The 144,179-nt window shown below is 42.0% G+C and overlaps 3 protein-coding genes and 1 long non-coding RNA gene across 8 annotated transcripts; 1 reads left to right on the forward strand and 3 right to left on the reverse strand.

The window, feature by feature from the left end:
- Positions 1-12,338: 12,338 nt before the first annotated feature.
- On the forward strand, positions 12,339-29,940 carry ENO4 (enolase 4). 3 transcript variants are annotated; one of them, XM_048945067.1, is made up of 15 exons: positions 12,339-12,552; positions 13,549-13,677; positions 14,522-14,712; positions 15,558-15,691; positions 17,492-17,658; positions 17,851-17,982; positions 19,326-19,391; positions 20,080-20,142; positions 21,007-21,174; positions 23,009-23,134; positions 25,261-25,456; positions 26,385-26,452; positions 27,008-27,125; positions 29,310-29,506; positions 29,631-29,940. In XM_048945067.1, the coding sequence occupies exons 1-14, from the start codon at positions 12,418-12,420 to the stop codon at positions 29,483-29,485; spliced, it is 1,869 nt and encodes a 622-aa protein (XP_048801024.1). In that variant the 5' UTR covers positions 12,339-12,417; the 3' UTR covers positions 29,486-29,506; positions 29,631-29,940. The 3 variants fall into 3 exon arrangements, with proteins under 3 accessions (XP_048801024.1, XP_048801025.1, XP_048801026.1); XM_048945068.1 differs by lacking the exon at positions 27,008-27,125; XM_048945069.1 differs by lacking the exon at positions 21,007-21,174.
- A 121-nt stretch (positions 29,941-30,061) lies between these two features.
- Positions 30,062-88,231, reverse strand: SHTN1 (shootin 1). Of its 3 annotated transcripts, none has more exons than XM_048945063.1 (17): positions 88,016-88,230; positions 80,131-80,183; positions 73,051-73,111; positions 69,298-69,392; positions 67,052-67,220; positions 63,801-63,898; positions 62,777-62,858; positions 60,719-60,813; positions 50,380-50,526; positions 50,140-50,293; positions 48,064-48,169; positions 46,205-46,287; positions 43,697-43,806; positions 43,443-43,496; positions 40,286-40,406; positions 39,880-40,063; positions 30,062-31,977 (listed from the first exon to the last, which is right to left on the reverse strand). In XM_048945063.1, the coding sequence occupies exons 1-17, from the start codon at positions 88,071-88,073 to the stop codon at positions 31,767-31,769; spliced, it is 1,881 nt and encodes a 626-aa protein (XP_048801020.1). In that variant the 5' UTR covers positions 88,074-88,230; the 3' UTR covers positions 30,062-31,766. The 3 variants fall into 3 exon arrangements, with proteins under 3 accessions (XP_048801020.1, XP_048801022.1, XP_048801021.1); XM_048945065.1 differs by lacking the exon at positions 88,016-88,230 and adding an exon at positions 87,688-87,707; XM_048945064.1 differs by lacking the exon at positions 80,131-80,183 and having other exon boundaries at positions 88,016-88,231.
- Positions 88,232-123,912: 35,681 nt separating this feature from the next.
- LOC125693860 (uncharacterized) lies at positions 123,913-127,761 on the reverse strand. The gene is made up of 3 exons (XR_007377287.1): positions 127,654-127,761; positions 127,199-127,413; positions 123,913-123,991 (listed from the first exon to the last, which is right to left on the reverse strand). It is a non-coding gene; the product is annotated as an uncharacterized LOC125693860 (long non-coding RNA).
- Positions 127,762-131,345: 3,584 nt separating this feature from the next.
- Positions 131,346-135,145, reverse strand: VAX1 (ventral anterior homeobox 1). Its single transcript, XM_048945925.1, has 3 exons — positions 134,481-135,145; positions 132,740-132,927; positions 131,346-131,888 (listed from the first exon to the last, which is right to left on the reverse strand). Exons 1-3 carry the CDS (start codon positions 134,716-134,718, stop codon positions 131,346-131,348), a joined length of 969 nt encoding a protein of 322 aa, XP_048801882.1. The 5' UTR covers positions 134,719-135,145.
- Between the last annotated feature and the right edge of the window lie 9,034 nt (positions 135,146-144,179).

The following is a 144,179-nucleotide window of genomic DNA, read 5'->3' on the forward strand; positions in this document are numbered from 1 at the left end:
AAGAAAACAGAAGACAGAATGCAGTAAACTATGATAGAATATTATCAAATTGGTGATAGGTACTTTTGATATCACCAGAGCACATCTGCATAATCACAGTGCTCCCACTGCAGCTATCTGCCAGTGACAGTCTGCCTGCTGTCATTGTTACCAGCTTTCCAAAACCAGTACGTTTTTAAAAGGAAGGCTAAAATTATCTTAGAACAAAGGGAATCAGTAATATGGAAACAGCAAGTATTCTGCTTCATGTTATTTGATTCTGGGTACCAATGAAATACCTCTACATGTATAATAGAAGCATAACTACAAAAAAATCACATCAAAAAGAAAAAAAAAAAATCTTCCCTGGAAATTACCCTGTAGATTGCTATCTAGACAGTAACAGTCTTGCATGCCAAATTCTTCTTGCGCCAGTATAGTGTAAGTTAGATGTACAGTGCAGATCCAGAAAGTAGATCAGACAAGGTGTGGACTAACGTGACTCATCCCATTTTCTATTTAAATTTTCTCCTGAAAGAAATGAATTTGCCACAATTACCTCTGTACCTCATAATAATCTCTTTTGAAAGTCAGGGAGACTGTCTCAAACTGCATAACAAAACTTTTAAGACTCCCAATTTGGAACATTGTGCTACTGTAACAGTTGTCCTCAATGAAAACAAGTATTGAATAAAATATTGGAATTACACTTCAATTGTTCATGCTCTTAAAGTATAACTGCATGTCAGCTGTCAGTTCTAATTTTATACTGTTTCATAGCTACAATTTCACCAAATACAACAGAAGCGTCAGAACTGAATTTCTTTTTCTTTTTGTAAAAAACAACCAAACAAACAAATCTAACATTACAATATGACTGCAGCTATTCAGCAATTCATAATTTCCCTTATTGTTTCCCGCCATTACTCCTGAGCATTATTAAGCAGCTGTCTGTTACCATCCAAGTGCTACTTTTTAACTCAACTGCAGTTTCATTCCATCAAAATCAGAGCAATTCTTGCACAGAGACTTTTACGTGGAATTACTTCAATTCATCTGTTTAAACTGAGATATCTGAAAACTAATTATAAGACCTGAAAAAATGAACCTCATCTCAATATCAGATTCCTCCTATACTGAAAAAGGACAGAAATGTGGTAAGTTTTTACCACTTCGATCAGGTCTAATGCTTTTTGCCATTGTCTGGTAAAGCATTTTAAAATCCTGAGTTACTTATACAATGGCCAGCAATGTGTTTACGCTTTATAAATAAAGGGCTATTTTTTCAGTTAACAGAAACTAACACAACTCAGCTGAAGTTAAAGTGTTATTGAGTAAACAAGTGAAGATACTCAATTAAAAAAGCCAATCCCCCAATATATTGATGATCTGATTTTACAGTTGTTAGATGTTGAGACACCTAGGACCGGCCAACTATCGAAAGAATGTGGCCACAAATATAATCAGTTTGCTACTAAAAGACAGCTGAGGTCAAAGGAAAACCTTATTTACCCCGTTTCTTTTCTTGTCATTTAACAGCAGTGTTTTCTACTGCTCTTACTAGAGTAGTAAAGAAATAAAACCTTAAACATACTATAGGCTTTTTCTGTCTGTTTCTTAGGGTGTTTTGATGGACAATGTTATTATACACTAAAAATAAAGAAAAGGAAAGTACCAGAGGAGTAGAAAGGTTTTTATTTACGGAAAGATCTGTGTTTATTCCTTCTTATGTCTTTCTATATTTGGACTACTCAGCGCCTGGTTTACGGAACCAGTCCTGTTTCTGCACCAGTGCCTAAGGTTTATGTGGGGAGGGAAGGGAGAACGACTGCTAATGATCTCCCAGAGATAAATGAAATTGCTGATTTAGTCAAGCTCATTCTTGACCTTGACACAAGACGGGACAGGCAAAGGGAAGAGCTCAAAATAGAGCAAGTGAAAGAAAGGAAGATCAAACGAATGCTCAGGTCTGGCCAAGACCCCCCTACATTCAGCTAACACCTGGCTGAGTTAGAAAACATGACCAGCCCAACCTTCCTGTTGGAGCCGATTGAAGCTGTCAGCTCCTGGCTTGTCACCCACTGCATCAGGAGGCCCCTGGGCTGCCACAAGAGCCCTAATTAGGCAGAAATGGCACTTCGGCTACTGACCCGCCAGGACCTTTGGCAAAGCATTTAACATCATTAGTTAACATTTTTATTAAAAAAAGTGTGAATGTAAATGAACAGCCAATGCATTTCAATAGGGTTTGTCGGTGGCACTGCACGCCCCCCCCCCCACTCTCCCAACCACACACACACTTTTTTGCATGAATAGTTCACTTGTTTTCTCTAAAGGGGGATGGGGACGTGGAGAATGTTTTTCCAAGGGAACTAGACGTGTTCAAAGCAGAAGCAAGGTCTTAAACAATCAGACACAAACCTTTGCCTTTTGGGGAGTGTGCTGGTGAGTGAACAAACAACTAAATGCGATCTTACCTGCAATGTGCCTCAGGAGACATCAGAAAGGAAAGTATGCATAACCCAGATTGGAATAAAGAGATACACAATCGCATATTCATCTGATTGCTCTGACTGTATTCTTCGTGTACTTGCAGACCTACTGGATTAGGTACCTATATTCTTTTAACAGAAAAAGCAACTCCCTCCCTGCTGGAGCTGTCAAATGTTTCAGCAATATATAAGGATGAATGTCTAAGGGTAAATGTTTCCCTAACATTTCTTCAAATAATTTCATTTTACTTTTGATAGAACATTATCAAAAAATATCACTTGGGCATATTAAAGACCTACCTTAATTGAGTCACTGCTGGCAGCTATGTGCATATGGAAAGTTATTCGTTCATACAGAGGAGATACTTCACACATCTCCTGAACTCAATCTCAGAAGATGGAGCCAAGTTTTGTATGCAAAATGCCACAATGAGGATACACCGAGACAAACTTGTACCCCAGAGTGCAGATACAACCATTGTTAATCCACTGAGTTTCTTTTCAGAAAACATTCCATCTTGTATTTGTAGAGTATGAGAAGGGTTGACTGGGACTCCAAGCCCTCTGCACTATTACCATCTATGCACAGTAACAAGTTGTACATGAAGAGAAAAAAAATGTTACACAGGTAAAAGGTATATATGTGAATATGCTCAGACACACAAAGACCATTTTCAGAATGGTTAAAACTCCCTCCTTTGCAAATTCTTCATGCTCTAAAGATTACTCCGTACAAGTCCTTAATGTGCCTGTATGTACAGAAGTGCATTCATTCTCCTTTTAAATAAGTATGCGTAGGCCTCTCTAGAAACATTAAAACAACTCTGACTTCTACACACAGATAGTTAAAGCACAAGACCACGTCTAGAAATCCACGGAAGAAGCCTGGCTTCATCCCCGGACTCACCCACAAGATAAAGTCAGTGGCAATTTTGGCTCTACTCAAATCACCGTTTACCAGTCTGTTACTGAAAACAAAATCTGTATCTTCCTTTACAGAGCAGAAATAGGAAAACATAAACATTAAAAAATGCACTTGCTGACAGTAATCAGATGGTGGCTTGCCTGCCCTTATAATGCAGTTGTTTAGAGGCATTAGACTAAAAGCAGTATTAGGCAAAGAGAGTAAATCTCAGGAATGGTTGAGGAAGCTGAATTGTAAAAGGCACAGAAAGTTGGCAACAGTAAGGTGTCTATATCCAACCCCTTTTCCCATCACATGACTATTTTCCAGTCTAGTTCTTCAGTATGGCTTCTCCTCTCCTGCTGAGAACCGGAGGAGTGAGTGAAGGGAGAGAGAGGTGACAGCCTATTGAAAAGCTCGAGCTCCCTGCCTAGTTTTGGCACATTTTCTGCAGGTGCCTCACACTACAGCCACAAAGGGCTCTGAAGAGAGGATTCAGACCTGTCAACAGCTACAGGAGGCAACTCCACAGCTTTGTCTTACATGCTAACTTCATTGTCTGCTGTTCCGAAGCCTGCAGCATAGGCACCCGTTAATGAGATGAGCCTCTTTTTCTCGGCTTGTTCCTCCTTCTGTTTCTCTTGCCTTTCTGTAATGATTTAACTTGATCGTATTGGTGCCTTTCTAGCGAGGATTGCTCCAATGATCAGATAAGATAATTGGTTGTAGAATATTGCTCAGCAACAACTATTACTTCCTTGGCTGAAAATGTCAGAGCAATTGAAAGCTCTTAGTGAAGTTCAAGAACAAGGAGGCAAAAAAGCAGCAGCTCCCATATATGGATGCATATGGGCATATAGAGCAAGTTTGGCACGGCCAGCTCTGGTGGATGGTTGTGCTTTATGAGGATCACTTTCACATATGTTTTCATGACTATTTTTAAAGAAGCTAAACAACAAACAAACACCAATCCACACAGGACCTATTTTTTCCCATTTACATTGAATTAATGCGTTGTTTCTTTTAGCTTTGAGGGATAACATTCTATAATTGCCTCTTTTACATTTTCCCCAGTTCCTATTCCAGTTCTTAAAACCAGACTAATGTAACTTCTTTTTAACCTTAAAAAGTTGTGCATATGCAGAAGAGCCTCACAGAAAGCCTGGAGTGGCCTGAAGAAGTGGGTTTAGTTACTGAATAGTGAGTTTAATCCCCTTCAAATCAGTCATTTGCTAACAGTGACTTATCAACTAAGACCATATTTTGTGTCGCTCTGCTCCATAGCTTTAGAAAGCAACAGCTTATAAAAATGCCATACTGACACTGATTCTAACAACAATCAAACCAACAGAAATGTCTTGAGACCATATTTAATTCCTGTCTTCGTTTGAAACATGCATTAACTTATAACAAAAACTCTGTCATGTTATGCACTGATTCAAGAGTGCACCCAAAGGCATTATGATTTTCATCACTTTAGTACGTAGGTTTTAGAGGTTTGGTACAAAATTCAGATCACAATTTATTTGGCTGTCTGTGCAAACAGGCAAAAAAAGTCCATATCTGTAAAACTTAATCAGAACAAAAATCTGAAAAACTGTACAAAATCTCATCTTTTCTCATTTTGAATTCTTTTTTTTTTAATCCACCTCCATGTACTGTCATTCATAGCTGTCAAGTTGGTTTTTTTGTTTTGTTTTTAAATCACAAATTCCATAAAGAATAAATAGCTTTTGAAAGCTTCTTAGAGCTGGGGAAAAGGTCAGAGAACCAGATCATTATAAGCTATTCATGTGCTGAGTCATCACGGCAGTGAAATTCTTTATTCTCTGGCAGTGCCTTTAACATAGGCAAGCATGGTGGTTGTTTTACATAGCATCACACACCGATCAGCTGAAAGATGATCATAGCGGGAAAGATGCAGATATTTTTTCATATGCACAGCCCCACAATAGCCACTGAGAGTACAATTTCGATCTGAAATTTAAGCATTACGAACTGACAGAGGAAACTGAGAATAACCGATCTTTCTTTCTGAGGCTGAAGCTAGCAGAGCGACTCTGGAGCCCCTGGCAAAAACTCACACTTCCAGAGAAAAGCTGGAAGTGGTAATTGCTACTGATGCTTGTCCTGAAACAACATGGCCTTTGAATGAACTCCCATCACAGGGCAGGCTGGCGCAGCAGCTTCACAAACGCTTCATGGCAGCCCTGAAAAAATGACTGTTTAGAAGTAGAAAACATAAAAGAAAAACTCTACTATCTTCTGACAAGTAGCCAGGGAATTTCAGATGTTCCTATGCTCATTTTCTTGCCTGTTACAGTCAATGCTCATAGAATACATAATTAAAAGATATACAATTTTTAATTAAGAGCTATGCTCTTTATTAAGATATTATGCTGCAAGCAGGCAGCAATTATTCTCAAATTAAAACTAAAACTGTTTAATCTTTTAAATCGCATGCAAAAACAGCAATGCAAAGCTTGGTATACATGGGAGGTCAAGAGTAAATGATCTGATAGTCCATTGTGGATTTAAGCTTCTAAAAATACAAGCGCTAGGATTTCATTTAACTTTAAAATAGAACAGGCACTTCTCAAAATAATGCCACGGTTACTTATTGAAACAGCATGCATTGCCAGAAGTGTTCTAGATTGTGTTATTGAACTGCTATCCCCCTCATGAATGGACCAAGAAACAGAGTATCAATAAACTGGCAAAGGCAAAGAGCAGATGTTTTTCAAACTACTCTGACAAATCCAGTTGTGCAGGTTGGTTATTTCCTTACTTAACAACAAACATATCCTCTTTCCTTGCTGTGGAAAGTGGTGGTTTTCATAATGGCTGTTTGGACACATTAGGTGTGCTGATTGCTTTCTGGCTAATATGTTTTTCATACTGTTTTTTTTCATTGTTCTACACACATTTCACAAAATGTGCAATTGCAGTTCTAGAGGGACATCTTCCAAACAATTATTTCTATCAGTTTCTCCTCCCATGTTGCTCTTAGTAGCTCTTGTAAGAAATGGAGACTAGAAAACAGAAGACTTGTTAAAAAGTCTTCAAGAGTTAAAGGTACATTCCTATTGATGCTATATGTAATGAATGAGTGTAATATTTTCAGTGGCTTACACACAGGTTTTCTGATAAATCCTGATAGAAACCCAGAGCCTGATACTGAATTCTATTCTTAAGCATGGTTCCAGTTATCCTCCATCAAACAATCAAATCCTTACGCTAGCATCACCAAATCTGCCTTTACAATTTCCATGCATGCAACTTACGCAAGAAAGCTATGAAGATACTGGAGTGAGTTCAGCACAGTGCACAAAGATGATCAAAGGACTGGAGCATCCCTCACATTGAGAGAAACTGAGAGCTGGGACTGTTCAGATTGGAAAAGGCATGGGGTTATCTTATCAATCCATACAAATAACTGATGGGGGGTAGTAAAGAAGAGAAAATCAAACTATTCTTCATGCAATACTGTCTCTATAAGAGTTCCTTCTTTCCCTAAAAGACGACTGCAAAACCACTGGACTGACCTCATGCCCATAGTTCCACCTAATTTCAAGCCATTCTGTAAGAAATGCTACAGATTTATAAGTCTCATTGACTTCTGAGGAGAGTCAAAGGTGTTTGAGCTCACTCCAAATCAGTGCTTTCAGCCAAGCCACACAGGTAGCTCCCAGTATAATTCTATCAGCACACAGAATTTACCAAAACAATATTTTGTTGATGATGTACACTCAAAACAGGAATGCCTTTCAGTAAATTTATTCTTCAAAAGAAGATGTGCTTCACTGCAGCTGCAGGACATTATTCAGATTTGTAACTGAGTATCTTGCAAGGTACTGTGTACTTCAGGAGGTATGCTCTCAAAAGCTTTCCAGTTTGCATCCAGCTTCTCTTATTGCTATTTTTTCCAAGAGTACGTAGGAACAATATTTCTCTCTTTTTAAAGAGCAAGACTCAAACTGAAGTAAACTGTTAAAGGTAACAATGGCATTAACAGAAATAGAAGGAAATAGAGAATTTTAGTGTCACAATGAGTACAGCATTTCCCTGGCCTCATGGGAAATATTTAACATTTTGGGGGGTGTGGGGTTTCCCCCACTCACTTTCATCTGAGATCTGAAAATCTGGGGGTTTTGTGCAAAAAATACCATCAAGAGAGGCAAAAATTGTTAAAAAAATATTTGTACAATTGCACTACTTAGGTATCTCTAATACAAACATGAAGTCAGTTATAAATTCATACAATCTTGTGGGCTTATCCCAAAATGATAGGTCAAGCTTTTGTTCCAGATGGTGCAATAGTGTTTGTGACATCCACTTTGAACTGCAGTCTAGTTATGTGTCAAGCAGGAGAGTCCATTATTCACAGCATCATTGCTGGAGAAAGAAGGTTAAAAGTTCAAGACATGCCCCAAGTGATTAAGGTTGCAAAAATCAGGAGATATACCATGGGGAAAAAAATGCCATTCTTCCTTTTCTTCCATACTCAGTTTGGTCCCAAAAAATGTGTTGAAGAAAAAAAAATAGAGGACATAGAAAAGCCTCAGTTCTAAACAGTAATGTGAAAATAACCTTTTTATTTGAACTCCTTAAAATCCTCTGCTCTCAGCTTCGCTTTTCCTAGAAAGAAACAGAACAGATTCTCCTAAAGCCTGTCAGCAAGTTACGGGACTTGAGAATTCAGTTAATGCTATTGCTCATTCATCACAATATTCACACTTCAACTATTACAAGCTGCTGCGTAAATCTGATTTAAAACTTCAATTTTCATGGATCACACAGATAACCTGCACTAGTTCAGCTTCTCAGTCGTAGAAGCCTTCGATCTGCAGTCAGGAACAGATTGCCTCCAACCATCCCAAAACTTTCTGTACTTGGAACCACAAGTAATGCTTTTACTATGGTTGAGAAAATGTAGGGGATTTTCAATCCAATATAAAAATATGAGATCCTTGAAAGAAAGGGGAAAACCCAAAGGGTAAAGCTAAAATATAATTCAGATTAAAAATAATTTTGGCAATGCTCTTTGAAAGCAGAAAGATTTATACAAATAAAAACACACAAATTAAAAAAAAAAAAAAAAAAAAAAAAAAAAAAAAAGCACATCCAAGGAAATAATTCTGACCATAAATAAATAATTTAAAAAACATGAAAGAATTAATTCCACTGATTTATGTAAAAGTTTTTTTTTTTTCCGTAGACCTAGAAAACTTAAGTAGATGCTCCTACTTTTTAGCTCTCTGCTCACCTCTGAATTTGATCACAGCTTTGTCTAAGTACCAAATGCAGCATGGCCAGTTTGCCATGCAATCTATGAAACTGTATCAATAACTGATACAAAATAACTGATGCATGAACAGAGACTCCTCATGTCATAAAAAATGTTGTATATGAGTTTCACAAAGCCCAGTAACACCTTAACTCTGTAAATATTCACAAGAGTACTAACATTTCAGAGTATCCTATTGAAAATACAGACAAAAATCTCTATAATCCATCGTGTCAACACCCTGGAAATACATAGGCTTCAATAATGTCTTAAAATTCATACTGGGTACTTCAAAATGCATGCACAAAGAAATCACGTAGTGAACTCCTGATGCCATGGAATGAAACTATCAAAGCACTCATCAAGAAGTGGCGCATTACAAAGAAAATAACCTACACAGTAAAAAAAAGTTACATCACAGAAATGTGAAGACAATCTTTTGTGAACTGAAAAATCAGCTGAAAGACTTGAGCAGAAGTACCACACGTTCCAAATTACCTTCAGAGCTGGAATGATAAATGAAAGCCAATCAGCTCTCACATTGCAGGCCTGTGGCCTCCTCTGCAGAAGGCCTGGCTCACCCTTGCACAGCATGAGCCACACAGAGCCACAGGAAGAATCCTCCAACTTCAGAAATAAATTAGTACCAAAACCCACTCAACTTGAAGTAACCACTGGAGCGGAGAACAATTACTCAAGGCAAATGAACACTTATATGAGTATTCTGGGAATTAAAATAACAACACCAGAGGAAAAAAAAGGAAAAAACAAAACACAAGCTAAATTGTTAACATGTATTTCCTCATATCCATCAGATACATTGCAGAAGTTCTTGGGTAACTTTTATCTAGACAGAAAGTCCAACCTAAATGTTATGCGTAGCTGCATCCTATGACCCAAGCCTTGTCTTGATCCTTTATACAACCCTGTATTCAACTTTGTTACTTGTTTGCCCTATATAGAATATCTAGGGGAAAAAAAAAAAAAAAAAAAAAAAGCCTCTAGAATTATTTTTACACGTAAAGAGAAGAACCTTAAAAAGCCTCTTTTTAAGAAATGAGGATTCCTTAAAACCAGTAATATATTTGTGTAAGAGTGTTTGTATTGCCAAGATAAAACAGCAATCCTGATTTCATTGGAAACGCCATGCAGTTTTTATGAGCTCAGACTTGACTTCAAAGAACCCTGCCAGCAGAATAAGCACACATTACTCCTCTGTGAAATCCTAAAGAAACATAGATGGCAGGGAGACCACGATCTTAATTGATTTAAGGGGCACATTTATGCCTTTATAGCAACATTTCAGAATGGAAAAAATCACATCCTTTATGCAACACATAGGCGTGTGACACCGTACTTGGGTTTAGCACACCCAGCAGTATGCTGATAATCACTGCTACAAGACTCAAGCCAGACATAAAATAAAAAAAAAAAAAGCTTGGGAGAAACAAAGTAATGCACAGAATATGGTATCATAAATGAGGAGCAGCTGATCATAGGGTATTTCCTGACAAAGGAGCTACAGTAAAATCAAAAGCAGATAAAAATTTACATATGGCTTCTCTGCAAAGGAGTATAAAATCGATTTTTCTGTCTAACCAAAGTTCAATATAACTATAAGAGTTTTGAGTAGAAAAATCAGTTAAGACGACATCGCAGTGCAGTGTTACCAGACACCCCTAGGAAAGCAGTAATGGCAGCCTTTGTGGTTGGGTACTGTTTAAAAGCACATACAATATAACTGAATCACCTTTGTAATTCAAGAATGAAAAAGAACTACAGCAGGATATCATTTGTACCTGCTCATTTGGCAAGGACAGATCCACACCAACCACATGCTTTTCCCTCACGTGTGTGAGTTCCTTAGAGCTTGCTACTTGCACTTTGATTAGTGAGTTTTTAATTACACTTTAGCCTGTTAGCACTATGGGGCCAATAAAACTAAGAGAAATAGAACTAAATTCTTTTCATTCAACACGACTGTTAACTAAACACCAATTAATTACACCCACACAAGCCTAATGAAGATAATGGGGTTGCAGAGAGTTCACCGATGGTATGAAGTGGCTTGCAGCACCCTAACTAATCAGTTAAATACTTCATAATAGGTCGGATCATAGGATAAGCCATCCTCCTTCTACATGCTTACAGCTCCTATTACTGTTAATGGAAATTACACGACTACGCCAATAATTCATGCAACGTTCACTTGATCATGAGGCAAAAGCGATAAATACTTGCAATCCTTGGTGCTATTTCAAACGATGAATTTAGACAGAATGCAAGGCTATTGTAGAAAGTGACCACCAACTTGCTTCGATTCACTGTTCTCCTAAAACTAGCAAGGGAAATTGACAGGTTTCTCTTCCCAGACTGTTGATCAATACCCACACAGCCACAAACAATGCTGTTTCTCCGCATTTTACTCTGAACCCTTTAAAAAGCAGGAGGTGGGAAACAGAGTTCAAGGCAACCAAAATCCAGCAGCAGGCAGCACCCCCAAACCAGTAACTTGATTACCCAGTAATCAAGTACCGTTGTCCCCAAGCACCACACAAGCACCGTTACCTCAAAAACCGCATTCCCACAGGAACATTTAACATTAAACGGGATTGCTGTAGGCCAAGTCATGTGCCACACAGGTCTGAACCTACTCTTCACATCACACCCAGCTGAGTGACCCCCCAGGGGTGATTTAGGTTAGATACGAGGTAGTTTTTCACACAGATGATGGTGAAGCACTGGAACAGGTTGCCCAAGGAGGCTGTGGATGCCCCATCCCTGAAGGCATTCAAGGCCAGGCTGGATGTGGCTCTGGGCTGCCTGGTCTGGTGGTTGGCGACTCTGCACATAGCAGGGGGTTGAAACCAGATGAGCATTGTGGTCCTTTTCAACCCAGGCCATTCTATGATATAAAGGAGCAGCAGACACCACGCTGAGCTGCTCTGAGCCAGAAAAGCCGCACCACACATTCACTTTTCACTCTCTTTGGGACATGGCTAGTGCCAGCTCTGAAACCTCCCCAGAGGAAAAAGCTGAAAAAAAAAAAAAAAAAAAAAAAAAAAAAAAAAAAAGTAGAAGAAGAGGGTTTAACTCTCTGGAGAAGCACCATGTTATTTCTGAAGGATGTGAAAGGAAAAGAAAATGATTCAGTGGGGATTTTTCTTCATTATCACCCAGCCCACAGAAGCAAACGTACAATGAGCAGAGGTCCACACGTATTGATTTTAGAGCCGAGGAAGCTGCGGCTAACAGCTTTTTAAGTATCTCCATTTTCAGTTACTTCAACAAAATTACCAATGGGCAGCGTAACAAAGTGAAAGTTTTCGCAGGAAATCGCAGACTAAAAATGATCATTTAGGTTGTGAAACGTTTCTTTTCATCGAAAGTAAAGGGCTTTTAAAGGCAGCTGCGTTTTGCAGCGCTACCCTCACCAGACGTTTCACAGACCGCAATCTGTCTCTCTTTCAGGACGATAATCTTACACAGCTTTGTTGTTCGGAGACTTTTAGAACTAAACAATACCTGCTCATAACCAGTCGGAGAAGGAGGAGCAGGCAGGCAGCCCACGGTTTTAGGCAAAGGAACAACACAACGCCCCGAGGGCAAATGCAGGACGCACAAAGCTCCACATCACGGCCAGCCCGCCGCCCGCCTCAGGAGCCCGGCTCGCCGCCGCCCCTCAGGGCTTTCCCGCCTCGGGGTAACGGCCGCGAGGGCGGCCCCGCCAGTCTCGCGAGAGCAGCGGCCCCGCGATGGAGGCTGATAGAGACGAGCGGCTGCGGCGGGAGGCGGCGGAGTACTACCGAGGCCACCGAGTGCCGCAGCGAATGGAGGAGGCGCTCAACACCCTCTTCCCGCTGCGCCCCGCGGACCTCTACGGGGATTTGGTACCGCGGAGCGGGGCGCGGCGGGGCGGGGCTGAGCGACGCTGCCTGCGGAGGGCGGGGCGGAGCGGAGGGCTGGGCGGTGTGTGTGGAAACGTGACAGTGTTTGCCGTCTGCGGGTGCGCCGCCATCGCCTGTGGGAAATGGAGCTGGCGCTGTTCCGGCTTTGCTGGATGTTCGGCCCCTGTTGCTTCCTGGTTCCTCGTGAGCCATAAGCTCTGTCGAAAGGATGAAACTGCCAAGAAAGTCTGTAACAAGCCTCACGTGGCAACGTGATCTTTTATTTAAAGCGACGCTGGTGTTCATGAAATACAAATGAGCCCCAGCTATACTCGCACAGCCCGTGATGTCAGTGCCAAGCCCACTGCAGACCTTGCTGGATAAATAATTCAGAGCGCTCTGCTCGCAGCTCCGTCTGAAACCCCCAGCGCTGACCTCAGAGCTGCGTCACTTCTGCGGTAACGCAGCACTTCGGGCAGCTCTGCCTGCGTTTCTGAGGGTTGTTCTTTTCTGGAATCTTTCCTCTCTCCTGACACATTCCACACTAAGAGATGCACTTTTTTTCAAGATCTTACCCACAGATAAAATAATTACGGTATATCGACTTGCTGCATGGTGAGAACTTTCCCGTGTGAAGCAGATTTCACAAGTAGCAGGCAAATAACACAGCTGTTTTTGTTATATAGCGTAAATCCAGTTAAACCTTGGATAAACACGTTTTCTAGGAGGCTATGGATGTATTTAGTGATACCCATCACTTTGCAAAATAAAACACGTTATCTAACCTGGATGTGGTTTTGGACTTCCCAGGCTGAGATTTGAGTTGGATCTGTTCCCTGGAATGATTCATAAGCAGATACTGCAGACATAAACAGGAATATGTTTGATATTGGGGTGAATAAATGGATTTGCTCAATGGTGGATATAATTTGCTACACAAAATAAAAACCTGTTTGCGTAGAAACTGCCTTCTAATGAGTTCTTTCCCTTTCATTTAAGGCTAACTACTTCTCTAAATTTTCAAAAGCTCCAGTCGTATGCAAACTAGCTGGAAGAAAAGTTCTTGATGGAGTTGGTCAACCAACATTAGAAGTGGAAATATATTGCACAGTGAAAAACCGTGAGAAGGTGTGAGCTGCTCCTTCCTGATTTATTTAATAAGTCACTGTCAGGGAAATGTACTATTCTACTCATATCCTAGTGAGCATTTTATTTTGCAGCTTTAGTGAATGGATTGAATCCCCGTAACTCACCAGTTCAGTAAATAGTGACGTTAAAAAAAAAAACAGTTGTACAGTATCCACAAAGAGTTGGTGAAGGAACTTCTTTTCTTTGAGCCAATATGCTGATGTGGGTGATAGTTCAAATACCCGCTGTTAAACTTTGGCTCTTTTCATTCTTGATCCCTAAAGAGGAGACAACGTAAAGAAATTTAGTATAGTTTCAAAGATGTTCACAGTATGCAAAGTTAATACCATTAATGAAGGAAACTCTGTGATATTTGTAAATGATGTCTTTCTTAAGTGAGTTTTGTTCATCCTTCTGTGGTACAGAAAGGTAGGCTTAAATAAGACAACATATACGTGGTCCTGAGCCATGGCATTAAACATAAATGCCAATGAATTGTGGTACAACAGGCTAACAGCAACTGCAGTAAAAGATGCCGTGACCAGAGTGTGATCTTTAGAATTAATCTGTTCTGATAAAAAAATGCATATGTAAAGCAGATCTGTCAAAAGTTTTTTTCTTAAGTAGTTACAGTTTAGATTGAGAAACTTGAACAAGGTCTGTGATTACCGAGGTGTAAGAGATCAGGTAGGAGGTGCTGGATCAAAAAAAGATCAGCAAAGTGGAGCGAACAGATTTACAGATGGGTACTTGTAGCACTGATAAGGACATCTACCTCTTAATCTTTAAGAAGACATTTCCAAGTGAGAATTAGTGTTTTCAGTTTTGCTGTATTATTTTGCAGAGGATTTGTTCTGCTATAATTTCTTCTCATTATCAAATACCTGAGAATGCTTTATCTGAAACAACCGAAGCTGATGAGAAAGAGAGAAATGATTCTGTTACCACTGCTGTGGAATGGGTGAATGAATCTCTAAGCACAATGATAAGAGACTGGAAGCCTACTGACCAATGTGAAATTGATAAGATGCTTGGGTAAGCCTTGCATAGAATTTCTACTTTTTTAAGCTGCTGCAGAACAAATCATTCATTTGAAATACTATTAATTCATACTTTAAGTGAAAAGCATATACAATAGTTAATGATTTTTAAAATATTTTTGGATATTATGTACATTATATTATATGCTTGGCATGAGAAGGCCATTCAGATATATTGCAGTGTATGATTTCCTGCTGATTCATAACTTTGATATAAAAATTATGCCATTTCTAATAGGAACTTATGCAAATTAGATTTAGACTACTAAGGTGAATCTAGATATGATTTCACTGCATTGTTTACATTACTGTATGTAGCTTAGATACTCAGTCTGTCTGAATTGAGTGGCTGTGACCACGTATGTATGCAGTTTCCATTTCATGCAGGCAGTTGAACTCAGCCACTCCGGGATTGCAAGCAGCTGCCTGACGTGCACAGCTGACCTGCTGAATTAGCAACTTAGAACAAGTTGCTACATGTCATAAAGTCATGAAGGGTTTACCACTGTACTTGGTATGGGTCATACCAAGTGAATGGGAATCTTGTACACTAAGATTATCTTCAAGATGTATACAAAGAGCTCACTTTCAAACCAGTGCAGCCTGAAAATCACGTGCTGAGGACTGTTATTCTTGCTTGTGGTTCTTTTTGTTTATTCAGTCTTGCAGATAACTGTCAAAAACAGGAATTTACTGACTTGTCCAGCTTCACACAATCAGGGCAGAATCTCACACAGACGCTCTTAATCCATCTCCAGCATGTTCTTCAGCCAATATAGCGTGCCTCCTTTGACATGCATGACAATGTTTTGAGCCACCAATCTTTGTTCCTTTTCTCAGTGAATACTTTTCAAAAAAGGAAGAAGAAAAAAAAGGAATTGAAGAGGAGGAAGAAGATGACGACACTGTTTCCGTAACTTCTTGTGCTCCATCAGCAGTGGCACAATCTGGGCAAAAAAAGGAAGCAAAAACAGGTTTTTGTTGATTTCCTTGTAATATTTCCTGCTATACCAAAATTGACAAAGATGCTAAAACACTTCCTGCAGTAATCTCAGAGGTGCTAAAGACTAATGTCACGTGTTTAGAGAGTTAGGTTAGTCTGTCCCAAATCTTATTCTTTCTGCCCTTCTTCCTTCTGATCACAGCAGTTTCTACTTCAGAAATAGAGAGGAAAATACACAGTTTTGTCATCATTCGCTTGCATTTATTGAACAGAGTTTCTGCCTTTGTTTTATGGTTGGCTTAGACAGGAGGTTATTACTCTTCAGAATGAGGAATAAGAATGGAGGAGGATGCAAATGAAGAATAAAAGTGAAAATGATAAGGAAAGAAAAGAATCATAGAACTGAAAAGGAAAATGGAAATAGTTTGAATATAGAAGTTGAAAAGAATTAACAGGGGAAGGAGGAAGGGAAAATTGTGGCTAACACTGACAAAAGGAGGAAATAAAAGTGAGAAGTAAAAGAGAAAAGAGGAAGGGGATGAGATGGGAAAGACAGGCAGGACAGGGTGAAAAAGAAGGAAGGAGATAATGGAACTGAATAAAAAATGGTGCAAGAGTAGAGAAACAGAATTACTATATAGGGGGAAAAAAGAAAAAGAAAAAAGGCTCAATATGTTACCTCTATATGTACATTATCCTCAGAAAAAAAAAAGAAAAAAAAGATCTCCTGTTTTCATTTACTGGAAGTCATACCATTTTGGCAAATTATCAGTTGCTTATCAGTTTAGTTTGAACTGTCATAAACTACTTGTAAAACCTCCCAGCTCATGTGTTCAACACGTGCACAATAAGTCCACCTTTAACCTGAAATGGAACATCTGCAGCTGTCTGTTTACCAGAGTGTCTCAGTACTGGGTTACTGATGTTCTGTGTGTGTAGCTCTTTACCCTCAATGTAAAAGTTGTATATAGAATGCAGATGATGTTTAATCTAATCAGCACATCCACATAAGGTCGTGCTGGGCATCTTTTGTTGCCTACCATAGTTGTATGCTGCAGTATTTAAATATTTTATTAAAAACTAAAAACAGAGAAGGAAAATTTGTATATCATTCTTATTAGGGACCAAAGCAGCTGCTTTGGTTGATTCACAAAAAAGTACCCACTGCATATGATTTCAGTTTCACATAGGTGCTTGCTGTACATCTTAGCAGGGAAGGTAATAATAGTGGGAACTGCTGGGCTTCAAGCATTTTGACAAAAGTTATTCTACTGTGTCTGAAAGGGAAATAAGTTCCTTTGAAAATTTAACAAGATTTTAACAAGTCTGTGTGTGTGGAATATTTAAAAGACATGTTCTTTTGTTGGAAAATCCAACTCTAATAGGCCTGCAATTTTTTTCATGCTCATTATTAGAAGGAATCAAGTACGTGTACTCCCAATCAGCTTAGAATGTAATATTCCAAGTCGTTTATGCAAAAGCTGAGCACATAAGGAGAGCAATAAATACCAACACCAAAAGCCTAAAAAATGATTTGACAATACGCCATGTAAACATACATAGATTTCAATGGCTGAGAGCTCTGGATTTGAAACACATTTGAAATCAGAGTGAGGACAGGTACTTTACTTGTTTGTAAGGTCATTTCATATACAGCAAATGACAACATTAAATTAAAAAGCTGTCGTTTTTTGTTTGTTTGGTTGGTTTTGTTTTTGTAATATTGAGTGCACTGCTGAAATGTGAATACTGTATTTGCTTGCATAACCCTGGTACATAAGCACATGTTTTAAGGCAGTAAAATATTTAGCTACTATTCTCTGTCTCTCAGGGAAGAAGTCAAGTATACAGACAACAATCCCACCTGCAGAACCCAGTGAATCAGTGCTGTGTGGCAGCTTAGCCATTGGGGGAACATCGCTTGCTGTAGCTAAGGCTGGTGCCTCCATTAATGGCATCCCATTGTACTTACACACTGCACTGCTGAAACGCAGTCAGGTATGTGTGACTTCTGTCCTTTTGTTTATTCTCATTGCTACAGTTGTGAAGTTGGGGATCTCTGGCAGTGAATAGTCCTCATAAAATACTTCCTTAAGTAGCAGGCTTTGAACTGGCCCTGTGCCATACTTAAAACGTACAGTTAATGATTCTCTTTCTAACACTTCTTTCACTTGCTGCTCTGAATTACAGGATTCACCTAAAGAAATGACTTTGCCACTTCCAATGGTTACTCTGTTGAGCTGTGAAAAATTTTCACCTTCAAAACTCAAATTAGTGAAAGAAGTTATGCTCATACCACCAGTTCAGTTATCGCTCAAACAGGTATTGTTTTGTTGGGCTTTTTACTAATATATTCTATTTTTTTAATTAATATATCCATTACATTTCATATATGTGTGAGCAAGTACATAGATCTTTTCAGTAGAAACCTTAGGAAGCACATCTTTCATTTTCTGTTTACTTGTAAGGCCCACGTTTGAACATTTTTTAAATTCTGTGTGTGTTAGGATACCAGAAAAAAAATCAGTGCATTGAAGGAGATACAGAAATCTGTTACAAAACACTTGAGTCTTTTCAAAAATGTGACTTTACATTCCTAGGTTAGAAATAGTACTGGTTATTTGTAGCACATACAAAACAAAAACACCAACAAATTCATAGCAGAGCATACAATCTTTGAGAATAAATTGCTTTAAAAATGAAGTTGTGAAGATAGAAGGGAATACAAAGCAGAATAAAATCTATTCAAGGGGCAGGAAGGATGGATGAGGCAGACTGGGTCAGCACCCTCTTTTTGTTTAGCCATATGGTGCATTAAAGAATGTATCTGCACAAGATGCCTACATTAGGGCTGTGATTTCTATTTTGTATGCTGGTGACCTGAACAAATAGTTGAGTTCGATTCTTTCTTCTTCCTTTTCCTTTTTCAGCACTGTCACACAGAGCTCACAATAAGGTTACCAATTCTGTACTTCCCAAAGACTGAATTCCTCCCAGTGCTCAAGGGAGAGCAGCGGGCTGTTTGCTGCAGCGCAGTAAGCACAGCAGTTCCTCCTGTGCTGATACGTTGTCAGCTGTGACTGACTTCTGCCCCCTTCAGTTTTTCAGCTTTCTTTTACAAGCACAGATAAAGGAAACTTGAAATGTGATTTACAAAGTTGGCATTAAACTTTTCCTAACTCAGCCGAAAACAGCTTTGTGTTAAAAGCAGAGGATTTTACTGCAGTGTTCCTCCATTCCCTAGTTTCAGAAACAAGGACAGCATTTCTTTCCTTGCTGTCTGGAGACGTCAGTTTGGTTAGTTTTCAGTTAAGTAGTTTTGGAGAAATGCACAGCTGTGGACACTCCCACTCCTTGGATATTAGGCAGACCAAGATGTTGCTTACTTGTTTCGTCTGGAACGGGTTGGGTTTTTGTCTTTTTTGTGGAAGAGACCACTTTTTTGCCATCTCATTAAATGGCATAATCAAATATTTCTGATCATTCCACCTCTACTGACTGTTTAGTTCTGGACACTCAAAGGAGGGAGACTGTGCTTAGGATGTCTGTAATATGTATTTTTTAAAGACTTTGTATTGAGGTCTGTGTTTAGAAGTGCTCTGATTCAAGCAGTTAGAATGAAGTAATTTATCTTTCTTTTGAAGAATGATGATGTTTAATTTCAGGGCATAGAAAGAGCTCTGGACATTCAAAAAGAGATGATGAGACTGCTGGAGCCTGCAGGGAAAGCGGTACAATAACAATGTTATTAATGTGATGTACTTCATTTGGCCTTTCTATTACTATTGTCTGCTTAACCTTAAACATAGAATATTTCGCATGTTATCGTTCATGTTTAGTCTCACTGCACAGAACAGCTGTGTCTCCCTGACAGATGAATAAAACATTGGGCATTTAATGATCTAACATTAATGAAGATAGAGTAAAACATTGTTTTATGTATGGAAAGACTTTTCTATTTCAGTACATATACCAGGAAAAGTCTGCTAGGGAAGAATAAAATCATGTGTTGTTCAAAGTAGTATTATTGCAGTAGTTTATCAAGCTCAGTATTTGCTCAGTATTTGCTTTTTGCAAAGTCAGGTTGTTAGGTTTCTTCTAATACAGGGTCTGGATTCTCACCTCTTAGAACCTCTGCATTGCTGATAGTCACAGTGAGAGTGTTTTGAAAAACAGGTGATGTTTGGGGTGGTGCCAACATAGAAATAAATATGTGAAATGAATTACCACCACAAAATGAGTTAATTGCTTATCGTTTCCTTGTCTTGAATATTATTTCCTAAATTAAATGTATGCAATCTCTTCAGACCAAAATTTGGTCAATGCATTTTTATTTTTTTTAATCTGAGGTCTCTCTGTCATTTTTGGACCTTTGTATGGCATTGTTTCATTGTTTCTGTCTTCCTTCAATTCCAACAGCCCAGTCCTCACCTAGCAGACAGTAAGAAAGGCAGAGCACGTCATAAAGAGAAGCAAGCTCCGGTAAGAAAGGAGATTAAAGTCTTCAGCAAGATACTAAAAACTGAAGGGAGCCAGAATGTTCTTAAGAAATGAAACATAAATCTGCATTACCAATTTGGAAAGGTCAATGCAAGACTTTTTAATACTCCCAAACCCCTATTTCAAATAATAATTTGGATTCTTCTCACTATACCTTCCCTTCCTGTGGAACAGTAACAGAAAGGGGGAATAATTCCAGAACCTGGGCATTTTTTCTGATATAGAAAATCTATCAAGTCATCCAGCAGAGAATTTTGTAGGCCTGTTGCACTTGCAGTGTACAAGCACCTCTGTTCTTGTAAGCCCAGAACTGCTGCCTGTGAGACTTGTGTATCGTGCTGCTTCCTCAACACTGGAAACGGAATTTCCCTCTCAGTCATGCTGCATTGAATTCCCAGTTGCTGCTTGAGGTTATAGATAATGGCAGATGAGAAAAAGCAGCTAAAGGGCAGCACTCACAATAGTAGCAGGGATTATTTGATGTGACTCAAATGATCTTTTGTAGTTCTGTTGTTTCTTTATTTCCACTTCAAAATCCATAGTTTATAGAGGAGTTTTCAAAATAGTGGGATGGAGATGCCATGCTGGCTTTATTTCCCATGGTGAGATGATTAAAATATTACCAGATAAGAACTCCTGCTTTTGTGGAGTGTACGAAACACAGGATGAGAAAAAGTTTTCATACTTTGTAAAACCTCATTCACAGAGCTGTCCTTAAAAATGCTAACGTTGTTTTGGAGAACAGATTTATGCATTGATTATTGAAGGCAGGCTGTAATGACAGTGAATATGTATGTAAGTTTTATATATTTGTAAATAAATTGATTATTTTTGTTTTGCTTTCAGCCACCAGCCTTAAAAAGAGTATCACATTTAGGCTGCCTAATAACAGGATGTGATAATCTAGAGCAACCTCTCCTCCTAATGCAGACAGCTTGCAACAATATAGGTCTGGAGCTGGGAAAAGATTTGTATTTAGCAATTAATTGTGCTGCTCATGAATTAATGGACTACGTAAGTTTCTTCTGCTGCTTATTAAAATAGCTACTTGTTAACACTTCACTACTGCAATGCAGACTCGCCCAGAATCTTTTGACTTTGTTTTCCACAAGCAAAGAAGTATCTCTGCCTTTATAAATTCTGTTTGAATCAGTGCTACAAATTCAGCAGATGTGCTATTGGATTGTAAGCAAAAGGGGCAAGCCATGCAGACATCCTTTTTGTTGCCCAGTGCAGAGCTGGCTTGTATTCCTCCTCTGCATGCTGACACACCTCGTGTGGAATAAGGCTCAGTGGAGCAAGGCAGCCTCTCCTTACGCCCTGCATCCTGCTACAAAAATCTCTGCTGCTTTCACAGTTTAACTTTTATCATATCAAACAAATGGATCATTATAAGCCTCCCTGTGTCAGTCGCATTTATTCCTCTTCTCTGCTTGTTTATTTAGCAACATTTTTCAGATGAGTCTGTGTTAAAGGTAGCAAACTTTCCGTTCAGCAAACCAGCTTCCTGTCACAGAACATCTGAGGTGATTTTGAATTGCAGTAGTAGGCAGCAAATACTGTTTTGTTCTGTTCACCACGCAGAGTAAATTAAGTAATTATCTCAAATTAATCGTCTAACTATCTTGTCTTTGAGGATGAAGAGCAAGAAATTATTTATGCAAATATACTTCTGTAATCCCTTTGCACCACTTGATGCTTATTTCTCCCTTTTATTACGCTCCATCTCTTCTTGACCTTTTAGTATACTTTTACTACATTACTGCGTACCCGGTACATTTATCTCTGTATACAGCATTCACATGCAGTGATTATATTTCAAGTTCTCTATTTGGTGCAGTTTATTCATCTCCAGCTGAAGTCTTAAAGTTGTAAGCCCTTGTTCTGAGATCAGTCAGCTTTTTCTCTGAGCAGAAAAAGAAACTGGCTGCTCTCTGTGATTTAGCACTGTGTGACATTTAGGCTGTCTGGGTACACTGTACTCACAAGATTAGCACAGGATCCTCTCTGTTGCTTTCCTGACACTTTCCAATGAGCAGCATCTTAAAGAATTATGAGTAATTTAACTGCTGCAGTCAATAAAGCAGTGTTTTCTTTCTGGCACAATTTGATAGTGTACTCATAATCCCTTAATAATCCTTCTACTCGTGTGTTATGGTTTATGATTGCCATAAAGACGGGACTGGTTTGAAATGAGCTTTTATTTGGTGGTGCTGGGTTGGCTGTTCTGTGTGGGGGGGGGTTGTTTGTTTGTTTGTTTTGGTTCTGTGTGCTGGGTTTTTTCCTTGGGGAGGGGTGGTGTTACTTTGTGTTTGTTTGACTGGATTTTTTCCCTATGTTTTTGTTTTTCATTGATAATTTTTTTTCCTCTTTTTAGTTGTTTATTGGAAATGGGAAAGCACCAAGGAAAGGCTGTATTTTATTTTTGAGTACTGAAGGTGTTCTCCTTTTCTCATAGCAACATTTCCCTTATGCAAATAAGGACCAAGAATTCACTTTCTTTTTTTTTTGGAAGTGAAAAGAGATTTTCTCATGCAAGATTTAATAAAAATATCAAATATTGATAACTTTATGACAAAGTTGTGTAAAACTGACAGCGTTGCCTAGGAAATGCTGAAAGAGATCCACCTTGTTTTGGGCATGGTGTATTTGGCACGAGCTGACTGTTACTTCAGGCAGAGATTTCCATAATAATGTTCACACAGACGTAGAATAAAGTAAGCAGAGTGAATGTGTGCTTCCTGAATTCAGTGCCCCAGTGGAGATATCAGGGTCCTGCGTGCTTACATTAGGACTGGGTCTAATTGAAGAGCTGCCATTCCTTTATACTTTATCCTGTACTTTCTAGGTGAAAGGAAAATATGAAATACTTACTGGAACATTCAGAAGCCCTGATGAAATGGTCGACACGTACGTGGAACTGGTTAATAAATTTCCTTCTATTATTGCCTTAGTAGATCCCTTAAGGAAAGAGGTAAGAGTTTGTGTGAAACCACTGAACTTTTCATGCTTTTACAAAACGTACCAAAAATGAAGCTTCTATTTTCAGAGAGGTACAGAAACGCCAGTATAAAAAAAAGCATGCATTAATTCATTTGCATATATTTAATTGACTATAATTCAAGATACTTTTTATGTTTGAGCTAATTCCTGATAGAAAATAGAAAAAATGACACAAACAGAACATGGGCAGCACAACTACTACGAGAAAATGCTAATTCTTCCCAATTCTTCTTGCTCAAGCACTGTCATATTACATATTACATTTTCCTTCTTATGAAAACAAGTAATACAAACTGTACTATAAAATCAAATTACAAAATTCACGTGGTAGATAAATGATATTAAGTGGAAGAAACAAAAAAATCCTACATAGCTGTACAGCTGTACATTCCTTAGAACCATTCAGAAAACTCACATAGCTGCTCTTCCTTATGACTGAGATGTATACCCAAAGCCAGAACAGATCTGTAGCTGGCAGCATTGCTCAGCAGAATTTGTAAAGTGCATTTTATCTCTGTGATCAGCGTTAGGGGAGATAATTGAGTGTGGGCAACAGATTAAAAGAATCAAGTAGAACACAAATGTTTTAGCAAGCTACAGATAGGTGAAAGAGATGGCATAACCTCAGAGATTAGCATTTGTACATATAATTCAGTTTCCACTTATTACCAAAAGATATAAATTTAATTGTAGTAAAGATTCTAAAGTTGCACAACTTAACAAAAACTTTTCTTCCTTTGGAAGTTTGACTTCACTTTAAAATAAATGTATCTTTCCATGAAAAGAAAAAAAACGTTGAGCATGAATGAAGGGGGCACTAAAGTACTTTTGTGAATCTGCCAAGTGCCTGAATTGATAATTCTGTAATAGATGAACTGCAAAATTGAGTTCCTAGCTGAAACTCTAACAGCTTGTTTTTCAGATATTGGTTTATATTGTTACCTCACTCCCCTGCCCTGTTTCAAACTGATCCCCATATTCCAAAACACTCGGCTATTCCCTGCTCCTGCTGGGGCTGCAGACCTTGCAAATTCTTCTGAGGAGAACAGGAAAATGTGAGGAAGGATTGCTACAGACAGTGCTGTGAAGGAAGATGCCTGTCCTCCTCCCCCCGCAGCACATCCATGAAGCAAACCCAGGCCATGGCTTTGCCACAGATAATGAAGTCCTTGAGGATTACTGTGGTACCAATTCAGCAACCCACTGCCAGGTAGAAGAACACCTCAGTGGTTAAGTTCAAACATTTGGCCACGTGTCAAACCTCCATTTTCAGTTACCTGTGGCCTTGACAGCTTTACAGGAACAGAGTCCTGTGCGTATTGCAAGTATGCAGCTACACATTTCAGTCTGATCCACAGACCAAGAATTATTGGTTTCAGAATTATTAACTTGAAATTATACATGATTTTAATGTGAGAACTTTGCATTCTGTGGACACAAAGAAAACAAACATATTTTTAATTTTTTTTTTCCAAATTATTTATATACTCCTCTCCTCTGTTTGTCTTTAAATCTCAGTACCAGGTGGACAGTGCATTCAAATTAACAAACAGAAAGCCTAAAACATTGGAGCTTTGATGGAAAGACAGCGTTGTATTCCACAGTTCCCTATGGGTCAGTCTTGTAGCTCTGATCATCCTCTCCTGATATACTTCACTGAATCTATGGCTGTCTCATCCCTTTATATTCAAACAGATATAATGACACTTAAAATATGAACACAAGAATGAGTGCTCTAAATAAAACAATAGAAAATTGTTTTGTCATCCATTTAAATTAAATGCACCACAGGAAAGGAAATTAAAATAGCAAAGCCCTACAGTTAGTTTAATTTGTAGTATTTCAAACTGTCCTGCTGTGCAACTATCTTTGATTAATTCCAGGTACCAATTTTTGTTTTCTAGCAAAATCTTAAAAGCCAAGCAAAATTGTTATATTTTCATAGAGAGAGATTCAAAATATAAAATGTATCTTTATATAGAGAGTAGGATGAAATCCAAACAAAACTTTTCCAGTTTTAAATTGTGCCTCCTGAGTTAGAGTTTTCATTCAGTTTGGTGTTCTAAACTTCAGGTATTTGCTTGCTTGTTTATGCAGGACAGACAGCAATGGAATAACTTGTGTCGTGCTCTTGGTTCCAAATGTTACCTGATTGCTGAAGATGCTGCCACAAATACTTCCAAGCTTAAAACAGACCAGAACATAAACATACCGATGTGCAGTGGTGTTGTCCTAAAATATGTTAATCAAACCAAGGTATCAGACCTCGTCGAACTGACTGCACGTCTGGATGGTGAGTAGAGAGGGAAAAAGGCTTGCCTGCAAGCCCTGCAAGTCAATAAATCATGTTGCAACAGTTATAATTATTACATCTTTTGATTTAATCAGCACCATTTCTATTTTAGTTTGCTTTTATCAGAAGAAACTGAGGCATGTTCTGTGCACAAATCTCTCGTTCAGGAGCCTGGAACGGGGCGCAGGCTGAGCGAGTGCACTGTGTGTGCTTGGAATGCGGATGTCCCTGGGCACTGCAGATAAGAGTCCTGCAGTTCATTGTCAGAATTAAAATGAAACAAATGATACAGCTGAGGAATTTGAATTTTGCTTCATGTTAATAATCAAGAAATGCAAACTAGTCCAAAACGTTTAAAAGGGTGCTTTGCACATTGCTGAGCCTTTATGCTACAAGTACCAGAAACTTGTGCTTTTTCTTACATAACATTTCTTCACACCATTTTTTTGTTCTGTTCGTCTTTATCCCCAAGAAATAGATGGACAAATTTTATATAATTTCCTTCTCCTTATTCCCTCAAAAATTCCCGAATCGCTACATCCAAGTGAGTAAATAGCAACTTAAACATTTCATTCAGTCACGAGGGTAAACTCCTTTTCATAGTGAAGAAAAATCATTACTGTAGGAAAAAGCATGTTTAAAGAAATAGAACAGCCTCCTGGTGTGTACCATACATTACCGGACACAGCAGCTAGAGGTAGGTAGGATGGGATGTTAGATACTCCCTTATTTGTGCTGAAAATAAAAGAAAATGTACCATTAATGCCATAATTGTGGCAAACCGGAATCGTTTACGTTTTCACGAAATGAGTTTCATTTCATTTTAGCCCAGTGGAAAAAACAAAAAAAAGAATGCAAAATGTAAACAATTTCTGTCAAATTTATGAAATATTTACTAATGAAGGTTGTTCACTGCTGTTACATGTAGGTCAAAGACGTGTTACCATATTAGGAAGCCCAGATGGAGAATCTTCTGATGATAGCCTTGTGGATCTGGTAAGTACTGAAAGCTATTCATTGCAGAATTGCCAAAACACTGCTTTTAACATGAATTATTTTTTAGGAGAAAGCCTGTTCCTGTGTGAGAAAGAAACATTTTACAAAACGGTCTTTTTCTAGGGTTGTTTTTTTCCCCCACAGAAAGTTAATCGTTGAGTGTAAAGAGAAGATGCAGGAAATTTGCCAAAGCAGGGAGTAAATTCACGAGGGCATATGATCTATTTGGTTGCATTCGTTTATAAGAGAGTTACTTAAAACATTTCTGAATGGTAATAATATTATCTATAAAGTTGTTAAACAGTGATGTATTTAGGCTTCTTGTGTTAAAGCTACCTTTGCAAATAAAATTCCTCTTTGTACGCCAGTGAAAATTATTGTTTGCATCCAGCAAATCTCTCATCGAGAGATGTTATTTCTACTTAAAGGAGGTTTATTATCTGTAAAAAGATAAGAAAATTGTTAAGTTGGGAGCAGGGTACCGTGTATAATTACTACGAATGACTTCACTCCCCAAAGCAAATAGGTTTAAAATACGCACTTTCTCGTTTCAAGGCTGTTGGACTGGGTGCCAGGTTTGTCAAGCTGGGAGGTCTTTCCCGCGGAGAAAGGGTGACCAAATACAACCGCCTTCTTGCTATAGAGGAAGAACTGGCCAAGAATAGAACACTACGTATGAGCTTCTTTCTTACTTTGTTTTCAGCTTGCAATGAATACGGGAACAAAGATTGGAGGGAGAATGATTGAAACCGCACCGCAGGAGGGAAGCGAAATCAAAAGACTATAAATAAGCGCTGACAAAAAAAATCCTAGGATAGCACTTGCCACAATGTACATTGTTGTCCTAATGGATTATCTGTTTACTGAATGTTAAAATAGACCCCTTCTTGAGGAGTAGCCTACATTAAGCCTTTTTCCAGAATTAATTGGTAGGAGTCTTGAAGCCCACAGTGCAAAAGGAACAAAGCAAAAACCAAGCATATAACACTCCAAAAAGCTGCCAGAGTAGAATTTTAGGCCAAATACCCCACATTTCCCCTAAGACCCTAAATAGATATTGCTAGCAAAACTTCATTTCACCATCCTTTTGTGTGTTATATGTACAGCAACATGTGTTTGGAAGGCTACGATTGCATGGGTAAGTACTAAATAAATCCAAGAAGAATCCAAGTTGAGGATGCACATTCAGCCTTAGCCACTTGTATGCATCTGCCTGCATTTCTTAATCTACACCTTCTGTTTACACCATTTTATACAGTTAAATAATTAACTGTTCATTAGAGCCATTTCTTACCTGCTCAGGTATTAATCAAGACAGGATAAAGGCATACAGTCATGGGGGTGGGAGGGCAGAGAAAAGGGGTGGCAGAAAGGAAGGACAGAGTTTATACAAATTCATTATAGCTAAGTGAAGGAAAACGAAAGAGAACTAAGTCATCTGATCTTGTTTCTATTGTTATTATTGTTTTCTTTATGTTCTATACGTGGAATAGCAATGTTTGACAGGTTTGACAAGTAATTTTTAAAGAAATTACTGAAAATATTTCAAGTTTGGGACATCTTTCACTTGCTCACATATAGTCATCATAAAAGAAAAAAAACAAACATACACAGATTTGTTTTGATTTGTTCCACAGAAGGTGTTTTCAAAACCAACTCATAATAATTACGAAGAACGATGACCTTTCACTGCCTTAGCAATATTAATATATTCCCTATTCAAATGGATATAGTCTGAACAAAAGAGCTTGAGTTTGACATGTTTAAAACTGTATCTCATGAAATGAAATAGCAACAATTCCTGAAGCTGTTAATTGTTTGGCAGAAATGAAATCCAGTAATTAAATCAACAGCAGGGAAATACTGAAATAGCATGTCTGAGCTGCATACCAAACTCTTCATTTGGCTGGGCTGCAAGCTACAAAATGCACTGGAGGGCTGAGCACAGAGGCCTCTGTAAATGGTTCATGGGTGGAAGGTGACATTGACCCATCAGGAGTCCCCCCAGGACTGACTGAACTGGGCGCACAGCTGGGCCCAGCAGCACTGCAGCTACAGGGAGCCAGGCTCTGCCTGCTGCCTTCCCGTTGCTGTCAGGCTCTGGGATTGCACAGAGCTCTCCATCTGCTGCAGCCCCAATGCTGATGCTGCATTTCAGCCCCCAGGTACACCTGACAGGCAGACGAGAGCTGCTCAGAAGATGAAATCAGGGATTGGCCAGCTCTTTGCTAGGAACTCAGAGATGTGACCTAGTCAGTGAACGGGCAGGCTTTGTATGCATGGCCAAAAAAAAGAATAATCTGTAGTGAGTGTGATGTGATTGGAGAAAAATAGCAGTAAGGAGAGAGGTTAAGTGTCAGAAGCAACATCTGAACCCGGGCTCATCTGAAGTTGTTAGACTGGGGTTGAGGAGGAAGGAGGCACAGGCCGACAGTGGGAACTTTTGCAAGAACATCAGTGCAGGGGAAGATGGATGCTCAAAGAAAGGGCAGCAAGAGCGAGGGTAGTAAGCAACAGGGAGGTGGTATTTGAAGAAGGAAAAGCAATAAATATCCCAGCTCAGGCTGCTGTGAATCATAGAAGGGTTTGAGGTGAAAGGGACCCGACAGCTCATCCAGTTCCAGCCCTGCTGTGGGCCCTGACACTCCATCTTCCTGCTCCACGTCCTGACCCTGTAACTGAAGTGCAGGAGCTCTGCTCCTTTGCTTCTTAAGACCAAACCCTTAGTGACATTTAAAAACTGATGTAAGCACTATCGGGAAGTTTGAAAAGAAAATTTAAGTGCATCAGAGAACATTTCAAGGAACCAGATTTCAGCAAAGATAACAACAGGCTTCTTCATTCTCTTCTACTGCAGGGTATGATGCAAATTTTGAATTTGCTGATTTTGATGAAGAATCACAGCCAGAAAAACAACAGCCTGAAGTCCTTCCTCCCCCACAGCAGGATTCAGTGCCTTCACAGCTCTCTGTGCCAGCCCTGCAGGGTCACAAGGTGCCTGCTCAGCTCCTGGAGAGCAGCACACTGACCTAAGTTGCCCAAAATAACTGTCAGGTAAATTTCTAAAAACTATTTTGGTAAGGAGCCCATACACTGACTGTTCTTTAATCCATTTATTTTCCAGCACCTCAGCTAAAATTTTTTAAAAGCATTCAAATATTCATTTCTGTTTCCCCAGGAGACCCTTGCTTTCAGCTGAAACCAAGTTAACTGAACACTGACTGCAGTTTGGAAACACCGCAGAATTCTATGCTGTATTTACAAATGGACAAAACAAGTACCTCTGTGTTAACTTCAAAACTAAATGTTTGTTTTGAGACATCTCTCCACACAAAGAGCAAACTATTGACAAACAGTAAAAAAAAAAAGGAACATTTTACAAAAAACAAAGGCCTTGACTGTTATGCTGCTCCATCCCCCCCACACAACCCTCAATGCTGCTCTTAGATCTGGCCTACAAGGGAAATGTTGCTCCAGTTCTAGCCAGCTATCAATACAAGTGCATCAGTGCAAACTCCAAATGTAGGGCACAAAGCTGCAATTTGCATCACTAGGAAGCTCACTTCAGTCTGAAGCAAGGAATAACAAGTCAACTTCACAAGGTCTGGGAAACTTGTCAGTAGTCTTTTTAATAAGCAACAGTGAAAAGATAAATAAATTATCTTGTAGGTAACAAAGAGTTCACATAAAAGAAGTATTTTTTTCTTTTAACTTGTTTCTTTTTTAAATTTGAAAATTTGAACATATATAATACAGCAGTAATAATTCAAGGAAAAATACACATATAAAACATTGCATTTTGTATTCAGTGTAACAGATACGTAAGTGAAAAATTAACCACCAGAACCACCACTACCCTCCAGAAAGCAAAGTATCAAATCAGGAGAGACAAATTTCCCCGGGCTTAGGAATTAAACACAGGTCAGTAATTAGATCAAATCCAAGATTATCTTAGCAAACATGCAAAAACACCAGAAGAGATGTCAAACCACCACACTCGCTACTATCACTTTATTTGGAGAAAAAGCACCAGACAGTTGCATGCAGAGCCAAACTAACAAACTCAGAACAGTCATCCTCCAATACTATCACTGTTTCAAATCATTAAATGAAAAATAACCCAAGTGCATTCAGGTACGTGACCACGGCATTTCAGTTACGCCGATCTTCCTTAGGTTTGCATTTGTTCCCTGATTACATTTGTTTGTTCATTATAACAGAATGAAATACCCTGTCAGATTTTAAAAGAAGCTACAGTGGAATGTGAACTGGCAGCGCAGCAAATCAACTCTGCACCCCTCTGCCTACCTTCATAGGAAATGAGGGCTGAGGGAAACTGGGAGCTGTGTTACCAAGTACAGAAACCTAAAGCGTTACCTACAAGAGAACTGAATGCCCCACTCTGAGTTAGGACCAAAGCAAAGGATTCTCTGTTGATGCTACAGGGTTTCACCTGGGAGTTCTCTAACTGTTGACTCCAAATGAACTGCAATCCCAGAATGGCTGAATCCCAAATGCAGGAATTCGAGAAGCCCATGATAACTCATTCCTGCAGCAGCACATGCAGACTTCAGCTACATCTGTACCAAACTGCTACATGAGACTGAAAGAGAAACCAGGAGATAAATCCTCATTTGAAGAGGTGTTCATCCAGAAGACAGCACCGCTCTCTGTCTGCAGGCTTCTGGACTATCATTACCAGAAGGTACCAAAACCGCACGCTGTGCTGCCTCCATCTCTGGGCTTGCTGTCTGCTGGGGAAATTTGAACAGAAATGTTACATTTTGTGCTTTCAGTGTCATCCAAATGGCCTGCATGGAGGCAGCTGTGAGCAGATCTACAGATCTTTTTCTTTTTAAAGTAGACATCAAAATATTTTTAAAGCAACGTGTCTAAAAATTGTTTTGTTTTGTTCTTTTAATTATCAAAATACCCCCATAGTAAAGCTGAGGTGAGTGCAGTCACCCGCTCTGTCCCAAAGTCAACAGGGACTCAAGGGGCTTCTGGACCTTTAACAGAGCAGCTTCTCAATAAAGGAATAATTGAAAAAGCCTTTTCAAATGCAGTTTAAAGAAAAGTAAGGTAACCGTCCATATCTAAGGAAATATCAATCATACCTGCAAAACTAAAAAGGGAAAGGGATTTTGAGTGATATGTAATTATTGAACACTAATGCACATAACAAAACTGCATACAAAAGACCATTTCAATCTGTATTACTGAAAACTGTTTGGAATGTTTGGACTGTAGCCCCCAGTACCACACCTAAGCAATCGACACGACTCCCAAAAGTTACAGCCTTTCAGAATGGGGATTAACAGTTAGAACTGTCTGTCTCTCTTATTTTCTCAACATTACTTTCTTTATGCAGCGACTTGCTTTTTTCTTCCTTTGTTTTGTTCTGATTCAGTGTGTCTGCAGTCATCTGATCTCCACTGGTGGACACGGGATCTAACACTACAACAGATTCTGTCTCTTTTTCACTAGTAGAAGCTTTTCTTGAAAATTCCATATGACTCAGTGATCTGAAGGAACAAGGACAGAGATATGAATAAGATAACAGTGCACGTATTTAAGAAAACCACAGAACAACATGTATGTTATTGCCAGTATTTGTGACCAGGACAGGTCTACCATGCTGATAAACAGATTTGCAGATTACAGCTGTTACACAGAGATAGCAGTACACAAAATGCACAGTCACATTACCCCTCCTGAATCGTTTGTTGCATAAATGAAGTCAGATACTTCAGCACAAAAATGAACTCACAGAGCACAGAGTCTCACTTTCACGATAAACATAAGAATTTGTTTTCTTCCTGATCACCTCTGAGCTGCATTTAGGATCCCCTTGTCCAACACAGCAGCTGGACCTAGAGAAAATGTTACCAGTTCCTGTCTTCTGTAGCCCAAAACGTGGCTGCTTCTCCACATCTGCGTCCCAGGGCTTTCACTGTACTGCAATTGACTGCACATCAGAAGCTAAGGGCAACAAAACCAGATTTTCTACTGTGGCTCAGCACCAACAGGCTGGGAGGAAGTGCAAGTGAGATCTGAAAACTCACCCAATGGGTTTGTTGAAATGCAGAGCAGTGTTAGACCTGTGTTCCCTGCTTTAGAAATGGAACTACGCCTTGACTGCTTGCAGTGCAGATTCTTGCAGACGAAAATCCCTCAGAGCAAGGAAAGGTCAGAGTCACCAGGATTACACACTGAGGCTGGCTTAAACACTAATGGCACTTGTGCACATTCAAAAGCTCTGTCCTATTGCTGAGAGCATGCAGGTAAATCCTTAGATTAGCTAGCGTGCACCAGAATAGAACAAGGCCAACAGGAGGACAGCATGACCCGAACTCGTGGCAGGTGGGGATATTTCCTATGCCATCCTCAGGCTGCCCCAAGAGCTGCCCTGCTCTGCAGGCAGACAGCTCACATGCAAGGGCTCCTTCAGCAGCCCTCCAGAGCAGCTGGCTCTGATTCCTGTGGGTACGTAACCAGACATGCTCAGAGAGAGGTTCTTAGGGCTACACATCTCCACCCAGCACATCTTCACACAGGGCCCTACAACACAGGGTGAACACAGTACGGATGACTACATCGCTATAACCACCAAAACGGACAGAAAACCTTAGCAGAGGAAGGCCCTGTGTGCACTGCATCCATTTACTAGTCTAGAGCCACGTTTTTTATATTCATGCTTACTCATAAGGAATGGTCTTCTGTACTGCAAAGGTAACACATTCTTTAGAGGAAAAAGTAGAACCTACTGGAGGCCAAAATCAGGAATACATCTGGGGGATCCATCTGCTACGAATTGCCCTTTACTTTGATAGTCTTTGTCCTACAGAAAATGACAAAGGAGACAGAGGTCACCTGCTCCACAACCAGAGTGCTGGGCTGGCCATGGCTGGCTCCTGCCCGAGCAGCAGAGTCAGTGTGCAGGTTAAAGGCACAGAATCATAGAATCACAAGGTTGGAAATGACCTACAAGATCATCCAGTCCAACCGTCTCCTCATCACCATTGCCACCACCAGCACTAAACCACATCACGCAGCACGTCATCCAGATGCCTCTTGAACACTGCCAGGGACCTTCAGGAGGTTGTACAGTGCAATGAGGTCTCCCCTGAGCCTCCTCTTCTCCAGACTGAACCATCCCAGCTCCCTCAGCCTCTCCTCATAAGGTTTGTGCTCCAGACCCCTCACCAGTTTCGCTGCCCTTCTCTGGACACGTTCCAGGACCTCAACATCTTTCCTGTAGTGAGGAGCCCAAAACTGAACACAGTACTCATAAAACACATAAGTGTTCCCACAGACTGCAGCTGTCACACTCACCATTTCAGAGAGCATTATCTCAGCTCTGGATGTACTGAATGAAATTCCACGTTGAAGCCTTAATTACAAGAGTTGTCTCTAACATCAGAACTTTGCTGTACGTTAATTAATTCAGAAATTGGTGCTAATAGATGCAGTTTCAGACTCACTTGATTGCTATCGGAAGCAAGTGATATCATAAGCAAAATAATTTTTATTTTATGCAAAAGTTGCCAATCATTCCAGGAAACACACGGTGAAGTATTAAAGCAAATTAAAGTTTTTAAACCAGCGTAACCAGAAGAGGGTTATTTTTAAAAGTGCTACCTCTGAAAAGCTGATTGCCCAACACTATAAAAATGGTCAAAGCCATAAATGCCAAGTTCATTTCTATTTCACTTTGGAGGTAACTATCTTTCAAATCCCAACAGCTGGACTATTTAATACAATCTGGTGAATCAAAGTATAATTCTTCACTGGGCTCACAGTGGGGAGTCTGCATTAGTGTATGGCAGCATTCCAACAACTGATGCACGGCCAAACGCTCTGAAGTCTGTTTCATTTGTGACAAAAATGGATAAAACAGCAATCATATTTACCACCTTCAAAGGTCAGAAAAATGAAAGATGTCGATATAAAGTACTTTAATGGAGAAAACCAGTGATTAAACCAGAGTTTCAAGCATAAAAATAAGAATTACTATTCAGACTGTGTTGTGCTAGCATCCCCTTCTTCAAATCCTTTACACTGCTGCAGCACCAGCCTGACAGTGCTGTTGTTAGAGCCGAGGTATTGTTGGAGATCATTAACCCTATTTATTAGGTATTTGTAGCTCCTGTTCAATAGTTGTCAAGAGCAGAATGCAGGCACAATAAAATTTCAGTGCAAGAATGAACATAATTTTGGTGCCTTCTTTCAAAGAACAGTTTTTGCTATTACAGATAAAGCTTGGAAAAAGCAATTAGTACAGCTGTAGTTAGCCAGCTTTGGATGATGACAGATTTCAGCCAAGGTAGCTCTGCCTGGCCCTACGCAAAGCTCTTCCCTCCCTGAGATTGCTAATATCACTATCAGTATTCTTGCTGTTTGTCCCACTACGGCTGTAAGTCAGAAATGGAGCTCCTCGTTCTATTGTTCAGATGTAACTGTTCATAGGTCTGCATACATTTTTGTGACTCAATACATAAAACCTGTACATCACATCCTGATTCAAAGGACAAACGCTTTTTAGATTAATGGTATGGGATACAAAGTTCCATGCAGCTTTAAGAAGGACTGCTTGCAATAGGAGATCAAAAGCAATAGAAGGGTTACAACCAAGGGATCATCAGTGAAGCAGAGCTGCTGGGCCTTTTGTAAATCATTTACAGTAAGAATACAAAAGGACAAAGTATCAGACAGTCAACTGAGACTCGGATTTTCTTTGTTTCCTCCAGTTCAGATGATAACCTTCCTATGATTCAACCTTCCTTCATGCTCTGTTCATGAAATTATTGAAACATTTTTCCATCAGAAACCAGGATGTTATGTAAATATTGCAAAAAACTTTGGGAAGAAGTCTCATCCAGTTTTCTGACAATATGTAAAAGCAAAAGGCTAAATGGACCATTCAACCAAATTAGCAGTCCTTGTCTCTCAGCAAGGTCCCTGCTCTGGAGCACTGAGACACCTGTAGCCCCTCTTCAAATCAAATTGCTCTTAAACTCCAAATCAAACTCAACCAGTGCTACTCCCTACTGCCCAAATGACGAGATTCAAAGCACTAAGCTAACCTGCCTTTTGCTCACCAACACTTCAATCCCCAATGAAGCTTAAAAACCGTGGCCACAGCTTCTCATGCCTGTAAATACCACCCACCTACCTCCCACCATTCCTGTTTTCCTTCAAGACCCCAACACTGAAGACAACCATCGCTCCTGCAGTGAAGCTCATGCGCTCCCAGGGCAACAAAAACAGTGACAAAACTCATCTCTATCAGCCTTCAATTGGGTCGAGTTGCAGAGAGCAGCATCCCAGGCGCTCCTCATTGCACTGTCCCCCCCATACTGCTGCCCTAGGGGTCTGCCAGCTGAGACCTGCCTCACTTTTACCTTCCTCAAACCCTTCCCTGCTTACTGAATACTTCACAATTTTTAACACAGCGACAGTGGAACCAAAGGAACCCAACAATAATAAGAAAGACACCAATTACAAGCCTGAACAAGGCTCCAGTTAAGCATCTGTCCAATGCAAGGGGATGCAGACAGTGACGCAAGTCAATTAGTTTGCTGGCTCCTTCCTTTGCTGGTGTCTGGCCAACAGGTGCTCATGAAGAAAGCACCATTCTCCATTTCAGAAGTGCCTCTGCTGCACTCAGCCAAGCAGAAGTGGTCGATGCAGCAGTGAGCAGTGTGACTGCAGACTGACTGCTATGCAGGATCAAGTCATGGCAAATGTTCCCATTTTAGGCACTGCTTCGAAAACGCTCAAAAAAGATCAGCAAATTAATTTCCATGAGGAGCCTTGAAGAGCTTCTGCCTGCAGTGAGTTAGAGCACACAGCGCACAGTCTAAGAAGAACACGGGACGGTACCTTTGAAAACAGTTAAAACTACGGAGACCTCAAACTTTCAGAACATCCCATCATTTCCTTCATTTGTTGTTCAGACCAAATTGCCCATGCTCAAGCTGCCCTGGAAAACCTTTGTAGCTCTGCCTCGCTGTGGCTGAGCCGCTTCCTGCAGAGCTGGTGGATGATTCAGGGGTACTAAGATTACAGCCAGGAGAAGGAGGACAAATCCTTTAATTGTATAAAATCATGAGATTAAGACTAACCCTCTCTGCGGTTCCCTGTTAACAGAGGTCTGTGCTGCCCAGAAACAAAATGTTTACCAAATTCTGGGGGGAGGAACAGGAAAAAGAAAAACAAAACGGGGCAGAGCCAGACACACCTTTCCCTTCTGTGCCTCTGCACCACAGGGAGTCACAAAACGCTCTGCAATCCCAAGAGGGCCACATTGTCACCCACTGTCTTCTAAGCAATTGTCACAGAATTACACCCATGCTGGGCTAAACATCTGGGAAACGATTTCCAGAGGAAGTTACCTGAATACCAAGATAAAGCCTCAGTCCCTCTCTAGGACTCATTATTTACATCTCCCCTCACCACCAGCTAAGCTAAACTTCACACATTCCAAACCATCTGCTTCAAGGCAGCACACCTCTGTTCTGGCAATTTCCTGCTCTGAAATTACCCCAACCCTTGTGGTTCATACCCTACATTTTCCTTCAGAATCAATCAAGTTATCATCAATTAGTTTGAATACCACGAAATCTTGGAGTGAACCACGCTGACTTGCATTACAGCCTTTTTCCTCTATCCCTCTTTTGGCAACCAGTCAGCAGCACCCGATTCTGCTGGGGGTGATGCTTGGGAAACACTGAGCTGTAGCAATAACCACGTTATGCATGGAGCCCTGCTTGAATCAAAGACTGCAATCTCACTGTCTCATCAGCATTTAGGCTGTCACTGAGTCGGTGCTGGTGTGGGAGCCAGGACTTCACTCAATGAGCCAACTTCTGTCATTGCTGTTCACAGACATTTTCCAACATGCATCCTGCTTACTCCATGAGAACAGATGCACTTAAAGTGAACAAAAGAAATATCTGTAAGTATTACCCTGCCTCTTTCAGACCACAAGTCTTAGTAAAGGGACAGCACAGCAAAGGAAAACAGTTCATGCACGACCATCTGCAGGGCTTTTCTGCAAGAAGCTGCACGTTAAAATCTAGCTGGAAAAAAAAAAAAAGAGGTAAGTAGTGCAGTGGAAGAGACACCTGGGGATTATGAGACGTGCCATCCTCTGCCTGCTATAAAAGGTTCGCTGCTGCTGCAAACAGCTGAGGGAGGTCACACCTTTGTCAGATTTCAAGGAATCGCAAATGATGAGACAGCTGCACCGATTTACCTCAGGTATGAATGAGAAGTGCCACAATAAGTCTTTTGTGTGCCTTTGTCAGGAAGGGTTCCTGCTGAAAGCTGCATGCCGTTTGTTTAGTTAACGCAGACTGCTTTAGGAACAGCGGTGCAGCAGGGAGAAACTGCCTGTGCTTTGCACCCTGTCCTCACAACACCCGTCGGGGTTACGCACTGAACGAGCTCCTGCGTGGTCCCTGGGCCAGCCACCAAAGGCTGCATCGCATCCCTGACTTTGCTTCACCCTGCAGTGAACCCGGGGATTCAGTTCGTGCACTGAAACCACTGCAGGATGAGCGCCTGAGCACAGCAAAAGGGAACAACAGGGAGATTCCCTTCAGAAATGCACTATTGTCCAAACTAAACTGCCTGTACAGATATGCCCAGGGAAGCCTAGAACACTGCAATGCTGCCTGCTTACAGATCCAAGCTGTCAGATGCGTACGACAAATGAACCTCCTTCAGGTATCTGCTTCAAATGAGCCCTGTCTCACAGCAGCACTGCACTCCCCGCAATCTGGGGGCTGCTTCTGCTCACTTTTGCTACAAGCAGCACCCGGGGGGCAAAGAAAAGTAACTGCACTTTAGCAGCACCTTAGCTGCTTCCACTCCTCCCTGCCAGCCCAGCAGAAGCGCTGGGGGGCCCCGGCACCTTCTCTCTCCCATTGGAAAACCATCCTCAGTGCTGAGCCTTTCCAGGTTTACACCGGTGGGCGCAAAGAAGCCCTGCAGCACTGAGGAATCTGGCCCATCACGTTTGTTTCAATGCTTTAAGCAGATAAATTAAAATGAAATGTGTCTTTTAGGATGTCACTGAATAGGCAAGCTGAGAAATAAATTGAGCTTCACGTATGCTTTTATAACACATAACAACTGTGACTGTCAACACAAGATCCTTTTCACTGTCAATTCACCACGCATTCTACAAGACCTTGGGGCCTGCAATTATTTCATTTCCTTTCTTGCAAATGCAATTTCCACTTAGTTTGGTGGAATAAAAGGTAGACAAAAGGTGGTGGGAGTTGCTGTGTTTTTTGCTAAAGGTTATCTGCTCAAAACTGTGGAAATCCACCAACTACAAACACAGGATTTTTCGGGAACAACTTCACCTCTCTGTCAGGGTGAACCATTCCGTCAGTCCAAGAAAATGCAGCAGCATTATGCACATCCAATTACCTGCTGAACAAATCTTCGTCTTTCTGATTAAATTAAAATGAAGATCGCCTTTCTTCTAAGAATACTTTAATGAAATAAAAGGGGAAAACACATGAGTGGAAAAAGGGGTCTGCTTTTAAAACTCAGTGTAAATTAAATAAAGCTGAAGGGCACCGAAAGGAAATTGGGCTCTTCACCCATTCAAAAATTAATGATAAAAGTAGCTGCAGGAGAGTGAAGTAAATATCAGATCACAAGAACAGATAGGAGGAGAATTTCCAAGTGCACAGTCCAGCATCACAAGGAGCGTGGTACTGCTACAAAGCCAATCCTCCAGCAGATCTGTCTGAAATAAATACTTCTGAAGCAGGTTTGACTCCTTGATACCAAACTGACACCTTGGATCTTCAATCCACTGCGATAAAAGATCCCTCTCTGTCTGTGCAAATACAGTAACAACTGCTTTTTTTTTTTAATATTCCTCTGAAGAACCTTAATCTTGAGGGTCAGTCACAATTTGTATCCAAAAATGTTGAAGAGTCATAGCCTGCATTCATTTCATTCCAACAGGAACCACCCAGCACAACTGCATACAGACCAGTATGACTTCTATGATTCTATCTGAAAATACTGCTATATGGAAAATACAGAGCTCAAAATATCTTAAAAAGAGAGTTACCTATGTAACTAAATGTGCTTTTCAGGATATGGAAGAGTCCTCAACTTTGCTACTCCTCCAAAAACCTTCAGGTCTTTTTTTTGGTGGTAGAGAAGAATTTATATTTTTTTAACCAAACAACAATCACAGATTCTGCAGGAAAAGAGCTTCACTGCAGGAAACTCAACTGTCACCACATGAACATGAATTATTTGAGGAGTCACTGGCAAACAGCTGTAGATACTACATTTATCCTGTTGAGCAACACTGAAGTGAAACCACTTTCGAAGTGCATCAGCTAAAGTGATCTGGTACTGAAAGGAATCCAGGAAACTGCATTACTTACTGTAACATAGCTTTGGATTCTGTGACACCTTTCAGCTGGTTGGAAACAGGACCAGAATCGGGTACTTTGGAACTGAATTCTGTCTCCAAATCTTTCTTCTTCAATGCTGTTTGTACACCACTGGCTTCTGAACCTAACACAGGCAGAGATTTGGATTCTGATGTGGCCAAGATTCCAGTGGGATCTAAAACCCAAAGAAAGTTTAAAGCTTGTGTTAGCCAAGTTGGCAGGTCTAGAGACAAAGCATAAGAACTCAAGTCACCTGCAGAAATCAAAATGGAATTTTAAAGAGCAATTTTAAAGACATAATGGCTGAAACAGCAATGGTATGGAAGAGAAAGTAAATCTTCAAGAGTGTCACAAGGCAGGAGCAGGAAGAGGTGTATGGAGGAGTCAGGGCACTTACTGCCACTGTCCTGGTCAGTAGTCACTTTCCGACGTCGCAGAACTCGTTCCAGCTCTGTTTCACCACTGTCTGTTTCGAGGGACTTCAAGCTTCGGGAACTGGTGGATTTGTTCAGTGTTTCCTAAAGCAAGAAACAGGCATACAAAGCTCTCTGAGCGTACAACAAACCACACCACCCCTCCATGTGCTATGTGACAACCTTCTAAGCTTCTGGAAGACAAGTGCAGTCCTAGAGCAGTCAAAAAACTCCCCACAGTTGAACAGAGAGCATCTAAACCCTATCTATGGATTAACCATACCTGCCTACCTTTGAGGGCTGATATCAGGCTTAAGAAATGATGCTGTGGATCTGCAATAAACAAACTCTGATGCTTGCAGAGAAACACCGTCTTCCTCCCTCTTAAAATTTAAAGGATCTTCAAACACTGCCCAGCACCTCTATGAGCAAGATGCCACATTCCACTTACCCAGCACGTTGTGCATTTAGTGTGCTTGTGTTGTACTTAGGTGTGCACACACCTGGAGAAGTCATCATGCACTAGCTGCAACATGTTATTATATCATAGAATCTGATTGATGTGGCATAAAAGTGAGCATACTTGCAAATACGTGATGGTTTTTCTGACACACAGGATCAGCTCTCAGGTTAAAATAGTGTTTTACACATGCAAAATAGAAATCCACTGCTGTGTTGTCACTGCTTTATGCCAGTGTTAGCATTTTGTTTCAGCTAAGCTGTGACAGCAGCATTTTGCTTCTGGGGAAGAGAAGGCTTTAATTGAAGCCTAGAACTTCCCAAAGGTGCCTGCACAAATTTCAATAGGCACATGGAAAATACTGCTTGCCTTTCCCACCTGAGAGGTCAGTTACTTGAACAGCATCCACTTGAATGTAAACTTTCTCCAAAACTTTTATCATATAACTGAAAATGTGGCATCCACATGCTGTCTCAGTCTCCCTCCAAGTCTTGCCATCCTTGGGAATCTCTAGGATGTCTGTTTACTCAGTCTTCCAAAACATGTCAGACTCTATACATTCTTCCAGAGCATAAATAAAATATCCTTAACAACTTCAGTTGACAAATGTAAGATGAGTGGAAACAGGCAACGACAAAAGGAAGTGTCACCATAAGCAACAAAAGCTGAGCTGCTTTCAGGCTTCCAGCACAATAACTAAATCCTCACCTCCACCACATCCTGCTCCCAAAATACTTTCTTTGACGCCTATTTGAAATTTAACTGAGAAAATACACGATTTCTGAGCGCTGTGCTGCAGATCTGTATTATCACACATGCACAAAAGCAACCTGAGCAACTGAGTTGCTCAAACTCTGTGCTTTATGGAACATAAATGCTTTGTTTGTAACAATTATATGGAGGTCTACATGAAATGCATAATTAGCATAGTAACAACAAACGTTTACTCCATCACATCCCACCCCCATGTTTGTTGTCTGACTGTGTATAATGACTGGTCTCAAGAGCAGACTGGAACTGGGTTTTATTTAGCATGTCTTACACTGCAAATATCCTTAAGAACCAAAAACAAGTCAGACACTGTAACTATAGATCTCCTTCTGCTTCCTCCAAAGTACATAATCAAGTCTCCCTCGATGTCAGTGATACAGCATCAAAGAAATGAAACAGCTATTAAAAAATGAAAGGGCCTTCAGCAGGGTCATTGAGTCTGCACAAGTGCAAACAGCACACCACAGCAAACAATGCACATACGCATGGAGTTCCATTTAAAGCAACCTATATGTTGCATTTTCCTTTTCTTTTTACCTCCATATTTAATTATGTGCCCCTCTAATTACAGCTTGGCATTAAGGTCTGGTGGCTCTCCAGATTATTTCTTCCTTTCTCCTCCTCACAGAATCACCTGGCCTGGGTTGGAAGGGACCTCAAGGATCATGAATCTCCAACCCCCCTGCCACATGCAGGGCCACCAACCTGGCCACCAACCAAACCTACACCCAACCTGGCCTTGAACACCTCCAGGGATGGACGAGGCATCCACAGCCTCTCTGGGCAGCTGTTCCAGCACCTCACCACTCTCACACTAAAGAATTTCCCTGACATCCAACCTAAATCTTCCCTCAACTTAAAACCATTTCCCCTTGTCCTGCTGTTATCTATCCTTCCAAAGAGTTAAGTTCCCCTCCTGTCTGTAGGCTCCCTTTAGGTACTGAAGGCTGCAGTGAGGTCACCCCTCAGCCTTCTTTTCTCCAGGCTGAACAAGCCCAGCTCCCTTGGCCTGTCTCCGTAGGGGAGGTGCTCCAGCCCCCTGATCATCTTTGTGGCCCTCCTCTGGACCCTCCAACAGCTGTATCATTTAATGATTTTACCATTTTCTACCTTACAAAGGCAAAATTTCTCCTGATATGCCAAAGTTCAACTTTAAAAGTTCTGGGATCACAAAAATCAGACAGCAAGAACTATGGCTGCTCTTGAGTGTTTGATACAATTTTAGCACTTGTGCAAAAGAAGCAATACAATGTATGAACTAAGGACAAAACAAAAGCAAGCTTAAGCCCGTTTAGGAGGACCAAATACAAGCCTAATGTCTTTGTTCATAAATATAAATATAAAAAGACTGGAGAGCTCTCGCTCTATTTAGGCTATGTCTACACTATCAAGCAACTTCATGCCTTGGGAGACAGCAGTTGATGATAAGAGATAAACTTCCATCCATCCAGAGAATGGCCAGGGCTGGAAGGCACCTGGAGGATCACGAATCTCCAACGCCCTGCCACAGGCAGGGCCACCAACCTCCCCATTTAATACTAGACCATCTAGATGTGCAGTTCAGGGGCTTTAGTTTCCCTACCAAAGCATCCCCACTGTGACTATCTGAAAAGTCTCCAAAGATCCTATGGTAGATGCAGAACATAAGAACCCCTCTAGTGGCAGGAACGTACAAACCTGGAGCACAGTTAACAGGTTAGCATTCTCCAAAGTAAGTTCTCTCAACAACCACTCTTTCAGTAGCACTGAAGTCAACAGTGGGGATGACTGAGGGATTAACTAGAATACTGCTCTGCTGCTTCAAACCAAAATATTCATACAGAACTTTCAATTACAAGCTTTTATGCACAGAAGGTCACGTCAGCTCCACGAGAAAAAAACAATGAAATATAAATGGCAGATGATCTCACCAGGATCCCTTTTAATTCCTTCATTGCACTTTCAGAGGGCTTTGGTGTTTCTGGCTGTAAATAAACACAACACATATGTTAAAAAAACATATGCTTACTAAACTGGCCTAGATGGAATGGGCTATGATAAACTCAAAGCAAAGCAGAAGAGGAATGCAAGGCAAACGTATTCTTTTGAATCTTCCATAGCAATTTGGTTTTTGTATAAATTACTATGCTCAGATAATACTGCTGCTTTGCTATTTATTCCCAACCTTTGTTTTAGGTCTGTTTGACTGGTTGACTGGTCTGAGATGAACTCCCTTCTTAATTCTGTCCATCATCTCTTCAACAGCTTGTCTCTTCAGATCTGTAACTTCTTCACCTGCTCCAAAATCAAAGAGGATACCACATTCTAAACACGAACTACAGAGGAATAGCAGAAAGAAAATAACACGTTAAACAGTCTCCTAAACAGCTTGCTTGCCACATCCAGCCCAAACTCAAATATCACGAAAGAAACAGGCTGATTTTCAAGAGATTCTCTATCATGGCTGCAAGACATTCAGGAGAAACTGGAAGCTATGTGACGAACCTCAGCACAGTACCTGTCAACTTTAGAGTTCTGGATACTCCAACAAAAGACAAAAAGGGAAAAAAGACCACTTAAAAGAAACACACGCAGAAATACGGTTGATGCTATTCAAAGCTGCAACGCTGTACCTTACATAATAAGAATTTTAAATAGACTTTTGATCTCTTGCTTGTCAGGGTACTATTGATGATTCATAGAAATGCAGTTTCTGTATTGTAAGCCAATTTAATGTCAGGCTTTAATTTCACAAATAGGCTGTTTCAAATCTAAAGGCTTAATTGGTGGTATGGGATCGAAACCACTCATCCTAAGTCCTTAACAAGGGTCAAAACAAGCCTTGGGTTGGATATAACAACTCGATCAAGAAAGAACTTTTCCCCCTTTTTATTTTTATCTTAAGAACAATTCAACCATTAAGAGAAGCAGCAGCTCACGTGATTGAAGAAAGGTCAGAACTGTTAAAGTTTCCTAGTAAATAATGAAGTAGGATTTGAGAACTCGTTGTAAATTTCATAGTGTTTCCTGCAATCACTGTTTCTAACTCTCAACAAAAAGATACAATCAAAACATCTGGGATGCTTCAAGGTAAGTAAACTTGATAAACGAAGGGAACGTAATTTAATTGCTACTGGAAGGTACGACTGACTCTCCATCAGAGATCTCAGCACAAGGTCATGTCTCAGCATTTTACCCACACCAGCAATCTTTTTCTCAGACCGATCACCAGTTCCCAAAGATTCCCCCAGTCCAAGTTCACTCCTCAGTTCCTCCCTTAAATAACAGGGGTGATAATGCTTCCTTTCCTCTTTCTCTTGTTGGTGCCATCCAGTAATCCAGCCATGCTTGCAATACTGCAACCATCAGCTAGTAGTAATTCTTTCTGTAACAGTTTTACCCTATATCCATCATTTCACCCTGGTTCCCTTCTCTAGCCCCCTTCTTTGTTTAAGTGGCACCAAATAAGCTAAGCAATTTGCTACAAACAAACTTCTACTGTTTTATGAGAGAGAAATAATGAGGCAAATCTGTCTTTTTTTTAACTGGCAACACTCATCTGACTAGCTCTGCCACTTAAGGCACTCATGATCATCTATAAATCTGTACTTAACTCCCATTCTCAACCTAAGTTTCCAGCTTCCATTAAACAACAATAAAATGGAATTCCAGCTGTTATTTTGCATTCAGAGTCACCTCAGCACATGACTGTTTTGTTTTAGTTTTTTAGTATTATTAAAGGATTAGCAGTATAGTCAACTTTGAGAGGTAATTTCATAAGATATGGATCAAGGGATAAAACCTGCAGCATTTAAACTAGCTCCACAGAAAGGCTCTGGACAGAAGAAGTCACAAAATCGATGCCATTCTAAGCAGGAAGCTTCCCTCTATTATCCAATATATCACCTGCACTCTGTTTCATGACTGCTGGCTTGTCCTGCCTCTTCCAGAAGCCTGTGGATGGGTACAGCACTGGCCATGTAATATGTCTGCTACACACTGGTTGTGTCTCTCAATGCTGCTGTAGTGTAACTGCTGCAGACAGTACCAAACTGCAACCCAGCGAGCTGCACGGAGCCTAAACGGAACCCAGACATTCTCCCCATCCATTTCACCCAGCACGTCTCCATACCCAGCTGAGTGCTCACCTCACCAGGTCCTTCCTGCAAGTCTGAGATAAACCTGAACACCCATCTCCTCACAGGAGAAAAACAAAAATGAAAGATGAATTTCTCTGTCACATCAGTGAGTGAAATCACTGCACAGATGTCTCTAATAACCACGACACCCAGAAGTAGGAAGATAAGATCTTCCTTGTGGCTACAGCAAGTCTTCTCTAAGCTTTATGACTACTCATACTAAAATCCCTTTGGAAGAAATATACTGGATGTTGATCACAAGCTCAGTTGAAGGGGGATAACTAAAGAGGGCTATGCAAATTTGCTTGGAATCTTGATAGGGTTTACATGTGCAAAGCAACAATGCCAAAGATACCATCTGTCATCTCAGAGCTCATACAACTGGGCTGCAATCACATTTCTGGACTGCAAGGTAGATGAATATGCTGAGACACGGACAGCAATCGTTAATGCTGACAAGTGCAAGCATTTGCATAACAACTGGCACACACAGTTCATTTTCACTAGCTTTGTCTAGTGAACAATGTACATGACCTGTGAAAGATGAGCCATACCTGACTCCTGCTGAGGTGGTTTCTCCTTCTTGCTCACGTTGGTGTTGGAGTGAGACCTCTTGCGAATCATTGACATGAGAGACCTTTGAGGAAAACAGAACTGCAGACTATCACTCTGTCCTCTACTGCACCAATGAACTCTGAACATGCCACACCAACAGCTTGCTTACACCTGATTATACAGCCACTTACAACAGACTCATTTAGCAGTTCTTGAATGCAGATGTACGTTCTGAATTACCCCCCACAACGCCTCCCATCAAAATGCACCAGAGAAATTTATTTCTTTTTAACAGACATTAGGCACAAATCAAAACACTTCAGATTTGAATATTAAAGGACAGTGTCTCATTGTGACAAATGACAAATTGAAGCTGTTCCAGCTCTTAAAAAAAAAAAAAGAAAAAAAAAGGAAGAGCTGTAGATATCAAAGTGAAGTATTATTCTCCAGAGGACACTTAAATATGGTGATCAGTATCTTCTCACCAATTCCAAGTTTGCAATCTTCTTACAGTGTTAAATAATTATCCCTTCACTACAGTCAAAACGTAAAAATCCAGGCAAGGAAATGATTCATTTAAAGCCCAAGCACATGCTCCCAGTCGCATCTAGCATGTCAGGGGGACTCATCATTCCCCACTGCTCTTTAAGAAGCTGGGAGACCTCCCTGAGACAAAGTGCCAAAGCTCCACTCCAGAATAAAAAGAACACCCAGCACTGAGGTTCTGAAATAGCTTATGCTCACATACACTTTACAATACTTGAAAGAAATGCTCTGCTTTAGCTACCACAAGGCTTAAAGCAGACAGTGCTATCTACCCCAATTAGTAAAGGACTCAAAGAAAAGAAAAAAATCACTCTAAAGTTAATTTGCGCTATATGATCATGAGAAAGAAGCAGGCAAACCAAATGAATTAATGAAGATAAAAGGAGTAAAATACCTAACACAACTGATCAGAAAACGTTTAGATTTTTAAAAATAGAGCAAGTTGAACAAAGGTCTGAATTTTCCCCACTAATCATTTGTCTTAACATACTGAATCCAGTAGTTACCAAGACATTTGTATGTACTTCCCATTACAGAGGTTAGAAAGTGTAATCCAAGTTCATTTAAAAATAAAACAATTTAAATGGAGGAAAAGAACATCAAAAACAAGTGCTTCTGCAAGGCAAGGAGAGCTCTCAGACTTCCAAGACTTTTTGAAAGTGCTATTTCTAAACCAAATGGAGACTGTTATGGAAGAAAACAGGGTGCCAATATCTATCCCCCTACTTCAACAGTGCACTGCAGTACGTGTTTTATTTCAAGCAAAGATCGAGCCAACATGAACATTAGCTGTGTTCCTAAAATTAAATAAAACGCTCTGGGACTCCAGTTATTTGTGGGCAGTGCCCAGTACATGGTATTGGTCCACTTCTTTTATGGTTCCTTGAAAAATTCAATCTAAATTTTATCTGACATGAAGGGACAACAGTTATAACCCAAGATATCTTCTGGTTCAAAGGGGTATTCCTAGCAGCAGATTCAGACAAGCATTTCACAAGTATATAATTACAGCTATCAGGTAAATAATAGAAGAATCTCCTAAATTTAGAGGAGACAGATGTCTCTCCTCCTCCAAAGCCACAGTTCAGACTGTGGCTTGGGAAGACAAACACTGTTCACAACTGGTCAGGGTGCAAGACTGTTAGCAGAGAGAGCGTCCAGCTGGCAAAGTGGAAAGAATAAACCCAAGGCAGACAGAAAGAATCTTTCTTATTCAAAGACACTTTTCCTATTCAAATGCAAACTCGTGACATATTCTGCATTCTGACTTATTCTGCAGAGAAAAGCACAGACTCTTGATTTAAGCACTTACCTTATGGGGTTAGGAGGAGGAGGAGGAGGCAGAGGAGGTGGTGGTGGTGGTGGAGGAGGAGGTGCAGGATTTTCAGATTGGTGTATTCGTTTTTGAAGTTCATCAACTGCCCAAGAGAAGAAAACCTCCAGTGAGATCTCTGCTTCTCACATCTGCTCTAAGAACAACTTTGGCCTCTTAAGCAAAAAAAAAGCTACTAATTAACTAAAAAACCACTCAGTTGCTAGGAAGTCCTATTTTTGGCAACATTTTCTACTAACAGCAGCCTCCCAGGTGCACAGAAATCCCACTAAACCATTTACTGCAACCTGGGCTACTTTTGAAACTAAAATGACTCTCCCCCTCAAACAGAATTCTCTCTATAAAATCTCAGCATGGATAAAAGTTCATCACATTCATGCTACTGCAGTCTATGTGGGCCTGTGGGCTCCACATCAGCCTCCTGCATTTCCATGGAAGCTGAACAAGTCTTCACGTACATCAGAATACAGAATGGAATCATATGAAGCCACAAATAACAAACTAAATAAGAGATGAGAGAAATTAATGAAGATAAGGCAAGAAACTGCTATCATGTCTTCCTGATGGTCTTTGGCTTCTTTTCTCACACTAAATAGCTCAAGCTGAGGGGGAACGGGCTTATCTCACTTTGATATGGTTCTCTTCTGCACATAATTCTTCAGTTCTCATTATGACTAATTCCAATTGAAATTCCAGTCTTTACAATTTAAAGTAAGAAAAATAAATAATGGAGTGACTTTAAACCCCAGGTACAAACTTCATGTTGGCAAATTCCTTCTGAAGGACAAACCAATTTGGAAGGATAAAATCCGCTGTCATGTTTAGATCTTTTCAAAGAGAGCTGAGAAGAACTCTGAAACCTGCTTAGGTGTATTTTTAAGGCTGGGTAATGTAAAACTCCAACAAAAAAGCACTGCTAACAACACTGCTCCTAAGAATATGTTTCAGAAAACTGTGACTATACATGGAGTCTTATCTAATGATAAGCATTTGGGACTTTGACAGGGGTTCAAGTGTTTTCACGACAAGGCATCATACTTAAAATTAGTACCTGCTTAGGCCTTCAGTTGAATAAAAGACTGAAAGCGAAGACTGTGCCACCAAATTAACAAAGCATAGGCCCACAGTCCTTATAGTAAGGCTGCACACAGCAGGAGCCCTTTTTAAAAGCAAATTTAAATAAAGAGCAATAAATAAACAAACTTCCTCACTCAATGTTGTTTTTTTAAATCTAGGAGCACATCTTGGCTGAATATGAATGACTCCTTCACACAGAAACCCACTCAGATGTATATATCCATCCACAAGATGGAGGGCAATTTAAGAACAGAGTTTTTATGTTACAGAAGTTTTACAATGTTTATCCTTCACATGCATTCTAGACACGACTGCTCTGAGCTGAAGGCAATTGCTGAACCTCTTGTCACAGGAAATGCACACCTGGATCTTGAGATCCAAATGTGGAGTCCTCAATACAGGAGAGACATGGACCTGCTGGAGAGCATCCAGACAAGGGCCACAAAAATGATGCATGGAATTGAACACCTCCCTACGAGGACAGGCTGAGAGCCGGGGCTGTTCAGTGTGGGGAAGAGAAGGCTTCAGGGAGATCTGAGAGTGACCTTTCAGGAGCAAAAGGGGGACTACATGAAAGAAGGGGATACAAACTTTAGCAGGGTCAGCTGGAACAGGGAAAGGGGAAATGGTTTCAAATTAAAAGAGAGGGGATTTAGATTGGATTTAAGAAAAATGTTTGTCCCGATAAAGGTACTGAAGCACTGGCACAGGTTGCCCAGAGAGGTGCTGGATGCTCCATTCCTGGAGATGTTCAGTGTCAGGCTGGATGGGGCTCTGAGCACCTGATGAAGCCATAGGTGTCCCTGTCACTGCAGGGATTTGGACCAGATGGACTTCAAAAGTTCCTCAAACAATTCTATGACTCTCTGATCTCAACTACACAAAAGCTGCTGCTTCTTGGGTCTCAAATCCATCACATGTCATTCCATTAGATGTGTATTATTCACTCAATTATACTTCTAAAAGTAAACTCATTACCTGTATGCTTTAGGTCCCTTGCTTTTTCTTCAGAGTTCTGACACTTAAGCTCCAGTTCCTTTTTATCTTCTTCTAAGAGTTCCAGCTGCTGTTTAAGACGACTAATCTCCTTCTGCAGTGCTTGGTTTTCTAGCTGCTCTTCTAATTCTTTGACCTGCAGTTGGCAAACCATAGCATTAATTCATTCTTGAATTCAAGAAGCTTTCAAAGATTTCTGCATGAAACGCAAAATAGTTTTACCTTTTGTTGATGTTGAAGCCTCTCTTCTTCTAATGCATGGGTTAGCTTAGCATTGTCATCTAAAGCCTTCAAAAGCTGCTGGTCAGGAGCAGAATTTTGCAGAAGCAGCTGGCTTTGCCTTTTCATCTTGTTTTGTTCAATAAACATCTGACAAAACAACCCCAGCCCCAAACAAAAACAAGAGTTAAACAAAGTCTGATGCTATCTTGGAAAAAAGAGAAACAAGAAGAGGCAATTGGAAAGAAAGCAACAAAGTTAATACTGAGTTAATACAGTAGGAATAGAGGGGAAGGTGGTGAGAAAGAAGGAAAAAGAAACTGAGAGTAAAATTCACAAGAACCCAGCTTATACTGAAAGGAACCAGAACAACCCTCTGCTACACCTCTACTACCTGCACATTGGCAGCATAAGTGATTTAACTGCGTGTCTCATTTATTTCCTGGAAAAATGAACATCCCTGTTCTGGGAGCTCTGGAAAGATTAAAGGGATTCAGGGCGGAGGAAGAAAAGCCTATGAATTCACAAGCTATCTCCTCAACCACATCTGCCAGCCTTGGCATACGGCCACTGACTGCACCATCACCTGGCTATGCACATGACTGAGTGTCTTTGGGAAATGCGTTTCATCCCACATTTGTGTAATCAGTGTATGTACTTGCCCTGGAAAAAAAAAAAGGCATCTCAGATCCATTTCAGACTTTCACTTCTGAAGTTCACGTTTTCTCTTTTTCAGTTATACTTTAGATTCAGGGAATGGATACATGAGGAAAAAAAATCCATCTGTTTAGAGGCATGACACTGATACAAATATCACACATTTTCCTAGGCTTCATCCACATCAGCATGTGAGATTCCCATAAGAGAGAAAACCTGCTTCTTGCAGTCTGTTCAGGAGCTTGGAGAAGAATTATTATTTCCTGCCCCAAAAAATTCTCTGGTGAATTTCTTCTGCATCCTGACATCTTTCCCAGGTAGAAAGGTGCCCACCAGACAGGAGTCTGCACTTTTGCAAAGCTTAGCTGTTTCTGTTCTTACAGCAGAAATAGGGAGTGGGTCATGCTGAGCACTCAGCAAAGCGTGCCACTTACAGCAGGAGAGCAGAGAACAGCCAGAGGCTCCTTCAGACTGTGAAAACGCTGCTCCACAGCACAGCAAAAGCAAGAAGATATTTAAAAATTGCAGTATTTCAAGTACAAAAGTTCCATGAGATTTTGCCAGGTTTCTACACTGCTTATTACCAGCCAAAATTCCAGGTACTACACACTGACTGATGGTTTCTTCCTGCTCAGTGCTACTGCACTGCCAGGTGATTTGTACTTTTTTCAGTACAATCGGATTGTAAAGAACCATCAGCTGATGCAGATTTGTAAGCAAGTGCTCTACTCTACCATTTGCACAGACATTCTGAGCCTCTCTAGAAAGCACCTCTCTTCTGGCAGTGTATGCAGGGTGAGAAGCCTCCTGACCGCCCTGAACTCTGAACTCATAACGTATCCTGCTTGACTCCGCATGCCAAGAAGAACCAAATGATGCGGCCTTAATACTAATAAAGCCAATAGAGAACACTCCATCGGGCAGTGCTGCACCACGAGGCAGGCGATAAAGAACTGACAGCATTCGATGAAGGGGAAACAATGAACGCAGGCCCCAGTACTGTGCTTTGTTTTAAAACAAACCCAAATTTACTGTAACACATACAGAGCGGAGAAAGAGCTTGCCTTCTTCCTGTCTGACCTACTCAATGAAACGGGGTGAACTGCCAGTGCTTACTGCAGGTAAGAGCATAACCCTCCCCCTGCCTTCCACACGGCTCACTGCGAGCAGGCCTGGGGCATGGCATCATCAGAGGCTGTGTGCAGGCAGCAGGAGATCACAGCCAGCCCCTGCTCACTGCACTCAGTGCGTGGCCTCTCTGGAGAGCTGCACGGATGTCATCAGAAGCGAGTTTGCCACATGGAGCAAATATGCTGTACAGGAAGGGAGCTTGCTGTGAACTCTGTGCACTGCTTTGAGCCGAAATGCACGTGGTGGGTTGGTTTCCCATCCCAAAACCAAGACAGTCACATCTGTGGCAAGAACAATTCGAAGGCAAAGGAAGCTGGGAATCAGTGCTACCCACTTCAACCTGTGAAGGTTTACATTTGTACTGAGATTCCTGCATTTTTTTAACCTTTTATCTTCTTAAGAGAAACTGCATCTTGAAAAAGTCATACATCTCTAAATCACAGAATATTTTAGGGTGGAAAAGACCTTCATGATCACCAAGCCCAACCACCAACCTGATGTACCAAGTCCCACCACTAAGCCACATCCCTTAGCATCACACTCACATCTCTCCAACATCTCTGAAATACCCTCCAGGGATGGAGACTCCACCACTGCCCTGGGCAGCTCCTTTCAATGCAGAACCACCCCAAATTTTTCCCACCATCCAGTTTGAACCTCCCCTGGCACTATGGGAGACCATCGCCTCGCATCCTCTCACTTGTCACCTGAGGAAAGAGAAGTCCTTCATTCCCAATTAGCCTTATTAGTTATTTTCATGACATGGCAAGTATTTTCCTTCTTACAATATACATGAAAGGGTTTTCTCCACCACGAAAGAAGTGTTTCTTGCTTTTGACTTAATTCTTGCAACCAGATACATGATAACCAATTTCTCACTGGGAGTCCTGTCTATTCCAGAACTGAGGCCCACTCCTGTAATTTAAAGTACCAGCATATTCTAAATGAAAGGCCAAAACCAGACACGATGGTCATGGCAGATAACACAGAAAGGGGCTGGTGATGAACCAGCTGCAAGTTTATGAGAGGTTGCACCGCGTGTTTGACACAGGACAAAAGAGACCTGTAAAATCAATTCTAATTTTAAATTAAAACAATTACTGCTTTAGCGAGGTTGGAACCCGTCTGCCTGCACAACCCTGAATATTAACTAAAGAAACTGCTGAAAGGGCAAAATAGCTACTAACAGGATTATTTGGACCAGGTGGAATTTAACCAATTGATGGATTAGTTCCGACTCTGCCACCTGCTCAACAATTATCTGCTGAGTATCCTCATCCATGCTAGAAACGTCAGTCAGTGCTGGGGGAATCCGTGGAAACTGCAACAAAGGCAGACCACAAAGGATGTACACCTATCCTCCTCTTTGTACAATCTGCAAGTGCTGTACAAACCAGCTGCACATCTTCCCCCTGAGTTTACAAACCGAAGCTCTGAAGTGCAGAAAATCTGTTCAAGCAATGCTGAGGGTACGACTCGATGCTTTCCAACTAACTCTTCTCCCAGGAGCAAAATGAGGCCAAAGGAAATGCTTTAATACCCGTGTGCTGCTACATTTCTATTACGCTATTACTCATTTGAGTACTCACTACATAAATACTTGTCTTAGCTATAGTTTGAAGGGCAGAATAACATCCAAATACTGCAGCACTGCTATTTTAAGGCAATCAGTGGCAGCACAAAGTGAAAGAAAAGTCGAGGGCAAACACTGCAAGTAGAATAAAACTACGTATGTATCAAGGCAGAGACAAAATCTGGAAGCTTAAAGAGGAAAGAGAACAAGATCAGTCAACTGACCAGCTGGCCCTGATGTCAAATCCAGCTCCATCTCCTCCACACCCTACCAGGGAATCAATAAATCAACCTCATGGTGTGGTAAAGCACCCATTTACATATGCCATAATCTACAGGAGCCAATGTCTTTTGCAATACAGATAACCTGGGGCCTTCTATTGCTGCCTTCGTATGTGCATTGAGTCCCCAAGAGAGGCAGGATCAAGGTACTTGTATCTCCCCAAGGGAACAAACAGCCTGTATGGAGGACTTCATGTGATGTGGGAGAGAGAGTGATCTTGCCTGATTACAGTTCAATAGAGCACTAAGTGGCTCTAAATTCAGGGGGCACTCTGGATTTGAAACGCAAGACCAAGCGTGTGTTTTAGTTCAATGGCTAATAAGGAAAAATATGTATACATACACACTTCAAACTTCGTAACTGCTGAACTGTGCTGTATTATCAAGGACATGTAGGCTCGTGAGCTTCACTGCATACAAATATTACAGCAGGAAACAATGCCTAGTGTTGGGGGGGGGGTGACAGAAGAGTTGATAAACAGACACACCTCATTAAAGCACATTAAGAAACTCAGCCATAGTTTGGACATTGACCTAGAAATGCTCTTCCTACACTCAGGCTCAATGCTACATATCGAGGAGTGACATGAGCCCAGTGTGAGTTACAAAGGCTGCGTGTTCTAGTGGGTTCATAGGTTTCTGAAGCACTACTCAGGAAAAAAAGCTACAACAAATGAATGGTTCTGAAGGTAACTTACTTCAGCACATGCTTAGCTTTAAGTGCACACGTCATTAGTCAGATCTGAAAATTCTCTATCAGGTGCTTATATTCCTGCCTTGGATCGGACCTACTCCTATAGAGAATTACCACCCTGAGATGTCAAACAGAAAGACAAGGTTACTAAAACAGCTAATAGGGAGGGCACGGATGGCACACAGTGAGATTCTCTTTAACAAAGAACAACATGAGTTATGGGAAACCAGAGCATTTCCAGTAATTCCACAGACTGGGATTTTCAAAAGAGCTAATGACTAACCCCAGATTTTCAAACTACCACAGAACCAACCTGACTGTCAATCAGGACCACAGGTTTAAGCAAGGCAGAGCAGTGGGCAGCCAACAGTCACTACCCTCTTTCCAGATAATCTATAATATTTTATGAAAGAGAAGGAAAACTCTTCATTTTTTCCCCCCAGAGTAAGTGCCTGAACAGTAAAATACAACAAAAAATACGAGGGGTGGGGGAAGAAAATAAAGGAGAGACCACAGAGTTTCCTATATACCTCTGTTAATCTGTCACCATTTCACAAACTTGTTCCTGGGAAAAAGCTTGATGAAACATATTAGTGTCGGATCATGCTTCAAAAGTTCTAACATCCAAGCTTAGGAGAACTGAAGCACTAACCACTCTCTTTAATTATTATTTCCAGTTCAATCAGCTGGACTGCAAATTAATTATCTTCAGACACCAGTTTCTGTCAAAGCATCCTTGGCAACGCAGAGTGCTGCACTTGTAAGCAGAGAGAGTTGCTCTATGTGTGCTGGCTTTGCAGTACCCTCTCACAGATGTAGCACGTTAACACAAAAGTCCTCATGAATTAACCCAAAAGTCACAATTGCATCCAATGAAGAGTTCTTCCAGAGCCTGCACACAAAGCACTGAGATAACCGAACTCATAGCACATAATCAATCCCGTGAGTAGTGCAGACATCTGTGAAGAAATACAGTAATTTTTCCTGAGTGATATAAAATGACAGCCACCTTTTACCATTCGATTCTGGAAGATTCAATCTCAGATTAAGTAATGCATCAGCTATGCACTGGTACAGGTAAAGGGTAAAGACAGTTTGAGGGGAACAAATTAATAAGTAGTGAGAATTGGAGCAAAGGCAGGGCAAAGATGTACAAGGCGTATTACAGACTCACTTTGTTTTTAATCTATCTGGATGACAGTTCTGAGTGAAACTTCTTGAATCACAAAATACTTTACAGATAACCACAAACATTTGGGAAACCAAAGAGAGTGAGAGGAACCCAACAGATGTGATCAGCAGTTTGACACTCCATTTGTGTTTACCTGAGATGCAGGGCAGAGATAGGAACAGCTCACAGCTAACTGGGAGCACGCTGCCTCTTCTCAGGGAGGCTTCCGAAGTAACTTTAGGTGCAGCTGTCAGCCCTGTGCCAGCATACACAACTGTAATACACTGTTACCTTTCAAAATATTGTTGCAAGGCTGGGTGTACCCTTAATCAACCATTTATGCCAGAAATTTTCCCTTAAACCCCTAGGATTTTTACATTGTTAAGACTTTCAATTTACATCTTGCACTGTGTTCCACCCCTTTTGGCTTGCTTTGGCTGGATGTATTGTACTTTGCTCATCTTTGTGGAAGAGTGCTTTTCAGGGCTAGCCTCTATATTATTGCAGTGGCCTTCAAGATACTCTCTTCCTTCCTTTGTTTGCTTATAAACTGCTCTACAAAGAGCTGAGAGATCTTAAAGTGTCTCTTAAAACATGACACTAGAATTCTAGTTAAGCCTGCCAAGATTCCTGTGTTAACAACCCTGTTTTATTCAGGTAGGTACAGATTTTTCCATGCCCCCACCCCTTACACACTCTATTTATTTAGTTCTTTTATGCAGATTCCTGCACCTTTCATAGTGGATTGTGACTCACTTCAAACCCTTTTCTTTTTCCTTCCCGCTCTCCACACTATGGCTGACAATATTTACTCAGTTTCTTTAAAATCTCTAAAGAGCATGAATTCTAATGTGTGAAGGTGGATCATTTTTGATTAATTAAATATATATTATGGTGGTGCCAGCAGCATGACTATAATTAAAGCTGCATTGGATTTTATTTTATATTTTTTTTTAATCAAAAGCTGATTTTCAAGTGTTCTCTCACTCCCCGGTGCACTTGCTCCCTCTCTGTCTTTTCTCTCACCCCATCTGCATTTGCTTCTGCACACACACTCACTCCCCTTCCCATCCTCTCAGACCAGCAGCCCTAGTTGCTCACATCCTGTGGCAAATCCCCATCTCCTGTCAGAAGCACAGGACAGAAAGGGCATCATTTGGAGCACAGCTGTGGCAGCTGCTCGTGGCCTCCCCTGCTGCAGAGCTCTGCATATACAACGTCCACAGCTAGGCAACTGGAGACATCACAAACTGAAACAACACAGTAAAATATACTACTCTAAAGTCACTGCAGTGATGAGGCACAGACAAGCACACAAGTCTGAGCCTATTTCCCATCTCAAAGTGCTCCAGGGGTGCAAGGGTTCAGGCCACACACCATGCTGTCAGACAGCCACCACAAAGCACCTGGGGGAGCTCTGCACGGCCCGGCCCAGTGCGTGGGGATGGACAACATGACCTTTAAAGGTCCCTTCCGACTCGAAGGATTCTATGATATTTAATTGGTGAATATTTCCATCTTAACATAATGGCATGAAATAAAAAAAAAACAAATAACCTGATTAGCAAATAACCAGAATTTCTTTGGTGTTGTATTTAACAGCTGGAGTGTCAGTTCATTATTCAAAACTCAGAAAATACCTTGATATATCTTCCAAAATGTACGTCTGAATGCCACAGTTATGCATCTGAACAAAAGCAACATTCTAGGCCTGGAGTACCAGATATTATTCTTGAATGACCCAAAAGCCAGCTCAACTATGCAGTTACAAATTACTCACATCTGAGAGATGCAAGACCTTTACACACAATCTTCTATTGTCAGTTAATGAACAGAAGCACATAATTGTTCTATACAGAAGATAAAGCAACAGTATGAAATGTGAGACAGATATTGTAATAATGCACGCTAAATGAACATGCTTCATTCTCAGGAAGTTGTTTCCTGAAAATATTAATTGTACACATATCACAGCCAACCAAACCTGCTCATAAAACAAGAATGACTGCACAGCCTCATAAGATTCTTTAAAATGCCTTGCTAATATATTTATAATAAAATATAGGCAATTAAATATTACAGGTTTCCCAAATTTTAGAAATGCTTAGAAGTTACCAGTCTGTGCCTTCTGTGGCACAAACTGATAACAGCCTTAAAAAAATCAAAACAAATATTTAATAAAAATAGGCAACATTTTACTTAAAAACTTATGGCTGCTAATAAATGCTTCTATCTTAAATAATCTCAATGGAATTTGAAGATTTTTTATTTCTAAAAGAAAAACAAACAAACAAAAACCCACCACAGCACAATTTCGATGTGCAAATGGCACTGAAGCCGTGGCAAAGGGAGGTGGGCAGTTCTGTCCTGCAGAGGAATGTGGGCTCCATCTCACACAGCTCTGTGTAACTGGGCTTTGAAGGATGCTCTACGTCTCTACGACTTCTGAAATTGCTCCTCTTGAGGAATTTTTCTCTAATATCTCTTGATTTTAACAACATCCTACTAAGTCCAGTCTCACATCACAAATCTGGAAAGGATATTTTATTTACTAGTAAACTATTTGCATTTTTCTTATTTCTTATTCTTTTGGAGCAAAAATGTGTCGACTGCCTTTGCTTTGCCTGAAGTACAGTTACACTTCAGACACGTGGCAGAGGTCCTGACAACAGGCAGGAGATGGCAGCTATAGTTTTCCTGAGAGGTCAATATGGTGACCTTGCAAAGGGGAATATGGGAAAGAGGTGCAATGGGTGCAATGAGGAGAAAGAGGAGCAGTACCTTGGCTCAGCTGCTGTGAAGTTCTTCAGCCTTTACACAGCACAGTCAGAGAGAGCACACGTGACAGAGATCACGAGCAGTATCTGCTCAACTTCATCACCACTAGTTTCCAGCTTTTCTAATCTGCATACAGTTTTATCTCAATTCCACAAAACATTTTGCTTAAAATGTTCCTATATGATTCTCTTCATACCCCAAAAAATCAAATAGCCAGCACAAAACACAATATTAACAGAATACAATAAGCATATTCAGTGTTCTCCATACAGTTTCAAGATTACTAACATGCCCTCGTTTACCAGCCCTGACTGGATGCACTTAGATCTAGGGCAGTAAAAAAATTATTCCCACCAAAAAAAGAGTGAGGAAAAAAAAGCAGCAGCAAAGATAAAAAGCAAAAGAACTCTCTATGTGAAGCTGATTTCCTCAAGGCTAAAGACTTGCCTCTAGCAGCCATAGTTTTGAAATCTGAAATCTGAAATAATGACAACGCACAATTCTGATTATAACGGCCTTTAAAAGCAGAGCTCCTGGTAAAACAATTATTTAAGAAGTCCAACTATTACTAAGGAAAATATTGCACACAAGGCACAGGTTAGAAAAGTCTGAAATACAGCCCAAGTGCAGAACTCTCAAAATCCAGAGTGCAAACAGCAAATGCACCTGGGGGAAAAAAAATTATATAGCTTTGGTCTATCAACAGAATGACAGTTTGTCAGTGTTTTCTGGGGCAAACAACACTGCCAGCTGGAAGCCATCTGAGCAATCACTAGCCATTTCATAATGCTACCCAGCACCTCATTTTCCTCTTCAAGAGTTTATATCTTTCATAGCACACAGAAGCAATTTTTCAACTCGAATGTTCCTTGCAGTAGGTAATTGAAAAGGCACGTGTTAAATAGCAGCTAAACTCACATAAACCTCAATTAATGCTCTATTTTATCACTTGGCTGTTTTAGGGTTGTTTTTTTCTTGTGAGTTTAGCTATTTTTCAAGAAAAACACAATGCTTCAATGCCTCTAGAAAAGTGACTATCCTTCCCAGACCCTATCACTACATGCAACACACTGAAATGCTGCGGCTGACTTAGCCTGCTGTAACTTGAAAGCCTCACCTGAAAAAGGAAAGAGGCAAGATTGCATGGATATCACAGGATCACAGAACAGCCTGGGTTGGAAGGGACCTCAAGGATCATGAATCTCCAACCCCCCTGCCACAGGCAGGGCCACCAACCTCCACATTTAATGCTAGACCAGGCTGCCCAGGGCCCCATCCAATCTGGCCTTGAACACCTCCAGGGACGGGGCATCCACAGCCTCTCTGGGCAGCTGTTCCAGCACCTCACCACTCTCACACTAAAGAACTTCCCCCTGACATCCAACCTAAATCTTCCCTCATTCAACTTAAACCCATTTCCCCTTGTCCTGCAGTTACCTATCCTTTCAAAGAGTTGATTCCCCTCCTGTCTGTAGGCTTCCTTCAGGTACTGGAAGGCTACAATGAGGTCACCCTGCAGCCTTCTTTTCTCCAGGCTGAACAAGCCCAGCTCCCTCAGCCTGTCCTCATAGGGGAGGTGCTCCAGCCCCCTGATCATCTCTGTGGCCCTCCTCTGGACCCTCTCCAACAGCTCCCTGTCTTTCTTGTACTGGGAGCTCCAGATCTGGACTCGATACTCCAGATGGGGCCTCACAAGAGCAGAGAGGGACAATCACCTCCCTGTCCCTCTTTTGATGCAGCCAAGGACACCATTTGCCTTCTGAGCCGCAAGGGCACACTGCTGGCTCATGTTAAATTTTTCATCTGTCAAGACCCCCAGGTCCTTCTCCACAGGGCTGCTCCCAAGAACCATTCCTTCCAGTCTGATAACTGTAGAATGCTTTATAAGTTCTGTAAAATACTAAATCCATTTCACGTATGAAATATATGTTAGTTAAGTGGTACATGGAAATTCAAAGACAGCTGTTGCATGAGCCAGGAATTGACATCTAATGGGCTTGCTGGGCTTTGGCCGACCAAAAGAGATTAAAAGAGGTCCCTTTTTCTTGATTACTCACCTCTTGGGCAAATGATTCTGCTTTCTTCCGTAAGTTCTTTTCCAGTTCAAAGTTTACATGAAGCTCTTCGTACTCCTCTACTGCTAGCACGGACACTGTTTACAAGAAAGAAAGAAAATCAGAAGTAAAAGCAGAATGGATAACAAACCACAGTGTGAGAAGAAAACACTGAAAATACTGCTTGATTTATGCAGATAGGCTCTGATTCTTCAGTACTGCGACTTTTTGAATGCAGCTGTAAATGAGTTTTTCTTTCCTGCGTACAGCCCACGTTGCAGTGTTCATCCTCTTTGCTCTAAACCTCACTATATATACACAAAAGCTGATCTTCTGAACAGAGTAACACTCCTCCTGTCCTGCACTGCTGAGCAAAGTTACTGCTGCGCTGACATGTGGACTCAAAATCAAAAGGCTGTACCACAAAATCAGGTGTTTGAAAACCTGTTGGAAAGCAGTTTCACCTCTTCTTTCATGACTGTTCCACAAAGAAGCATGCTAGCTTAGTTTAGATAGGTATATTCCAAGTTGCCAAGTTACAGCTCCACAGAAATGCCATTACTCATCTTGCAGAGTAAAGTTTGACACCTGGGTGTTATTAAGCTTACAGACTAAATATTATAAGCTACTACCTTAAAAAGCATACAAGAAAATACAAGAAAATACAGCTTACATGTGCAAAACTAAAAAGCTGAGACTTAAAAAATATACATGCTTTCATGGATAATTCTCACAGAATACTGCTTCTCATCACTGCTCTTTAGATGACAGAAAAGGATAACAGATTCTCTGTCCTAGGAAATCTTCAAGCAAAGCATCCAGGCAGACACGAAAATTCAATTTGTCTCCTCTTTCCTTCCCTGTTGCTCCAGGGTTGTTAATTCTTTTTAATGAATAAAGATAGAGCACCTTCTGGTGGAACCCAGCCTCAAAACTCCACTAAGTACCACAGATCATATTTTGCTTCTGTGTGTGAGAGCAATCAAAGCGTCAGGGGAGCCCTGCTCAAACTACCAAGCATTACTATGCATGTTGGAGGAAACTGTATTTGCCAGCCTCAGTCGAGTGAGGTTTGGAATTTCCCTTCACAATATGATTTCATGGGACCAGAATAACAGGCAAACATGAAATAAGGGGTGGTTCTTTTGATTGTACTCAGGAAAAATGAAAACATTTTGGAAATCTTTAATCTGTAACGCCATTGCAACAAAAGCTTCTTCAAGCTAGTCTGTTTAACCAATCTAACCAAAGATTGATGTTTTAAGAGTCTTCAAGTATAGCCTGTCACAGGCTCAAGCAGTGCAGACACATGAGAGACAAGAGAACGCCTGAAAGCTTGCAGAACACGCACTACTAAGCAAATCTCTTCTCCCTGTACCAAAGGGTACCTGCAGAATCCACAGAAGGTAAAATACTGTCCCACTAGTTCACACATTTCTCTGTAATTCAACACTCATTTGTTTCTTTGAAAACACAGGCTGTGCATTTTGTATACTTTTTCCAAAGACAAAAAGAGCATTATTAGCAAAAGGCTACAGCATGATTGGAATCTTCATTACTTCAAAGACTGCACTTCTGTGCTTTCACCATGGCTGTGCCCTGCCTGCAGCTGGATGCAAGTCCTCCCGTGTGATACTGGCAGCCTTGGCAATTCCCTTCACTACCTGACAAACATTTCAGAACACAATCAAGTTGCTTTGAGAGCTTTTATCTTCTCGTATACGCAGACAGAACATTACTGCAGAGGAAGAACTTGAAGATAAATTGGAACAATTTTAGGCAATGGGAAGATGGCTGTCTGCCGTTTCTGCCACAGAGAAAAAGTTTTCCTACTCTCCCATTCAACCTGCTATTTATTCTGCATGCTTCCACAAATCAGGAAGTCTAGAACTGTCCATGCATTTATGCAGTGCCTACAGCAATAAGGCCAAACTTCATTTCTAGACTGCAGTCATTGTTCTGCAATACAATTCTTTATACTATTATATAAAAATTCTGAAATAATATTATAAACTTCTGCAAAGGTTATATTTTAGAGAATCTACTGAAGCAACAACATACCTCTGTTACATTTTTCCAACAGTTTTTGCTGTTTATTAACTTCTGTTGTCAAAGCAGCCTTTTCTTCTTTCACTTTATTCACCTATAAAATTACAAAGAACAAATAAAAAACAAGGCTATTTTAGTTAGAGGCATAAGGCACATTACATAATATAAGCAACATTTTGCTTTCAGTAATTCTGTTCCTTAGTACTGTCTTGATGCTGTGGCTTCCTGTGGGATGGAAAGAATTTTGATTCCAACTTACAGACCCCTATCACAAGCAGGATTAAAGGGGCTTCCATGGCCCATTCTCACAGCATGTATCATCCCCAGCTACAACACATTTTCAACCTTTCTGGATGAGGCACAATAGCACCTGGTTAAAAAATTACTACTTTGCCCTTGACTGCTTGCCTCTTAATACAGACAGGCTGCTGGTTTTTAGTTTTGTTTTTTTTTCTTTACCCTGAGCTCTGTTCATTGTCCAAGAGCTGTCAGCTGTGTCTTTCTGAATTCAAGTGTTGCACCGACAGGAAGAACCACTAAGTCCTGATTTGCATCAGTACATGGCTTATCCAGTTTTCAAACAGGAATGAAATTCTGCTGGCTCAGAAAGCCAATTTGCTGGTCTAATTACCACGACAGGGCACTGCCAATGGCTAAACTCAAGGACATGTTCAATGAAGTAGCAGCAAAAAGTATTTATTGCACATGCACAGGTTTAAGAAAGAAAAAAGAAAAGTACAACAGCAGGCTGATACATGAGGGGGAATGTCAGGCAGGGGAGGTAAGAATGAAAATACATGCACTGGAACACATAATGAAGAGACATCTGTGAGTAATAGCAGCAAGACTGGACTCTGACGTAGAAAGTCTCTTCCAGATGTGTACTCTAAATGCACCATCATATGGGCAGGCTGGCAGGACTTTCGATTTGACAGCATTCAATTAACTTCACAACTGAGCTTTTTTAGCAAAATTAGATACAAAAAGTACTGACTACACACTAACGTGGTCTCGCCTTCCATGGTACAATACATACTTCTTCAATTACTTCTACAAGTTTGCACCTCAGGTTTTCCAGTTCAATGGCTAAGGTCTTCTTTTCCTCATGAACAGATATGATTTGATCTCGCAGCTCTACAGTTTGAGGAAGGAAATGAAAAATATATTTTTATTTTATTCTTGGGAGAAAACAACAAAAGAAACGTCATATCAGTGTAAGCAAACACAAAACGACCTTGAGCAAAGCAGTGGACAAAGTATTCAAGGCACATCTGCAATAATTTAGGAACTTTGTGCAATTGCTAAGTAGTAGATACCTAACTGGGCTCCAGTTCCAGATTTACCCTATTGTGGCACCCCGCCTTGTTCAGTGCTGATTCACTTTGTGGTATAAAAGGACCAATTCTGTCACTGCAAAGCATCCTCAGTCCTACTCGGGAGACTGTCACATCACAGAGCCTCTGGTACTCAGGTAGCAGAAAGCAATTTTTAATAGGCATCCTTTGAAACAAATTAATGCACTTCAGTTCTTTTTGGATCATGAGTTCTTGTCACGAGGGAAATAAGCAAAACAACAGGCAGTTAATACTTGGGAGATTAGCACTGAAGAAATTGTCCTGAACAGCTGCCAATTTTTGGTCTTTGTAACATTATGTGAACAGAGTCAGAATATAACCTTTACTGATGGAAGAGTTAATGCTTGTAATTTTCCCCTCAGAATTTTTGTTCCTGAATTATGAAAATATGAAATAAATTAAATTCACAATGGAACAAACCATTTGATTATAATCACTTCCTAACAGGAGATCAGTTTGCATACATAATATATCACGGTTTAGGTTAACATAAAAACACCATAAAAACACAAATTTATTGATACATATTAGCTTTCAGTAAGTGCTCTCATTTCCCACCTGCTTCCAGTATTTCATGACACTGCTGCTCACCAAACACCAGCCACCAGTTAAGAAAACTGTTGCCAATCAATTGCAAACGATGACAACATACTGGATGTCATTTTTTTTTGTTTCCAATCTTCAAAATGTCAAGTGCCCACACTCCCCCCTTCCAATTCAAGAGATTTATTTTCCTCTCAATTAATGGCACATGATGTAAAGATGACTGGCTTTTTCCAAAAGATTCTTGAACCAAGTCTCCTTTTTTTCTGTATGCTTTTCAATGAAATTACTGTGAAAAAGTTCTCTCACTGAAGTGCATGGTAACTGGATTAGTTCAGGTACATCTATCAACCTCTATATACAGAGAATGAGGCATATTCAAATATATCTTAATCTTCATAAATGCATAAATGTTTATTTTCCCAGACAAGGTACATACTAAGCTGCTTTACCAGCACAGTTAAGTTTTCAGTTCTTGTTACATCTGAAAAGAACAGCTGCAATGACCAAAAAAAAAATGCAAAACCTACAAATGAATTTAAGGAACTGATTTGAGATCACCTTCCATTTCCATCTGGAGCCCTGGCTCTGCCATCATCTCTACCTAATGGATGAACTGCCTTTCTCTATGTTTTATGTTAGGATCAAAACTTTATTCTTTCAATAAATGAGAGCATTCATCAAACCTTGAACTGTACTTCCTTACTGATACAACTTCTAGAAAAGCAGTGGCAGTGAATCATTGAAAGAAACATCCAGTATTTTGCTGAAAAAGCTGAAAGACTTCCAGGATCTCCAACACAATGCTGCTTGAAAGCATGGACATAAACAGAAGAACGCATATCAACTTGGGCAGCACCACAGAACATTCAGGAGAGATCCAAAATCACCTCTCATTGTACGTCATCTTGCACTTTGCAGGTAATCCAAGATGTAATTAGACTTCTTCCTCAATACTAACACCAACCAGCTGGCTTAGCCTGGGGACAGAGCTTTGATATTCCTTTTTGGTACATGCTGTCAGATCACTCTGCTACCCCATACACCCACTTTCCAGAGTATTTTCTCCTACATCCAATGCTTTCAAAGTACTCAGCACTTGTAAATGTAAAGTCATTAACATTTAATAAGGACAGAGAAAGAAGAAGCCAGGAGTTCTATATATTTTACATTGTTACTCATTTAATTCTTCAGCGAGGCAGAAAGCATACACAGAGCAGGCTTTCTTGGAAATCTCACATTTGGCCTTCTCACCCTCCCAAACCATCCTCTGATCTGCAGCCAGAATCTTTGCCCACTCTAACAGTATCTTTGACATCTCTTTGCAATGTAAGACAGGAGGAACTCCAGAATCTTATTTGTGATTCAGATGGGTTGTATGGTGTGGATCACAACTTCTCTGCCTCCTGTCCTACATCCTCCTGTCCATAGGATGGAAAAATACTTATTATAAGATGTCATTCTACTCTTCTATTTCTTGGGAGGTTTTTTTGTTGATTAAAAAAGAAAACTTTTAAAAACACTATTCTTTTCAGCAATACGTTGTACCCCTTCTTTAAGGCTGCATATATTTGAGACAACAATTAACAAGGTCAAGCTGAAAGTTCAAGACTTGTATTCACACAGCATTGTTACAGTAACAGAAAAAAACCAAGACGAGTTTTTGCTTGGTTGCTCTTTTAAAGCAAACAACTAGATAAGTCTCTATCTCAAAATGCAGAATACAGGCATCCTCCTTTTCTGCAGACTGTGATATGACAACACACAGAATTACAAGGACTTCACACAGAGTTAGACTAGAAAGAATGACAGATTTTGTATATCAAAATACAAATAGCCTGTCAAAAAGGAACCAGAGACTTCTTGTATTAATACAGATTTCTCATAGCAATGAACTTCCCAAACTTCACTGCTTTTCCCAGTACAGCAGTCCCTTTTTAATTTGCTTATTTGGCAGTAACTCTGGAATATACACAGAGTTTGTGTACACAAAGGTACACAACGGAAACATCAGTGGAGGGTCTTGTTTAACAAGCTCTGAAATAGTTACAGTACAGTTGAATACCAAGGTGACCTTGTCCTCCTGCTTAACTTTTGCTTTGTTAGGGATATAAGGAAATATTTCTTTTACCAACTCAGTAACACTGAACTCTCTTGGCTGTGCAGATCCCTTTTTCCTATTGCACTGCAGTCTACTTTGCAGGACATATATCTATCATACCCATGATACGGTATCAGTACAGGCCTACCATGTCCTTTACAGTCTTTCCCAGAAATCTTTTGAGGACCACTCTCAGAGGCATAATTTAGAGCCAGATAGATACCTAACCCCAGGTCACCCTCTAGACCACTTTTACTATGGTGATGTAGGCCCAGCAACAATGCTTACCTTTTATTTGCTGTTGACAATGCACAGAATTGCATGATCCAGAGTTGGCTTCCGTATCCGTGGATGGATCATCCTCATCAATGTTGATCTCTTCAGTGATAATTTCTGGGCCCAATTTTGCCATATAAAGCATACTAATTCGTTTCAAGGTCTTATTTTCTTTGTTCAGCTGGAAGTTCAAGAGTGCAAACAGTAAGAAGCTGGTTACTCTTTCTTTAAGCTGCTGTGCAAGAAAAAAAATATTTTTCCCCCCGTACTGAAAGGAACAAAGAGCAAGACAAAGTGACATTACTTTAAATGCTCCATTCAATATTAAAATGGTCTGAAGATGGGAAGCTTCCCCTCCTTCTGTAAGCAGGCTGGAATTCAACACGATACGTCATCTATGCCCTTTTTCCATCAGGGAAGTCATTCCTTTCTCGTACTTCCAACTAGTAAACAGCCTGCATAGGCTCAAACCAAATCTACTATTAAGCTTTCATAATGCTGTGCTGTCTCTGTGATAGCTGCTTCAGCTCCAGACCGTCAAGCATGTACCAGTACCAACAGCAGCCCCAGCTGAATGACCTAAAGAAAGGGGCTGTGTTCTGAAAGCTTGACTGGTTTTGCCACTTCTATCAACTGGACAAAGAAAACCTCTTACTTAGCTTCTAAACTACAAATAACAAACAATTACTAACTACCAGTGAGGACAGAATTACCACAAAATTCTGAAGAGTCACATATGTGAAATGAAAGCCGTGTCACATACCAACTCTTTATGTATCAGACCACAAGACTGATAGATAGAAGAAACCACTCTGGGCTGGATGCTTAAGCGTATGCCTGGTTTATAACACATCTCCCTCTTGACCAAGGTGCCAGGAAAAAATGAATACCAGGGATTACTGCAGAAGTTCACTTTCAAAGCTTCTTTCACTGTTCTACACATAACCACCCCTGCTGGCAGCTCTCAGTTGCTAATCTCAGGAGCAGACAGGTGTGCCATGGGGTGTCTGCCCACTGGCCAAGCACTCTCTGGATTCAGCTCTAAGAATGACTCTCAGTTTTCCACTAACGACACACAACACATTCCAGTCAACCTACACTTCAGAAGCCCAACCTCTGCTCTGAAATAAAACATATGCTGAACAGTTAAGCTTACCCTGACCTCCTCCTTGAGCGATCGCTTTTGATTCAAGCCTTTCCTCAGCCCCCTAACTAAAGGAGATTTACTCCAGTACTTCATCTCATTCCCAAAGAACAAAACTGAGAAAGTGGGAAGGGCGTATGGAACCTAACATGGTTCAGTCAGCTTAAGGCACCAAATCTCCTTCGGCAAAGCAGCCCCAGGGGACAAAGCCAGTCTCAGAATTGCCCCTGTATGCCCATTACAGAAAGAGCGCAGAGAAGAAGAAAAGTTACATAAATACATTCATTTTCTTATGTATATGCTGATTGCCTATCTTATGAATTCTAATATAGTGTCATTATGGAAACAATTAAGTAAATACCTCCAGAAAGTACATTGCTAATGCATCTAAATTAAAGTGATTTCTTGCTGGTGTGATTTTTACCATATCTAAAGATGTACTTTGGGCAGGGGATGGGGAGGAGAGGAATGGGGAAAAAAAAGCAGTCAGCATTGCTAATGAAATTTGGTTCAAAATTGCTGTAATCCATTTTCTGATGAAGTGGCTCAGATGCATTTTATACAACCAAAAATATACAACAGAGAGATAAAAACATTCTTTAATAATAATGCACTTCTGATGAGATGGAATATAGAAAATTACACACTTGCTAAATTCATCAGACTAGACGCAATCAACAGAGCAGTGGAGGTCACCTTTCCCCTGCCCTCGCTTTGCTTTCACAAACAATCACCTGAAATGTAATGCAGTGGTTGACTTTTTCCATTTGATTTAGACACTGAAATGCTCATTACTGCTTTATATCTCACACAGGACAGCTCTAAAACTTGTTTTCCATTTAACCTAAATGCATATAAAATGTTGATATCAACAAGTTGGTCTGTGACTTATTCTTCAAAAATAGCAAAAAAAAATTCAAATGGGTATTCTTTTTATCCACAGCCAGGAACTGTATTTTGCATCTCACACACAGCGCTAGCTTTTGCTACTTCAAAACCATTTCACAGATCCACAGAATTATGCAAAAACATACATGGGACATGCACACAATAGCAACTTAAAAAAAAAAAACAAAAAAGAAATCAGGTGAAATAGAAACACTGTACTTCTCACCTTAGAAGCCAAAGCCTCAGCACTTTCACGGCATGTCTTCTCAATTTCAAGATGATTCTGAATACAGTTTACTTCCTCAATAACCATGTGAGAAACTATGGGGAGAATGTGAAAATTAGTCACTGTTTTCCCGCATTTGACACACACATCCCATGATCAGAAGTATTACACCTTTTTAACTTCTATATAAAGATTTCCAAAACTGAGAAGTACATAATTACATAACCCGTATGGATAGATGGATAGGAACTGCTCTGAACACTGAATACTGGAATCACTGCTTTAAGCAACTCCCTCAAGCCATGCCTGCAGCACAGACAGGGAACTGAAAAATCTAGAGTGAACTTCAGGAAGCAGAAGGCCAGCAGAAATGCTTCTGCTGATCATCGCTATTCATCTGCTTTACTTCATTAACACTGAAGGAATCAGAGTGATATCTTAAGGACTGTCCCTCAATACTGCCATCATTATTTCAATTGAAAATTGAATAATTTACCCAGAGAGGTTGTGCATACCCCACCACTGGAGGTGTTCAAGGCCTCCAGTAGAAAGGGGCTCTGGGCAGGCTGGTCTAGTATGAGATAGGGAGGTTGATGGCACTGCCTGCAGCAGGGGGTTGGAGCTTCACGATCCTTGAGGTCCCTTCCAACCCAAGCCATTCTATGAAAATTTGGCACAGATGCGGATGTTACATAAAATGAGAACCTCCATATTTTTAAACTACAAGATTAACCCAGGTGTTACAAAGAGATTATTTCCACCTTCCAGTCCTCTGGTTTCAAAAGTACTACAGTAACAGAATAACAGTAATAGCAAATAGTCCTCTTAAGAGACTTTTCCCTGGAACCTGAAGAGAAACACTTAAGTCCCCTTTGACATCCAGAGATCATCTTAATGGCTACAGAACAAGGCTTCAGGACAGGAAACATACACTGCTGGCAAGTTTCACTTAAGCACTTTTACTGATACTTAGTCAATATTAACTAATGTTGTAGTTAATCATATAGGAAGCCAGCAGTACATTGGAGTACATTGCTGCCAAATCAGAAGCTCCGTGCAATTGACAAGTTCTACAAAATGTGAGCAGTTTTAATGGCATTGCACAGATCATCAGAGTTGAAGGACTGCAGTTCAGTCCTCTGAAGTACTGGCTGTTAACTGCCCTCCAAAGCAGGAAAAAAAGAGAAGGGGGAAACTGGGAAATCTTGGTCCACAAATTGTATTCATAACATCTTCTAATAGCAGAACCACCACATCTTTCTTTGGTTGTCTTTTATTTCCATTTTTTTTTTGTGGCTTTGGAGATGTTCTGTGCTCTAAGTATGCCATTACCAGAGGCTACATTTAATTTGGATGAGGGAAAGCTTCAGGCAATATGCGCCCATCTCTGTTCTGCTTTTATTCCACTTAGCTCTAGAAGTTTGAGGCAATGAAGTGCTCTAGTCAGGATGAGGGGCCCATGGAGATCCAGAGCAGCTCCCATTTCATAGACAGAAATCCAGTGCCCCCAAGTCAAGCTGGCAGAAGTTAGGAAACAAGGATTGGGCTCACATGGTAGAACTAGGGATTACTCTTGGTTCATTTAAACTTAATTAACCTGCAATTATGATTAACTCAGGGAAAAAAAAAATCTTTCCAAATTAAATACAAAAATATATTATTTCCTAAATCTTTCCAAAGTTCTTATTATGTCAATATTAAAATTCATAAAGCAGCACTAAGTGGCCTGAAACATCTCTAACCTTGACAGTTTTTTTCAGGGGTAATAATAATCCGCAGCAAATGCAGGCCAACCAAAAACCACTTAACTAATTAGTAGTTGCAGTCACCGAGAAAACATGAATCAACACTGTTATTACAAGTGGCACATTTGAGTGGCATCTAATTATGACTTGATGAGCACGATACTTGCATTATCAACATTACTACTGCATCCCATCAGGGACTAAAAGCTGCTGATGGCATTGACTGCGAGAAACTCCCACTCAATGGTACTACAGCACCCAACAATCTCCTTGGCAGGGGCACCCTCACTAAATGACATGTTAAGCGTAATTACTGGTAGACATTGTAAATAAACAGGATTGGAAGTGAAAATTGTACCAAGTGCATAAGACACAATCTGACACATTGGAAGTGGCAGCCTTAATTGAGAGTTTCTTTGACTGCTCAAGATCATTTCAACTGCATTTCTCGGAGGACAGTGATTATAACTGTGGAGACAGACGGCATAATGGTATCAGCACTGCTGACAGAGCAGTGAATTAAATTGTATCTGCTGTTGTGTGAAAGCCTTGATGAGAGGTACAGATCCTTAGTGGTCTTATCATTATAACACAATGGTCATGTTGTCATCAACCTTGCTGGCTCCAATTGAAAAGAAATGATTGTGTGTTGAAGCTTTCCCCCCCACCACCACCTTCTATCTCTTGTGCTCAATAGAACCAATTTTCAGAGAGCTATGAAATCACGCAATAGGGCCTAAAATGCAGCTGCTTGGCATACAAACGGGGCCCCATTAAACTGGAATCACACACAATATGTGTTTATGCCAGGAGAACAAATAGAAGCTGAGTACAGGCCAAGTTTATTCACAGACACAAAGCCGATGTAGCTCTTCATCAATATAATTGCCTTTTATATTGTCGTTTAAATAATGGGCTCTATTATTGCCTTAAAATCCTAATATTTCTGGCATTTTATCACTATGTTTACAAGGTATGTCCTTTAAAAACGTGAAAGGAAGATAAAAGAAACCTATAAAATTTTACAACATCAAATATTACTTCAAATTTTATGTCTTAACTAGTTGGCATTTTCTGCCACACTCTGGTATTCCTTGCATTGTAACAAAAACAAAACGGGCTTCAATTTTTCCCAGAAGAAACAGGCTTCTTAGAGAACATTCTCACCTCACAGAATAGTTCACTACGATCATTTGGGGCAGTAGATGAGTCCTGTTGATCTTACACCATTTTCCACAATTGTATCATGCGAAAAATTATAAAATAGAAGCAAGCAAATTCCTCTATTAACGCAGTCACACAAAAGTACAGACCATGTGATTTCCTTATCCTGCATTAACTTCATCCACGTTTCTAATGCTTCATCCTGCAGTTCACCGTACTGGCACAAAGCAGACACAACAGACCACAATCCCATTGTAACTGTCTGTTCTAAGGAGCTAGTCCACCAGGATACTTCCACTCCCATTAGATGTGCTTTGTTGCTTCCAGACACCGTACAGTTTCAATAGAACCATTATCACAGAAGTGCAGAACTGAATATCAACATTCTCAAGACTAGGCAAGAAAGAACTTGCTCTGAAAGTTAGAGACATCAGATCATCCTAAAAACCTCTGATGGTGTGTCTGTGATTAAAGCAATTTTTTTGCCTTCAAAATAAAAACAGTAGTAGTAGTAGTAGTAGTAGTAGCTTCAACTGTAGGATAAATCCCACTCAATCCAAGCATGTGTTACTCTCAAAGCCACTTGCACAGCCCTGGTAAGACAGAGCCACTATTTTCACCACTTTGTACCTTAAAAACAACGACCTGTGTCAGAACCTGTAAACTCTGTGACAGCAGTTTGTCTGGCAATAATCGAAATCTTATCAATAAGCTCCTTAAAGTAAGAATTTGAAGGAGAAACATCAAGTGGACCTCAATCTCAGCATGCTGAACATCACTCTATAGGCTGCAGAACTATATTCTTCTTCACATCAAGCAAATTTCCACTAACACGTCAACTTACTCTTCTGAAACTCCTCCAGTTTTTTGACAGCCTCATCTCGTTCTTGCTTGATTTTGTCACACTAGGAAAAGAGAAAACTGAAATGAAACACTGATCCCAGTTATTTAATTAGCAGTCAATCACAACATGCAAAAATAAACAAAGATCACCTACAGGAACAATAATGTTCAGAAGCCTATCAAAGCATAATATCTTTTTACTCTCAGTCATATTAGATTGATGGGAGCTTTAATTTAAAAGTCATCATCCAGAGCATTTCTTTACAGAATGACAAGTTGTACTTGATTTTTGACTTCACTTCAGCGCTACTCAAAAAGCTTTAGAAAACCTATGTTATCCAAAACTGATATAAACAGTCATCCAGGTACCACGTGACATGAATGTGCTTTAAGTCCAGTTTCTTTAACACAAACAGATTTAGAAAATACGTCCATTTCTATTCGTACCACATGCAATAAAAATACCCACAGTCAATAACAAGGCACATCCAATTGAGTTTCATAACACTATGAAAAAGGATTCGATATTAAAAAGGGAAGGATACTCATTTTCATACCATCTCACTTCCATTAATTTTCAGGTTAACACCAATACTACAAAGGGTTGCAATCATCTATCTTACGATGGAAAGATGTCATCAAAGACAAAGAACAAAACAGACATTCAATAGACTTTTCTAATAAAACCCCTTTTAGAAGCAAATGAAAGAAACCACAGAAATGAGTAAACTTCACAAGAGGCACAGTGAGCGATTAACCACACTGAAAAACACATGACCCGGGGGGAAGTATGACTGGCACATAACGCAGCTCACACTCATGGTGTACCAACATTCTTCCTCACACGCAGCCGTGCGTATTCAAGATCACAAATCAACTTCTGGAAAAGATCTATGTGACCGAGTTCCTTACAGTGCAACTCCTCCTGCAGTTACAATGACTCCAATCACTGGAACAGAACTGGGAAAAGAAGAAAGCTGAAATGATTTTGCTCGATTTTCAGTTTTTCCACATGAGGACCCACTTTGAGTTCGCCGGGAAAGGAGCCTGCTGTTAAGTAACAAGGAGGAGAGCCTGATTCAAAGGAAGCCAAATTCACAAGAGCCCTTCTCTCAGCCCCTAGGGACTTTGGATGAAGCCCAAAGAAGGACCTGCTCTTGGATAAGTAAAGGCTGTCACCGGTGGCACCATGGGAGCAGTCCCAGAGCTAGCACTGGAAGCTACTGCTGATGGCTGCCTGCAGGAGCTGCACTTGAGCAATCTCTCCTTTTGCTGCTTCGGAGTGATGAGATGAAGGGCAGTTGCTGAGCAGGGATAAGGGTCTGTAAAACAGGGAAGAGCCGCAGAAGGAGCAAGCCATGCTGCCAAGCAGTGCCAGAGAAGGACACGCTGTTTCATCTGGCACTGTGGGGGTCAAAGAAGTTAGGAGCATCCTGCATAGGAAAGACGGAAAGGGAAACGTGTGCAAGAATCCTGCCGCTTGCTGCCCTCCCTCTCTCAGCTTCCTCAGCAGAATTTTGTCTTACCTTACCAGCAGCAGCACAGTGTAAGAACAGAAGGCAGTAAGACACAGAAAGGAAGTAGTTCTGACTGCTCCCGCACAGCACAGCTGCACTGCAAAGGAGGAGCAGCGTGAGCTGCTGCAGCTGCTGCCTCTTCACATTTTACAACAGAGACACTGTACTATACTGGCATAGTTCACCCACGGAGTTTTCTGCGCTCTGCGTGCTTACAGCCCTCTGCACATGAAGGATAAATCCCACTCAATCCAAGCATCAGTTGCTCAGTTTAAAAATATATATATACACAAAAATTAGCATTTTAAGGATCTAATCTGTTGCCTGTGGAAGTCACAAAGATGCTTTCCTGCAGATGGAAACATTGATGCAGCAAGCATATCGCATCCTCTACCACAGGAGAAAAAATTCCTTTTGAAATCCCCCAGAAACACGCTGCAAAGTGTAACAGCTTTGCCTGCACAGTGAAAAGGGAAGTTAAATGACCCATTCCACTTCACCTTGAGTGCTATTTGCAGAGGGCTCCACTCGGACCACAGCAAACTAGACGATTCTCCTGATAGCTACACGTTTCTTTGCACAATCAGGGTCCGCAGTTTTGGGTCTCTGCAGAGTAATTCCTGCTCCCAGCTACAGCTTTCTGAATATTTTCCTTTGGTGGCTGCTGTGCTTCAGAATAAAAGAGCAGGAAGAAAAGGAGAGCGGCAGATTGTTGCCCTTGCTGAAATGATCAATGGAAAGCAGTTTGCCTTTTGTCTTGCAATCAGACCTGCACAAGCAAAGCCATTACACAGCCCTGCAAAAACAAAAATTCATTTATCTTCAAACTGGCTAAAAATAAGAGAAAGTTGAGAGTATCTTTAACTCTTTGTACCATTACAACCTGAAAGTTCTGCAAGCTATTCACACAAAATGATTAAGATTTGTGACAAGAAACACTGATAGGAAATGGAGAAAAATTTCAAATGCAGATATACCAACTGTTCTTACAAAATGCACAGAAGTCATCAAAATTCAAGACCTCTTCATTTCAAAAAGGCAGCAGAGACATATACAGCAGAATTGTTAATTAACAAGCACACCACTCATCCTAAATGTTAAAAGAGAAGCAATGTTCTACTGCTGTAAAATACATTGCTCACTTTTCATTCAAGTGCATGAACTGATGAAGAGTAGTTTTCAAGCATTTATTCCCTTGTCAGAAGTAACCAACAGCTCCAAACTCAAGAATATCCTCAAATGGAATAAAAGCAGCTTACTCCTGGCTTGTCAGCCATTTCTTCTGTTTTAAACTTTATTATGCTAAGAGTTCCAACAAAATAACCATTTATACCATTTTATTTACTATGTTTAATAGCATCATTATCCCAATGTAAACCAGTGCTAATAGGCAACAGACATTTCAGTCCTGAACTAGGTACAGGAGCCAATGCAACAAGAAGTCATTGCATTTGTCCATTTAGAAAGAAGTAACAGCTCCGTTTCCAAAATTCATCTTTTCAATTCCTCAATTCTTCACCTTTAAAGCAGCAGTTGTAGGACCTTTGCCAACGCAGCTCATTACGAGATTGTTCCTTTTGAGGCAAACATTCAGAGACCATCCTTTCCTTTCTAATGCAGACAGAACAGACTAATATGTCCACTGCTTAGAAGCAAATCACCTACATGGCAAACACTGGTGCTCACACCAAACATTGCATATTCAGTGATGTGAATGATAGTAAACAAACTTGGCCTGCACTGGGAACGAGCACAGTAGCAAGAGAGTATCCTGCCAGCACAGGAACCTGATAGGACCAGGCGATGCTGCGCAGCCAGTGCATACAACCACCTGGAAGGCTGTGGTTTGCACACCCACTCTGCTCATCCCATGACTTTTTGCCATTAGTTTCAGGGAGGCAATTGGTGGATTTCTTCTCTGATTTTCATCTAGCAGTCATCTATTTTGCCAACTATTTTTTGCATAAGCTCCTACTGCTTTCAGTAAAAGGCCTTCAAAGGGCAAAAACAAGAAGGAGATTGTTCAGCCCAGATATTAAAATACAAGAAGTTCACATAGCAGCCATATAGTCAATTAAGCCATTGCTAAGCAACACAAGATACATTCTGTCCCTTTTACACAGATTGTACAATTTATGCAGATTTAATGCTTGTTCTAAAATTATTAGTTTGGCACAGCGTGCAAAAGTATCCCATGACATTTGCTATGCTCCTAGAAAGAATGAGCATGTCATCAAGGCAGAATCCCTTCTCTGTTCCCATTTGGTGACAAAACATATAATCCACTCTGTACACGTGCTTTAACAGAACAAACACCATGAATGATGTATCAGAGATACAGTATTACACCTACTGTTTTGGAAAGCTGTCTTGCTTTTTTTCCCCCTACTGGCAGAATGACAAAACACTGTCAAAACCAGTGTTTGGAGTCATTTCTGGCTGATTAGCAAGTAGTCAAATATTTATTCATGCTCTGACTATGAATATATCAGAACTGCATATTAACTATATTTGTGTGTAACTGAATGTTAGTTACCTTCTATTTTTTGTGAACTAGCATGCATGTTTAGTTGGTTACTTCAATTAAAAGGAAGACCGAAGTGATCTGCCAACATCATTTTTGCTCCAGTTTTTGAAAGTATTTAAAAATATAAATTAAAAAAACGCCTGCACCAATTTTGTCAGAGACCCCATCAGAGATCTCCAAATCGGCAGTTTAACGAGGGTTGAGGAAGAAACACAGTGGACCAAAGATCTGATCTTTTACTCCTGAATTGCCAAGGTTAGTAGCACTCTCTTAAGCAGTGTTTTTTTAAACATAGTACGCATAAAAGACAATTGACTTTCTAATCTGAAAAAGAAAGAAAAATACTGGACAAAGAGCACACATTTTCAAAAAATAAATTACATTTGATGCTGAGTTACACATCTGCAGTGCACTTAGTTCCACTAGGATCTAATATGAAGCAGGATCGCTTTTCCATTAGTTAAACTGAGGCAGCTCATGTTGCTGTCATACGTGTGTACTGGTGACTTAGAAAAATAAATTCCACGGAGCGTAACAAAAGCACAGACATAAAGACTGACTTTATGTGGTACTTCCCACAGATCACCTGCAAGTCTTTAAAAAATTCCCTCGCATCTTGGATGCAATTGTGTTGTCCATAATGGATACAGAGGAAGCTTACACCCTGACAGACAGTGGCAGAAATTGGAACAGAATTTACTTGCAGCTTCCAAGAGCCAAAAACACAGACAGCTTGTGTCACAATTCTTCCAGCATCACGTTTGATCTTGCAAAGCATAGACTAGACATACAGTTTCAGAGACACTAATAAGCTTGCAGGATTACACAGCCCTACAATAGTTTCTTCCAGTATTGGTGCTGTAAGTAAACACAGCCATGAACTCCTTAACAGTAGATTCTTTCTGTGTACAAGAAATGTACTTACAGCCTCACACTTAACCACTTCAGTCCAAGCACTTCAACAATTAAGCAGAACTGCATACATAAGCTCACCAGTCTGCAGGATGGAGGTTCTCACACCTCCCATCTTACAGCTGGGCAAATCATTTAAGAATGTGCTGGAGGATTCTCAACTGTTATCCCAGTATTTTGAGAAGCATCATAGCAGGTTTCAGAAGAAGCACACGAGAGTGACTACACACATGCAGTAATAAGACATCTTGTGGAAAAGAGGAACAAGAAAGAAAAGCAGAATGTAGCAGTAACCTCAGAACCTCGCATTTCATCTTTTTTTTTTTTTTTCATTTAAGTTGTCTTTGGAAAAAAAAATTGTTAATAAAAATGCAGTTCGAAGAAACCCTCCTGAACAATAATCCGTCTTTTCCTTGACACAAAGAAAACTTTCCTGAAGAAACTCCCAAGTTATTATGACAAAGTTTCAGGGCAAGGCTGGAGCACTCATTTTCCAGGCATGGGAAAGTCCCATTACGGAACTCCTTGCATGTAACAGAAGCCAATTCACCAACATCAGCTCAAGGGAAGCCTGAACACATGCAATAAAGACAGAGTTGTTGGGGGCAGAATACACAGAAAACACATAGCTCAATATATGGGTTACAGACAGTCTGCAGACTAGAGGAGTACTCTGGGGACGTACTGCACATGATCTTACATCCCTCCCTCTCTGCTGCTGGCCTTTGCCAGAGACGGTGTACTGTGCTGGACAGACTCCTTCTCCCATGCACTAGAAGTTAACTGCCACAGTTTTCTCAGTAGTGAATATCAAGGACAGATTTCCTGGGATATCTGGAGCTCTGGCGTAGGACAGCGAATGAGAATGCAGGAATAAGCACAACAGAGATGCTATCATTGGGAAGGAGGGAGTGAAGCAGAATATGCTGAGCTCAGTGGATATATACAGAATCATTGCTGAAACATAATATGAAAAGAAGCTCTGAGGTTTTTTTTAATAATGAGAAAGTAGTTAAGGACAAGGTCTCCCCATTACAACTTTGAATTGCAACGTTTATAACAACCAGACTAAAATTGACATTTTAGAAATGACTTCACAGAAAGCACAACTAAACCTTCACGCTCTGGCAGCTAATAATGTTCCCTAGTACTGGAGAAAGGGGAATCTTCTGCTCACCATACAGAGTGGCAGTGCCCTCATTGCCTTCCCCACTATCTAGACCTGATAGGAGGTTTTCACTGATCACAGTTTCTTTTGGCAGATACCTGCTAAAAACTTTTTGCACATTGACATCGTTATGCAGTCTAAATAATTGTCATCAAGCCTCTTTCCAAGTTCTCTATTCTCATTGGGATTCTCACAGGAGTCCAGGGTGAGGAGAGACACCCTGCCAAACGTGCTGAACCTCATTACTAGGAAAACAGCTTACCATGATTACATTAACAAATCTGGAAAGTGGCACTTATGTTTGTATCACCAAAGCTCAGAACATTAAAAAAATAGAGCCCACAGTAATGAATGATGTCTAGTCTATAAATTCAAAGTCTCTTTTCAAGTTACATAGGTGCACATATTTCACAACAGGATATGCGATACACGGCAAATCTGTTTTCAGCTGCACTCTGAATGTCGAGGTGAGACATCTCCTATTCAAAGAAATCTTGTGGAGAGAGAGAACTGAGTAACTTCAGAAATCGTACTCCCACATTCTGAATGTGTAGAAGGACTGGTTAGGGCAGGAGTTGTTCTATTTCCTATTCATTAAGTTTCAGCACACAAATCAAGCTGTAACATAACAATGTTTGGATCCAAAGGAAACAAGTTTTCCTAAGAATATTTAAACACTTGTGTTTGGCCTACACTGACAATATAAACCAGCTATAGAAATAGTCACTTAAATATATATACTCACACATTTATAGCAACTTTTCTGGTCTAAGACAGCTAGAACAGCTGCTGGGAGTTACTTCCTTTGCTCCTTAACACATATAGGTGCAAGAAGTATTGATTAGTGATGCCATTTTAAATAATCAGCGGAGCTCACAAAAGCAGACAATAACCTCTCAATAAAATATTCTGATATTTAACATTTTAGTATTAAGGAAATTATCCTTCAATACAAACCTCCTCTTTCGTTTTCTTATTTTCTGCTCTAAGCTCTTCATATTCGCCAATAGCTATAAAAGAAAAATAAAGAAAAAAAAAAGGTTAACATTGCAACATCTCTTTTACTCAGATTAACTTTCTACTTATTCATTTTAAAGCTCTTCTGGCTATCTACGTAGACTTTGAATAACATGGGTCGTAAACTTTATTAATAGCCTATGGATCAACTGGACATCCTTTTAGAATAGAAGTAATTGGAAAGCATCTGAAAAGGATAGTAGCTCTCAAAACAATCAATTGTTGATCAATGGAAAGTTAAACAATCTTATTGACTGAGTTCAAAAATTACAAGGTGAATGCACTGGCTTGTAGACACTAGCTTAAACCCACACTGGCTCAGGTTACAGATTAATGGCAGCAGGCACTGTTAACTTAACACTGTTACGCATAGATACGCACACACACCTCCAGAAGAGCTGAGCACCTTTCTTATTTCTTTAAATATTTTCTCACAGCAGAAGTCCTACAAGATGCTTTTTTCCTTTACAGTCCATGAGGAAGACATAAGAAGATAGCACGGTTTATACAAGATCACACAAGAACTCGTGATCCTTGCTGCAGGGATCAGCAAGGAGCAGCTCAACCTCCGGGATGCTGAAGGTCCCTTGTTTCAAACCAATAAATGATGCACAGAAATAATCCATCAGTCTATGGGATTTTACTGTGTGTGCCAGGACTGTTTCAGCCTTCAAGAATTTCTACTACTATTATGAAAAAGTGTGAACGCATCTTCAAAGTAGTAAAGAAACTAATTGTGCTAGAAGGGAACTCTGTTCAGCCTTTAAGATGCATGCTACACGAATAAAATAAGACATTATCCTGCCTCTTATTCCAGCCCCTCAATACCCACTTCTTCAAAACGTTCTCACATACAAGAGGAAGTTATACCAGCACACCAGTGTTATTTTAATCCAGCTTAAGCAGAACTGGATAAAGGTTTTGAATACCTAGCTTTCAGATGATAGAGATACTGTAGGGTAAGATGGTAAGAGAAACTTCATCTGAAGACATGACCCTGTAAAGTCTGGAGCAACCTGAAAACCTGCTATTCCTTTCCAGTTTTAAATACCCCAACACTTTCAAACACAAAGCTCTTAGAAATCAAGTTGTGCTGTGCACTGCTGTGAAGTTTCTCTTCTCCCCTAACCCCAGTGTTTCAAAATCTGTTCAAATATAACAAATTCGACTCACTCCTGAAAGCTACGTCTAAGATTTCACAGTTCTACTTGTCTTAAGCACATCTGTTACTCACAAGGAAATATATCAAACATAACAAACTCAAATTACTTTATTTTCTCCAAGACCATTTCATTGTAGAGAAATGGGTACAAAGTACAAAGAGTCTGGGAGACAGACTGCAGTTGCAGCTCCTCAGCAAGTCCCTCTAACACAGGGCTCTGGCACGCTCAGACCAGGAACAGGGTCCTGGCAACACCTTGCTGATATGTTAACCTGAAGAGCTTGCGAAGTGAAACAAAACACACTTCTTATCCAGGAATGTAAAAGCTATGTCTCCTGATCACTGCTCTACTGCTAAGCCATTTCTGTGCTCCCGTTAGGAAAACAGAGGCAGGCTTCTAACACCAGAGCTAAGATTCAAGAAAAGGATGAAGTCTGTATCAGCAGATACTGCTTCCTTGTACTTGTAAACTGATAGCATGTGTTCACTTTTAAGGCCAACTCACATTTGTTATGCAATGAAAAATGTGAGTGCAGCTCTCATCTGCTCTGTGAACCAACAGTTCTGAAGTCATAAGCACCTCAGGCTGGGACACAGGAACAAGTTCCCACAAAGCCAGGCAGCCAGGAGCTTACACAACACTCCAACAACCCGTGCTAACAGCACATCTACGTGATTGGAAATTGAACTGCGTGTTGGAGGAAGCCATTCCTTCTTCTACAGCTGTTGGTAGGGCACAACACATTTGCAGTGGAATGAAAACACAAAACCGTCGTTGTGGTAGCAAAGGTAATGGGAGGATGGTTGGACTAGATGATCTTGTAGGTCCTTCCCAACCTTGTGATTCCATCATTCTACGCTCAGCTGCTTTGTGCCAAGCTCACACTGCATTGTCTTTTCACCACGGCCACTCCCTTGCTGGAATTAAGAAAACAATTACTTTTTTCTTGAATATAAGTAGCAGTGTTCTGCTATCTTATTTTGAGACCTTTATGCAAGGTAATTTCTGGATCATCGTGTCTCCATACAGATCTCACTCTTTAGATTTTCAGGTATGGATTTACAAAATGCTAATGAAGAGTCTGCTCTTTTTATCAGGAAAGTCAAATAATAATTAGAAAATGACCACATGTTTTCTGCTAAACTTTCAAAGTTTAATGTACAACAGAGTTTTGAGGCTGCCCCTGAAAGAGTCACAAGCCCAACTAATGTTCACTGAAGTGAGGAAGTGCACAAATGTAGAAATGATCTCATCACTCTATAGCTGTCCTAGGAAAACCAATACAGCAGCAACTAGATGCCACTTCATGTTGTAAAACTCATATAGAGTTTTTTAGCCCTAAAATCATTTTTGGGAGAAAAAGTATCATTATCACTTTTCCCTTGAATGACAAACCACAAGCAAATCCTGGTACAACAGGATCTAACTCCTCTGTAGAAGCCAGAACTATCACTTCTCCTTATTCTACAAAGGCTCCCACACAGCGTACTCCTGACAATGGCATCTCAGCATCCGAAATCTTACATCTCACATTGGCTCATTCAGATTATGCTGCACTTACATTACCCTGCAAATAAAGATTAGCAGTGTGCGAAACAAACAATGAAGATGCTATACTAAAGATGCTACTGAAATTCTAGAGCTCTACATCATTTTCCTCAAAGAATCAGCACTGTAACACACATGAATAGTAAAATTCCTACTCTGTATCCACTCACCTCCCACGAACCCTGAAGAACCTTACTAAATACCTATCACATACCTTGGAATACTGCCACTGCCTGACAGATACCAGTTTATCTTTAACAGATTTATTCCTGATACACAGCAGTGTGATGGAAATAATGTAGCAGGATATAAATTTCATTGCTGCAGGCTAACTTCTTGCAGACTGAGGTGCAACACTACAAGTTGATTTCAACACCAAAGAAACAAAAATTTTGTGAAGGAAAAAGAACAGAATATTCTTGGCTACAGCTCCCAACCCACACAAAACGTACTCCCAGCCAGCACTGATCTTATTTTCAACTAGTCTGAATGTGGATTTACTAACAGAAGATGTGTCACCTCCATTAGTTGATTTATATATTTATATACATGTTATGTTAAAAAGCACTTATTAGTAAAACAAGATCAAAAGAGTTACAATTAGGTTATGATTATAATTTACACTGAACAACAGAAAAGACACCTGCATGTATACACAATGAGATTTCCCAGTCTTTTATTACAAAAAAAAACATCCTAAAGTTGCATATTAAAAATCACAAATAAGAAAATTCTACACTCATATACTTCAGCATTTATACTGCAAACCAGACTGGCCTTCAAGTACATGGAGAGCCCTTCCACGTCAAATCAGCCCATAATGCCACTTCAGCATTCCAGACTTACTTAATCAAATAAATAAGTAGTGCACAAGGAAAGCACAGGTCACTCCACTATCGATCCTTGTGGGCTGCAGGCTGGCATGCATTTACTGGTGCAGGCAAGAGCCAAAGCTTGCAGTGCAAAAAGCTATCCTAATGAAATGTGTTGGTAGAAGCAAATTCACAGCTGGCCTTTGGCAGCTTTGGACACCATGAGAGGGAGAACCATCCCTGATAGCATGAGCACAAGAGAAGCTCCATCAGGCTGGACCCTTGTGCACCTGGAAAACAGCCAGGCCAAATCTGTTGCTATCTGGGAGGCAGTTTGCGCAACAAACTCCTGACAAGCCAAGTGTGCAGGAGACCTGTGAACTGCTCTCAGGAGTAAAAACACAGGCCAGAAGGACTGGATTTTTCTGTTGTTCCCAATCTTAGGTCAAAGATCCCTTCTGCTATGCCCAGGCAATCTCTCTTCCAGCAGGACATGGCGTGGCATTGGTAGTATCAGCCATGTGCCAACTGTAAGGTTCAACTAGCAAACACTTTGCTGTATCCTACACTGCATCCTGGGAGTCCCCTAGCTCCCTGGAAAACAGAAGGGGAAATTAAACATACCACAGCCTGATAAAGCTTAACCATTAAGCTTATATAAAACAATTTGCCTTCACAACTTTCTGAAAAAACAGACAGCGTTACACCAAAGAGCTGAAGCAGGAAGCACTGTTAAACTCTAACAAATGAAGAAAGCATTTATACACAATGGGTTCTGCTGGGGAAACGATGGCTTCTGCACACAAAAACTCAAAAACACATGTACATGGGAAAAAGTGTGTAGAGCAGATGTCTACAGAAGGAAATGCAAAAGCCAACAGGGCATCCCAACTGATCCCAACTGAATGAAAAAGGCTCTCTGGCCATAAAAATTACCTGTCACGAAGAACAAATTTGTGAAATCACATTAAGAGCTTGTCAATAACACGTACATAGCACTACTCTCAGATTTTCATGCCAGCCTAAAGAAGCTCTAAAGAAGATGCGTTCAAACGTTGTGGTGCTATGTTTTTTTAAAGAGAGTTTGTAGATCTTAAAATAAGAAAAACGTTTGGGATGAGAGACTCAGAATCATCACACTTCATAAAAAATAAAATAGCCAACACAAACATAGATAAGATCTTTAAAATAGATTAAGAAAATCATGTTTAGTACATCTGCAGTTGATGGTGGTCATTAACTACAGTAATTTAGCCAAGTCACCAGGAGTTTGTGATAGTGGCAGGGGAAGTGCTTACATAATGTATAACTCCAGATGTTGTGACTGCTGACTGCTGTTTTCAGCTACACAAAGATATCACACAGCTGAAGGTGCTTCTTTAAGAGCAAAATTTCAGCAGCACCAATAAAACCAAAGACAAGCATGGCAATCTTCCATGCTGGCTACCATGCAGCTCTTAGGCTGGTTTGGCGCCCTGCTGAAAACACCACTTTTAGGTAAAAAAGGGGCATTTAGGTAATGCTAATATTCATAGCATACCTGCTTCATCTAATCAAGCCATCTCAGAAAGCTATTCGTAGAATGAAAACTCAAATAATACTTGTAAGGCTTAAGTATCATTGGTACAGAGATCGTGTTTCTCCATGATATTCACCTTAAACTTGGCAACAGAGCAAGCTGAAGAGCAAGCAGTGTCAAGTATCCAGGTCTAATCCACAGGACCTGGAAAATTCAGCATGGGTGAAAGATAAGCTATCGTGCTCACAGACAGTTTCAGTGTCCTTGTCGCTGTGCAGAGCTGTGCCAAACAGCCAAGTGAATTTGTCCAGACACCAGTCAGTGTCTCAGCTGCCACTGAGAATCGCACAGCAGCCACCATATACCTGCCTCAGGTGCAATCTGCTGACCTTGGTAAGGGAAGTAAAAGCAGCACTGAAATGTTTCTGCAATCAACCACGTACACAACTGCTGCCCTCTCCACCTAGCCAGCCAGTGCAGCTACCTGGCATCATATACAGGCTGTTTCTCAACACTGGAAAAACACACCCTGAAAAAGAAACTGAATGCAGGCTACCGAGAGAATGTGCTCAAACTCCTTCAAATCAATGTCTGTAATCCAGAAATCTGACAACAGACCCCAACGCCGCAATAAGTCTCAAGCCATATACCACTTCGAATGCAATAAACACAGGACTCCTGAACAGTTCACACACCCAGAATCTCAAGCCTTCAGAGACTGCAGGTCATTCCACCACCATATACTCTCAGTGTAATATTCTTATCTATACATAGAAGCAGCAAAGAGGAAAATTACTCGGGTTTTGTTCTTCCTCATCCCAACCATCTCTGGGCTCTGTACTCGGGACACTTCAGTCCCATCAGTTAACACCATTTAACTGCAGCAGGTTAGCATAACGCACTGGTTTGCATCTAAAACAGTGCAATATCAAAAAGCAAGTATTTTCAATTAGTTTTCTACTGGATAATTCTTCTCCCATAAAAATCAGCTTCCCAGCCAGTCATGCAATCACAAAAATATTTGTCAGTCCTACAAATTACTAGCACTCCTACATTTGGAGAACATCTATTAAGAACAGCACATTACAGGACAGGATCTGCCTGTTAGTTTCTATTTCAACAGCTTACAAGGATCTAGGGCAGCTAGCACTCAAGTTACAGTGCCTTTCACTTGAACAAACTCCTGAAGTCCCATGAAGTCTCTTTAGACATTAAAGGACACTCAGTCTACCTGAGCAGAAGACTTTCAGACATCAATACTGAAACCCCAGTTCTTCTGAAGTCAATGAGAAAACTCAAAGCAATTTCAAGATGTTGGGATTTCTGAAGAACAACCCATACTTGCCTCGTTAGCAACTCCGCATTGCCATTTTAGCAGCCATTATTTTGGTACAGACAACTCTTCAGAAGCCAGCAGCACTGGAAGGAAGCAATCAATTGGGAACAAACAGCCTTTTAGCCTTATTTTTTGGTCCCACACTATTAAAACTCATATATCATCATGAATTTTACAACAACTGTAATACTTGTAAGTCAGAATCCAGCTGGGACAACCAAATATCATGAATTTACAATGCAGACTGTACAGGCAAAAGCAAAAAGGAAGTGTCAAAGTGGGTGACCACAAACATTCACCTGAAATTAGTTTCAGAAAAGCTCCTGCTGCACAGCAGAAGTGACCCAATCCAGTTACAGCGTGTAATATGTTTGCTGCATGTAAAGTTGAGAACAGAGGCATTCCGGTCTCTGGAGAGATGCTCACAGAAAACATTCACAACTCAGATGATTGAAAACTAAGCCCAAAGACTGTCATCTGTTTAACCAGCCACGAAACTTTTACAGACCAGTTCGGTTTGGAAGCAGACTGACTGGTGAAGATGCAGGCTACCTTTTAAGCATCCAACTTTTTTCCTTGTCCCTTCTTACCAATAACACAATATGTTCCATTATCTTAGGACCTGAGCATCCGTAAGACTGAAGCACTGAACTTCTCTACAAAAGCACTGAGCAGTGACTCACACAGGGAACCCAATGTGCCCTTCGTTCATTTACACTGGCACTACAAAGGCAGCAAAGAAACTTGTGGCATATCAGGGCTAGCCATGGGCTGTATCACCGGGAAGTTCATGTGCTGATTAGGAGTGGAACAGAGGATGCTTCGTAGGCTGGTTAACACCTCCTGCCACACACAACAGAGCAGGGACAGGGAGTTTAGAAACAAGGAGGATCTTCTCACGAAACAGCCTTTGCAGGAAGCCAGGCTTTCACTTCTCCATGCCTCGGCACTCCCGCCGAGTTTCTCTTCCAAAGGGGAAAGGACGTACTGACACCGTGGGAGGCCAGACCGACAGCCAGCTGTCGCTGAGGGCTCCCAGCACACGAGGCAGCAGCACCCAGACACGTGCCGCGCTCCTCGCCCTCAGCCGGCCCGCGCCATCACTCACTTGACACCCACCTGACAGCACACAAAACCGGCAGCTGTGGAGAGGCGAGGCGGCCGGGACCAAAGAGCCGCAACGTGCCGCCTCCCGTTTCCAAGCCTGCTTTTTTTCCCCCCGCAGGGACCCGAAAGCTAAGCGGGGCCGGGGGCCGCCCAGGCCGCACCGCTAGCCGCCAGCCCTGCGCCGCAGGCCGCGCCCGGCCCGCACAGCCCTCTCACGCCGCCGCCTCGCGCCTCCCCGCGGCCGCGCTCCCACCGCCCGAACCCGCGGCGGCCGAGGGAAGGAAGGAAGGAAGGAGAGCCGGTCCGCTCGTAGCCGGCCGGAGGCGCCGCCCGCCCCTACCTCGGTCCTTCAGGCTGACCAGCAGCTCCAGCTGCTTCTCCTCGTCCGAGCTGTTCATCCCGCCCCGCTCCGCCTCACCTCTCCCGGCTACACCTGGCAATGTTTGGGCGGCTCTCGCGGCCCCGGGGCGCGGCGGGCGCGGCGAACGGCCCGGCCCGCTCCGCTCTGCACATGCCCAGACTCCCGCGGCGCCCCAGTGAGCATGTGCGGGGTGCGGCGGCTCCGCGCCCCGGGCTGTGCGCGGCACCTCCCTGACGGGCGGCGGCCGGGTGGCCCCTGTGAGGCCGCGCCGCGACCCAAGGGGCTGCGGGGCGAAAGCGAAATCCTGAGGGACGCGAAGGAGGCGGGAAGGTCGCCGGGAGGCGCTCGGGGTGCTGCTCTGGGTGGTGTCCAAAATGCGCACGAGGGGCTTTAATGAGCACTTTGACACCGTTCGTAGAGAGCGGCGTTCCCAAAGGTTCCAGAGAAGCAGCTGCGGGGCAATTCCAGCGTCCAGTGCGGACAAAACGTTGGACGATATCAGAGCGGAGAGCTTTGGTGGAGATCCTGCTCCGTTTGTCTGTGAAGAACACGGTTGTTCTTCCCAGCAATCCCAGAGGGGAAAAGGAGAGGACCTGGCAATGAACATAGAATCACAGAATCGTTTGAGTTGCAAGGGACCTTTAAAGGCCATGTGGTCCAACTGCCTGCAATGAACAGGGACACCTACAGCTCCATCCGGTGCTGAGAGTCCCGTCCAGCCTGACCTTGGGTGTCTCCAGGGATGGGACATCCACCACCTCTCTGGGCAGCCTGTGCCAGCGTTCACTGGCCCTATTGTAAAAAATCTTCTTCCTTACATCCACTCTAAATGTCCCCTCTTTTAGTTAGCAACCATTTCCTGTTGTCCTATCACAACCTACCAAAGAGATCTCTCTATGATTCTATCTCTGTGCTAAAGCAGTGACCCTACCCAGCTCCTCTGGAACCTGGCAATGAATGCATGCAGTCACTGCAGAGTTTGATTCTACCCTATTTTTTTGCTGAACTTCAGAAACTTTAAAGTCAGAAGTTTGAAGTAAAATTGCTGTCCTTGTTGTTAACTAACCAAATGCTATGAGGCTCACGATTCATAATGGACAATACTAGGATAAATCTGAAGTTGAGCTCATTTCCAAAAGCCTCCTGTCAGTCACACTGGAGCTGCTCACAGTAGCGGTCCACTGAACCGCAGCAGTCTCCAGATTCATTCTTTAAGCACTGGCAAAGGCACAGCTTTTCCATCTCCTTCCTTGGCAAGTGCCCGTAGCACACCATGGCATCCAGTACATGGAACATTGCCCCAGACACAGCAACCTTAGTTAGAAAGATCTGTGAAAGAAAGTGAAGAAACTTCATAGTGAATTGCTGCTCAGACCTCCTGCCTCTTTCTTGTCTGACTGTAACCTGTAGTCTTCTTAACCCAGTAAACCTTTAAAAAAACAATGAGACTTTGTGTTGTTATTCTGTAGTGTTATCTGTCCTAGAGCTGGTTAATAACACATGTAATAGTGCCCTGGAAAGGAGCCAGGAGCCCACGTGAGCTGTACTGGTGCGATATGCTCAGGTACAGCTACCCAGGCCACGTGGGAAAGTTCAGAAGCTAGTCGTCTTCTTTGGAACTAGTCAGCATAAAATGCATTTAACTGCTCCAAAAGCGAAGTTATAAATCCACTCTCCTGCAGGCAGCCATACAAGAGAAGGGGAAATTACGCTGGAAAACAAAGGCTCTGTAGCGGCTGTGGGAAGCAGCATGCAAATAATTACAGACACGCTGCCAGCGAGATGCTGCAGCAGAATGGGATGTTCACTAACTACAGGAGAAAAATTCTCCCATGACATCAACAGGATCTAAATAACGATACTATAATCCAGCTCTTCAAAAGATGGCACAGAGTCATTTGTAGGAAAAGCAAAATAGGAAAAAAAGTGATCCAAGGCTTGAGGAGAAAGTCTTCAAACTTTTGATCTTTTTAATTGAGAAAACAAATTATTGGATTATGTTAATTTCACGGGAGAAAATCCTTGGTACTTGAGGGCTTTTTGGCTTAGTGGAAAAGACTCAACCAGAATCCATGTCTGCAACTAGAAGCCAAACATGAAGGCTACAAATAGGATTATACATCAATAAATGCATCCATTTTGAATAACACAGAGGTCTTATTTAAGTCTTCAGAGTTCTGGGCTGACCTTGGTTTCAAATAGCCCCCACTTTAAGGCAGCAGTTTTGCCAGTGTTTTGGATTGTAGCATCCTTCCTCGGGCTGCCTGTTGGCTTCCCTTCAGCCACAGGTTTCATTCTAAACTCCCCATCCCTTTGCTTATATCACCCTCTCTACTCCCAAACCAATCTTTCATACAGCGCAATAGTAGGATTTGCAAAAGAACCACTGTATAGAGTTGCACTGTGCCAAGACACCGGACATCTTCATCTTGCAACAATGTTCTGTCTGTTGCGTGCTGCCAGAACAGAGCATAAAATCTCTTTGATTTGCAGAAAGACACTAAGGCAATTCTTCCATTATTTTATTTATTTATTCAAATTAAAGTACTATGGGTCAAAACATTTCCCTTCCATAATTTCAGTATTGCAGCTTCAATGTTGTTCTTATTCACTTTGAACTAGGTCAAGTTACGGTACCTTGAAAAGTAAGCGTTTAAAGCATGACATCTTTGTTGCAGATCCTTTTGGTTGCAATAACAAGTAGGATGAAAGCCACACTGACATTCAAAGGTGTTAATGAATCATTAATTGCCAGACAAGCTTACTTTTTTTTTTTTTCCTCCAAGTTAACAGACAACAGAAAAATTAACTCATGCTGAATTTTCTAATGGATGCCCCTGTGCTCTTTAAGTACCTCACATCTCCAGTAGTGCTTCCACGAATCATGAATTCAGTTCATTGTTTCCAAGTTATTTTAAATAAGAGATAATCCATAGTGCCCATACTATTCTGTGTAATAAGTAATATCTATACTGTGATTTGACAGCAGATGCAGTAAACCATTAAGAACATAAAAAGCTTGCACAGGCAATACAAGCATTCAACATGGGATTTCACAATGTTTACACAGAGATTAGTTATTGCTTCCTGTATAAAAGAAAGAGAAGTGAGACTGTACTTTGAGTATAAATAGCCAGCTTGTCGTAGCACTTCAATAATATCACTTCTCCTTTGTTAAATTGGGAAGCTATGACTGAATGTGTTCAAAAACTTGTCCAGTTCCCAGACAGTACTAGCACTGAGATGGGGGGAAAATCCAGGATTAGGTCACTTTCTGCTGGAAAACTCATGTAAGTGAATGACATCATAGCTGTCTATATCCTTGTGGAGAGGAGAATTCAGATGGATTCACCATCATCTTTAGGTTTTATCCTTTTGTACCTCTACTTCCAAAACCTGAAATAGTTTTATCACAGATTGTGCGCGGTTTTGAGAACCACAGCTGATAACTGGTAGGGAAAGACTAGAAGCACTTTAGAAAGTGAGATTAAAATTCAGGTCTTGTTCAAGTGGAGCTGTGATTTAAGCTGGGTATCATTATACACGATTCTATACTATTCTACGCATGAGCTATTCTATATATGCAACATTAAGTGCATCATTTCTGGAAGTTACACCAAATGAAGGCAATATATGGCTGCAAACAAAAGACATTCTGGAATATAAAAACATACATAAGACACATGGTTTCTTCATGCTGTGCTTAGCTCTGGTGGGACATCGGAGAGAACAGCATGTCAGCTTCTAATGGCACGCTTTAAATTGAAGCACAGGCCAGCTGAGGAGCCTTGGCAAGAAAAAATAGGGGTGCATTTGGGGAGATTATTTGTTGCAGATGAAACTGAGGGAAAGGATAATAACATATATGATAGTTAAAGACTAACGTAAAACTGTTAATATCATGAAAAGATGCAGTCCTTCCAGCATTTCACAATTTCCTATCTCCATGCAGATTTACATAGACACAGGAACTGGTGATTGCCTCTAAGTTACAAGAGGGATAGGAGAGATGACAGTACCTCCTCCCTGCTGAATCTCCAAACGTGAAAACCCAAACCAGGTATCTGGAAGGATTTGCAAAGTCTATGTTTTAAGGGATGATTCAGTCTCCATATCTCTGGCTTCCACTCCCTGTTATTCGCAGATGATGATATTCAATAAGTTTCATTGAAAATAACACTGACATTTGTTCAAAGCCCAACTGCTGTACCCCATGAAGCATAACTGCTTTGTTCTTTGTCTGCAGCTCCCTGGGCCACGTATGGGCCATGTGGGCTCACCCATTCCGAAGGGGACACATGCATAGCTCCACAGCTCCAAAGAACTAAACAAGAGAGTACTGCAGTTGGGTTAAGAAAGAGAAACACAACTAACAAAGTACTCAGAACTGGAATAGATAAGAATCTGGATGGCATCCTCAATTTCACCATAGCCAACAGCCATATCAAGTAGGGTAACACTAAAGAAAATGGAAAGTAAAGAAAAATACTTAAAAGGTTTCACTTTCTTTTTTTGGGATAGATCTTAGCGAGATGTTGGGCACCTTCCATTGTTTTCACTAATGCTTGGAGATCATAAAAACAAGCAGCTCCCAGCATGTGTATAGTCATACTGTTGTACCTGAGAAAAATCCTACTAATAATTAGCTTGCTTAACATTTTACTTCTTTTTTTCCCCCATTGTTAAATGTATGTTTTAAGCCTGCTCTCCCCTTGGATGGAACTTTGATGAGTATTCAGTCAGGCAGACTTAGCAAGTTGAAAATCTCACTGAATGACAAACTGAAGGAAATGCTAGTGATTTTTCACTTTAAATGCCTTCTAACCCCATAGGGTTTACAGTGAAGGGCATCAGAAACACTTATCTTGTGAATGAATAATTTTGACCCAGAAGGATCTAGACAGCAGATTCTGAATCCTATCTGTTCATCCTTGCAAAATACAATTTTTTCTCATAGCTAAGCTATTTAAGAGAGCACTGTACATAACTGTACCTGCAGAAATCGAGTGTGGTAACTCATCAAATAGGCATTACAGTCAGATTTACTGTAGCTATTATCCATGCTAGAACGTGCATATTCCTATTCCTCACTTGGATTACAAGTTACTTGCAACTTTCAATGAACACAAAGATAATCTCACCTCCCATATGCAAATAAAACCTTAGTATCTTCTACAATAAATCATAAAATTACAAAGGTAGGAAAAGACCACTAAGATCATCCAGTCCAACCCCAACCCATCCCCGCTAACCACATCTCTCAGCGACACATCTCCACAGTTCTTGAATGCCTCCAGGGTCACTGACTCCCCCAGCTTGCCAGGCAGCCTGTGCTGATTTATTACCTTTCTTTCTGAGAAGAAATGTTTCCTAGAATCCAATCTGAACCTCCTCTGGTACAACTTGAGCACATTAGGTCTCATTCTATGAGAAAGAAGGGAGCATGGACCTGCTGTGACTGTCCCTGCATTCTCTCTGTTTCTTCTAGAGCAGTGACATCCATCCAACCTTGCGTAGCCTAAATCAATTCTTGTCATGGCACTGTTGAGGAGAGCTGCCTTGTGGATACCATTGTGGCTACAAGCTGAAGTTACCCTCAGGGCATGACTGCAGCCATATGTTTACCACTTTATAGCAGATATTTCAGGGGAACAGGGAGAGAATAAGGACAAGGAAAAACAAACTAGACAATCACTGCATAGATAAGCAATTATTAATAAACTCCATTAAAAACGAAATGGGAATAGCTATTTGAGTACATAATTGACACGATGAATAAGACTAAGCAGATTATCTGCTGAAATAATGTATATTTTTTCATCAAACCAATCAGTGCTGAATAATGGCTGGCATAATATATCTAGGTAAATATAAGAATTTCATGTTCCCCTAAGATGACAACTAACTAATCAGCAGACATTCAAACCAAAGTACAAGTATGATTGCAAATAAAAAACCCAGATAATATGGATTCATTTGAAAAAATTAACCATTTGATTAGAGATAGTGACATGATCTTTCCTAGTTCCTCCCTCCTAGGATGGCAGTCATGTCTATGCACAAAGAAAAGGCACAAACTGATTGGAGGATAAATCAGAAGATTAAGCATTTAGCATGGCATTTTAAAATACTTTAATTGTGTTGTAATTAACAATGCTGCAAATTGAATTTGCAGCTATAAAAGATAACTAGGCAAATTATAGCAACCTGCCCTTCATAGCAGTACACCCTGCTTTGTGTATGCTCACTTCATGTAATTTGGATAAAATAGGTGCTCCCTTTATCTACAAGGACAGACAGGTGGTGATGTTCTCCCACTGAGATGTGAACACCTGCCAACGAGTGCAAAGACACATATTTAGAAAGAGCAAATAGCTCAGAAGTGATTCACTATGCTCCTACCCGCAGAACGAGAGATCTCATTTGCTCCCAGCCTGTCAGGGACAAGTATCACACTCTTGGAAAGCAAGAAAGTGACTCAGTCTCCAGAACTTTCTCCTGAGGTATGGGACCCAGTTTCACCAGTATCACACTGGGGAAGCTGTAATAACCTCCAGCAGTTATTGCAGTGTCTCTTATGCACTTCTCTAAAGTACTTCCCTGGTGTATTCTGTAGCTCTTTGGATAAAATGGGCCATTAGAGCAGAGATTAAGGTTTACATGAGAATATTGTGGCAATAAACTTTTTGTGGTGCTCTACAGCACCACAAATACTCTTTTTGGGTATCATAGAAACATAGAATATCCGAAGTTGGAAGGGACCCACCATGGTTTACTGAGATCCTGAAGAACGTTCTGAAGTTCAGCAAGGGAAAGTGCAACATTCTGCACCATGGAGGAGCAATCCCGCATACTAGCACCTGCTGGGCACCATCCAGCTGGAAAGTGGGTCTCTAGAGAAGGACCTGAGGATCACAGTGAATGCCAAGTTAAATATGAGCACGCAATGTACCCTTGTCACAGAGGAGGCTGATGGTGTCCTGGGCTGAATCAGGAGTGGAGTGCAGAAGTCCCAATTCTGAGACCTCTAAAAAGTTGCAGTATTTTACTTGACAGGCTGTGCAATGATGATAAATGACAATGGTAAACAAGTTACCTTTCTATCCTGGGAATGAGGTGTGATCTATCAGCTTGGGTGAAAAAAATAAATCTTAGTCACATAATCTTAGCCAAGTACCTCTGTGCCCATACACTGCTGAACAAGGACAGAATCAGATTTCAGCAAGCACAGACGTTTACCATGAGAGAAATCATATGGAAAGAACACACTGAAAGATAATGAAGCATCACTAAGTAACAGTTATTCCATACTAAGTTACTCCAGGATTTGATAATGCTGTTTTAGGCCTTGTTCTTTGGTAAACAACTAACATCATGCCAGGCAAAATGAAATCAGTTATTTAGAAACTTACGTTACTGTACAACAGTCAAGGTCTCTTGGTACTGATCATGGACATGTTAATAGCCCTTTCATTATGCATAGCTTTTGAACTCAATACTGCTGTTGTTTTGCTTACATCCTTATTACAGCGCTCTGTAAAGTTACTTTCATAATTAATTTCTCCAGGAAGAACAATTCATTTCACTTATAAGCAATTTTACAGCTTATGAGAAATAACCCAATGCCCTGCTTCCTCAGTGCACTTTCCATCAAGTATTTATGTGCAACTGGAGCCACTCTGCCTCTCTCTCTCTCTCCTCCTCTCAGCTGAACTTTACATAGACCTCAACAGTAGTTGATGCTTTTGTTCCCATTGCAGACTTGACCATTTTCTGGTGCCTGCACTACCTCCATTTTCACTAGATAATTAGGGTCAGATTCTAGTTCCGTGAATTAAAGAGCATTTGGGCTCTCCTTCCAACAAGCCCTTCTACTCCCTTCTTGCAAAACAAAGCTGTCACATGCATTCTTTAGGTGGTGTTGGATTACATTACACCACTTGACCTCACTTGCTATGCTAAGATAATTATGCCAGGTATTTTGCTGATAAAAATCACCATGGCTTTAATGTATGCTGTAGAGCTCTATTAATTCATGCCATTGGAAATCAGGCACTTTGTAAGAATTTAGGTCCAGAGACAATACTCCAAGTTGACACAAGGGTTTTCACCAACTTAACTGGCATGTCTGGAAGTCCTTCAACAAGACAGAAATAAAGTAAGCAAGGAACAAACACATTTACTTCCGTAGAGCTATCAGACAAACTTTCTCCCACTTACCCAACTGTTTGTCATCACGTGGAAAAGAAATGTACATCCTTCCCAACAGCATTCATTTTTGCTGACATGCCATAGCACAGGGCAGCTGTTACCATATCCTCAAGCACTGTTACTGGCAATGCTATATACAGAGAGAATTGTGTAATGGATCAAATCCATTCTCTTGCACCAGAAGTTCTAAGAAGTTTGTTCTGGCACTGAGCCTGGCCCAAACTGTTGGCATATAAGAGGACTCCCTGCTCTTGGCACCTAAGCAGAGCAGCTCATTTCTCCAACTCCTCAGCCATCCAAATGCACCTGTTGCATGGATTGGCTGGAGCCAATGGTTTGCCCTGTAACTTCTCTGTCTTATGTGGCCTTTCCAGATCTGTAGCAAGAGGTTATTGCAAGCTCTTACTTGGAGCCTGAAGCTGCAAACAGAGTGTGAACAGAGGAGCCATGGCCCTGTGCAGAGCACTTTAACCAGCGGACCATGACACTGACTGTACCATCACCATTCAACAGAATATAGAAGAACTCCTTAGTGTGAACAGTTGGTGTAAAAACCTTGCTCAGCATGCTAAGATTAGTTTTCATTAACCACCTGGCTTTAAAATTATTAATTTCACTGCCACTTTAACAAAGTGAAGTTTGCTGTATTCCTTGGGTCGTAACATTCCATTTCTATCACCAGAAGTAGTGTGTATCATTTTCTCGCTCTGTCAGTGCTTTTGTTTATAGATTCTGCACTACAGCTTATTATTATTATTATTAGCTACATCTCTAGCTCTGATAGAAGATTCAGGGGATTAGTTACACTTTTTAAACCAACTTCTTTCATTCTCTTCATATCACTTACGTGCTTACTCATGTATAATAAATTACATAGAACTGCACAAAAACAGTATTTTAATGCAAAAATGGAGGAAGACTCAGAAAAAAGCTACATCATACCAAACAAGTGCAATGCAGTAATCTAATAAAGCAGTGTTATCTCAAGGTGAGTTGTTTTGTTTCAGCTGAGTGCTTGAAATGCAATCTAATGTCTCTGTGGAAATGGCTGAAAGAAACAACAGATGTCTCAAATTTTTGCCTTTCATGTCTTATTAAAATCAAGAGAAGATGGAAGGGCAAAAAAGGGGTTAATAATTTTTCTTTCTCTAGAAGTTCCTATGAATACCACCTACAATAATACGTGGCGATAACTGAAAGACAAAAAGCAATTTAGATGATGATAAGCATTAATAAATCAAAAGGTTCCTCAGGAACATTATTCATAAGGATAAAAGGTAGAAAAAAAAGCAGATAAATTCTACTAGTTGTTCATCAGAATAAAGCAGTCCCTGCAGCCTTCAGCATGGCTGCCCTGTATTATTCCCCCCAAAAGCACTCAGCAGAGAAATTCAGAATGAGATGCTTGTGATCTGATTTGCACTGGATACTTTTAACTTGACTGTCTCATTCAGACATGCAACTGTGGCCTCCGATCCACATCCCGGATCTGTGGGGATGGGAAAGCTGTTGCCCAAGTAGGGCTTGAGGTGCTTCAAGTTCAGTGTTTGCAGCAGAGCTTCCCGCTACCATCGTCTCAGATGGAGACATTACTTTCATCGACTCACCATGTTGTCTTGCAAGTGAACCAGCAACAATTGCCAATGTTGATTGTTTGCTCAACAGGAAATATTTGCTTCACACTGCAATGGCAGCCACTTACACCTCATGCTAGAATGCCAAGCAATCCCCTCACCCCTAATTCTATTATTTCCTCCTTTTGCTGCGTAAGGAAGATGAGGATATGATTTACATTGGCCACAGAAAGTGACTCCTAATAAGGTGAAAATGCTTCAAGAAAGTTTACGTGCAAAACGCAACCCTGCACGCTGCAGGACGTGCTGCAGGGCCCGCAGTGCCATTCCCACGGTGGCTCCTGCAGGATGCCATTTCCATCATTGCTACTGCAACTTATAGGCAAGAGGCCAAGCATTAAACTCTGAATCATCACCAGCTGCATACAGAAGTGCTCAATAAAGCATTAAGGAAGAGATGCTGTTGGCAGAGATCAGGCCATTCTGTCATATAAGCCACTTAAAGGTGACGTGCAGAAGTCTGCCTGAGATACTAAATAATCACCCTGCTTCTGCATTCCTGAGCTGAATTTCTGGAGAAGAGTTCACACTAAAGAGCTTAGCTTTGATCTTAAAAACGTTACGCTTCAAATAAAGAAACTGAAGAGACAGCACTTCTTTTCCTGGTTGTTTGAAGGCCTAGATCTAAATGTGTAGACATTGACGGGCTACACTGGTGCTAAGTGCCTCTGAAAATTAAGGGGGAAAAAAAGAGTCCGTCTTTGCACCATTCAGTGAATGATCTCATAGGTAATGCCAAAGGCTATAGACACCAACAAGGGTTTGGTTGGTGGGCATTGTACTGCAGCCAGACTTCACGGAGGGCCACGTAACTATTTAAAAACCCTGTAATACACTAATTTTTTTGACACTTCCTACAAAGGTACAGCACTGTTTATGTACAGATGTATAGGAATCAAAACATTTGAAACTGCTTTCAGACTAAACAAAAAGCACATTTCCTTGTGCCATGTGTATACTGTTAGAAGGGCTAGCTTGTCTTTGTTTCTAGCATTGCCAAAATATTCAGTGATTTAGGCTGAAGTTATCAGGGGCATGTTCCTATCTAACATCAGATTTTTGCATTTCAATGTTTTTTGGATAAAGAAAAAATACTGTCACCTGCTTGAGAAGCTGTAGCGTCTTGCCATCATTCTTAAGAGCTAGCCAGGGATACCTTGCCAACAAAGATTGTTTTTTCCAAAGCAGAAGACAGAGAGAGAGGGGCCAGGATGTTCCCATCTGCCTGTCCCTCTTCTCCAAGGTTTTAATATTCTGAAACTTCAGAAGTAGCATCCAGAAATATAACCTCGAGCATTATTCAACTGTGAAAAGCTTGGGAGTTTGTCACCACAGTAAGTTTGGCTTGTCTTACCATATGCTATCAAAGACAATCCTCTTTTTCAAGCTAAGATTATTGCTTGTGTTGTCTGAGAGACTTCATATTGTTTGTTGGCAGTGTAATTCCATTTTCCACGCTGCGTGTAAAGTTTTCTCGAGCACAGGGAGTTAAGATCTAGTTTAAGGATGAGTTCACAGCACAGAACTTCCTCACAACAGTCAGTAGTTGTACATGGGAATTAAAAGCAAGGTTACAAATACATCAGGTGTTACATTATATGGAAGCAACTAGTACTCTTCAAAACAAAGCATACCAGCTCAAGCAATCCCAGATGAAACAAGAAGTGGCCACCTGGCAACTGACAAGAAACTCATCCTGCTGCCTAGCACACTTCAGAAGAAATACCACAAGGGAGTTCATCCCTACAAGAGCTGCTTGAGCCCGACCATAATGCCACACGGCCCCAGCTTAGAAAGAAGGATGAAGAAGATTTGAGCATTAATACCACCTTATTTTCTATGTGGATAGCACCCTGGCTATAGTAGGAAACAGCCCCATCTCCCACAGGTGGCCATACTGCAGGGCTGCTGTCTGGAAGAGCGCTCAATGCTTTTCTGTACATCTTGACCCACAGCTTCCACTCATTTTCATTCTCCATTTGGATTTTTAGATGCGATACCCTCAGACTTAATAGTCAGGCAGCTAGCATGTCCACTGACTCTGAACCATCCAGGAGATGCAGCCAGAGCACAGTGTAATGGTCACATCCCCTCGTTTGATGGGAGCACATCTGGAGCAGAACATCTGCAAGGCTGTCGCTGCAAAGCAGTAATCCCTCTGCAAGAGGTTTGCACAGCTCAGTAACATCAGTAAGCTGCTCTGGTCTCTGCCAGGAAGCATCTAATTAGAGAAAAGCCTGAAGGATTGTGATTTCCAGAAAAAACTGAGCATTTGCCTACCCAAAGTCAGCCAAGGCCTCTAGGTGGTATTCTAAGACAAACACAAAATTATCACCCTTACAAGGAGCTTAACTGAGGCACTCAGCATAGAAAATAAAAGATTTGGGTCAGAGTGCCCTAAACAAAGGATCTAATCTTCACAGTTCCTCAGGGGAACAGGAATTTACAGTGGCAGGTGTGGGAGAAAGGAAGTGAAAGGGGAGTGCAGCCAAGGGGGCACTGACCCCTGTTAACCTGAGCTGGTACAGCTTGCATCAGTCTACAGCCACAAGGTTGGGCAGGGGGAGATGCAGAGCTGCTTCATTCTCTGCTGTCACTGCAGTCATAAAATGGCTTAGTTTGAAGGGGACCTTTAAGATCATCCAGTTCCAACTCTCCTACCATAATGATTGCCAGCCACTAAATCAAGTGCCCAGAGCTCCAACCTGCCCTTGAATGCCTGCAGGGATGAGGCATCTATAGTCTTTCTGGGCAGCCTGTTCTAACACCTCACTACTGTCTGAGTAAAAAATTCCTTCCTAAACCTATCCTAAACCTCCTCTCTTCTATTTTAAAGGCATTCTGCCTTGTTCTGCCACTATCAGACCATATAAAAAGTCAGTCCCACTTCTGCTTGTAAGCTCTCTTCGAGTACCAGAAGGCCTCAATGATGTATCTCTGGAGCCTTCTCTTCTCCAAGCTAAACAAGCCAGTCAGGCTGTCCCTTCTCATGCACTGCTCACATGAGATACTGGGGCAGGGCATCCTTCTGTACACCAGCATCCTGAACCAGCTTAGAAGTTTGCAGCCTAGCTGTTCAAATAGGCATGGTATAATCTTGCAATAAAAATGTTACACTGACATCCTGGCTCTGGGTCCCATGCTGGATGAACTGACCTACAGTCACAATATCTTCTGCCAAAAAAAAAATAAAATAAAAAAACACAAAGGCAAAAAAGCCCTGCTGTTCCTCCCAGCAAACACAAACGTGCACACGCACACATGGCCGCAAGCCTGCCTGGAGGCAGAACAGCCAAGGACACGCAGCCTTTAGTGAGCAGCAGATTTCTTTATAACAAATGCTTGCCAAGAATTATACTTTTATATTCTACTTCTAACAGCACATCAAGAGTAGTGTCTGTTTTACTAACATGCACTTATTACGCTGGTAAAGGCAGCATTCCGGCATGGTTACTGAAAAATACATGTTTGTGTATTGCATGGATCAGTCCAACTTGACTAGCTGGTCTGAACAGCATGTCCTGCACCATCAAAGCATCACTTGGCTTTTAAAGACAAACTAGGTGTATTTTATGGAAGTGAGGACAGATCCTCCAACCAAACCTTCAGGGAATCAGAGTCTGGAAACAGGCAGCTTGCCATGGTCAGAGCTGCTGGTCCCAAAGCACCCCTCCAGCAGACTCTGGTGTAAGCATCACAGCAGGCCCAAAGCCCATCCAGATCTGATAAAGTCCTTGGCACACCCCAGTGGCGAGATAGTCTCTATTCTTACTGTTTCTGCTGAAGAATAACACACTACAGTTAAAAGCCACTACAAACTGTTCCACCCACAACTCACATCTAAACTTAGGAGCACTAACACATGCAAATGCCTTTCTCTTCCTAGAATTTTATTTGCTACTGACATTAGCAAATAAACCTTGACCCAGTCTGAGCTGACAGCCGAAAGATGAACAGTATGATATTTGAATTTCTGTCTCCTCTTATACCATTGCATCAGAACACATTCCCACACAACCTCAGCTACTAAAAGCCAGCTGCACTTTCAATATAGATTTTCTTATTCGGTTGCTTCTAATGCTCCATGGCCTTTGTTCTTAGGCTGTACAGTTAATATCTGAGTAATGCTTTCAAAACATGTCTTCGCTTATGAGTTCCAGGCTAAGAACAAACTGGCTTTGTCAGACATCAGAAAAATCATCCTCTCATCAATGGCGCAGGAGTCAAATACCTTTGGAACACCCAGTTCCCTCCTGTCCTGCTGTCTAACACACAGCCATCCATCCTATGCAGGTTGCTACAGGTTCAGAGTGTCCACAGATTGTCAAACAGTAGAAGTTAGAAGTGGAACTGATACAGGGGAAAAAAAAAAAATAAAAAAAAAATCAAACAAAGATCAGATCAGATCACAGGAGTGAGAGTTCAACAAGGCGGACAGTGTTGAACAGCTTAATAAGAATCAGCCTTCTAGTGTGTACTTTGTCTCCCCCTGCCTTCCTGCCCTCTTCATTTCTCTCACCTGCTCAGCAGACCGAAAACACGACACTGATCCAGTGGGCTACGCTGCTCGTGATGCCCACCTTTTGGAGCTGGGGCACGGATTCCCCACCTGGCATTGTTTGGGGTTGCAATTCAGTAACCAGTGTCTGCTTTACAGTTGCACCTATCCAGCTTCTCGCTAAGCCCTGTGCTCATCATCCTAGCTGTCATAAAAATGCCTGGAGACAGTATGTAGCAATTACGCCTCTCCACCCCCATCCACCTCCAAAAAAGAGGCATCTTCAATAGATAACAAGAATAGAAATCTGTAGAAAGGAAGCACTACCAGTACTGTCATTAGACAACCTCTGTTGCTGTTTTTCATGTCTCCTATTGCCCATCAGCAGCCCTCAGGCTCAAGGCTCTGGGCCTTTTGTTGAATGTGCCAAAGCAAGGACATGTGGAATTCATCACCCTCATAAGGGTAGCATCTGCTTTTTACTGTGTAGGAATTCTATAAAGCATTGTTATCATTGCTCCAAGAGAGGAGAGCTATCAGCATGAATCACAGACGAACTGAAAGATTTTCAGGATTAATAGGCCTGAAATGTTTCTGACAGATCAGTTAAAAGATGCATTAAGGTAGAGTATAACACTCATCAAGCCCAAGAATTGCTTCTCTTTCCTTGACTTCCACCCACTGGAGCAAATCCTGAGCTGCTGAGTCAGCTTCTTGACATACTTGTTCAGAATAACTGGAAAAGATTAGTAAAAATACAATATTTTATTGTAGAGTTTTCATGAGGCATCTTAACATTATTGGTATTTCCTGCTGTCACTCTTCATAGAGTTGCTCAGTACTCTGAGGAGCCAGGAACAGCATACATTTTAGTTTATTCTTACACAAGGTACAAGTGCCTCTCTAGGGCCATCAACTTGGAAAACTACATCCAGGAAATAACAAAAACAAAAAAATCAGCTCAACTTTCTATTGAATTAAAATTAACAAGATAGCTGTAATACAGGATGATGATAGAGCGACTGCCATTGAAATATTTGTATTTTAATAACAATTGCCTTCCCTCTGTGTTTCAGTACAGTTCAGAAGATAATTTTAAAGCAGAGAGAGGCACTGGACAGCTTGAGAGAACTACCACCAAGTCAAACCCTCCACCAAGATACCAGCCTGGCCAGCAGCAGTGAAGGATCTGTTTCGTCCCCCAGGCACTGCATGGAGTAACAGGGAAAGGTTTGGGCTCTCAGCCCCCATCCCATGAGCTGCTCTTCTGAGCTGTCTGAAGAGACTGGAGAAAAGCAGCCAAGGAAAAGTCTGCTGGGCTGCTAGTGTCTTGCCAGAAGGGGAACTAATTCATTACATAAAGGGTGGACTCTGTACCAAAGCATCCTTAGCTAAGTCACCCCAAAGTGCCTTAATTAAGGTAATTTCATGCATTCTCTGCTATCAGCAGCTACTCATGTACGAGTAGGACTTCATAGCATTTCATCCTCCTTTGCTCACACAGGCTACACAGTCAGGCTTGAGATGGTCAAGCTGCCAGCTCTTCATCTCCCCTAAATAACACCATTTATCCTATGCAGGTGAGTTTAGTTTTATGGCATCATGGAATCCCTACACACTTACAAGACTGCACTGACTAATGCTTCAGCCACTATTCCATACATACAATTCAAAGTGAACTACACAACTGATTCACACTGAGGGAGGATGGCCTATTATCCGTCCTGGGAACAAAAGTACGTGCTACATGAACGCACTTAGCTGCCAAATACAAACTGGATTATGGTTTTGTTCCTATATAAATAAAACACTGACTCTTCACATAATGGTAAATATGAACAATGTTTAAAGGACCTAAAGTACATGATGAGCAGTCTCAACCATTTTACTAAAGCAAATGTAATAATAGAGGAAGAGAGGGGTCTTAGAAAAATATTGTAATGAAAATGGCATTCAGAAATCCATTAGCAAGTGTGCTTCATCACAGCACTAGGAAAGTATTTTAAATGTAAGCAAAGATCTTTGCTTTTAAAATCCTTAATGAAGGTGTAAAGTATTAAAAGCCACTGGGAAGTCTTAGAAAATGAAAACAAGACCATGCAACAAAGCTAACACCTTGATTCATAATGGATTACAAGTCGATACTGTTGTTCTTGCATACATTACTGCATACTGCCATTATCCAAGTGAATGATACTAGAAAACTCACCTATACTTTTTCCTTGGCCTCCTTATTTCCAGGAAGATTCACTTCATTTGTTGATTTCTCTAATGGGTACTATAGTAATGGATGAAACGTGGCCATTTATTTAAATTGCCTTTTATTAAGATAAACAAAACACATACAGGTAAACTCTCAGAGCACTAAGAAAACAGACACAGGAAAGGAAAAAAAAAAAAGGTAAGGAGAGTACTTTCAGAAGATTAGATTTTGAAACCTATATATAATCTGCACTTTTGGCAGGAAACTTGATGTAATTTCTAGAGGCAAAACTCCAACCACTTTAAAGGAGAAAATTGGTATTTACTAGGCGCAGAAGCTCCAAGCTGGGAAAAGGGATCCTGTGTCCTACAACATCTGGGGTTCAGGGCCTCCCAGCACAGGTAGTGAGGGCACTGTCCCTTAAAGGCTTTTCAAAGCACCTTGCAAAAGAAGGGAGTATTTTCCCTAGAAATGCATAATGCAGGCAGAACCTGTGATTTTTTTTTTTTATATGGCTGCAGTGTTTTTGACAAGCGCTTACCTTCTGTCATTTTGTTGCCAATATGGCACTGAAGAGCTCTGAGAAATGCAAAGGCAGTGCTTCACTGTGAACAACCATCCAGCAGCACTGCTCACTCTGCCACACCAAGGAAAAAATGATGCCCTAGAAGTTGCAGACCCCTGTAGGTTATACTTTGCCTAGAGATCAAGTGAGGAAAACCAAGCTGAATACTCATTTTTTAATGCAAGCCACTATTACAGGCATGCTCGGGTCTGCAGCACACAGTTGGGCAAGTTGAAAAAAAAAACAGTTACTCACCCAACAACTAGAAATTAACTGCTTGGTAAGACTTGAGCCCTAGGACCTCTGCAATAGGAAATAAAATCCCTGGAAATAATCAGGTCTAAAAGAGCCCCCAAGGTCTCACCTTTGGCTGTCATTCCATCAGAAGGCCAACATGCCTCTGGCCTCCCAGGTCGCTTTCTGACATAAGCAGCATCTGCTCCTGTTTTACACTTTTTGAGTAGGTATGCAAGGAGCACAGCCTCCCGGCACCTGCTTGCACTGCAAAAAAGGGTAATATTCAGCCCCAGATTGAAGTAATCTGTCTTTGAGCTCTCAATTATCTTAGATACAACTAAGAACATATTTCTAAGGTGAGTGAAGCCAATGTAAGGACACACAGCTGCAGAACGGATGAGTAACTCTCTTCCTTAAGCTTGATCAAAAAGAAAAGCCAGAGACTCAAGTATAACAAAGTTGATGCATTATGGCATTAACGAATTAGGTCTTGCATTTTAATACAACGGACTGCAGCAGACATTCAGGGTTGTGAAAGTACTGCTCCACAGCTTAATGAGTGGTGTAGTAATATATAGGCACTGATTGATTTCATAAGTTAACATAATGATTTCATACACTGTAGCTATTCTAAAGCAATGCACTGTTTTGCTTCTGTCGATGCCCAGCAGTTACTGGTTATTGATTGATCCCTCCCTGCACACGAGGCCAGTTAGCAGAAGACCAGTCTGGGTCATCTGTAACTAATGTTTAGATGGTGAGTAAGAAGCCCTCAAATGTGCTACTTCAGTTTTAGGAACGTTAACATGCATTTCTTTGGAGATGTAACGTCCAGATAGTTTTGTCATTCTGTTTGTTACTCCATTTAATATAACAGCCCAGATTATGAGGCCAGGACAGGCAGAAAACTCCTTTTCTCACACAAAATCTGTCTGCACACATCCAATCTGACCAGATCCTCTACTGCACAGGAAACTTCAGCTGCAATAGAGCATCTAGGATGCCCTGTCCAGCCCTGCACATCATCTCATACCACACCTTTCATACACTTATCAACCTCCCTTTGGGACCAGGTAGACACTGCTCACACTTACCTGGTTACCAGCCTATGCAGATAACAAGCCAAAGGTTAGATGGAATTTAGCTACCTATTAATTGCACCAACCTTAGCTTATGCACCAACCTTAGCTTATAGCTTAAGCAGCTTTTCTCCCTTAGGGCTTTTTTCCATGCTTCACTTTTCCATTCTTCATCTGATCAGATGAGCAAACAAAGCCATTAGCCTCTCTGAACGATAGGCTCCCTATTCCCCAACCTATTCTAGCCCTTAGCTCACTTGTCCTACTCCCCTTCTCCTTTGCAGCCCATAAGCAATTGCTTCCTTAGCAGTCACTCAAGCACAGTATCCCATGAGCTCCACATAAACACTATAACCAGCAAGCAGCTGTGTTCCACTAGGATCACAGCTGCACAAAGTATAGAATTTTATCTTCATGCTTACTTTCCAGAAAGGCACAGCTTTTTCAGAAACTAAAGGTTTTTATACCAAAATTACTGAAATGAAATAAGTTAATGCATAAACTAAGGTGCTACAAGCTAGCCCAATAGTCAAGATAGAAGATAAAGAAACACACACCAGTAATGCAAGGTCAGAAAAAAACTCACAAGTTGCAAACCTGAAGAATATTCAGAACAAGTTGATAAGAACTGAAGGAAAGCATCCTCCCCATGGGGCTTTTTTAAATACCAGCACTCAGCAGGGCACCCACAGGTGCAGTTAGGAGCCAGGGAAGGCTCTTTCTTCCCCACTAATGGGTAGGTAGTCTCAGCTGGGACTGTCCTGCTCCCACTTAAGGAGTCCCATGCCCATCCATCTAGGAAAACAGCCACCTGGGTGCAGTGGGGGTTCTGCATGCCTCTTTGCAACAGCTGTCAGAGCCTCAGTTCCAGAGCTCCTGTTTTTCACACCTGTATCACACTATTTGCTCCGTTTGGCTTTTTTTTCCCCCTTTTTTAGACTGTTATTGTTCTCTCCACATACTGGACAGGGCTGGTTTTATTGGGGATAGAGTTAGTTTGTCAGCTATTGATGGTTTCTAAAGCTCATAGGAAATGCGTTACAATGCATATATATATATTAATAAACAAAAGAGATCCAAGGGAAATCATATTATCAGAAAACACGGGTCTTGTATCTTTGCTGCTTACAGACCTTTTCTTTTTATTTGCAGCAGCCCTACTGCTTTTTGGTGGATGGCAGAAAGAATTCATGGTTTCAAAGCGTATTTATTTGTAAGATTTAATGCTTTTCCCATCATTCTGCCTACTCTTGTGGGCTCTGGTGATACCAAAGCTGTGTTTGTTCCAACTCTGTAGTACCAAGGAACTGGGATTTTTGTGTAAAACCTCGGGCCTGAAAGAATTGTTAGCTCTTGCAAGCCAAGGAAACCACGGTGACATTGGCAGAGCCATTCTGGATGCTGGTGTTGTGGCTCTGGTCAGATATTACCACATCAACGGAGAATTTGATGTTGCACCCTTGAAGGTCTTCTATATTTTTAGTATTTTCTTTGAAAAAATAAAGCTTTAAAACTGCTAAAATATTGTCAGACTTGTCTTACTGTGTGTAATTTTGAAGCATTTGTTCCAGGCACACTACAATTTTTGCCATTTAGTGATTACCTTTAAATTCTGCGAAGCCTTTTCTCGTGTGCCCTTGTGCAGTGCTTTGGGAGATTGTCTGATGTGAAAAGCACTATTACACATTGAACTGATTATTGTTGTTTGTTGCTGTTAACACAGATAAGAAACCCTCCTGGCAGGGAAACAACTTCTTTGCTAATAAGTATTCATAATTTGTATCTCAGCAAAAGATGTAAACATATATTATCATTAAATAGGCTGTAATTTTAATTGCCTATAAATGTTATTAATTCTGATTGTGATTACTCAATAGGTAATAAAGATAAAGGCTGTCAAAATTAATTAAGTACATATTCATTAAATTCAAGGTAGCTTCAGTTTCTTTATTGCACAAATACAATTAACACTTAATCTGAATCTCAGTAAGTTACATAATCATGTGACTCAAAATAAAGGGAGGATACAACCTTGGCCTTTTACTTTTTACATGGGAAAACATTAATGATGCTGACATTGGAGACAATTAGACAGTGTCGGCCAATTGTTTTTAGTCAGCTTTCTCTCACATCTGTGGTGTCTACAAGCAAGAAGGGCCATTGTTTCTGCAGGCCTCCGTCGCGCTTTGGCTCTTTGTGCTAACCGTCAATCTCTTGCTGAATATCAAAGCTGTGAGGAAATTAGAACAGACCAGCTCTACTGCACCACACTAAAGCTTAGCAGGGTGCATCCACTATGCTACTAATTAGGCAGTGGCCAACAAAATAACCTGTCAATGTGTGCTTGCCATTTCCCACACACCTGCATTTCATACACTAATAAGCGTACAGCCAGAGAGAGAAAGGGATAACTGCTGAAGTGTGAAAAATGAACAAAATATAACAATGTTTCTCTCCCCACCTATACTACTACCAATTACCATTTAACATTAGGTAGAATCAACATGTCGGAAGAAATACAATACAGTATCTGAAACTAAAGAGGGGGTAGGATGGGGCAAAGCCACACATAGAGTGTATTAATGTTTGCTGCAGAACACCACACTGTGGAATCTCTCATTATTTATTTGAGCTGGGAGGCTGAAAATGATCGTGATTAGGGTTTTTCTATTCACGTCAACTGAGGGAAAAATCCATATTTTAGCTACATACCAAAAATGAATGTATAAACACCATATCAAATGAAATCCAGCGCTCTACTGACGTACCCCATTCTTCGCACACATCAGTCCAGCTAAGCCAACACAGACTGGGCTCATGGTCCCCATCTTATTTTCTTTCTTTCATCTGGTTGCAAGCCTCTTGAAAACTTTGTGCACCATCTTTCCAGAGTGTAATTCCTTCCTTTTAGCCATATCAATCAGGATGTCGGTTCCAGGTTGCCTGGATGACTTCTAACAGTCATGCAATTTTTTCCTGTCATGAATCTTTTCCCTACCAAATGCATGGGTAGAAAACTTCTAGAAATGACTTTTCATTCCGAGAGATAAAAATATGCAAAACTGCACTGCTATTACTGTTATGAAAGGAGGAGGCCGGATGCTTATGTGGTGATTACAAATATTGTATTTGAGAAAGACTCATCCTCAACAAACAGAAATCAGTCTCATTACAATCTTTATAGCACAGTATCGCTTAGAATTCACAAAACTCCCACTTACAAACCTTTGTAAATTACTGGGTCTTGTACAATAGTAATTCACACACCGTATATTTCCTTCCCTTTTCCCAGCTTTAATGCCTGATCAGATTGCAAGAGTGATGATTTAGAAGTGATAGGCGCTGAAAACAAAGCGGGGCATGAGTACAGATATTAAGTCAGGTGCAAAATACCCAAGGCCAAGCTGTGAAGTCCATTACCTCTACTGAGGATCTGGCTCAGCTGAATTCAACGGTTCAGACTTTGAGCCCTTATTTTTTTTTCCCTTTGCACAAACTGAAGGGGTGGAAATGCAAATTTACTGGTGTAAAACACGGAGATTCCCTTGTAGGTCTCCTTCCCACTCCATCCTGATGTATGTAGTTAAATTTGCTTCTTTTTTATTTTTTTTTCCTATAGGTTTGAGCTTTGGTGGATCGAGTTGATGAATAGCAGAATTCCCCCTAGAAGGCACAGAGATGTATGGATGTCTCACTCCTGAGCAGCTGCCCTGCCGACTGCCTTTAATGTATAGCTGATTTTAAAAGAAGAAATGAAAACTAGAAGGGCCGATGCAACGTGTGGATTTAGCTGTTTTCCTCTACAAGAAAAATCACTCCATCTCAATATGTAGGAGAAATGACTATATTGTTATGCTATCCTTGATGGAAATCATACAATAAAGGCCAATATTCAAATGGTATTTGTTAGATACTTTTGAACACCACTCTGCCTTTCATTAGACTTTATCCAGGAGCAGCATTTTCAATTATAAATAAAAACTTTCTCCGCCTCTTCCCACTTGAGCTCAAGTACAGAAGGCCCCTATTTAAAATGCAGCTCCCGAGCAGGCCACCAGGCCGCCTGTTCAGCTGCCAGTGGCTTTTGTGTACAAAGATGTTAATTGGTCCTAATCCCCTCCTAGAAGCTGTTTTGGTAGCCTGACCTGGCACCCCAAAGGACACCTTGGTGTGAAAAACTAAAGGGCCCATTCAAAAGAGAGTGAAAAGCGGCACTGAGCATTCCAACACATTTTAATTTCAGGAATTAAAAAAAGGGAGGGTGTAGCTAGAGGGCTGTGGCAGCGGGGGGACGGCACACAGCATCCTCCTGGTTCTGAGCCGGGTGTACAAAGCAGGAGGAGCGGTGAAGTAAGCTCAGCAAACATCCCTTCCACACGAAAAGCTGCGGGCTGCGTGCGTGTCAGCCCCACGTTTGGATTTTCCTATGCCATGTTGGCATTGCCAGTGCACGGACCGCATCTGGGAAGGCTGGGGGCTGTGGAAGGAGAAAGCCAAACGCAATGTGAGGGCCCAACGTGGCCTCTCCCATGGCCTGGGGGAGCTGCACAAGGCTAGGGTGAATAAGGGCTCAACATGGCCACTCCTTCACCCACAGGGAGCTGCACAAACCCAGACCAAATACGAGCCCAAAATGGCCTCCCCATAACCCAAGCAGAGCGGCACAATCCCAGGCCAAAGCATGCTTCCCTCTGCATACCACTTGCCCTTTCTGGGCCACAAATAAGCATCCAGGGCATGAAGTAGAGAAGACATTGTTATTAGGCACTTTCAGAGCAGCTGCAGGGGGGTGGAGGAAGAGGTGAGGAAGGAAAAATGGAGAAAAAAAAAAACCAGCTATTACTGCAATGTTATAATCAAACCTGCAGAAGAAATGTTAGATGTAAACAATCCCCCTTAGGACGCTGTAAAATGCTATCTGTTCAGCATGCCATTGTACAAAGTGTACATTTACAGCTTGGGTGGTAAATTATGCTAATAGAATGCACAAACCTTAACCGCGAGGTTTTGAATTTTTTGACGCAGTTCACAGATCAACTTCATAGGTCAAAGGAGTTTGCCTCCCACAGCCTGATAAAGTAGATAGATACGAAGTGCGTGTATTATTATAATCTTGTTGAATGCAACTTTTTAGACAGAATACATTTGGTATATTTTCATATGTGCATTTGTTCATAATGAATCTTTTTTGTTAGACACTGCTCCAGGCAAGGGCAAAACACTTAGGAGAGTCTTTTCATGGAAGTGTTTCAAGGTGTTAAATGTAAAAACCCCGTAATAAAAGCTTCCATAGAACATGAGTGTAAGCAGAAAAGAAACTATAGTAGCAATTCTTGCACCAAAGAACAACTACTTTTCCGTGAGCATTTGCAATGCAAGACAAAACTTGAGGCATATAAAATGATAGATCCCTTAACCAGCAAACTTGTTTAAAGAACAAGGACTTGTAGTTAGAAATGGAAGGTAAGACAAAGGTACAACAATTGCACTAATCGTGTCAAACAAACCAACCAAAATTACAAAAATACAATGTGCTGAAGAAATGCTGAGTACCCATTTGGACATAGCAGCAAAAAAGATCTCTGATGTTAAAAGGTCTGCAAATGAGATTGTTGGCATCTTCTGTGCTTGTGTTTTGAAAAATTAATATTTTTTTAATGCCAAATAATGACATGATAGAAACTAGGGTTTGGTCATTTGTGTTATCTCAGTGCATTTTCAAAATGAATGACTGATTGACTGCTATCATCTCTGGCTTGGCTTTCTGTGCCAGCTGCTTTAAAATGTTGAGATAAGGAATATTATATTGGGGACAGTGCAGGACCACAAAGGTATCTCAAAAGATAAAAAATCTGAATGATCAGGCTGAATGAATATTTGCTCAGAAGCTGAACAATGAGGTGAATGGAAACGTCAAAAATTAGTTGCCAGTGTTGAAGTTCTGTTACCCTTCCTTTGCCCTCAGTATATTTGTCACTGTGAGGCATAGGCACATATGTCTTTGGATGTTTTATGGGATTATTTCTGTTTTAATTGACTTCTTCATGACTCAGACAAAGGCAAGAAGAAGGAATTTGGAGTGGCTGTGGAGCAGGATGTTAGTGGGTGCAGCTACCACATGCTGCCCTGTGACATACCTGGGGAGCTGCCTACAAGCACAAGGTATCTGTCTATGGAAAAAGAGGCATATTTGAGACATTCCAACAACAACAAAATAAGTCCTCATTACAAACCAAGCCTGAAGTCAGCAGAACAGATGGAATGCACTGACTGAGGAATGCTGCTGTGACCCCACCTGTGTCTCCCACAGACCTTGCCGGGCTCTTGAGTTGCATGAGATCCAGAGCAGAAGATGAAGCGTAACACAAAGCAAAGGCTTTCCCTTATAAACAGACTGGATAATTAAAAAAAGCAAAAGTCCATATTTTACTTATTTCCAGAGTGAGGAAAAAGTAACTGCTCCAAAGCACCAAGCAGTTCTTGGTTTTCCTTGGGCTTTCAGATGAAGCTTGTGGTCTGCTACCAGTCCAAGATACGCAAAGCCATGCTTTCCCCTCACTATTACTGCACTTAAAAAAAAATAACAGGGAAAGAAGTGGCCTCTGAACACCACTCTGGTGTCCTTGGGGAGGTGAGTGCGTAGTGTGTAGGCTGAACTTTTTTTTCCTCCCCATTCCAATCATTTCCCTTCACTCCCCCTCATAGTCACAGCTCCAGTGGTATTTCAATCCAGTTAATGTATGTGTGTTGTAAATGTCACTGGGGTTAATCTCTCCCGAGCTTTTAAGAAAATAAATCAGCATTCTGACTGATTTGATACTTAAAAAAAAAAGTTTCCACCCACTCTTCCTTTCTTCTCTTGACATGGCAGGAGGGGTATTAAACTCAGGGTGAGCCTATAGGGAACTACTGGGTATTTGCTGTTAGCCCTGCCAGGTGGCAAAGACCCACAAGAGTATACAACTTGTTTTTATGGCAGATTAACAAAATAGAAGGATTCTTAGATGAGGGCCTGATCCTGCTGGGTCCTGTCTGTCCCTGCTGATCTCTATTGCAGATAAAAAAAAAGATGAAGAATTTAAATGAAAGAAAGCAGCAGAGGCAGAGCGTGCTTTGGGATTCCAAAACTTTGAGCTGTGTGCTACAGCTTTTGTCAATTCCTAAATTGTGTTTTCCACCTTTGGATTTACATTTGTGGCTTTTCTGGAAGGAGGGTTTCCACAGCCATGCCCACACCTGCTCAGATCAGCTTCAAGGTGCTAGGGCTGCCCCAAAATACGGGCAGAGTGGGCAGCAGGATGCAGAACAGTCCTTGTTACTTGCTTGTAGGTGTCAGTGAACCCCAAATCAGGCAGTTGTGCTGTGTTTGGGGAGGGGGGCTCACGGTGCACTTGATGCCAGCTGCTGCAAAACTGACCTAGGCTTTCCAAAAGGATGCTAAACATTGTGACCGTGGTTTTCTTGACAGATAAGCCTCCAGTGACCAAACAGGTAGATAAAGCAGCTGTGTTCTGCACACCCCTTATGTGTCAATGAATTTGACTCCCTCACTTCAGAAAACATTAGCACCTATACTTTAGTGATGGGGAGGCTTAATAAGAGGGCTGGCATATCCCTGTTGGTGATAATCTGTCACAAAATCAGGAATGGAACGTTACAACTTGGGAGTCTGACTGTGTGTACAGCACACCCAGTGATACATTGAGTCCCAGGCTGAGAAATCCCATCAAGAGGAGGTGTCACAAAACTCCAGGCTGCTCGAGCTCCCAGATGAGGTACACCATCCCCCAGCTCAGTCGCAGATGATAACAGTGGTATCTGTGAATCAACTAATTCATTCTTGAAACTTTCCATTCACTTTACTCTTTACCACCTTCTGCAAAATGCTGGCAGTATCAAGACGTGAAGCTTTTCTAAAGCAGATTGAGGATAAAGTGCCAAAAAGAAACCCTAACTTGTTCTCTAAGTAACCTACATGCCCAGCAGACTGAATACACAGTGAATACACAATTTAAGGAAAATGAATCTACTTCTGTCCCCAAAAGCACAGCAAAACCTAGGGGATGTAGCTTGGCTTCCTGTATTTGCATTTCCTCCACACAATGAGTGGATCTAGTTACATTTGTTTCACCTTTCAGCTATTTCTCCAATTTTCCTTTCTGAATGGAGGAATTTATCCCTTTTTTTTCTCCCAGAGTCAATGCTGGGGAGGGAAGCAAAGAAGTTATCAAAGGGGGGAGGGTAGGGAGAACAGCCTCGCCAGAGCTAAGGCTGTAATTACTTTAGAAACATAAAGGTCTATTCTCTCATTGCTGAAAAAGGGGAATTACACACATAACTTCCATTAGCATTAATGGGACTCACCTACATAAATCCCTGGTACATCAATGGGTGAATAGATCCCGTATAACTATAGGTGCTGTTTACTCAAAGGAAGTGTGTACCAAAGCAGACTGCCTAAATCAGGATAGAGTGGGTGAAAGCTCTACCTTACTCATTTCATTGTCATTTGCTCTTGAAGGGCAATTATCAAGAAATTATTAGGTAGTGGCATCTTAATATCATGCTCTCCTGCCTTTTTACTTCTTGTCTCACAAAGGCAAAAGCTGACAGAATGTGAAATATTTTCCTAATGGGTTTTTTCCTACTTGTTTTCCTGTTACCCAACCAGGTTAGTTTTTCTGCAAACAGGCGTATATCATTTGCATTTGTCCTCCTCCACTGTCTCTGAACATGATTATGAAGGCTGGCATGATTTATAGCCAGTAATGTACTTGAAGACTTTATCTCTTTCTTTTCATGAGTATAAGGGAGAAACAATTTGCTCGGGCTCTTTTTCTGTTTGTTTGTTTGTTTTCAAATCAGTTTGCTGTTAGAATGGCCAGGTGAATGTCTTGCGTGAGCACCTCTCCAGAGACAGCATACAACAGGGGTTTAGTGTTTGCCATTTCTGTGACACGTAGTGCAAACTCTCACTGGATGAATGCAAGCACACAAAAGAAGAAAACTGGCAGCACCAGCTATCCGTGATATGTTGCATTGCTCCTGATTTTAGACCGATAGGGCGAGAACAAAGAATACTTAGAAAGATTTGGGAACTACAAATCCCTGCCTGAAATTTTATGGCTCTAAGAATTACCCTTCAGCTGCCTGCACTGCTGCATGTCTCTCCTTCCTTCCTTGCTCTTCCGTGGTCTGCAGGGAGCTTGCTGCCTGCTTAGATGCTTCTTTGCTGCGTGGATTTGGATGTGAATATCACTGCCTGCTTTACCAAGGATGCTATCTCTCTGTGAGGGATTCTTTAGCCAGTCTGTGGTGCTATGCATCCCATTCAAGCACGGTAGCAGTTATCCTTTGCTAAAAAAGTGACAAATTTCTATTACTAAGCATAAGGACAAAAGGAAGAGCAGCAGAAAATACAATCTAGATCAGTTTGGGCCTGGTGTACACACCAGGGACCAGAGTAGAAGGCAGGCTAGGATTTAAAAGGCAACACAGCTAATGTGAGTGGCACGAGTCAGATCAATATATCATATTTGGAGAGGGAAATCGTTCAGGTCAGTCTTGCAGTTCTTTCAGGCGTCTGCAGAGATCATATCACATCTATTTAAAATGTGAAGCTCCTGGTTCTGCAAGTCAGAGGCAATAATCTCACTGACTTTGATGAGGGCAGGGTTTCACCCACTGTCAAGATGCAGTGTGAAGATGGGAGCTCTCATATTGCCTCGTTTCATTCTTTGCAGCTGCCCTTTAGATGATTCCCCTTTGAAACAAAGGTATTACCCTGACTGTACAAGTAACACCTGCACGGGTCAGTAACAGTGTGCCTAAGGACTGCAGAAGTCACCCTGCCTGGTTCCTGGGTGCCATCCTGCAGGCAGCACAGCCAGGAGCAAGGCCAACTCAGAGGGAGAGATTCTGAGAGAACCAAAACCTGCCATGGTTAGAAGCAAGCATCCTGCAAAGGTCTTACAATTCATCTACTTAGCACAGCAAGTAGCCATTTGAAACGTACAGTATCAACTTTGCTCAGAACCTCTTGTATTGGGCTGTTTATTTTTATAGTGAGCTTCTGCGTCTCCTGGAAGCTCCTCATAAAGTCACCTGTGCCCAAATTCTATCTGTGTATCTATCAGGCAGGAACGATATTTTAGGTACACTGTGTTTGTCTTCTTAAGCATAGAAAATTGCTGTGTCATCCAAGACTGATCACAATAAGAACCAGATACAAAACAAACTACAGTTAATAGAAAGCAATGCTTTAGCTAGTTCAGCATCACAGAAATACCTTTCCTCATACACAGCAGCTAACAAACCTTATCTTCAAAATATCGTGACACAGTTTTGTCCCCAGATGATGTAGTGCTTTGTGTGTCAGATCCACAAAACCTCCCAGGATCAAGTAATGCAGGTTGGCTTTGTTGGTGACTATAGGTACCACATTTGTGCACAACTGCAGGAGACACTTATCAGACACATAACCCTCATCTCAAAGAGGTCACCTGAATAGACAAGGGTGGGCTGCTACACAGGCACAGCTGTGAGAAAGTCCTTCTCTGAGGAGCAGAGCAATGACTAGGAGGTGCTCACAGAGTGTTGTGCCCTAAGGGGGCAGAGGGTCTTTGCTGTCATTGCTGTCAGACAGCTGTACAGCTTGGATTCATACCAGTTCCCTGGCCTTCAGGTCCAGTGCTGCTGTCACAAAGCCATCTCCAAGCTACCACATGGAATTAAATGCTTTATAAACCCAAGGATTGAGTAATTAATTACATCTTCCCCCTCCCTTTTATTTTGTCATGCAGTTACCTCGTTTCAGATCTAAGTTCTGCAGAAAATGACCTGTCAATCTATGAGAAATAGCAAGAGTCAAAAGCAAGTATATGCACTATACGCACTAAAAAGACCTCTTAAAAATACATGTAATTAGTCGGGGGGGGAAAAAAAGCTATTTAATTTTTCACTTATACAGTCATTTCAAAAAAGGATTTAGACCATATGACATATTTTCCCATAATACAAATCCTATTGACAGAAATAAACCACAAATGTAACCGCTAATAAATCTCTTCTCCTCTGAGAATAGCTCCTGCCACCAGACGTCTCGCTGATACCAGCTTGGGCCTTTTGATTCCTCCTAAAAATGCATGCTTGTGCCCTTTGCACACTACTACCTCTCCTTAACATTTCTTCCAAGCAAGCAGAACCACTTCAATTTTGGGGTTTAACTTGTAAAGGCAAATAAAAGCTGCCCCACTTTAGCAATATTCTTCAGCCAACAAAGACTGTGATGCCAGTTGCTGGTCTCAGCCATAATTATTGAACCATTTTTTCCTTTAGAAACACACAATTATTGAATTCATTGTAGATATACTGTATGTACTAACTTAATTTTAGCCGTATAATCTCATAATGGACATCAATGAATAGAGGATTAGTCAAAACCTATTAATAAAGAGATATAACGGGCCCTTCGATATTTTCTTTCAAAAGGCACAGTAAGCTTCAAGTTCTGCTTCTGGAGCCAAGTCTAAGTACCCTGCCTGAGTAGTGGGCACCGCAGTAGGGGCAAGAGGAAGAAATCACTCCCTTTAAATTGTGGATTAGAAGAAAATTTACCTCGCAGTTCTGCCTGTAGCTTTAATTTTGCAGCAACAGCCTTGTCTTAGCATCTCCCTCCTTCCAGGTCCCCAGAACCTTCCTGGGGGTGATGTGTGAATCACGTCCCAAGCTCCCATGACTTTGCATGGGAACGTGGGGTCTGTAGGGGTGTGAGGGCTGTGACTGCGTGGGGCTGGGCTGGTGTTACGATGGCATGCCTGCAGCAGAGATGAGTAGGTCAACCTGTACCCTGAATGCTGGCAGTAGAGCACAGGTGTCCAAGTGTGCTGAACTTCCAAGAGCAATCTGCTCTACAGTGGAGCACACAGCAAACAGGAAACTTCTTTTATTTGTGTGTGAGCTAACACATACATGTTTAGACCTTCGGATGAATAAAAGCTTCAAGTAATTCATGCAGCAAATTCCCCTGAAAGTCTGGTTCAGTGCATAAAAACCTGCTAACCACTGAAATGGGACTGGAGTGTAGGTGAGCTGCATTTAAAATGCTTTATAAAACATACTGGAAATTGGTTTTGAAAATGGGATCCAAGAACAGAGAAGTAGCCACCATCCTTATTTTATACATAATTCATTCATCATCCTTTCCAACATCGAACGACCTCACCATCTTCTGTAGAGAGGATCCCTCTCACCCCTCTAATGCCATTCCAAGAGCAGACCAAGGATTTCTTTGGGAATGCTACACTTCTGTCCTACCCAGCCCATACTCAGCAGTTTCATCCCAGCCTGGAAGAAACTGGAGGTGAAAACCTTAAAAAATATCCTACACCACAAGGCAAGACCAGAAGAGCACATTATTCCCAAGGTATGATAGCAGCTTCTACATGATGGCAGAGGCAGCCCTGGTTAGCATGTAGAAGTGCTGGCTGGACACTGCAGTACTTAAGAACTGCTGGCAAAGCTGAGGGGCAATAGCTGTCACTTTATTCTGCACACTTAACTCCTATTAGTATTAATAGAGCTGCACACAAGCAGTGAGAGCAGATCATGGCCCGCAGCTATTTATATATTTCTGCCTCATCTCTTGTATTTTATGGCATTGTTCATTGGTGTCACCCATAAGCTTGCAGTCACTGTGTTTCTATTTTGACATACCGAGGAGCAGGCATGCAAAATTAGACAAAGGTAAACGGGAAGCATACATTTTGAACTGAAGTGCAGTCTTCAATGAGAGAAGTGAATTTCCTTAAGTAAATGCTGCTGCTGCTGCTGCTGCTGCACAGCCCCCGCTCCCAATCTCCGTGTGGCCCCAAGAGCTGCTTTTTGTAGGCTGCTGGTGCCCTCACCATCTTGCGCAGAACTTGTTTATTTGTATTGCAGTGGCACTTAGAGCTTCCTGAGGAGTGAGATCCATTGTGCTGTGTGCTGGGCACACAGCTGAATTGGAACGAGCACGGCTTTCTCTGTGAGTGCTCTAGACAGAGAATAGATCATTAAGGTCACTTGTTTTCCTTACAGAGGCCAAGGCAGGATTGATTCCTATGTTATACTCTATCTGTGCATGTATTTTTCCTCCCCAGTTTCAAATAGCCAAGGCACCAAGACATTACTGACTTCTCCTAAGAGATTCCTCTCCTACTCAGACGTCTCAGTCGGGCAAAGTTATGCCTGAATTCTTTAAGCCCACTTTTAAAAAAAATATATCAGTCTATTATATCCAGACAGGGAAAATTCATGCAGAGCAGGAAGCTTGTTGCAGAGGGAAAGGAAACCTCGGCCCCAGCGAGAGCAAAGAAAAGATTGGAGGAGGCAGCCTGAGTCAACCACCAGAAGGGTCTCACCAGCTCTTTCTACCTCCACCCACTTCTAGACACTCCTGGACGTGTTTGAGACAGAACCATTGAATCCATTCAGCACTACAGCATTGTATCCATTCAGAGAAATGCACTTCAACAGGGCAACCGCCCTTAAAAACAGACCCATTGTTTCTTGTAAAAGCCTCATTGAAGTCTGTGCATATAACTGGCTGCTGTTTTGTGAGTTAGCTATACTTGCATGTTACTGATTTGAAAGTGAATGCTCTTTGGAGGGTTATTTTGCTTGAAATACAGCTCCTCAACAAAATGTTCCTCCTTTCTTCAATAATATCGTTGAGAGATTCCTTCCTTTGGAAAGATGATCAATACAGCTTTGTGAACCAGGATCTGTTATGAATTTGTGTCAGTTAAGGAACCAGAAGGTTTAAGGAATCTCACAGTTCTTTCTCTTTGCATTTGCGCTTTTACTAAAAAGCAGTTTTACCTGACTTGCCCTCCAGAAAAAGATACAATCACACAAGAACACCTACTTTCATTAAAAGGCTAGTCCTGCATGCTGTCAAAAAACAGTAAGGGTGGCTAGACTAGCAAGAGTTGCTTCCCAAGGAACAAGGAAGAGGAACTCTGCACACTGCATTTTTTGCTACCACAGAGTCTTGCAGTAGTGGATTTGAAGTTGCAGTGATGCAAACACAGAATAAAAACTACGGCAGAGCCAACAACCAGACTCAATGACACTCATTTCTCCAGTGCAGGGCAGGAGGATAAGACATAGCAGGTCTGTGAAGCATGGGCCATGACTACATTTACCAAAGTTCTAGTTTGTTTCATTAATGATACATAGAATTCTCCCAAATTGTCAAAATTATCAGATGTTTCAAACCCTGCAAATACTTGTCATGTTATATAAAAAGTGTACCAACCTTCACTTGCTTTGATATACCAATAACAGTGATCAGCAGCTTGTATTTAGCTTGCTTGGACCTTAGTCCAAGCTGGTGCTTCTTTCAAGATACAGCTGGAGTCTGGGGGGTAACACACCACATATCTACCCTGCAGTGTCCTAAAAGGGAGTTGCACCTGCAGCCTATGGATCAGACACCTCTGCATCCTCACTTCATATGGCTCCTAACTCTATAGGGTTTCTTTCTAAAGAGCTATTTCTGCATAGGTTGGAGCTGTGGGCTGAGACTGGCTTCCGAGATGTGTTAGGAAAAGCACATTCAGCTTTCAAATGAAGGGTTAAACAAACCTGTGGCAAATTTGAGTGCTTCACAGAATGTGGTAATGGAGTTGATGCCATGTGGATGGCAGAAAGTGTACACGATATTGGCCAGTTGTTTGATACTGCCACTCTAAAGGCCCCAAGAATTAGACCGATTTCACAGTAGAAGAGGTGCCTGTTTCTCACATTTTCTTTCACAGTTGGAGTCCTGGTCACTTGTTGATCTTCTGTCCTCATAAAATCTTTCCAGTTCATTTAAAAGTTGGCTCTCTTGTGCATTTCCTAAATTCTTTTTGAAGCACAAGGTTTGAAATGCTTCCATACTTCTGAGACCCAAAAGGCAAAACTAGAAACTGAGCACCTTGACCTCAAAGGCCTTACGATGCCAAATACAGTCAGGCAGAATTTGTTGTAAATGGGGCTGCAGGATCATGCTCCAGTATTTAGCACCAGATAAATGGTAGCTTGTACTCCAAGCTTTCCCTGCACCTTTCTCTAATGCAGTTCTGCAATACAAGTTTTAAGGTCTCCACTGCAGAATTCCTAAACACTTCTTAAAGAAAAAATTATTCTCCTGTAAAAAAATAACCAACCATTAAGACTGGCAAATTATTTCCTGCTCAATAAGAGTATTTTTCTTTCTGTGTAATTTTAGAAATATTTACTACTCTTTTTTTCTTTTTTCTTCTCTCCTAGTGTGATCAATGAAAAATAGAGGTGCTGACTGTGCTACTCTTTTTCCCCTCTCTCAATACTTGGAACCATTTTTATTACATAGCAATAGGCAACATTATATTAACTAGTGAACTAAATGATCACATTATAAGTTATATAGAATGCATTTCTCAAAAGCAAATTTTCTTTGACATCCCTTTAAATTGTTAAGTAGACTAAAGCATAACACCTCATATATGTATTGAATCCCATTGAGTTCATTGAGGACCTGAATCCTGAATGCAGAGGAAAATTTGTCCATTCTTAATAAACATTTCCAACTATGGAAAAATTATAAATGCGAGCCCTATACCCCTTTGCTACACCAGCTCTAGAAAAGTACTTGAGAAAAATTCCAGCAGATGAACACTTACATTAATTGAGAGTAAGGATATTTCTTGCTAGCGTTGTTGCAAGGTGTATTAAAAGGAATAAACCCCTTTGGTTGGTATTCAAGAGGAGTTAACTGAGTTAACTCTCAAGAGTTAATAGATTTTATATTAACCCATACACAGTTGGGTAATCCCCATGCTTTGCCAACTACAACTGCCTGCCAAATCAAACTCTCCAAGTACAGAAGACCTCCACCTTCTTAATCTGCAGCTGTTGAACAGGAAGCACATCATATACAAGAATTGTATCTTACATAAGTTGAATTAGGTTTTCTCTTTTTTCTGGTATTTGTGACCTCTTGCCTCTAATGCTACAAATCCTCACACATCCAGAACTTACAGTAGGACATCTAATAATTCTGTATGAAAAGTCAAGAAAATCCTAGCTGAAACTTTTGTTGACTTTGCCTTTGAATCTTAAGCAATGAAGTTTAGGGTAACCAAGGTAAAAATACTCAGCTTTTCACCAGTTGCTGCACCAGAGCCATTTCAGGATCTTGATTGAAAGAGAGCATACTTCCCATCTACATACATTAGGGAGCCATGTAGAGGCAGAAACACTTGCTCAAGGACCCCTCCATGTTGATGAAACTTACAGGAAATAAATTGCTTTATGCTTTTATTCCTTTACTATTACCTTTCTGTCCTGGATTTGTTCTGTTGGAATTCTCACTGCTTTGGCCAGCAGAATTGAACATGGCAAATCTTATTTGTTACTGTAATTCTCCATCTTGCCTTCTGTGTTATCTGCATAAGCATGCCAATTAGTCACGAAGTTTGGGCTGTTTCAAGGACTCTCTTTGCAGAAACATGTTTATGTATAAATATATCCAGCAAGTTAACTTCTTGGAAGTTCTCAAACAACTGAAATCTTTAAATCTCTTTTTCATTAATACAGTCTCATGGAAGTTAACAATTGTATTTAATAGTGGTGTTGTATCCACAGGTAGAAAATGATCATTTATCTTGGTTTTAATATAAACTGGCATTACACTTCATGAAATAGCTTGATGTTGAAGCTATAGTTTTCAGCATTTACTGTATGCTGAAGTACAGAAAAGCAATTTATTGTTGTTATTCATATTAAAGCAGTGCTTACTGACTGGCCTAATTAAGTAAATGCATAGCAGGAGAGAGTTTATACCTGCAAATGCTATAAATGAGCATGGGAGGAGTACATGCAGGGAAAACTAACGGACAAAGTGCTAGAACTGGGGCTTTCTGAATGCCAGCCTAGGCCTGCATGGTCTGGCCTGACTGACTGTCACAGTGCAATATCCCTAGCAGATTCCCAGATCAACTACAGGGCTGGAAAGAGCAGCGGAGGCTTCAGATTGGAGGCCCCGCGCACACGCGGGAACGCGGCCACGCGGCGGGGCGGGCGCTGTCCGCGGTGCTGAGCCCGTGCGGCGCCCGAGACCCGCGCCTCCACCTCCCCGTGCGCAGGGGAGAAGCTTCGCTGTCACGTTTCTTGCAACCGTGTTTGGTGGAGATGGCCATGGACACGCTGTCGGGTCTCAAGTTAAGAGGTGTCTATGCCTTCATCATGCTCCTTGTGGAGAAAGACAACTTGCAGTCCAACAGACCTACTGGACACAACCGGGCCTGCTGCACTGCATGGGAGCAGGCTTCTCTCTGAACATGCATAAAGGAGACATTATTGATGTTGTTACTAATTTTTTCATAGCATCACTGTTGCTCAGGACGCTTGTACAAAGAGCTTCTGTCTGAAAGTGTGATACCTTTGTCCTCATTGGCTGAGCTAGTTCTCTGAAGGATTGCACTGTGTCTTCCCATTCTAGATTCACATGCCTGACTGTCCTACAGGTGAAAAAGCAGAGATAAAGCTCAAATCTTAGTTTTTATACTAATTATGTCCTGATGGATGCAAGGTTTGATTCACAGAAGTGTTTTCTGTCAGTAATATCATCTTATCATTGAAACAGTATTCACTGTCTATTCACTGTCCCCCAGTCCTCACAGCGCACACTTACATACTCAGAACTGACATTCAGAGAAAGAGCTTCCTAGGGAAATAGTCTGAAGAGCACAATTTCAGTATCTTCCATTAAGATTATGGCTTTTCTTCATCACTAGATTTGAAGCCGATTTATAGCAAACATTATATACATTGAGATACACGTTGCATGCAGTTCTGAGCTCCACAATAGAAAAGGGATGTTGAAGTCTTTGAAAGCATCCAGAGGAGGGCAACAAGGCTGGTAAAGGGCTGAGGACACTTGAGTTGTGTAGCCTGGAGAAGCGATGGCTGAGAGGCCTGTCGTATTGTATTGCGTTGTGTTGCATTATATTCTGTTCTACCCTATTCTATCCTATTCATCTTTTCCCTGTTAATGCAGTCTGCTCAAATAGCTTTCATGCGTTTGTTCTCAGTGTCGAACGTATTTCTTAGGCATTGAAGATGTGCCATAGAGTGCCAAGAGTTTCACTAGCTGATTAGATGGCCAATAGACATTTCTTCACCCATATATGAATCTTAGACCTTACTTCTGTGAAGGTCTGTGTGAACAGTACAAGGATTTTCCCTATAGCAGCTTTGCTGGTAGATCTGGCTGTCATGATTCTGGATAAAAACTTCATTATCTCCTATTGGAAATCAAATACAGCCTAATATATACAACTGAAAATACAGCCTATATGGCTGATGCTTTCTCTTTGCAAAGGATAAATTACAAGCTTATAATTTTAAATCAGTTCTACTAGATTTTTACTCACTTGGATCTCCCAATGCACTTTAAAAAGAAAAGTGGATATAAAAACAAATTGCCTATATTGAGACAGAAGCATTAATGTCATCTGTGTAGATCATCTGCTCATAAAACACTATTTAAATTCTATCTGACAAGGGATCTGATTTCATCAAGTAAATCAATAGGAGAATTGGCAAGTGAGAGAGAAGCAGACAAACACACTGAGTTTCTCAGGATCTCGTACATGCTGAAGGGTAAGTAACTCATTTATCTCACACTATTTTCTGTAAGCCTGCATCAGAACTATGCCAGTAGAATAAAGTACTAAGTATGTGCCAGAACATATTTAAGTGGGAGTGTATATCAGCTCTCTTAGTAAATAACAACAATGACAGTAAGGATATCTAAAAAGACACAATGCATTAAGAAAAGATAAGCGTAATCCCTTTTCATTAAAAATGTTTCACTGCATGGGGCCAGTAATCCAAGACCGTTTTCACAAGACTCTGTTGTTTTAACAGCTGTGGCCATGGTGTGAAGTTTCACATTTGTAGCTCGAGCACAATTAAAGTCCTCCTCAACACCTGATGAAATGGGCTCTAATTTACTAATTCATCTCAGTAATCAGGTGATCTTGAGGATGCTTGTAATGCTGTGTCCAGAGAAGTGTAGAGATTATCTTGGAGTGTGCACTCAGAATGGCTGGGATTGCCTGTTTATCCCCAGTTAGCTCTCTGTGGAAACAGACAATTTCTTCTACCTTCTTCTGATTTCCATTTAGGATTAGGTTCACGAAATTTTTCAAAGGCCTCGAGGAGATTATGATCATATAGCAATAGGCTGTGTTTAGAGGTTTTAAATTAAAAAGAAGAGGCATGAAAAGAAAGAAAGGAAGAAAGATCAGGCTAGTATCAGGAAATGACTGATCATAGTAGTTGTTAAATTTGTTTTGACTAAAACACGGACTGCTCTCCTGTTCTTAATTTCTCGTGTTTCTTGTAGAGCCAGGAAGGACATCCTTCCATGCTTCTCTACATACAGTTCTGTCCTTCACTGACCTCTCTCTGACAACATTTGCGCATGCGGGGTAAGGGCCTCTTTTGTTTGACTTTCTGAATGGCAGTCTTCAAATTTTTCCTAGACATGGTCTCAGTAATCTTCCTGAGTTCTGTCCATTCTAGGTCACTTCCTTCCAACGTCCACTCTAAAGCTCTGAAGCTGCAGCTCCTGACTTGCCAACGTGATGCTTCCCAGCATGAGTTTGTTTTTATACGTCTGCATTTTCTGTGCTCTAAAATAAGGCAAACAAAACTAGAGAAGGAAGCTTAAAAATATAAGAATGTCATGAGGTTTCCTTGCAAAATGTTCTGCAGACTCATGGGTGTCACCCAACACAGACAGCCTATTGGAAAGAAAATAGTTGAATCAGAGAATGGCTTGGGTTGGAAGAGACCTTAAAGATCTAGTTCCAATCCTGTTGATTCAGAACCACTGAATATATAAGGAATAACCAATGGCTTAGCTTCATGTGGATTGGGTTGTGTTATTTGTCCTCTGCTACACCTGCTTTGTGGGATAGCTGCTTCAGCTGAAAGTCAGAAATGCCATTTCTTTCACTTTGGCAGCTCAGAAGATGTGCCCTGTGATCCAGCCTTCTTGTGTTGGTCGTAACACCATGTGTCAGGCAAAGGTTTGCGTTCAGGGTGAGTCCCTACCGATGAGATGTTTTCATCTTTGCTCACAGCAGGGGGATCAAACAGAAGAATGGGATGCAGAGTTGAAGGAAAAAAAAGGTTCTGGGAATTTATTATTTTTGTGGGATTTTTTTCTTTTTCTCACAGGCAGAATAAAAAAGACAAGGCAGCCCTCTTGGCAAACAGTTATATTAAGTGCAGTTTGTAAGAATGACGTATGAAAAGAAGTTGAAAGGATTTTGATTGTTCATATAGAAAGACGACAAAGGAGAGATAATGTGTAAAAGAATTAAAAAGAAGGAAGATGTTTCAGAAGGTAGCTTGTGAAATTTACATTGCCTGCTTCTAATGACAGAACAAGGGACCAGTCACACTGTTACAGAGCAGAAGATGGATACGCAAAATGTAATTTTTCTTCTCCATATGATCAACCAAGCGACTCACTGCCACTAGAAACGTTTAAGACAACATTCAAATTAGAGTCATTCACTCCTATAGATACAAACAACAGCATTAATTGTAACAACAGTGCGCAGAAGCGATAACGCTGAGCTTAAATTCCCTCAATACTTATCAGAAGAAAATTAACGCGGGGATTAAGCTGCATATTGAAGGCTTCTTACCTCTGTGTCAGCGACGTTTCACGTTGGCTCCTTCCAGACAGAGCTCAGGACCACGGCAGCGATGCAGGGTCACAGTTTGTGCTATGGCTGCTGCACAGACAGCATTACATCGATGGATTTCACTTTCGCTTCCCTGGTAATTTTGTTAAACACTTGCCAGTGACTGCGATTTGATTCTGTTCAAGAGTTATTCTTTTGAAGTGTTTTTCTTTTCTCTAAAGAAATAAAATACTCTGAAGTTAATCAGGGACCTTGTGTGCTTTTCTACATGTCACCAGGTCATGTATCTCGGGCTGATGACAGGGTTGCAAATGGAGACAAAGTGGCCAGGGGCTGCACTAATCCCTGGCATGAGGGAAGTGGAGGAGCAGCAAATAAAGCAGGGCCCATGTTAAGTGGGTGGACAAATGCTTTTGAAAAACCCCTCTAAATAGACTAATTCCTCTTTCCCCTACATGGACGTGGCAAACACTGTCTTGTGTTCACCCTGGAGCTGATCCTGGGAGTTGTACCCTCCTGAGAGCCGCAGGACCTAACACTGTGTGATGCACCTCAGATTCTGCAGAACCAGCTGTGATAACCCCAGCAGCCCTTTCTTTTATTGTTGCTTCATCACCCTAAGTAAGTGCAGCTGCTGCTGAAGTTTGCTGAGGTCTGCCTGCCACAGAAATTCTTCCCCTATTTCCTTCAAAAATCACACTGGAGATAGGTCTATATCCTGTTTACGTGCTTTACTGCTAAATATTCCTCTGTTCAAGCTCAGGTGCAGCAGGGATGGGCACAAACAATGATTCCGCATGAGATGCAGCATAACGCTTTTAGCAGCAGGTACTTCCAGGAGGGAGGTTTGTGTTCATTGCTCCAGGAGAAAGAAATTCAACACATCAACAGAAGCAGGCAGCATGCCTGGCTCAGAGCAGTGCTGATGCAGTTGGCAAAGAAAGGAAGCGGGGCCATCGTTTGTCAGCAGTTTTGGTTCAGACATACAGTACATACGGATGTGTGTGAGCAAGACTTCTAACTTCTCTGTGCAGCAACACAGCCACAGGTGGCATTCCCTCTCTTTTTACAAAAATCAGGTGAATGTACTCTAGTTTTTTTTTTTTCCAGCTAGAAAAAAGGGGGGAACCCCATGGATTTGAGGTGTGGGGAGTTTAAATACAAACAAATAATCTCCCTCCCGGGTGGGGTGCAGTGTATGGCACCAGTGCAGTGTATGGCATCTACCTCCAGCCCTGGTGCAGCCTCTGTAAGAAAGCTGGGGCAGGTGGGGTTTGGAGTCAAGAAAGAAATAAAAATGTACTAGGGAAAAAGAACTTCTCCAAGTATTTCTTTTACTTGAATGCTTTGACAAGACTCCGTTGCAGCTAAGGGCACATCCTTATTCAGAAATATTTGTAAACAATTAATAATCAAAAATATTTACTTTTCATGTGTACACTGAGGAGGGCTGCAAACCTGCAAAATAAGGATTGCAGCCACGATGTTGGTGTGGACTACTGAGCTTGACAGTGGCTCAAATGGAGGAGCAGAGAGCTTTCACTGAACATGGCTCCAGCCCTCGGACTGGGGAGGAAAAGGGGCCTCACAGAACCGTATGAGGAGGCAGAAACCCCCAGCTGAAAAACATGATGTAGTGGAGAAATCCCTGCTTGGGCTGAAGGCACACAGGCAGCCCTGACAAGGCGCACTGCTGCTCATGTCCCCGTGTGGCTGTGGATTTCAGTGAGGAATCGGCCCCCAACAGAGCAGACAGTTCCCTGTGATATGAGGTGAACACATCACACCGATTTGGGGACCCAGGGATGGTGTTCGCCTCCCTGGCAAAGGCAGCTAGGGCTGGGCTCCACTGTCTGCATGGGGCTGTGGTGATGCTACACCAACAACATGGGTGAGGCAGAGCCCAAACACCAGCATCTCCCACAGGCAGCTCTACTTTGCCACACTCCACTCTTATCTTTCTAACGCTGCTTCTCCTTGCACTTTTTCAACCTTGACCAGTAGTTACAGTGTTGCTTCTTCAAAAGATGCCTGCGAAACCCTCCTTTGCCCACATTGCCTTGCCTCAGATTATTAAAAAAAAAAAAAAGACACAAAAATAATAATAATATTAAAAAATAATCACCACATCATTCCCTCTTCATCCCATCCGGGGCAGGCCCCAGAGCATCCCAGCAGTGCACTGCCGGTGGGACACAGGGAGAGGCAATTTGATGCCCTACAGCGGCCCTGGGGGAGCCGAGAGCCGGGGGGGCTTTGAGAAACTTGGGTGCTGCCCGCTGCCACTGCCCCGCACTGCTCTCAGGGCAGGGCTGCCAAGCGGGATGGAAGCACCAGCTGCTAAGAAAACCCTTCTAAATAACCATCATTCCGCACGCATGTAGACGTGCCTGTGTGCGCGTATGTATTTCTATGCACTTAAATAGAGAGAAATACACTCGCAGTGTGCCCAGGCCCAGCACCGTGGGGCAGGAGCCGCCCGTGGGCCGGGAGCACCGGGAGGAGCGGGGCCGGAGCGGGGCCGGGGCCGCCGGGCGCTGCGGGTGGAGAGCGCCGGGCGCTGCGGTGGAGAGCATCCGGCCCGGCTGCTCGCGGCTCCCGCATCCGCTTCAAAGAAAAGAAATTAAAAATAAATCAGTAAAAAAATATATATATATACAAAATTAGGGGAGTTCTGTAGGTATAGGATTGTTTGTTTGTTTGTTTGTTTTTCTTGTGGCAGCGCGAGTGTCCGATCGAGGCAGTTCGGGTGCTACGAATATAAGACGAAAATACACCTAATTCCGTCGTCATATAGATATAATATATTTCACTCTCACCACATAAATACAAAACATCCAAATATCCAAAACATTCAGAACAAAAGTTAGTAGCAAGGGCTCAGCGCTCGGTTCGTTCCGTATTTCCCGACTAGTTGCCTAGAGACTTTCGACGTCAATAATTTACAATAAAATTACTATTTCCTTTCTGTCCAGCTCCTTCTGTCCACTTCTGGTCTATTATTAATTCTATGCACTACAGAAACCGTTCCACTCGTTGTCAGTCTGTTTTTTTTTTGTTGGTTTTTTTTTTTTGGTTACAGTTTGGTGGCACGCATTTATACAGTTTGTAAACGTCATGTGTTAAAGTTTAGAGAAAGAAACTTCAAACCAAAGCGAAGAAATATTATTATTATTATTAATCTTAATATTAATATTATCCCAAAGAATTAAGTAAATACAGAATCCCTTTTCTGGCAAATTCAAGTACTGAAATCGAACGGGAGATCGATGCGGGATGTGGCCGGTGTGATACACGCGGTGGTGGAGAAAACAGCAGCGGGAAGCGGAGGGGATAAGGCCGCTACAGAGATGTATCTTGAAGTACAAAAATAACAACAAAAGATGCGCTTTGTATATTTTACGTTCGTTTTAATTGAAGTGTGAGCGATAACCGAGAGGGTTATTTAGGAGGAAGACCGCTGACGGCTTTGTGATGCGCTCTGCAGTTGTGTGGGAAAAGAAAAAAAAAAATCAAACAGAAGGAAAAAAAATAAAATAAAATCGACCATCGCAACGGATCTGGGTGCAAATCGAGTCGCGATTCCGTTCTCTCTCTGCGGACTCGTTTAGCAGAGCGGGGCGGAAGGCAAAAAGGGTGTTGCTGCAACCCGCGGGCTGAGCGCGGCTCGGGCACGGCGCGGTGCTGCATCCCGCAGGGCTCAAAGCGCTACGGGGATCGACCGTGGAACGGAACGGCCGCCGGGAAGTGCCCGGCTGTGGCCAGGGCCGGGCAGCGGTGCCGTGAGGGGGTGTGTAAAGCCAAACCTTTGTGCTTAAATCACTGAAGTCCGGGGGGAAAAAAAAAAAGAAAGAAAACCAAAACAAAACAACCCGGGCATCACCTGGCAGCTCCTCTCCCCGAATCCTCTCCGGGCATCGAGCACCCTGTGCGCTCTCCCTTTCCTACCGAAGCTGACGAACGCACGGACAGACGGCCCCGGGTGGACAGACGGACGGACGGACGCTCCCGGCCCGGCGGGGGCTGCAGGGTCCCCGCTCCGCCCCGGCCCTCTGAAGGAGCCTCACAGAGAGGGACGGAGGGAGGGGGGCATAAATATCGCCACAAATAGATACTATAAATATAAATACGGGGAAGTTACTTCGAGTCAGTCCAGTGCTTTTTTCTCAGCGCTTTCTTTATTGTTGGTCCGGGAGTAGGGCTCGAAGGCGGACGAGCTCAGGTAGCGGGCCGACAGTTCCTGCAAGTTGCCCGCCAGCGAGCCCGCTACGGCCAGCGGCGCGGAGGAGAGCCGCCCCGCCACCGAGCCCAGCAGCGTGGGCACCGGCAGCCCGAAGAGCCCGTGCCCGGCGGCGGCGGCGGCCGCTCCGTGCAGCGCTGCCGGAGGGGGCGGCCCCGCCGCGGTGCCGGCGCTCGGGGGGTGCGGGGATCCCCCGGCCGGAGCCGCCGCCGCCGCCGCCGTGCCGCTGCTCGCAGCCAGGCCGGGGCCGCGCAGCGCCGAGCCTAGCGCTCCGCTGGCACAGGGCGGCAGGAGGCCGGGCAGCCCCGGCGGGGAGAGCAGGCGGCCCTGCTCCAGCAGCCGCAGGACGCTGCAGGTGGCGGCCGTCTCGGATACCACCGAACGCAGCTCCGAGTCTTTGCCCTGGTCCTTTTTCTGCTTGGTGCGCCGGTTCTGGAACCACACCTTTACCTGCGGGCCGGGGAGAGAGGGCAGGGTCAGGTGCGGGGGCAGCAGAGGTGCCCCGATCCCCCCACGGCCTTCCGCTGGGTTAGGGCAGGCCGGGAGCTTCCTGCCAGCGGATCCGGCCTTTTCCCTTCCGCCGCGGCCCCGCACGGCTCCATACAGCCCCGCACAGCTTCGCGCAGCCCCGCACGCCCCGTTCGGGCCGTGTCTATCCCGGGTTCGCACTGCTCCCGCACAGCCGGGCCCGCACGGGCTCTCTCTCCTGCTTCCCTCGTCTCTTTAAACCGGCTTTAGAGAGGAAACCTGCGCTCATACGAAAAAAAAAAAAAAGACCTCCCCACTCCCCCCCCCCCCAAATAAAAAAAGCATGGCGGTCTCTGTAACCTACCACTATTGAACTTGTCACCGCTATCCGGCAGGGGAAAGAAAAAAAGCCAATTAGCTTGTCAGGGGGATTTATTGCTGGATGATGTTTTGCAGAAATATGAAGGCGGCTGCGGGGCCGGGGCCGCTCCCTGTGCAGTGCCATCTCTCCCGGCGGGCCGTGCCTCCCCTCGGACGCACGACGGGCTCTCAGAGCCGGCCGCAGCGCAGCGCAGCCCGGCAGCAGCTCTCGGAGCTGTCCGCAGCGCTCACAGCCGGCTCAGGGCCTCCGACTCCCCTCGCAGCTCCGCGATTCCCCCTCCGCGTCCTCGCGGCGTGTGGGCACCTCGGGCCCGGCCTCTATTCAACCCTTCCCCAGCCCTCCGTTCCAGAGGCCTGCGCGGGGCGCGCAAAACGCGCGCAGGGCCGCGGAGCCGCCGGAATACGGGAGACGCGGCATTTCGCAGCCCGAGCAGGGCCGGTCCCGGTGGTACCTGAGTCTCGGAGAGGTTCAGTTGCCGGGCCAGCTCGGTGCGCTCCCGCCCCACCACGTACTGGCACCGCTGGAACTCCATCTCTAGGCGGTAGAGCTGCTCGGCTGTGAAGGAGGTGCGGGTCCGCTTGGGACGGTCCAAATCGAGGCCTTTGGGTAGGATGATCTCTCGGATGGAACCTTTGGCATCTGGCAAAGCAAGGCGCAGTCAGCTTTACACACAGGCAACCCCCTTCCTTTTTTCTTTTTTTTCTTTTATTTTTTTCCTCTTTATCTTTTTTCCTTTTTCCTTTATTTCTTTTTCATTCTTTATTTTTTCCTTTCTATTTCCTTGTTCTTTCTTTCTTTTTAGATCCTTTTCCTTTTTTTTTTTTTTTTTTTTTTTTTTTTTCAATTTTCCTTTCTTATTCCTTTTCCCTTCCTTAGTATTTTTTTTTTCCCTTTTCTCTTCCTAAGGGATGTAAGAAGAGAATCTACTCCCCTCTTTCAAGACAGAGATCCCAGTCAGGCTTGGGGTATTTGCCCTGATATTGTGGGGCTGCACCCAAGGAAGGGAACAAGAAACAACAAACCCGAGAGAGCAGGAAGGAGGGAGCAACGGGGCAATAATCCACCCTCTCTGAACCCATCTCGAATCGGCCCCGAGAGGTCGGGATGCTCCGGGCCGGGCTCTGTGGCCGCGGGTTTGAGCAGCCCTTTGTTCCCCGGGGCTGTGGGTGTGCTGGGTGCCCCCAACCCTAAAATATAAAACCATCTTTTTAGACTTCTTTTATTATTATTATTTTTGTTTCTTTAAACAAGTTTTTCACACGATAAAAGCGTTTTGCGGGCCGCTTGCCCACTTCCAGGATTGGGACACCAGGGCTCAGCATCATGGGGGATTCTTTTGGCAAACAGGAGAGCAACGAGGGTAGCAATAACCCCGTAGAAGGCTCCCAGCGGCCCCGAACCCTTTTCTGTAGCACGGAGCGAAGGAAAGGGACAGACCTAATTGGCACCACCGCCAGGGTAGATCCATCCTCGCTCCCTGAATCCCTCCCAACTGCGCTGCCCGCAAATTTACCTCCCCGCTAAAATGAAATCAGAGGGAAGCACCAGCCGTAATCTGCCCCTCTCTGGGTCAATCGGTCGCGCGAGGATTAAGGACTGTTCCAAGGCCCCACGTTCCGCCTTGCGCTCCCTCCTCCCCCCATATCGCACCTTGAGAAAACCACCGTTCCTTCGCGGACATATCTATATATTTTTTTCTTTCTTTATTTCTTTCTTTCTTTTTTTTCTTTTTTCTTTTCCTCTGGAAGGAGGTGAGAGCAGAACGGTTTCGTTCGTTTCAGCCCAGAGAGAAAGGAAAGAAACAAACCGCCCGAGTGTAAAAAACACACAAAGCCCTTCGTCATCTCGTCATTGACTTCGGGCCGGGTGGCTGCACCCACACCCCCGTTCCGGGGAGGCTGAGCGCGGACCCACGGGGACGGCCCCGCGCCCTGCTCGGCCCCCGCGGGGCGCGGAAGAAGCGCTGCGGGCCGCGGCCGGGCGGATCCCGCGGGCGGCGGCGGAGCGAAGCGGGGAACTCCGCCGCGATGCACCGCGTCTCTCCGGGGCTCCTTCGCCGGAACGGGGCAGCGCCGCACCCCCGGGGGCTGTGCCCGGACCGAACCCAGGGCAGAGCGAAGAGATGTGGCAGAAATACGGCGGCGTAAGCGCGGAGCACCTTCCCCACCCCGCGGAGCACCCCGGGCTCGTACCTCTGACCAAGATCCTCCTGCAGTAGTCCGGATCCGCCGAACCAGATTTAGTTTTATTACAGTCTTCGGTAGCTGCGGAGGCAGAAAAAGTCCCTTGTTGCTCCTTCAGAAAAGAAGTAGAGATATTTCCTTCAGCCCCTTTGCTGTCCTTGCCCTCCTTGTGTCCGTTCTTCGAGACCCGATTGGCTTCAGTCTCTGTGCTGCATCTAACGTCCATTTTGTCTTGTTTCCCAAACATGTAGTGCAATAAAAAGAAAACAAAAGAAAACAAAAGAAAACAAAAGAAAACAAAAAGGAAAAATAGAAAAAAAATAATAATAATGAAGAGAGAGAGTGGCGGCGGTAGAAGAAGGCGAAGTCTCCGCTGGATATTGCACGGCTCAGGGTCACACCGGTGGGATCCGCACAGCACCTCGATGAGGGAAGGTCGGGGTCGATCCCACTGGCGAAGCTGCGGTTCCGTCGCTCCCCGCGTCCCGCTGCGCTCCGCGCGCAGGTACCGCGCTCCGGCTCCGCGCTGCTGTGTCCGCCTTATCACGGAGCCACGCGGCTGCTGGGCGCCGGGGGACGCGCACTCGCTGCTTCAATTGATTACGGGTAATTTTGCAGCCTCCACATTTAGGTTACCTCATGAATACACTAAATTGTTTGGATAATATATCAGATCGTAATGGATGGTTTGTGTGCTTGTCCCCAATCAAGCGGAGTTTAGCCAGTGAATAAACCGAAATGATTGGTCTTGCTTTCAGGAAACACACAATCAAAAGACTGAGACTTCCCGAAAAAAAAAAAAAAAAAAAAAAAGGGAGAGAGAGAGAGAGAGAGAGAGAGAGGAAAAAAGGAGAAGAAAAAAAAAGAGGGGAAAAAAAAAAGAGAGAGAGAGAGAAAAGGGGAGGGGGGGAGGAGGAAAAAAAAAAAAACTTTTGACAAGATTCACCCGGAATTGTTCGCACCATTAGCAGCCATTATTAACTTTCTTCGGTACGCCTTTGACCTCCCGATGATAGAGTGGCTTTCTCCAGAGCACGCCAAATAAATGTGAATAACGCTGCCGGGAAGGGCTGGAAAAATGCAGTTGGAGGGAAGGGAGGGGTAAAAGGGGTGTGTGTGTGTGTGTGTATGGGGGGGGGGGGGGGGGGAGAAGGGGGTGCGGAAAAAAAAGCCCCCGCGGATCCCACCAGACCCGACGGGTCGCACCGCGTACGCAGCCCCGAAGTTCTCCCGTCGGCGGCTCCGCGGGGTCGGGTCGGGCCGGGCCCGCTCAGCGCTTCTCCCCGCTGCGCGCCATCCCCGTGCGCTGCGCTGCGCCCCGCGGCTGTGCGCGCTGCGGCCGTGCGTGTGCGTGTGTGTGTGTGTGTGTGTAATTCCGCACCTTCGCAACGCTGAACCTATTCGCAGAGGCTGTGCTCGTTGAGTGGAGGGTAGGGGGGAGAAGGAGGGAAAAAAAAGATAAATAAAAGAGCCAGCTTTGTGTGTGCAGTGGATCCAGGAGGGGGGAGAAGGAAGGAGAGAGGGGGACGGAGGGAGAGCGGAGATAGCCCGTGGAAAATCTCAGCTGCGTGATCCGCTGAAGGGGGAAAAAAGTTTTACTCTAGCGATTTCATTGTCCGAGCTACAATATCTCTGAGAACCGCAACAGCCCGTAATCCAATAAGACCATTGATTAGGCGACAATGATTCAATTCAAGCAAATGGCCTTGTGCAAAGAGCATGCTCCAGCCCTTCTTGTCACCTTGCGGGGCAGAAGCCCTCTTCATGCTGCTCTCCTTATTCATTCCTTTATGGGAAACGTAGAACGAAAGGAGTGAAAGATGGCAATTATCTAATTGGACTATTAACAAACAATTCTCCGAGTGTGGCTGTCTGGCAGTGGTTCTCGGCCGAGGTGAAAGGCCACATGTTGCACTGCCCCATTCACAAAGCGTTTGGGGGCCTGAGAGAGAGAGAAAGAATTTTCCCTGAGAATTTTCCACACAAGCGCCGAACACCGGGCGGGCGGCTCCTGTCTCAGCCCCGGACTGCCGACCCCCGACGTGTCACCCACCGACGTGTCACCCCCAGGGCACGTCTCACCCACCGGGAGAACCCCGGCCTCCCGCACGGCCCCGCGGTGTGAGAGCTGCTGTTGGGTCCGGCCCTGGAAGGGACCGTCCGGAGTAATGGTCGGAGGGGGGAAGAAGGGAGGGAGGGGAAAAAGCAGGATGAAGGAGAGGGAGACGCAGGATAAAGAAGGGGGGGGTTGGGGGGAGGAGAGTGAGGGAGGGAAAGGGGGAAAAAAGAAAAAAGAAAAGGAAATGGAAAGAGGAAAGGAAAAAGGAAAGGGGAGAGGAAAGTAGAGGGTAAAAAGAGGAAAGAAAGAAAAAAATAAAGAGGGAAAAAGAAAGGGAAAAGTGAAAAAGGGAAAAAGAAGGAAAAGAAAAAAGAAAAAAAACGAAAAAGAAAAAAAAAGAAAATGAAAAAGTAATAAAAGGGAAAGATGGAAGAGGAAAGAGGAAAGAAAAGGGAAAGAGAAAGAAGAAGAAAAAGAAAGAAAAAGGGTAAGAAAAATAGTAGGGAAAAACAGTGGGAAAAAAATGGGGGGGAAGAAGGAAAAAAAGGAAAAAGAGGGGAAACAAGAAAAGAAAATGAAAAAAAGAAAAATAAGCATGGAAAAAAAAAATAAAAGAGGAGAGGAGAAAAAAAGGAAAAAGGAAAATAGAAAAAAAGAAGGAAAAATGCAAAAAGAGAAAAGAAAGAAAAAAGGAAAACTGAACAAACTGAAAAAAGGAAAAAATAAAAAGGAGAAGAAAGGAAGAAGAAAGCAAGGAAGAGCAAAGAAGGAAAGAAACGGGCAGTTCACAGACACACCTCAGAGAGTTGGTCTCTAGTTGAGATCTTAAATCTTGGTTGTTTTTCCACAAATAACAAAACAATTTATTGTTGTTGTTGTCTGAAAATGCAGCTCGCCATTGAGGAGGTGCCCCCCAAGATTTTGATCAGCCACGTTCATGCACGTAAGCAGATGTGCAATGGCCGTGCCACGGACCAGCTTTATTTTTCCTTACAGCAAACGAACCTCAGCAATCTCTGGTGGTCTGTTGTCATTAGTTACTACTTGTATGGCAGTCATACCCAGAGGCCCCAAATAAATCACAGCCCCATTGTGCGAGGCTCCATGCAGATCCAGAGGATGGAGTGAGTTCGTTTCCTCCATGAATTTGCAGTGCTGCGTGACGCCTGTCGTGCCGAGGGACGCTCATAAAACTGCACATTTGAGAGAGATTTGCCCATCCCAGGAGAGGTGCAACAAGTGGAGCTGATGAGCAGGGCTTTCTCACGTGGCCACAGTAGAGATTTGTGTTTAGCACGTAGCAGCTTTGCTGCGTGAAGCGCATAAATACAGATATAGCATATGCATGCATAGGCAAAGCAGTCCGTGTTGGATACATGTATTCAACGCTGAATAAAACAAAGTTCTCTTTTTACAAGCACTTTTTACATCAGAAATAATTGTTAAGGCAGAACGGGCATAATGATTCATGCAGAAGGTCTGCAAAACGCAGAGAGCGATTCTGTTTGTTTAGATGCGTGGGAGCACGCCTGCCATTTCACCCCTTGGTTTTCCTTATGCTAATGTGGAGATAAAAGTCATATAATAAAAATGGAGCGGCTGAACTCAGTTACTCTGAAGCAGAATATCTGCAGAATTAATACTGTATTTACGTGATACTCTTTTTTTTTTAATTCACAAGGATGGCCTGATCCAAAACCCAGTGAAGACCAGGCAAGCTTTGTTCTGTACATGCAGTATCTTAACTGTGAAACCCCTTCCTGTCCACAGGCATCGGTTCTGTAAGAACTTTCCCACCAAATGAGTTAAATTTGTTCTCACACATTACAAACAGCACAAGCAGGAAATCCACATTATGACCATCTCTAAAGTCAACGGCTTCTGTAGTGTAACAGCCACTACAACAACACTGTTCCCCTATTTTTGTCCATTTTTTCCCCTAGTCGACTTACATGCAACACTCCTGCATATTATGTTCTTTCACGCCCTGGAATGAGCTTCCCTGCTTTCTCTTCTTGCTGCCATAGCTCCAGGGATCTCCTCAGCATCAGCACACTTACCACGCACCGCTGGATAAGCAGATTAGGGGTTACCTCTTTTCCTCTTAAATATTGCTTAAAAATGCCTTGGCACACTGCATGTGTACTCCCTTGCTGTACTTTGCTACACAGACTACTGCAATGCTTTCCATACACAGCTTATCAGCTTGCAGAGTATTCTGATGCAGAGAAGAACTTCATTTCTCCTTGACTGCCCACCATAATTTCTGTTGCTGTTATCACGATGGAAAGATGCCCATCATTGCTATGACTTCCTAATGGAGTCATAACTTCCTAACTGGAACCTCGGGGCCTGAATACCTTCCTGGTTGCTTCTAACATACAGAAAACATGGTAGAGTTACGTAGTGTAGAAGGGCCAAGAACATGCTCCAGCACATCCAACCCCTGGGCTCTGCAAAAGGCAAACGAAGGGGAAACCCAAATCCCTCCTTGTTGTGTGCATACACACAGAAAGTTGTTCTCTCATAGGGGTTCTGGTGACCATGAGCTTGGGGCACCTCCCTGACACAGTGCATGACATAGTGAACCACTGTTGCCCCCTGGCATCAGTCAATCCTAGGGAAGAAATGGCCCTATCTGTGAGTTTCAGCATATACACACCACTGTGTTGACCACTGGCACGTGGGACCCCATTCCATGGTAAAAAAGCTATCTCTTGGTGTGTTCCACCTGAAGTTATTGTCACAGGTGCACAAGAACTCAATTGCAGCAAGACAATTTGTCTTACAGGCAGACATAGTAAAAATAGCTCTGCAGAAAAACGTGCTGGTATCATAAAGGGACGGATCCTTTTCCACCTATACTTCATCAGCTCCTTTTTTTTTTTCCTGCTGTTGTGCCCACCGTGCCCTACACTTTCCTCTTCCAGAAAGAATTCTACAGGTCAAAAGTTCAAACTGAATGGTTGTGTCGGACAACATCTATTTAAAATAAAGTACACACAGAAAATACTTGTTATTCCTTGTAGCTGTTGATCCCCATGCTTTTCTATACTCCTCCTCACTAGCCTGATGCAGAATGCAGACCGAGCTGCTGCTTAATTTTCCTGCATACTTTGGCAGTAATTACAGTATTGTCTCTTCCAGATACGAAAATGAGCATATTGGCAGGAATCAGCAGCACTGTTCTGGAGGCCAGTAATAATGAGCATGGGTATCACACGTGTATCATGATTAATCACATTTTGGTCATTATGAGCTGCTCCTTAGAGTTATCAATCTGAACAGTAGATTAATGCAAAGCTTCATTGCCTGTATCATGCCCGTGGCTTATGTGAGTCATAGGAACAATGGGGAGAGAAAACCATGAGACATGATTCTTTTCATGAGGGAAAACAGCGAATTAAGAGGAAATACTGTTTGTTCTCTGACAGCACATTGAGAGCCTTCGGATTCAGCCTCAGCCGTGTCTCTGGCTCCCTCCGTGACCATCAGCACTGAACACTCAGCTTCCCTCTGCCTTCACTTCACCCTCTGCAGACAGAGGAATTAGCTGTACCAGCTCTGCTCGAGCACTCATGGGTATAACCTCAAAAGCTGCTAGCCCACGAGCCTCTGCTGCGTGCTAAAGCTCCTGCAATCCTATTCATTCCCATAGCAAATACAAGCAAGCTTGAAGGTTTAAACAGCTCACGAGGAGAAGTTTGCTAAGGTGACACAGTCAGGGGAGCAGACCCTGCACATACTCTTTTCAGCACTTCCATTTTAAACCGTGAATCACAGAATCACAGAATCACCCGGGTTGGAAGGGACCTCAAGGATCATGTAGTTCCAACCCCCCTGCCTGTGAAGATTTATTCTACATCAAAAGCAAAAATACAAAAATAATACATATTTTTTTTTAAAAAGCCCTGAGTTAAAGCAATTCAGTTCTTTCCTTCTGAATGCTACATTTGGGTCGGAGTCAACACAAAGCATGCCTCAAACACCTGTCGTTGTGCTCTTCAGGAAAAAATCACAGAATGGTGGTGGTTGGAAGGGACCTTAAGGATCACACAGTCCCAACCTCCTGCCATTGGGGGAAGGCTGGGCAGCACAGCCTTCCTGGGTACAGCCTGCCCCATAGGCACCATCTCACAGCTAGAGGGGTTTCAGGGAACAAACACTGTCTTTACTACACTCTACACTATGCCATAACTCTGCCATCATCACAGTGCTGGTGTGGCATAGCATCCAGGAGACTCAGTGGAGATCTTTATATTACAGATGTTGGTGTTTTGTTACTGGCTTTGCTCTACTGTTATTCCTCCCACAGGAAAGCAGAAATTTCAGCCAGAGCCATGAGAATAAACCATAAACAACATTAAATGTTTTAGAGGGTTTGCCTGCCTGTGTGTTTCAGTCATGACCAACTAGAACACTGAGCTTCAAGCTAAACTGGAAATCCCTGAACTATAGAACTCAAAAGTTAATTCGTATCATAAAGAGAAATGCGACCACCTTTGGGCTGGAGCTTGGATGTAGAAAGGCTTTCATTACCTGTAGATGGATGCCCAAAGGAATGTTTCAGCAAAGTTCCTAACAACACTTTGTCAAGGAAAATGATGGAAAACATAGCCAAAATATCATCACCATTTGGTTTGTAAGGACCTGTAGGAGATAGTGCATGGATTTCTGAAGGATACTTTGCCTAATGAATTTAAACACAGTGGGAAGCTGAGCATCACGATGGCAGACAGCTCTGAACATGGCTAAACACAAGGTAATGCAAATCATCAGTGATTAGCCATATAGCTCCAGTGATCTGAAAAGCCCTGAATTTCCAGCTACCTCTGAGGGAAAAGAAACTGCACTGAGAGAGTCATAAGCATCTGATGTTGCTCAATCTGTAGCAGTAGCCTAAAAATATAAAAGGATTGTTTACATTTATTAAACAAGAATAGAGCAGGATGCCAAAACCATTGGGATAACACAGGATTATGCCACATATCCCCATTAATTCTGCGTTCATATTTTTATCCTCTGCTATATCTCCTGAGAGAAGAGTCCAAAAATGCTCGAGAAATGGTAATGAAAATAATTACAGAGCTGATAGGATTAACATATGAGAGATGGCACAGTCTGGAATTATTTTGCTGAGAAGAAGATTAAAGTGGAGCTGATTGCAGAAGTCAAAATTCTCAAGAATGCAGCATCAGACCTTCATTTTATCACATAATACAAGAACAAGAATCAAGTCAAATTAAAAAGTGACAAATTAGAATGAAAAGAAAATGCCCAGACATTTCATCACCTGTGAGAGCTGCTGGAGCAGACGGTTATGGAAGAAGGTATCTTGGCTTGATTTTAAAGTGAATTGGACATTGTTAGGATTATCTCATTACGCAGGGCTGCAAACAGTGATAAGTGTGATTGAATCTTACATCCCACGCTGGAAATCCATCACCCAAAGGAGATATTTACAGGTGAGAGATGCACATTGCTGTTAAGTTTGGGTTTGTTCTTTTCTGAAGAAGGTTTCTCCATTACTTTTTGTGTCCAGCTGGGACTTCAGGGGGAGGAAGTCACAAGAAGCATCCATGCACTGTGAGGCTGAGGACATGGGTTGTTTTCTGCTTGTGCTTTGCTCAAACCTTGGAGGATGATTTAACAAGTTGTGTTTGTAAAGCAAAGCCTGAAGTCTGCAGCACTGGCAGATGCTCGGAGACTATGCCTACAACCTGGACAAGACCAATTGGATAAAGAAAGAAATAACATTGATTTTACATTTGTAGATGGAAAAATGTTTAATTTTCTTTATATTATTGTATTAAATTGCACTTATTTTATTAAATTGCTGCAACTCAAGTGACTCTGTAATTCTATGACTTTGTGACCCACCTGAGGTTCTGTCACCAAGATTCAGTGCTGCTCATGTTATTAAAAATCACTCGATTTAGGCTCCTGCCAGATTAGGGTCAATTCCCAGGAATGCTCAGCTGGTGACCTACTGCCTGGTTCATATGAAGCCTTTCTATGCAATTTTGTCACAGTTCTATCTTTGTGTGTATTACACCTTCATTTCATCCTAATGAAGATGAGAATTGGACCTTCCAGTATCTAACCATTTGCCTTTATCATGGAACTAATTCACTATTGTGTTGGCAGAGCTCCTACTTCTGTCAATGGGAATTATGCGCTTTGAATGAAAGAGAATGAGGCCATAACTGTTTAAGAATTATGCTATTAAAACTGCACAATGTGTTTTATTTTTATAGAGAGCACTACATACGAAGAGTCAAAAACGCTTTATGGAGAAAGAGAATAATGGACTGAGCTTCGCAGGGCTGCTTGGAGTGGGGCTGAGTTGGAAGGAAAAGACAAATGACTGCAGAGGTAGAGAACAGCAGAAAAACTGGTCTTCAAGGTTAAAAGGAAGCCAGCAGATTTCTTCACTGAGAAAGCCCAAGGGGAAAAGCAAAGATGAGTTGCCAAAAAGAGTTCAGTGTCAGATGGGTAAAACACCACAGATTTTGTAGAGCTTTTGAGCAGGGTGATGCATGAGGTACCCATCCTCCTCCTGCCAAAGGTGTTTGTAGAGCAGCTTTAACAAGTATCCAAACAACGCAGCTCAGCTCAAAGAAGTTTATAGAGAGAGCCATGCAGGCCACTGCTTGTGTTAGAAAGCTCACCTTGCTTAGTTTAAGTCACTGGGGTGATTTTGGTTCTACACCTTCCCTTGATCTCAGTCATTCATAACTGGGCTCATTCTGAGAAATATTAAGAACTGCTCAGAAATGTTTGTGCAAAGCCACTGTTAGGTTAATTCGACCCCTAGGACACATGGATGGCTCCAGAAGCATTTTGCCCAAGTAGTTTTCTGATCAGGAATTTCACCATTTTATTTTATCCACAGAAGAAGCTTTCAGATTTGCTCATTGCCAAATCACAGCCCAAATGTTCCATAGGTAGCTGCAGTGAGGTGAACTGAATGTTGATAGCATTCATGCTTGCAGAAGTGAGGGGATGCAGATGAGGTACCATGCCTTCAGTGGGACATGAACTTGTAGCATAGCAGGGGTGGGGACCTGCAGGGCTTTGCCACTCAATTCCATGAGTGCAGCACTTCTGTTCTGAAGCCTTGTAACAGGATGGAAAGTGAGCAATGACAGCAGAGTAGCAATACCCTAAGCTGCAGCAAGTGACGACTTGCTCAACCACAACAGCCATAGGCACAGAAATAAAGGAAAAAAGCTGCTTACCTTCAGAAGACCTCAGGTATACAGGGATCTCCAGCAAAATACCCTCACCTCCACTGCCAACCCTTAAATGAGGTCTGGGAAGGGGTGGATCCTGGCTTCACCCCTTCCAGTTACTCAGCTGCATTGCATTGCATTACATTGCATTGCACTGCACTGCATTGCATTGCATGCACCTGAGCTCCCCTAGCTTGGCCCTGCCTTCCCACCAGGTGCTAAATTGCTGGGTCAAGCCATCGCTCAGCATTTCTGCTACAAGCCCAAAATAAATCAATTCAAATGTGGACTCATAGTTCAAATAACTAATTTCAATCATTAAAATACATACGGTTGATTGGGGGATTTTCTTTCCATATTCTTAAAAATCATATTTCAGTATAGCACCCAACAACAATCCCCTCCTGCTGCATA

This window comes from Lagopus muta, chromosome 5 (assembly GCF_023343835.1).
Source record: "Lagopus muta isolate bLagMut1 chromosome 5, bLagMut1 primary, whole genome shotgun sequence".
NCBI classification, from domain to species: Eukaryota; Metazoa; Chordata; class Aves; order Galliformes; family Phasianidae; genus Lagopus; species Lagopus muta.

Excerpts from the sequence above, each read along its gene's own strand:
- ENO4 (XM_048945067.1), top strand. The coding sequence starts at position 12,418 with ATGGAGGCTGATAGAGACGAGCGGCTGCGGCGGGAGGCGGCGGAGTAC. Across the intron at positions 15,692-17,491 it reads AAAAAAGGAAGCAAAAACAG|GGAAGAAGTCAAGTATACAG; the intron begins GTTTTTGTTGAT and ends TCTGTCTCTCAG. Across the intron at positions 17,983-19,325 it reads TTCAGTTATCGCTCAAACAG|GGCATAGAAAGAGCTCTGGA; the intron begins GTATTGTTTTGT and ends GTTTAATTTCAG.
- SHTN1 (XM_048945063.1), bottom strand. The coding sequence starts at position 88,073 with ATGAACAGCTCGGACGAGGAGAAGCAGCTGGAGCTGCTGGTCAGCCTG. Across the intron at positions 50,527-60,718 it reads CAGAATCATTTGCCCAAGAG|ATGTTTATTGAACAAAACAA; the intron begins GTGAGTAATCAA and ends TTGTTTTGTCAG. Across the intron at positions 40,407-43,442 it reads AGGAATTAAAAGGGATCCTG|GAAACACTGAACAAATCCAC; the intron begins GTGAGATCATCT and ends TTCTTGCTTTAG.
- VAX1 (XM_048945925.1), bottom strand. The coding sequence starts at position 134,718 with ATGTTTGGGAAACAAGACAAAATGGACGTTAGATGCAGCACAGAGACT. Across the intron at positions 132,928-134,480 it reads CAGGAGGATCTTGGTCAGAG|ATGCCAAAGGTTCCATCCGA; the intron begins GTACGAGCCCGG and ends TTGCTTTGCCAG. Across the intron at positions 131,889-132,739 it reads TGAACCTCTCCGAGACTCAG|GTAAAGGTGTGGTTCCAGAA; the intron begins GTACCACCGGGA and ends CCCGGCCCGCAG.